Source organism: Triturus cristatus, chromosome 4_1 (assembly GCF_964204655.1).
Source record: "Triturus cristatus chromosome 4_1, aTriCri1.1, whole genome shotgun sequence".
Lineage (NCBI taxonomy): Eukaryota > Metazoa > Chordata > Amphibia > Caudata > Salamandridae > Triturus > Triturus cristatus.
Genome location: NC_140585.1, coordinates 1310770704 through 1310914882, shown reverse-complemented (window position 1 = coordinate 1310914882; position 144179 = coordinate 1310770704).

Below are 144179 nucleotides of genomic sequence, written 5' to 3'. Positions count from 1 at the left end.
CGTTCAGTAGGGCGGGGTCTCATTATTTTGTATTCTGCTACTTAACATAATAATAATAATAATACTAAGAATAATTCCACTTATAAAGCTCCTGGTTCCACCACCCGGTGTGTCCCCGCGCTAAAGGCCACTCTCTAAGAAAAAGGTTGGAAACTGGAAAAACACACAGTAACAGGAGAAGAAGAGTTCACAACATAATTCAGTGGTATCTGTGAATTACTAAAGTCACATATCCCACAAACCGTGTTTTCTATTAATAATAAAATGTTGGATTCATCTGCTTCCTTTCTGTCTCGCTTATGGGTGCAGCTATCAACTGCACTTTCCTCTTCTGCAGATACTACAATCTGTGTGAAAGCAGTACATTTATATATTTGTGATCAGTAATGCTAATGACATGTCAGTCATCTACTCTCAAAATTTACATATTTTTCACAGAAACATTTTTGAACTCTGCCAAGGAGGAACCGCGTCAAGGTCCTTAGATTAGGCACTTTTTTCTATAAACTTTATTGAAAACATGTTTTCATTCTACATGGTACGAGTGCGCACCATGCTTTAAAATATTTCAACACATATCGGCTGCAGACTGGTTCTGCCACAACATTTCTCTTGCAAAGACATCTTCCGTGTGAACCAAGCGCTCACTCATATTGCGCAAGACTTTTTTTATGTAAGGTGTGAGCATAGGAAAAAAAGTTGTCTAGTTCACATGAAGTCAAATTCGGAGAAACGTTGAAAATGTCACGTAATACAAAATTAAGGAATTTGAGGAATTTGGCTGGTGTAACTTTGCCCAGACCTTGATAGGAATACATGTATTTATCTGTATTCCTGGGAAACAAAGCCACAGGAATTACATAGTGCATGACTCTTTCCCCTTTTTTATAGATGGTAATAATTTCGGCTAGTTTACAGGATGATGGAATCTCCATACCAGCCAAAATTGTGTTTGAAAGAAATTGTGTTTGCCCTGTATAAATCATTGGGCAATCGATCTGACCCTCCCGTAGCACAACCAGGAAAAGAATAGTTTATAGATAGCAGCATTTACATAACTGTAAAAGACAAATCGGCAGCTTTCGAAATAAGACTAGATTGAGTAACCTTTTCTCTCACCTAGTATCATATTTATGAGAATAGAGCTGTTCGAAATGGGTCGTCCAATCTTGTGGCTGGATACAAAAATCGAGAGTCGAGGCAGCCGGCTGCTATCTTACAGAAAGAGTTGTTATAATTATTAGAAATTGCTACATGTAATCCAGACCAAAGAGAACACTCCCACTCTTTCTTTGCTTCAGATATCACATACTGGTACAACTTCCTACACTTAGCTATTTCAGGCTGGATTTTAGATTTAATAGCCATAATAAGCTCACTCTTGGCTTTTCTACATGCTCCGTTGTACTAGTTGCCTGAGTTGAGCACATTTTTGCTCCTGTGCCTATGTTTTCCCAGAACATCTTGGGCATGCTCCACTAATTTCTCATGATGTGTTGCAAACATCTCAATTCTAGAGGTAAGAGACATCTTGGATAAGGTCTCATAAGTAGTGATTATACTTTGTTTGATAGTTTCTAACGCTGCCGGGTTTTTCATCTCCCAATCCCATCTAATTGACTTTAAATTGTTAGTATATGATAGTAATCCTGTGTCGTTTATACCAACAAGTATCTTCACTGGGGTTGTTCCAACACAAAGCTTAATGCGTAAGGCATTATGGTCACTGTCTAGATACTCAACTATATCCATGTCCTCAATTGCTAGACAAAGTTTTACGTCTGCCAAGAGGTAATCGATTCCGCTTTTCTGTCCCACCCTACTAAATGTCTGGATGCCTTGTAAATCATAATGGCACCTACCATTAGTGGCTCTAAGGTCACAGTTTAGAATCATGGCCAATATCTGGCTCAACTTTACTGTTCACCCAACTGTAGGTAGATCCAGCACAGGGATGCCCCAATGAACATCCTGCTCTTGGACTAGATCTGAGGGGGGAGCAACCAATGGTTCAAAGGTAGCATTGAGACCCCCTGCCACAAGGAGCCTGTCCTTATCTGAGCTCTCCAGAAGGACTTGCTCCAGGACACCAGTGGCAATAGTTTCCTGTTTGCAATTCTCTACTCTAGTATAGACATTAAATATTCTAAGTATAAGCCCAGATGGGAGCACTAAACTCACTGCCAATATATCGAGTAAATCTACAGGCAATTAGGAAATTCTGCATTGGAGTGATGTTTTATATGCAGAGTCCTCCCAAGGGTCTCCCCCTTGCAGAATGAACTGCATTAACACTAAAAGATGCGTGCCCACTTCTATGGGTGGGAACTAAGCACCACGTCTCCTGAAAAATGCAGATATCATATGTATCAATAAAGAGATTCCACTCATCCTCTACTAATAACTTGGTTAGCCCTGCAACACTCCATGATAGAAATTTAATAAAAGAAGCGTGGGACTGCGAGGTCCTGCCCACAACGGCAGAACTAACCCCCTCTACAGTGCTTCCTGCAACAGTCGTGGCCGGGAACACAGTGTCCAGGTAATCAATCTGACCCGACAAACCAGCACCTAACACTCCTACATTGGTGCCGTTAATTGGGGGAAGAGAATGAATTGGTAAATAACGTACTGAAGGGTAACTCAACTCTCCCTCAACATTATCCCTTTCTCTAACACCTATACTGCGACATAAAGAACCCTTTTTCAGCAGTCAATTTGGAGTCCCACTTAGCTCATGTTTGGATGCAGCCCTCCCGGTCTTATCCCCTGTGATGTACAAGTTATGAATAGGCACTGGATCCCTAAACTTAATTTGAATCTGGGTGTTTGCTTTGGAAATGGTACAGGCTTCACTTGCCATAGACCTTCCACCAAATCTTTATTAATGAGGGAAGTATGCAATTTGTCAAAATGCTGGTCATCAGTAGGATGCCTTTCCACCCTTGTAATATCAATCGGTGCATAGCATTGTCTAGTCGCTCTAAACCAGTATATTACTTTATTTGTCAGGGAATCGCGATCTTCTTTCACCCCAAGGGCAAGCTTTGGTACCCTATCAAGAGAGATTGTAGCAGCTGGCTCCGTGCAATGCCTCAAGTATAAACACCATCATGCACTCTCCCTCCTGCCCAGCCCTCCCCTACTACTGCAAAATTCTTAGTGCAAGAAACCAAAGGAGGCCAGTACTGCCAATCCTCCGTAAAGGGTTCCCACACTAGTGATGTCAACCTGGGTTGGGATGAGGAGGGTATAGACCCCTCCCTAGCCACCATACCCCCCCCATCATCTACTGGGGCCCTGTTTGGTGCTGACTCCGGGGCGGCAACATTGGTTGGCACCTGAGGGGATGGGGGTCTGGGATCTGGAGTAGTAGGTTCCCGAACACCACTAGAAACCCCCCCACTCGAATTATACCTCTGGTCCAATTGCATTTTCCACTCAAGGTTCTCAACCGTCTTCTGCAGAGTTGTTACTTGGTCCCTTAGGGCTCCAATAATCTTCATCATATCCTGGAGTAGGGCCATAACCCCCAAATTAGTACAGCCCTGACCATCAGTATGAGTACTCACACTTTCTGTGACAATTCCTCAATGGAGAGGGCAGAGAAACGATAACTACATTCAATAATCGGATGAACACAATTAGGGTGTAACTGGGCAGAGGTTGTATTTAATTTGGACCCATATGGGTCTTTATGTAAGGACAATGTGGGGCACAATTGCAATTTTGTGTGAAATTTCTCAAGCATTTTCCAGACCCATTAGATACGTTGGCTGGGCTCTACATCGGTCGATTTTGGATCAGACTGTGAAATCCATTCACTCCAACAGCAGGCTGTCAATTCTGTCCATTACTTCATTGTTAACTACACACAGCTGCATTTTCTTTCCCTTTGGGAGCTTTATGCCCCCCCTCCACAGACTTGTGTTTGCCCATTATCCCAGCTTGCACAAGAATACACAGGTAGAGGATGAAAGAAAGGGTTTAAAGGGGGTTGAAGGAAATTTCAACCAGTATCCACTAGGCAAGAAAAATAAAAACGAGACCAACAAAGACTGAATCCGAAAACAACGCTGTATCATGAGAGCGTGCGCTCAAGGAGGGGCCCCCAAACGGGAACTTATGCACTCCTTTATTCATCCGCTCTGGTAACTGTCAACAATAATGCTGGCTAAATATTGAATAGTCCCAAATACCATGCCTGCTGTTTAATAGGGGAGCAACTTGGATTACTTGCTCTCCTTGAAGTTCCCACTGCATTTTGGTGTAAGCAATAAAATAAAGATACAATCCATTTATGAGAAATAAGATATATCACAATGTCACAGTACCTTAGAGACACAGATATCACCAGAAGAACCCAGTAAACTGGAGCCAAGGGGGGTAGCCCTGCCCTGCCTCTTCCTGTCAATGATGGGCAAAGAGGGGCCTGCCCTTGTCCCAGGCTTTGCCCAGGCGCCACCCCTGAACATCCCAAGCACGTCCCAGGACGCGGGACCCGCAAGTTAGATTTAATGGCTTCCAGGTGCACTAATGCTGCAACAGTAAAGTGGGGGAGCCTGGGGATTAAAGTTCTCTTCCCCTCCTCAAGAACTGGTGCCTGTGGGCTTCTGGCGCCACGTGACCGGCAAGTTAGATTTGAGCACCTCCAGGCATTGCTAATGTTGCAACAGTGGAGCAGGAGAGACTGGGGATTGAAGTACCCCCCCCAAAGAATTGGTAAGTGTGGGCTTCTCGCAGTGGGGGACCCAGGAGTTAGATTTAAGCGCCCCAGGCATGCTAAAGCTGCAACAGTGGAGGAGGGAATCAATTTAAAATAACCGGGCACTTCACTACACAGACAAATCAACACACAGTCATTTATGATACATTTTACAATACAATGCACTTTTTCCTGATGCATCACTTAGTGACTGCTTCTGGCATGGTGGGCGCCTACATGGCTGATGAGTACTAGGCATGTTATGGTGGAGGAGCGCTTGTTAAACTGGCCAAAGACAACAGGCCAGTCATTATTCCCACCTTCATTTACATTTTAGATTCCAAATGCCTTATAGGGGTGAGTTCCAGAACGTCTTTGTGGAAAGCAGGAGCCATTGAGTCTGGTTCATAAAAAAGGGAGAATCTATGTTAGTAGGTTCCCACCGTGAATTACTGTAGATTTCCAGATTTTGGGGGCTTCACATGCATCCACAGTCATATGTCTGTAAATCTAAACCAGTTGTAGCTTACTATCCACATTCTCATTCTCCACAAAGTCTTTCAGTGGAAGGTTCACAGTGTATGCATCCATAAGGAAAAGGTATTGTGGAAACGTACATTTAGGGGCATACTTATCAGAATGTGGTGCAATGTAGCAAGTCGCCTTGTTGCACTGCATCACAGGGGAAGAGCAGGAATCCACCGAATTTAAAAGCATACAATGCATTCCTGTCCTTGTCCCTGCACTGGCACAGTTTTGGCTTGCTGGCGCCAACACTGGCACCCTTACACCATGGTGCAAGGGTGCCTGTGATGCATGCAGGATTGTTTTTGATAAACGAAGGAGCATCTCCCGGCACAAAACATTCCTGAGATGCAAATTACTCTTTCTGTGTGTGCCTTTGAATGCAGCACACATAAAAAGAGGAAGTAACAAGAAGAATTGAAGGCATTTCTCCTTGTTACAACTCCCATGTGAAGGCGTATCTTTATGGTGCATTTCCAGGTTAACTGGTTCTGGTAAATCTGAAAATGCATCAAAAACCATAGGAGTTGCGTGGGAACATCCATGCAATGCCCATGAAATGCCTTCCCAGGGCAGAGTAACGCAATGTAGCAATTTGTACTGGGTTTCGTTACTCCAGATTTATGAAGTCACTCAGTGCCACGTGTGGCTTCATAAATCTCATTTTGGACTTGCGTCCTCTCAATAATATGCCCCCATATCTTTTTTCACTTGAGAAATACATTCCCTTTGTATAAATCATTTTCATTACATCCCTTGATTATGAAGGGCTTTTCCACATCCACTATGAACCCTTACTCCAGTTTTTGTAGCAGCAATGGTGGCAAAGCAGGTGTTTCAAATTGCTGCATGATTTGTGCGTGTTCTCCATGTTGCAAAGTTCCACCCCTGCTCCAACTCTGGCAATTCTTATCTTGCCATCCTTATCTCTGAAATATGGCTACAAAAATGTGTCCTAATTTTAACATTTTCTGAGGAGTACATTCTGTCTATGTGTGTAAATATCGATGGCACATAATGGTTAATAAACAAGGGATATTTGTTTCTCAAGAATCCCCCTTAGGATGTTGTTTCATAAAAAATTATGTCCACTGTGATTTTATGTTGGTGTTTATGCACCAAGAGTACAACTTAATATGCAATATAAGAAACACAGTGGTGCATACTTGAGCCTGAACAGCACTTAAAATAGTAGAAGTGAAGTCAGTGACAAAGATACTATACAGATTACCCTTGTACACGTTGTGTAAGGTGCTGTCAGATCTATGGCTTATCCCACCCATCATCAATGTGTTAGAAAAATCTTATCACCATGATCACCATCTTCACTCTGGTAAATGATGCATGCTATTAAATACTATGTGTGCACTAGTTTATATTTTCTTGTTTTTGGCATGAGGTGAAACTTGGCATAAAATGTTGTGGGAATCTGGCCATACACTTTCTTTTTGCAGATGTTTTGCTTTACTGCCACACTGCAAAGGTGTGTGAGCGTCTTTGGAAGAAAATGTGCTGTGGCAAATAGGAGCTACAGTGTTCTTGTTGGGTGGCAGTTAAGCACTTGGTTCTACCACCAGCTAAGAGCTGCAGCTTTCAAGCTGGAATTCTGCCAAGAACTCCTCAACCTTCCATCCTTCCGTGGTCTGTGACCCTCCATTGGGTTATAGAAACATGCATTATTTAAATCATATATAAACAGCAAAAAATAGAACTAAGCACTATAAAACAAGTCGAAAATAATGAAATTAAGAGGGAAATGTATCAACACTGTTGTGTTGGGATTTACTTTCCAGCGGAAACCCTAATTTGCATTGAAAAATTGCCTAAAGTAACACAAAGTAGTGCTATGCACTACTTTGCCCTACTTTGGGGCCTATTACGATCTTGGTCGGAAAGCCTCCAACTAGAGGTCAGAGGCTTTCCGATCGAGATCGGCGGTTTCAAACCTGACCGCCTAATTACAATCTAGGCGGTAAGAATTAAAACCAGCCAGTCATTCTTGCTGGATTCCGACGGGCTCAAGGAGCCCGTTGGCCAGTCGTAGACCAGTCCGTATTCCCAATGGACGGCGTTTCTGTCATTCGGATTATGATCCTCGGTTTCTGACAGGCTTTCCATGTCGGGCTTTCCAACATGAAAAGCCTGTTGTAAAGCGAGTTTGGGGTCCCCTAGCAGGGCCCCCTTCTCCTTTTGGCCTCCAGGTGGGGGCCTAGGCCCCCCTGTTGATCTCTGCACCATGTGGCAGGCCCCCTGAGGTGCCTGCCACGCAGTGCAGGGATGAGCACAACCTCCAATTTCCCATTTCCTTATGGGAGCTTGTGCTACGGCCAGTTTATGGCCGTAGCACAAGCTCCCATAGGGAAATGTGAGTATGCAACCGCACCATTGCAGTTACATCATAATTAGGCGGGAGGGACCGCTGACAGGAGGTCGGACAGTCTCAATTCTTTGATGATGTCGATCGGAGACTACTGCGACCGTCATCATAATCAGCCACAAATGTCATGGGGCATTTCATCTTTGGTACATGGGCGCTGTCTTACACCCACCCATTGGTTTTGATGCAAATCTGTATCTACTAAAATTTGTTGATGGGTATTTGCTCATCGAAGCAGGGGTAAGATATAAAAATACATTCTAGTCTCAAAACTTTTCAAATTTTGCATGTGTACTACACTGTACAGCACACATACAAAGTGGGAAATGTTTCAGAGCTATTTTTTGTAGTGGAAGTGTCCTTTTCAAGTACAACACCGATTCTTGACAAAATACACACACTATTGCGCTGCAGGTGTGTGGTTTGGGGCATGGCAGACAAAAGTGTGCCAATGCTGGAGGACAAAAAAACAGCACCATGTCCTTGTTCATTTAGTTCTGTTTTGTCTTTCCCATTGATGCAACACAACACAGGAACTTTTGTTATTAAATCTGCCCCTAGTTATATAACTATCCAAGATGCAGCGCAAACTGCTTACCAGTTAAAGTGCTGTCTGTTATTACTTTATCAATAGCCAGCAAAAGTAAAAAAATAAATTACAGTTCATTTTTAATTTTGAAATTTCTGACCCGTCTCACTCTCTTTCATTAGTATAATTTAGGATCATGAGACTTGCCCAGACATAGCATTGGGATATATGTTACGTATAGTACTATACTCAATAAACATTTACTCTGAAGTTCGGCATGGAGGATTTTTAGTCTTCTGTTACCTTGCAATGAGTGTGAGTGATAATGAGTAACAATAAAATGAGGACGGTTTTGGGTAACAATAAACTAATGCATAACACCAAAAGACCCACTGATCTGAACATATGATTTTTAAATACCTGTCATGTTTTGCTATGGTTTTATGAACTACACATTGTGATGCTGTGTTAAGTAATGGAGTCTTAGTATAAGAATGAATGTCCTTATGCCATAACAAAAGCAGTGCCACCTTATTCCTTTCGAACTTTTTCTGATCAGCCATGTAATATCCCCCAGTGAGCAGCCTTCATGTTTTTATGACATTTATGAACTTAACAGGAGGCTCTCTATGGGTAGAGGAAAGTAGTGAGAATTATAAGGTGCCGAAAAACCCCATAGGGCCTGATTACAAGTGGACTGTAAAATGATGATACCATGTGCAATAAAAGTCTCACCTCAGTGCTTAATTTGTAAAAATAGAAGTGCCAGGGTTCTCTTCAGGAGGCCACTGCACCTTGTACCACACAGTGCCACTGCCAGGGCCGCCAATGATAGTAACAACACAAGTACTAACATTCACACTCCTACAAGTGTGACAGTTTGGACTATTTCAGGCCCCCAAAGCTATAAGAATTGCTTGGGTGGCAGGTAATATTCAATTTTAATAGTGTATTGAGTCAGTAACTAACTGTTGTTGTGCTCATCTCTAAGTTAGCCACCTTGTGGCAGATTGTCACAAGCCCCGGTGCTGTGAATTAAGTTCTGGTGCCAAGCACCGGAAACCACCAGTTCAAACTAAGCACTGGCGTTCATTACGTTTTGGCAGGTCAAACCTCCCAGAAGATAACATGGAGTAAGGTATGGTATTGAGTGGAAAATGCAGAGTTTGGTACAGTAAGGACCAAATTTGAAATGTTATTCATCATCATCATCAAAACTTTATTTGGTTTTACAAATAAAAACCATTAAGGTCATGCAAACATCAATAACAACTTCACCAAAAAGTTCACAATTCAGTATGTCTATGGTAATCTATTTTACATGGTAAAAATTTGTGAGACCCGATGCCAAGATTAGTCACAGCTTGATCTAAGCCTAACAGCAACCCGTAAAAAATTAAGGGGCATATTCACAAGGACTTATCTCCGATTTATCTCCACCTTAACGCATCAAAAGTGGAGATAGATTTACCACCCCATTCACAAGCTGGTGCAAACTGCAGACAACACCAGTAATCTCACGAAAACTGCCCCAAAATTTAACTCCACGGTGGACACCACCAACTAACCCTAATGAGATGCAGAGTAGGCGTTCCCGTGAAAAAACACGTGAAAAAACCACAACACCACTTTCACAACGAACTGCCAGATCTGCGAAGCAAACCAAAAACAGGTGATAGGCTGCGGTAGCCACAGGTATTTAACACCTGCCTCAAGCAGGTGTAAAGACGGACGACTACCTGCAGTAGGCAACGGAGCCCCGCACACAGCCACACACGAAGAACAAACAATGCCATGGAGCTACTCATCATGCAGCTCAGATCCCCAAAAGGGCCACAACACCCACCGCCACCACCCTCAGGACCGCCACCACCCCCAGGACCTGGACCTGCACCTCCCTGGACCACCACAGAGGCAGCGCAGAGTAAGACAGCGGACCTACCGAATACGCACCACTCTCACAGACCTTACGCCCGAGGAAGTCATTGCCCACTACAGGGTCAAAAGGGCAACCATCCTCCGCATCATGACACACATCGCCCACAGGCTGACGGTCCCAACACAGTGGAGAACCACCATCCCTCCGCAGACAAAGCTGCTGGCTGTGCTGCACCTGTTGGTCTCTGTTACCTTTCAACCAACAACTGCCAGAGTCGGAGGGATCTCACAGCCAGCCCTATCAAAGTTCATCACACCTGTCCTGGATGCCATCCTCAGCTTCATACCCCAGTACTTTCACTTCCCCAGCACATTGCAGGAACAGCTGGAGACAAAGCAAGGCTTCCACACCATAGCCGGATTCCCGGCCGTGTTGGGGGCAATCGACTGCACACATGTCCCACTTGTGCCCCCTGCGGATACTGCACACCACTACCGCAACAGAAAGCATCAGCATTTCATCAATGTGCAGGCAATAGTGGACCACCGGGGACTCTTCACCAATGTCGTTGCCAACTAACCAGGCAGTGTACATGATTCCTTCATCTTTCAACAGTCCATCATCAAACAGCGCTTTCAGCATGGCACATAGAGAACGGGACTGCTCGTTGGTAAGTGCCAAATCAACACATCACACACCCCAAAGCCACCAACACACAACGCACAACTGTGGGAATGCATGCACAACCAAACCACATAAAACATGTCAAACTACACGACCACCTACCAGACATGACTACACCACTCCATGGTCATCCTGGGCTACCCCTGCACCCAATACAGACATTTCATGGCACCACAGCCACACAACAGCTGAACGTGTAGAGATGCAGCATGCATCCATGTGCGAGGATGCAAGTGACCCATGAGTGGAAATGTACACAACGAGAAGTGAGGCGTGGATGTGCAGGACAGACATGGCTATGCAAACCACTGATATGTCCATGAAGACCACAACTGTAGGTGACTGCAGAGTAGCGAGCAGTAAACACAACCATGTCACCCCAGGCCGTGGGACAGATAGCGGAAGTATCACACGCTGCATCCCCCCCTGTGTTTGTGAGCGTAGTGGTTTGGCCCTGAGTACACCAGGGCTGCGCAGGGGTGTGGTGAAAAAACCTGTTGCGCAGGGCGTGGTTCACTCCCGAGAAGGCCAATGACACTGACAGTGCGGCGCCGCGCGATTTGTCACGAGGCCGAAGCCGTGAACAACGGGGCCTGCGACCATGTGTGCCTGCTGCACCCCAGTACGCTGATGCACAGACCAGGCCTGCCCGCCCCAGCGCACCAGGGCTGCACTGCACACCTGCCGACACCGTCATGTGTCAAACAGGGCCCAACACGTGCCGTTGCAAGCACCAAGCCCCAGTCCCGCGATCCCTGCAGCCTCGGCAGACCAACGCTGGCACCCCCGATGCTGGTCCACATCACTCCTTACTTATTTACATGCTCCACCGCCGTCCTCTTTGGCCCAGTTGGTCCCACATGTGGAACCGTGTCCAGAGTCCTGAATGGCAGTGACCCCAAGTCCGTGGCAGCGGCCACAGCACCAGACTCTCTTCGATCAGTGAGGCATAATTCCATATTGCAGGCCTGCGACACGTGGTGTCACTAACCCTGTTCAACGCAAGGCAGCGACACGTGGTGCCACTAACCCTGTGCGCCATGAGTGATCACCATCCTCCGGCGGAAATTTTTGGTATCTGAGCCTGTGGCCTGGGGGTTGTCATCAGCAATGGACAGGTACGAATTGGTGTCTGGTCTGGGTCTGTGGCATTCATATCCGCCATGTTGCCGAACACAGCTGGCATGTGCCCTCTGCATCATGCCCTGGGGGTAGGCCTCCCATTCTCCCTGTGACACTCTGCAGAATGCACCTATGACAAATGCGAGGCCCTGCTCTGCCCTCATGACCCTACCCCAAGCTCCAGCCGGTGAGCGTCCCATGGCGGTGGGCCCGTGGCGGCCGCTGTGCGTCAGGGGCCACTAGCCCTGTGCGACTCGAGTCATTCCCCCTTGTTGTACTGACATTGCCTTTCTGAGTGCCTGATGACTGTTGGAGTTGTTGCCAGCACCAGCTACTCCCTGAGGGCTGGCTTACACTCACCCCACACACAGCTAGCACAGCAGTCACTGTATTAGTGGGCCTGCCATCACATCCTGCCGAACCGAGTATTGTCTCTTTTCTCCCTGCACTGTCACAGGTGATCAAGGATATGCACTCTGCGCTTGGATGATGACACCCCTCGGAGACCCAGACACACTCGCCCAGAGGCAGTTCAATGCAGCCCACATACGCACCAGGGGCATTGTTGAACGCACATTTGGCGTCTTGAAGTCACGTTTCAGTTGCCTGGGAAACACAGGTGGGAAGCTCCTATACAGCCCGGACATCGTGTGCAAGATGATCGTTGCATGTTGTGTGTTGCACAACATTTGTGGTCGCACCAATGCCCCATGGATCCCAGTTCCAGAAGTACCGGGCGATGATGGCGACGATGGGGCAGGTGGCCCACATCCCACTGCAGCTGCGGCAGGAATGATCCGTAGAAACTCCAACATTGACACTTACTTCTCATGAGGACGTCACATTATGGCCGTCCATAGCAATCATGGGACAATAGAAGATGTCCAACTGCACTGCATGTGTGATTAAAACATATTTGCAGGTTACAGGTTGTACTTGTACATTGCCATGTTACATTTTCCTGCGGTTTCAGATGTGACTTGCCATGTTGTGAAAATTTGCGGAACCAGTTGTGTCCTGTGTTCTGTTCTGGAGGTGTTGCTGTTTGTACCAGGATGTTGCCAATGTCGAGATGCACTTATGCTTATGTGCATATGCTGCACGGTGGGCGAGTCGCTCATGCAGCTCTTATTTGTCTGCACTAGTCTCTTTCATGCGGTGTGCCTGTCTGTTCTGTTCTTCCACGGTGCTTGGATGTTGTGGTGTACATGTTGTCCTCTGCAGTCGGTCAGGGTGCATCCGTGGTACTCCGCTGTTGATGTATTTTTTTCTGTGGCATTTTCCATATGCTGGTCTTGTGCTTTTTCCCGCATTACGCGTGAGTGTTGCTGCCCTCGCGCTGGTTGTCACTGTTTTCTTCTCGCACTTTGGCCCATCGCAGGTTTTTTGGCGTTGGTGTTTGTGTTTTTATCTCCATCGAGGTGGTTGCATTGGCCGCGGTTTCGGCAAACTATCGCATGGGGCCGCCTTGTTGTGAATTCCACTTTGACACGGGGTTATTTTCCCGTGATAGGCTGCGATATTGAGAGTTGCGTTAAGCTACTCTTGCGGTAGTTATCACACGTTCTTGTGAATATAACCCTCAGTGTATACAAAACAGAGTTATTTGAGAAGAGTTGTAAAAAGATAAGAGCAGGGCTGACCCTCCCAAAAGAAGCCTTTTTAAGAATGGGGATAATAAATAACTTTCTGGGAGCAGCATAAAAACTACAAAACACTAAAAAGTCCATCATGTCCTCTGGAGACTGACCATCGCAGCCACAGGGCATGAGGCACTGCCCTCTATGTGCACCATGTGGTTGTGCCAGGAGATAATGAAAAAGATCAAGCCAAAATCTAGTCAATAAAAAGTGATCATGAATGCTTTTAAGCCCTAAAAGATATGGTTTGGTGGTTGGTACAGTTTTTAACACAATATACCTATGCACGCTGGGCTTACACAGCTCTATTTCTTCTCTGTCACAGCAGCTCCTTAAAATAAAACTATCTTTAGCCCAGGCAAAGTCCCTCTTGCGTATAAGCTCGGGCTCATCAAATAGTTATGCCCTACCGAGCCTCGAAAGGCCTGCTCTTATATACGTTAGCCATCAAATGCACGTGACGTGGTCAAGGGAGAGACAATCCTTTAAAATAGCTTTACTGAGTGAGTTTTCTTGCTTAGCCCAGATCTTTAACCACAATGCTAGTGGGCGAAAAGCAAGTTCATCTGAGAGAAAGGGCATCCACAGCTCTTCATGCACAATGTAGGATTGGGTACTTTGTTGTACTAATAGGGCCCGTCTCAGAGAGGTATTTTCAGCAATTTGCAGGTCCTCCAACCCAATGTGACCTCATGTTATTCATCAAAAAGTCAGACTATGTGATAAATACCTTATCCCATAAATTCCAAACACATTGAGGTCAGATTTTTATCAGAAGTCCTAATTAGCATCGAATAGGGCCTACTCATAATCAGGCCAAATGTATGTGTAATTTTTAACATGTTGTGCAGCAGGTAAGCTACATGCAATGTAATGGTATGTTACAATATGCAAGGCTAGACACTGTCATCCTGAGGCTCTGCAACAGAGACAGCTCATTTATCGGGGGGACAGTGAAATATACATCTGTACCCTTACAACTGAGGGGCGAATTTATGGGATTTTGACGTAGACAAATGTAGCACCTTGCTGCACTTCTTTACGCCAAAGTGAAAGGGAAGGAATGCACCATATTTAAGCAATATGATGCATTCCTGTCCTTTTTCCCTCCGCTGGTGTCGTTTCTGCATCCTAGTGCAGATCTCTTGACTAGGGGTGATTGTCTGATTTACTATGCATTCTATCCATCATCTGTGTGTCTTTTGCTTTTTCGCCCTAAGTGCGACAGTTATGCCCAGACGCTCACTGTGCCATTGGATTCAACCTACCCTGGCTGATGAGGGTTGCTGCCCCGAAACCGGTCCCAGGATGCTTGTTTCCGGTCCAGGGAGGGCATGGCTTGGAAGTTTGGGCTGGACTGTTCCCATGAGGACCAGTGTCAAGACTGATTTGCATATACTGAATCTAAACTGGGGTGCATGGCGAGCAAAAGAATGATTGATTTAACCCAGATCTCTTGACTGGGGTGAATGTTTGATTTGCTCTGCATTCCGTCCATCATCTGTGTGTCTTATGCTTTCTTGCCCTAAGTGCACCGGGTACGCCCAGACGTTGTTCCCGAGCTCACTGTGTCACTATATTCAAGCTTGCCTGGCTGATGAGGGGTGATACCCCAAAAGCAGTCCCTGGATGCTTGTTTCTGGTCCAGGGAGGGCCTGGCTTGGCAATTTGGGCTGGACTGTTCCCATGAGGAATAGGGTCAAGACTGATTTGCTCTGCATTCCATGCACCATTTGTGTGTCTTTTTCTTCCTCGCGTAACCCTAAACGTAAGCACTCTTACACCATGGTGTCTCCATTACATGCAAGATTGTTTTTTGTGCAGGAAGTGGAACCATGGGAGGCGTGCGGATCTGGTTCGTCCCCAGATTTACATGACTTTGTAAATCTGGGACAGTGTCAGATTCCATGGGTGTTGAGTGGGAAAACCCACTGCAATGCACATGGAACAACACCTGGGTGCAGAGTAAGGTGACAAAGCGGTTTGTCCTGCGTTGCCTTACTCATGATTTATGAGGCCACTCAAGGAAATGCAGGGTGGCTTTGCTTGGCTTCATAAATCAGATTGAGAGCCATGCATCACACTTGTACCACTTTACATAGTGCAAAAGTGATGCAGATTTCTCATAGATAAGTCCACAAATATCTACACTTCAACAATGCCTCAGAAACCATTCAACTGACTTGCTAGGCATTGCTTGGGCACAGGGAGATGGCCACGATTCTCTGGCTGACTTAAATCAAGAATACACACAATGATTGTTTGGCGGCTGCCCACTTCCTTTACCTAAATTATCCTAAAAAAAAGCTGGCTTTGAGATTCTTGGCTTGTCTTGCCCTCTTGCTCCATGACATATTTTAGACGGAAGATCGGCACATGGTACATACCTAATTGGATGTTTTGGCAAGTGTGGCCACATAAAATGACAGAGTAACATTTGCCTCTTTTCTACTGGAAATTTGCCAGAAAGGGAGAAGGTTGGTAGTGGCAATGTGTTACCATTCAACTTTTGAATTTTGGAAAAAGTGACAGAAGTTAGATTTAGAAAAAAGAGTGGATGAATCCAAGATTTTGTATTGTGGACCATGAAATTATCATGAACAAGCAATGTGTGGAACCTTCCTAGAATGGCTGACATTTTGTGAACAAAATAATATATATATTTGCAGAGGTTGGCATGCTGAATCTAACAGGAGTACAATCATGGAGAGGGATCCTGCTTTCAAGGTACAGGAATATAGCTCTATGGAACCTTAAAAAATAACAAAGCAGAGGATATCATGGAAGGTACAAAGCTTAACACATCCCCAAACTACCCGTATCTTGCACACATAGCAAGGAATTTTATGTTAAAGAATTGAAACTTTAAAACTAGGGGCTTGATTTAGATTTCGGTAGATGGGTTACTCTGTCACAAACGTGGTGGATGTCCACTGTATGACATGCATTTTAGCTTCTGGCAGTACTTCTTAACCTTTTGACTTCTGTGGACCCCGACTTAATCTTTACTGAAATCTGGGAATCACCATTGGATCACTATTTTGAATCCAGGGACATCTACTAAGTCATTATTGGTATTCGGGGACCCCAGTCTAAGGAATTTTGAAAATGTACACTGCAAAACAATACACAAAATTATGGAAATAGGCATTAACTAAACAAATACACAATTAATTAAATATTTATTGAACTCACAAACAAGTACGAAAAAATCACAATAGTAATTAATGGGAAGGTTAGATCTTTTCTAAATTCCCCTGAAGGCCACCCATTGTCCATCCTACATTTTTTTATGTACTTGCACTTAATTTTTGGCCTCCAATTTCAAATTCCCTCACATTTACAGAATGTTTATTTTTAACTTAACATTTTACATTTTGCTTCTAAATGTGTGTACACTTTATTATTCTGTTAATATGGTTTTATTGTTTAGGCAGTTGCAGACCTCCTGAGTAGGCTTTGCAGACTCCCCCAGGTGTCCCAGAACCACAGGTTAGGAACCGCTGGCCTATGGCACTGGGATTACGATGGACAAACTATCTGTCACATTTTGACCCATCTGCCAAACTCTAAAACCTAAGAATGTCATTCATGGAGAAGATAGCAAGGATGCAATCCATGTTTATTGGGGATTGTCCCTTTTTTATGTTCATGACAATGTTTCTAAGGCATCATAACATCTTTGTAATAATTAGTGAGCACTGTGTGTTGGCTTGACTACATTTGACTTTAATACTGCTCATAGGTTAAAGTAATGTATGTTAATTCTTGATAGCGTTTCATGCTGATTTTCTTATAGTCATTTACGACAATTGTGATAACATTACATGATGTTGATTCTGTTGTTAATTTATTCACTTTTGATGGAATATTTGATGCAATGATGTTCATGTTTTTGGACTACCCAAAACAGTGACTCGTTTTAGGGCATTTCATGATGGTTTGAAACACAATTACAGCTGATATGTGTTAGACCTGTGGTCTTCCCCAAACTTTTAGCATGCTTAACTCCTCTTTTTGCTGATTCTTTCTGTTGGCATTAGGACTCTGAGCACTTTACCGCTGCTGACCAGTGCTAATGTGCATGTGTTTCTCCCCTAAACATGGTTACATTAGTGTATACACAATTGGCATATTTAATTTACTTGTAATTCCCTTGTAAAGTGGCATACCATATACCCAGAGCCTTTAAATTAAATGCTAATAGTGGGCCTGCAGCACTGACTGTGCCACCCACATCAGTAGCCATGTAAACATGTCCCAGGATTGCCACTGCATAGTCTGCATTTGCTGATTTACTGGGATTTCAATTTGGCCATTAAAACCCTTTGTCAAGCCTTAAACTCCCCTTTTATTACACATACGTCTCCCATTAGGTAGGCCCTAGGTAGCCCATACAGCAGGGTGCTGTGTAAGTGAATGGTAGGCATGTTCTGGTAGTAAAAATAAATAAATATATTTTTCAATACAGTGAGTCCTTCTCTTCTCATAGGTTAACTTTTATAATTCCTTAATACACTTTTAAGCTGTAATTCCTGAGTAGAAAGGAATAGCTGTGTCATGTTTATATCTTTAGAATGGTAATGATAAATCCTCTTTGCTGTTAAAGTTGGATTTACCATTACTGTTGTAGAAATGCCACTTTTAAAAAGTGGACATTTCTCTGCTCATATAGCTCTGTGTGCCTGAAGCCTGTCTCCAATACACTTCTGGGTGGGTGACAGCTAAACGTTGTTCATTCCCTCTAGACAGCTAAACGCAGAGGAAGGTTAGGTGTGTCTGAGTATTCATCTGCATTCTGAGGGCTCTTCCTGGGAAGGAAGGGAAGGAGGGGCTGGCACAAAGAGCTGGTTACCCCCTACTGGTAGTGTGTAGCCAGGGTTGGAAGAAAGGATTTCTGTGCACTTCAAAGACCCTTCTTTGACTCACCCTCAAATCAAAGGCACAACTGGGTATATGTACTGGGTCTCTGACCCCACCAACACATCTGCACCTATAACTTGACTCTTTCAGAAGAAATGCTGTGCTGAATCAAAGATTGAGACTCTGCTTGACTGCTGACCTGGAAGGCTTGCTATTCTGCTGTGCTGTCCTGCTGCTCTCTGAGGAGAGCTGAACTCTGCCTTGCAACCAAAGTGATCTTCAAGGGCTTGTTGGCTTGCCTCCTGTTGATTGAGACTCAGGGTTATCGAAGTCCCTACACCTGCTCCTCTGCCTGGTTTACTGGAAGTGGACCCATATTCTTGAACCTGAGAATTTGACGCTTCTGCAGCCTGCAGCAGAAACGGCCGATTGACCATGTTGTGTGAGTAGAATTGGTGTATTGCATCTGGAATCTGTGCTTGGGAACTAACTTATCACTGCCAATGCATGGATAAGATGGACTCATCACCCCTCCAGCATGGATTAACCCTGCACATCGTCTTTGGAACCACTGCACTCGGAACAGGCGCTTTGATCAATGGACCTGACACATCGCCGCCACTGCGTGAAGAAAATCAAAGCACCTTTTCAACTGCAGGTTGAAAATTACCATATCGCTCGTCTGCACCCCGCATCTCTCTGTTGTGACCTAGGCTCAAGGTACTCTGTTCACCGGGGCTGCGTGGCTCTTGTCCCCCGGCCAGTGATTCATTATGGTTAGCTTTGTCCCAGTGCCATGTAACCAAATAACCCCCTTACTGGCACATGCATCAAGCAAAAATCACCTCGCAAAAATACCGAATCTCTAAAATCTACCGTTAGCGAGTGGCAAACAACGAATCCCAATGCATCAACACCAATAGCGAAAAAATAAAGAATCGCTAAAAAAATCCCCGTTAAAATAAAGAATCGCTAAATAAAGATTCGGCAATACTGAAAATACAAATAGCGCCTGGCATAAGCGATTCGCAATTAAAGAATCGCTAATGAATGCATCAAAAGTCGCAAATACCGAAATTCTCAAAAATGAGCAGATTAAGGGGAATCAGAACCAGGAGGTAAAGTTGCAGAAAAAGAAATCAAAAAAAGAAAAAATCACAAGTGTTCCACAGATGCTATCAATCAGAAAGCCATAGAAATTGGGCCTGGAGACCCTGTTTCCTTTCACAAAATGGCAGCCCCCTACGGGCTTGCAAGGAGGATGAGAATAAATGCTGCAGCACAGCACAGGAGAAGGATCCAGGAGAGAGTATTCAGAGTGTGCATTACATTGCTTGGCCAAAATGAGGATGAAGTATACGACAAGTACCGTCTCAATCGTGCTATGATAATGCGCCTAATAGCTGACCTGGAACTACTACTGCAGCACCAGACACGTCGGACCAATGCCATTCCTGCGCACTTCCAGGTCCTATGCAGCCTGCACCTACTGGCGTCTGGAAGTTTCCAGGGGGTCATAGCGGTAGCGGGAGGCATATCACAAAGCGCACTATCACGCTTCTTCCGTAAATTCATTGATGCCATGCTGACAATGATACATACCCACATCAGCTTCCCCACAACCCCACAGCAGATGGACCACACCAAACAGGAATTCTACCAGGTGGCCCAATTCCCCCATGTCATAGGATGCATTGACTGCACGCATGTCCCCATCTGTCCACCCTCAGCCAATGAGTACATCTTCCGTAACAGGAAGTCCTATCACTCCATCAACGTGCAGGTCGTGTGCGATGCCAAGCACATCATCACAGACATAGTGGCACAATTTCCAGGGAGCAAACACGACTCCTTTATATTTAGACACAGTGTCATCCACAGGCGTCTGCTCAATGGAGAATTCGGAGAGGGACTCCTGCTTGGTACGTAAACATACCTATTCATAACATCTGTATCACACATGTATCATCATGACTGACGCTAAACCTGTGCTAACACCCTGTAGGTGACAGTGCATACGCCCTGCTGGAATATATCCTCACCCCCTACATCAACCCAGCTACACCACAGGAACAACGCTACAACGCGGCCCACATTAGCACCAGAAATGTAATTGAGAGGACATTCGGGATCCTGAAGATTCGCTTCCGAATCTTACATAAGACTGGTGGTGCTTTGCAATATAAACCCGACACCTGCTGCAGGATTGTAGCAGTATGTGCCATGCTGCACAACATTGCAACCAGAAGGGCGATACCCATAGAGGTGGACAAGAATGACAACTACCGGGATGATCAACCACCCGCACAACACCGACAGTCACACGTTCCAAACACAGCTGAAGGTCAAAGGAGGCGGACATACATCACACAACATCATTTCAGAGCCAGGTAAGAATGAGCCATGACGATATCATTAGGAGTGCTACTGTTTACTTCACATGAGCACTTATGTAGGTAATGTTACACTAACATGCAAATTAGAGTTGCCCCACACATTGTGGGCAAAAACATGACCGTTGGCATCACGGGAGTGCAAATGCAAAATTAAAGTGGGCCATGGTTACCCCACCATGGTCAGGGATGCAGGACTGAATGTCTAGTGGCGCTTCCCACAAACACCCAGCCTCCTATCGCGTGTCTCCTCCACCTCACCACGCTGTGTCTCTGTGGCTGTGGAGCAGCGTGAACTGCGCCTCCTGGTGCAGGTCTCCAGCACCGACACGCTGCTCACACTGGATGCAGCCTCACTGCCATCCTCCCCTCCCAAGTTGCTGCCACTGAATGTCCCTGACTGCAAGTGTTCCACTGCAGTGGTCACCTGGCCTAAGGCCTTCGCCAAGTCACCACAGTAATGTCCGAGGTCCACCTGCAGTGACACGGAGCGGTGGGACAACACAGCAGTGCTGTTGCAGAGCTTTGTGATGGCCCTGGTCGATGCTGTGGTACGGAGCAAGTTCTGCCTATGCCTCCGGCGCTCGCTGTGTTGTCCTGCTCGGATGGCACGGGTGAGCTCCTGGAGGTTCTGACTAATGTCCCTATTGCCCTCTGCCACAACTGTGGTCATGTGCAGCACAGCGTCAGTTAGAGAGCACATATGTTTGGCGAGTCTTGAAATATTGAGGTTCATTGTCCCCATGTGTCTCCCCTGCAGGCGCTGAACACGCAGCATCTGGGCCCCGACTCCACCATAAATGTTCCTTGGCTGGTCAGATCCCTCGGCAGTACTGCGCATGGACCTGCGCTGCTGCGTGACTCTGCCACATGCTGGTGGTGGTGCTGGCAGTGTGACACCTGTGTGACTTTGCCCACTTGTGGGTGCAGGACTCGGGCATGCATCCATCACCTGCAGGGAGGGGACATGTGCCCTGCGTCTTGGTGGTATTGTCGCTGGTGGTGGTGGTGGTGGTATTGTCGCTGGTGGTGGTGGTATTGTCGCTGGTGGTGGTGGGGATTGACCTTGCTGCGGAGTGTCGCCATCGGTATCTGCCGGTGTTTCGGAAATGATGAGGCGCTCACTATCATCTGAATCCCCAGGAGATGCATCTGTGTATGAAACAGTGCATTGTTAGTTTATTTTGTGACTACATCTGTTTGTCATTCTGCATTTATTTCCTACAATGAATTACATGATTTGACTCTCTGTTGGCCCTGTACTGCTGATCTCATTTATTGTGCATTTGTGACTATACATGCACACTTTGCTGACATGACTATGACTCCCATGATGCAATACTAATGTGAGGGCATATGTGTTATGCACTTCTGACTGCACACTGTGATTGACCTGGGGGGATGGGGAAGGGTATACGATACGCAGCGTATGGGCGCAGGCATGCATCTTACCTTGTTCTGTGGTGGCTGTGCTGGAGCAGGGTTTTCTATTTAAACTCAAACTTTAGTTTATATTTTCGTATGTCATAATTAAAATTACTAATGATTAATTACTAGGTATTAAGTTTGTTGAGTTTGCATGGCTAAACTAATAAGTGAACTAAGTTGGTGAGCAAAATAATTAAATAAGTGTGGCTTATGTGTTATTTGTTATGTGTTTGCGCTTTAAATTAATATGCATTATTTTTTTTTTATGTTGCAAATGGCTAGATAAATACATACACATACGGGTATTTGTGGGAATTAACACTGTATAATCAATACAATGTAGTAACGTTGTTTTGTGTTTCTTTTAATTAAGTTGTCCATTTTGGCCTGTTGAGAAAATGGCCGACATCTACAGCCTGCATTTGAGTAGATAAAATATGAAGAGAGGCCTCGCTGAATATGATTGAAAATGACCTCGGCCTCTGTCTGGGCTAAAAGTTATGAAAGGACAGCAGCTCTGGGCTCGTCGCCATATATCCTTGGAGGAGAACATTTGTCACAAATGAACATTTTTGATAAACTTGCGGTGGCTTCACTATAATTCCGGAGAAGAGCATTCATGGATGTTGCAAGTTTAGTTGTGACTTCCATTTTCCGTGTTTTTATTTTTGAGATATCCGAGAGTGAAGATTTTTCTAAATGTTGCAAGCTAACATCCTTTCCTGCTCGCTCTGCTCAACGGACAACGGACGTTTTAAAGATTGTTTGTAACTTTTAGTATGTACATTTTAGTATAAATATTTCTAGCCTAGAGAGGCTCTGAGGACACTTCTTCCTGAACTTATGCTCAAGAGGATCAATGCTGACTGAAAGGACGGTGACTCTTCATGGCAGCTTGAGAGACTTTAATTCTTTTCCGTGAGACCTGTCCTGACTTAGAAAACGACATTTAGCCAGAATAGGTATATATGAGATTAATGATTTGCAATTAATTGGCTTTCATATGAATTAATTTAGATAAATAATTCTTGTTTGAATCACAGTGTCGGGTGGTTATTTCTTTGTCATGTTATTGAGATCTCAGATGTATTTCATTGTTTATATCAAGACTCAAGACAATTCAATTTGGTTGCATTGACCTCAAATTAGGTGCAGATTGATTAAAGAGTTCTCTCATATTCAGTACGGATAGGGTAATAGAATGAATGTTGGTGTAATGGGCCCCACCAGCGTATGATGAGTGTATGTGCGTATGACTGAAAAATTACTCTGTCCGTGGAAGTAGGGGGAATTTATAAGCTCTGATCTGCAGCAGTTTCCTGGTAGCAGTATGATGGTTTTGATTATTGTCTTGATCTGATAGATTGCTTGTACATAGGCTTTTGGATTTATTGATTGATGTTGATACATGTACTAACACTGAATGTTGAAGTCGTCATATTGAGTTATATGTAGTGTGTACGGCTTCTGGAACGTAGGGAGTCGGTGACAGTTTCGTAGTAGGGCAGAGGGAAGTAAGTGCTGCTCTCGGGAAAGGCGAAATTGTTGGCCTGTACGTATGCAGGGAAAAGCGTGTGACAATTGAAGTTGCGCGTCGCATTGTCTGGGTTCGATTCAGTGACATCGTCGTGTGTTACTACTAGAGACATATTTTCTGTATAAGAGAAGTGTGTATGGTTGCGAAGGTTATCTGTGAAGTTCTGGTTTTAGGTACCAGGGATCCTTTTTTGGATTGCCGTTATCGCTTATCACTGGAAAGGTAATAGGTATTCTCTGAGCTTGTTTGAAGGACAAAGCAGAGGTAAGCGCTGCTTGGTTAACGTATGTTAAAATTCTGTAGAAGGACAGATTGTTCGCTGTTCTCGGGAAAGACAGGATTCTGTGGGGATGTGCTACATTTTCTGGTGTGAAAGTGCGTGAATGTGTGAGCATTTAGTTGATTGTGAAGCTCTTAGGAACATTCCGGGAGGAAACATAATGGATGCATGTTAGAAGGGCAGAGTAGAGGGATGTGCTACTGTGTCAACGAAAGTAATAATTCTGTAGTAGAGCAGAGGTAAGCGCTGTTCTAGAAAGGAGCGGGATTCCTGTGGGAAAGGTCTTTACTATTCTGTGGTTAGCGGAGCAGACAATGGAGATGTTTATATGTTGTAACTAATAGATTTGTGGAATATGAAACGAAACAGAGTCTACCAAGAAGGTTGTGTAAAGGAGGGGTGGACGAGTGACAGGAGACAGGAGTAGAAGAGACTGCTGCGACTACTGACGTCAGAAAAGACCGCGCTGTGATTGGACAGTGGGTTAGAACAGTGCTTTCACTGTGATTGGTGCGTTGGTGTGAGCCGCGCAGGGATTGGAAGAAGTACAGGGTGACGTAGACGCTCCGGGATTGGTGCGTTAGTGTGAGTCGCGCTGTTATTGGACAAAAGATCGTACAGTAGTAGTGAGGACTAGAGGGTTGTGGTAAACGCGAAAATGTATTACCAAGCGGAGGAAAAGAAGAAGAAATCCTTGTTCAGTAAAATTAAAAAATGGTTTGAAAAGGATAAAGACATAAAAACTAGAGAGGGTGAGTTACTACCTCCGACAAGAACACCTGCATCCTTCATGGTTGCGAAATATGGGTATCATACCTGTATTTGGTTAGACAATCGGGCTAAGTACACTAGAGAAGATGGTGTTTTAGCATTCCCGGAACATGGTTCATTTAATCTGGCCGTGTTGAGAAATTTACGGGAGAAAATGATGTGTCTAGAGCCTAGACCAAGGCCGACACAGTTCGAGGCATTGGTAGAATGGGAAGATGAGGTACATGAGCGAGAAAAGCAGAGGAGTGGAGGTAATTATAGGTACATTTTTGGGAGGAAATATGATCGTGAAACTCATCATGATCGAATGAGGAGATGGCGAGATGCTAGTATGACTGAGGGACTATATCCTGTGAGAACTGTTGAGGAAACAGAAGGGAGAAAAAGTACGGAAAAGGTACCTGATGCAGAATTGAGAAGATAAGGGGCTAATGAATATGAGGATGAAGTCTTGGATGACATGATCTACAAAAGACCACCTCCTTATAGACCAGAACCAGAAGTGAGAACACCAGTTGTTACCCCAATGAGAGATACTTTGCAAATTATAAAAACAGAAGTTGTGACACCTGATCTGAAAAGTGGTAGCTCTTTCATGGAAAGGGAAAGAGAGAGAGAGCGAGAGAGAGAAAGAGAGAATGAAATCGAGGATGGGAAAACAAGAGAATTAGCAAGAACCACATTGGAGTTGACGGAGAAAATCAGGGAATTGACGAAGAATCTAGAAGCTGTTACAGTACCTGTAACCATAGGTCCGGTTATGCCTATTTTTGATAAGCAAAGAATGGGTGAAAGTGGTTTGACAGTTCCATATGTAGGAAACGGACTAGTTGGTTCTACGGGAGAGTCAGGAATGAGGACGGGAGAAAATCATTTGAGACAGATGAGACATGACACATGTGGTGGAGAGTCAGATGTACAGCCTAATTCAGGATTGAATACTGGTTGTGTAGAAAGAAATGTTATGATGGGAGGATCAATTTTGGAACCACAGAGGATGGCAGAACAAGTGAGTACAGAAAAATCTGCAGGAATAACAGCTGAGGATTTGAATGATTGGTTGAAAGCTCTTCAAAGGAAAGATAAAGATTCTCAGGCGATTGATGTAGCCAGGTTACGTATGGAATTGGAGGAGCTTATAGTGGGAACAATTCCTACAGAAACGTTAAAAAATCATCATGCTGGAGAGTTGTTATTCATGTGCAAGAACATCACATGGAGGGCTAAGAATACACATGAAAGGTTAAAAGGAATAGCGAGTGAAATGGGAATTGACATGGATAAGGTGAAAGCTTTGCAGAAACCTTACAGAGTGGACTTTTCGGATTAAGACATTGAGAATTTAAATGATGCTGGTAGAACAGGGCAGATTAAGGAAATGATTGGATTATTGCGAAAATGGGGTGATGTGGAAAAGTGGAAGGATAGATGGTATAAGAAAAGAGAAGATACAGTGGACAGGACTTACTCAGCATTTCCCATGAGAGAAAAGGAAAAAACAGTGGATGCCTATCCTATGAGAGAGATTCCTGGAGGAGGATATGTGCATGTCCCATGGACTAGACAGGATATTTTGTCATTTACAAATGATTTCCCTCGACTGAGAGAGAAGCCTGTCGAGTGGTATAGGCAGGTAGATAGGTTTGTGAAATTGTCAAAAGTGCTGTGGATTGACCTGAATACTAGTCTGTTTGATATAATTGTTCCAGCAGACTTGTGGCCAGAGTGTAAAATAGTCATAGATTGGCCCACTAAAGAATACCCGAGGGATCAAAAGACTTGAGCTCCAGACCCGGAGGTTATGAGAAAATACGAACAGGTCATAGTGTTCCTGAAGAATAAGGTACCCCCTAAAGAGACAGATTGGGTTAAGATAGATCGAACACATCAGGAAGCAAAAGAATCAGTTCATGCTTTTTATGAAAGGTTAATACTGGCTTTAAACAGTTCAGTGGAGATGAACATCTGGGTGATAAGGATTTGAGTCATTTTGTATACAGATTTGTATATGGCTTGCAACCTGAAATCAGTGAAAGGATACGTGAGCACGCAGTTGATTGGCAGAGTAAGAAGATTGATGAGATCTTGAGACATGCGAAGTACTTCAGTGATGAAATTGAGGTGAAACAAAGGAAGCTGAAGGAAAAAGCAATGTGGGCACAGGTGAAAGTTGCAGAAAGACAGGAAGCACAGTTGGTTGAACAAGCAAATAATCCAGGAAATAGGCCTAGATGTGGTACAGGAAAAGGAAAATGGAATATCGAAGAGGCGAAAAAGAAGTTTCCGTGCCACAACTGCGGAAAATTAGGGCACTGGAGATCCGAGTGTACGAATCCATCATTAGTGAATAATGATAATCAATCATTGAATCAACAGGTGCAGAACGAGGGGTGTAATCATCAGCAGCAACAGCAGAAGGTTGTCAAGCAGCAGAATCAAAAGCCAAAACCGCCCTTGCCGCAGAACAGAGGGTCCCAAAAATACGATAAAGACTCAGGATTCTACAATGATGAACAGGTAAACAAACCGAGACGTACAAATCCCGTACAACAATACTGGCTAAAAAATGAGGGGAGTGAGTCTGAAGGGGACTACTGACGGTGCCGAAGAGAGGAGGAAGAGTGCATACTTGGAGCAACTCTAGAAATAGACCAGGCAGGACCATTTGTAGATGGGAAAATAAATGGGGAAAGTGTTACTTTTTTAGTAGACACAGGAGCGACGAGATCAACTGTCAGGTCAGCAGATATAAGCAATCTTCCTCTCTCGGACGAAGCAATCCAAGTGGTTGGTGTATCCAATACACAGATTAAGAGTCGACTTACTGAACCAGTAAGGGTAAGGATAGGGAAATTTTCAGATATGCACGGGTTTGTAGTGTGCGACACTAGTCCAGTGAATTTGTTAGGTAGGGACTTGTTGTGTAAAATGAATTGCACAATTTTTTGTACTCCAGATGGAATAGCATTTGAGACACCGGATGAGGATGTCTTATACAGAGTAACTCTAGATAATAGAGAAAATGAGATTGTTGGAACATATGCTGTATTTAATCCAGATGACTTACCTCAAGAATTAAGACATACAGTAAAAGCAGCAGTTTGGGATTTTACTGGAGAGGATGTGGGATTGATGAATAATGTAGATCCAGTAAAGATTACAGTGAAAGAGGGAATCTCTTATCCTAATATCCCACAATACAGACTGACACCAGAAATAATTGAAGGAATAACACCTATAATTGATAAAATGATTCAGCAAGGTGTTTTGAGAGAGTTACTGAGTAGCCCATGTAATTCACCTATAATGGGACTGAAGAAACCTAATGGGAAGTTCAGAATAGTACAAGATTTGAGAAAGGTTAATAAAATTGTGGTATCGTGCTGTCCTATTGTGCCAAATCCATCAGTGATTTTGTATCAGATTCCCCATGATGCTGAATGGTACACAGTAATTGATTTGTGCCATGCTTTGTTTTCAATTCCATTACATCATGATAGCCAGCCGATTTTTGCATTTCGGTTTGGACAGCGTATTTTGGCATGGTGCCGAATGCCACAGGGGTATACAGAGAGCCCTTCAATATTCAATCAGTTGCTGAAGAAATCATTGGAAAGTCTAACTATGCCTGAAAGCTCAGTACTAGTACAGTATATCGATGACCTACTTGTGGCATCAAAGACACGTGAAGCCTGTGAAGTAGATACCATAGCTTTACTGAATCATCTGGCAGATGGAGGATTAAAGGTATCTCCAGCCAAATTGCAATTTTGCAGGAAAGAAGTACATTATCTTGGACACAATATTGAAAAAGGTCTGAGAAAAGTGACCATTGACAGAATCAAAATTATCAGAGGAATGAGAGCCCCAATGACCCAGAGAGAAGTGAGAATGTTTCTGGGAATGGTAGGTTATTGTTGTCAGTGGAGAAGTAATTTTTCCCTGATAGCAAAGCCACTGATTAAATTGATCAAAAGTAAAGTAAAAGACCCATTGGAATTGAATGCAGAACAAATGGCAGCATTTGAAGAATTAAAGAGCAGATTATGTGAAGCCCCTGCTCTCGGAATGCCAGACTATGAGAAGGAGTTTGAACTATACTGTAGTGAGAGGAATGGATGTGCACTTTCAGTGTTAATCCAGAAACATGGACGTCTGAGGAGGCCAGTTGCGTACTTCTCATCAACACTTGACCCAGTAGCTGTGGGTTTACCAGGTTGCCTGAAAGCAGTAGCTGCTACATGCAGAAGCTTGGAACAGAGTGAGGGTATAATAATGGGATATCCTGTACGGGTATTCGTACCTCATGATGTGGCAATTCTTTTGACAAGAAGCAGAACTCAATATATGTCACATAGTCGGCTGACTAAATATGAGAAAATTATTCTGGGAGCATCAAATGTGACTCTTGAGAGATGTGTGAATGTGAATCCAGCGACACTGTTGCCAGATGCTGAAAATGTGAGTGTGAGAGATAATGTTGATCATGATTGCTTGGATGTGCTTGATTACTGTACAAAACCGAGACCAGATATAAGAGATCTGCCACTGCCTGAGAGTGATCATGTGTTGTTTGTGGATGGATCATGTCTGAGAACAGAAGAAGGTGAGCTAAGTGCAGCATATGTGGTGTGTAAAGTTTCAGAAGTTGTGGAAGCTTCACGTTTGAAAGGAGTTAAGTCTGCTCAAGTAGCGGAATTGGTGGCACTGACAAAAGCTTGCAAGATTGGAAGAAATATGAGAGTGACTGTAATGACTGATAGTCAATACGGATTTGGAGTTGTTCACGATTTTGGCCAGCTATGGCTACAGAGAGGTTTCCTGACCTCGAGTGGAACTCCTATAAAGAATGCACAAGTGATTGGGAAATTGCTTGAGGCGATACAGCTGCCTAAAGAACTAGCAGTTGTAAAATGTGCTGCTCATGGACAGGGAAATGATTTTGTTACTCTTGGTAATCGATTTGCAAATGACATAGCACAGTATTGTGCAAAGAACAATCATTCCATTAACAGGGGAAAGGAGAAGGAAATGTCTTTTTGTTCTGTGATGTTTACTAACGTGATGGAAACATGGGAAGAGGTGAGGCAGTTGCAGGATGAAGCAGGAGATGAAGAAATGAGAGATTGGATCAAGGCAGGTTGTGCACCAAGAGAAAAGGATCATGTATGGATCTATAGGGATGGAAGACCAGTCATGCCAAATTCTATGTTGTCAACAATGGCGAGAATGTATCATGGCCAGGGACACCTGGGAAGGGATGCTATGATTAGATCCTTTAAACAGACCTGGTACAATGCAAAGTTCAGGCTGATAGCAGAGAGCATCTGTCAAAGATTTTTGATTTGTAAGCAATTCAATACTGGAAAGAAAGCAGTGGTGAGCCTAGGAACAATAGGCAGAGAAGGAGGTCCCTTTACCAGAATGCAGATAGATTTCATTGAAATGCCCCAAGTCAATAGATTGAGGTATGTTCTAGTGGTAGTCTGTTTGTTCTCAAGGTGGGTGGAAGCATATCCAACTAGGAGAAATGATGGAATAACAGTGGCCAAGTTGCTGTTAAGAGAGTTGATTCCTAGATACGGGTTTCCAGTGACAATTGAGTCAGATAGAGGAGGACATTTCTACAATGAGCTCATGAGTTTAATTTGTGAAGCATTGAGCATACAGCAGAAGCTACATTGTGCATACAGGCCAGAGGCTTCTGGCCTTGTTGAGCAGATGAATGGCACAATCAAAAACAGAATTGGCAAGATGTGCTTAGCTACTGGAATGAAATGGCCTGATGTCTTGCCTCTAGTGCTGATGACTATTAGATCTACTCCAGACAGAACTACGGGGTTGAGTCCACATGAAATATTAATGGGACGTGCAACGAGACATGCATTCGTGCCCGTCAACAAGCTGATGACTATAACTGATGACATGATTTTGGATTACTGTAAAGGCCTGGCTGACGCAGTTCATTCTGTGCTTCACCAGGTTGGAGAAGACACCACCACACTTGAAAAGAAGCAGGCCCATGATCTGAGCCCAGGGGACTGGGTGAGAATAAAAGTGCACAGGAGAAGAAATTGCTTGGCTCCAAGGTGGGGAAGGCCAAGACAAGTCATTCTGACTACGACGACTGCTGTAAAGTGTGCTGGAGTGAAGAACTGGATCCATGCAAGTCCTACTCTGAGAGTTCCAAATCCAAAGGATGGGACTGGGAAAGAGTATTTTGAAGAATCAGATTCCAGTGATGATGCAGACACTGAAACAGTAAGAAGAAAAAAGAATCCTGAAAGGGGGGAAAGAGAGTCAGAAAGAGAGTCAGGTGATTCTTTTTTCTTACCAAGAGAAGCTTCGAGAGGAGCATTGCGAACCTCAGAAGAGAGTTCAGATTCTGGAAAGGTGCCTGAAGTTCTGACAAGTAGTGGAAAAGATAAAGAGAAAAAAAGAAAAGAAAAGAGTGATTCCACAGAGACTATACCTGAGTCAAATGAAGAGATTGAGAGGAATCCATCTGAGATAACTTCTGAAGAAGTAGGGTCAGAAGAAGATAGAGAGGGACAGATTGCGGAAGACCCCCGAGGAGGTGTAGGGAACATTCATGATAAGCTAGGTGAAGGGACAAGTAGACAGCAAGAAGATTGCGTGTCGGAGACCCGAGGAGGGACAGTAGTAGGGAAATCTCAATCGGTGGAGAAAAAGACTGTGGAAAAAGAGAGAATTGTTGATGAACAAGAGGCAAATGAAACAGAATCTGATGAGAGTGAGAATGAGATACCAGAGGGTCGAGTTCTGAGAAAGAGAACTTGGATTGGAGAAAGGAAAAAAAAAGAAGTGAAACAGAAAAGAAGTGTAAAAGGAGATCTTTGGCCTAACAAGATAAAGAGGTTGAGATATCGACTGACACGAGTGAATTCATCGAAAGCTGAACAGGTGAACGAGGTGTCAAGTCAAAATCAAGCAAAAGAGGAAGAACGAAAAGAACTAAAAGAACCAGAGGAGATCAAGAGAATCAGAAAGCCCAACCAGAAGTATAGGTCACCGGAATGGACGTATGTGGCACTGTCTGAAGAGGAAGGAGAGGCAGAGAGTCAAGGAAATCCAGAGGGGACCTTACTGAAAGTGGTTGAGGGAAAGGAAACTGTTAGAATCCTGAAAGTTATCTTGTCTGACATTGGAGAAGAGACGGATGATCAGGATCTGATACAATTTGATGTTGCTGAAGAAGAAGTGAAAAGTGATGAAAACCCAAATTGAGTGAGCTAAAGGAGTCACTTGGAGAAGAGTGAAGAAGAGTTCTGAAAATTAACAGATTGTAATAATCTAATGTTCTAGAGATTCAGTAGTGGAGTAGTAGAGGCTAAGTCAAAAGACACAGTCAAAGTAATAAGATGACTAACACAGAAAATAATCAAAGTAGATGTACCTTCCTGAAAAGATGGTGCAGAATGTGCTGCTGCTGTACATGACTATTAATGCTACTATGGAGTGTGCTTGCTTTATTAGTTACTTTTAGAGTTACAGTAGAGACTTTGGGAATACATACTGAGAATATGACTAACATAGAGAAGAGTTCACAGAAAGTAGTACCAACTAGAATTAGTAATATATACATACACAAGGATAGGTCAATTAATGATTTTTCTAGTAATGTTTTTTCAAAATTATTGTATGAGTATGTAAAGACAATGGAGGTAAGGGATTGCTACGTCTGTATGCAGTTACCTGCATCCGTTTCAGAGGGAGTTACTTATCATCATCTTCCAGCTACGTATGGAATTTCATTTAGTGTGTTGATTAGTATTTTTTATTTGTTAGGGAAAATAGATTATGATATGTCTAATAAGAATAACATTTTTGGGCAATTGCCTATGAATAAAAGACTGAATCCTGCTAAAGAAGCTAACATTTTAGGTGAGATTTTTATTGAAATAGAAGAATTAACATTAGATTACATTTTTAGAAACAATTTAACTTGTAGTTTGAAGGAAGAAGAAAAAGCTTTCCTAGACACGGTAGAGAAGAGGAGAATGGGTATGCATGAAAAGGAAGGAGGATATAAAATGAGTGAGACGATGTGGGACATTGAGATGGGAAAGGAGTTGAAGAATGGGGCCAGTCCAACTTTGGCTTTAGATGCACCACAGAAGGGTAAACTATGCATTACTAGAAGGAAATCCCAATATGATTATTACTTTGTCGGGACTAGTGAGTGCCATGATACATACTTTATTGCAACAGGTTGGGGTTTCAAAGGAGGAGAAGATCCGGTTTTCCCGGGAGTGTATTATATTTGTGGGAATAGGGCTTATTACAGGTTGCCTGACCATTGGTATGGCACATGTTATGTTGGCCTGGTCTTTCCAAAGATTTTTCATATAGATAGAATAGAAGATGCAGAAGAAATTAATCTACTAACTCGCTTTAAAAGAGAAACTTGGACAGAAATTGTAGGAGATATTTTTGGAGCTTTGATTCCAGCAGTGGGAATTTCATTAAATGCATATGGAATTCGGAAACTGTCAACAGTGGTGGATCGCTTATCGACAAGCACCGCTGGAGGGTTTCTATTGGTAAATACGGAAATGGTTGCCTTACGTGCCATGTCTATGCAAAATCGACTTGCCCTTGATATTCTATTGGCAAAAGAGGGTGGAGTCTGTGGAATGCTGAAAGTTCAACATTGTTGCACTTACATTCCTGATGAAAGCAAAGATCTAAAAGTCTATATAAAAAATATTACTGATTTGCATGAAGAATTAGTACCACTGGAAGCTGAAAGTATCTGGACTAAAATGGCTAATAAGATGATTGCTGTTAAGAATTTTATAGCTAAGATAGGTAGTACCATTTTTGGTAAGATATTATTTCCTTTGACATGTATAATTGCTGCTTTATTGATTCTTAGATTAGGGTGTTTATGTTGTAGAAATAGGAGGAATAAAAAGAAAATAATAAAAGAAAATATTGAAAAGAGACAAAAGAGGTCAAAAAGAGACCTACAAGAAATTGAATTAGAAAAATTTAGAGAGAGCATGTACTTAGAAACAAAAAGAGATGATGAAAGAGAAACTGGAGTTTAATGTGTTTAATGTAAAAGCAAAAAGACATTTGAATTTCTCCTAAGAAAAGGGGACTACATTTTTGGGTTGGATTTTTGTGGTGATGATATATCACCAAAGGGGGGATTGCTGGAGCAGGGTTTTCTATTTAAACTCAAACTTCAGTTTATATTTTCGTATGTCATAATTAAAATTACTAATGATTAATTACTAGGTATTAAGTTTGTTGAGTTTTCTATTAACCAACCTTACTAATGAAAGAATTACACGTGGGAATGCAATTGCATGGCTAAACTAATAAGTGAACTAAGTTGGTGAGCAAATTAATTAAATAAGTGTGGCTTATGTGTTTGCGCTTTAAATTAATATGCATTAATGTTTTTTTTATGTTGCAAATGGCTAGATAAATACATACACATAAGGGTATTAGTGGGAATTAACACTGTATAATCAATACAATGTAGTAACGTTGTTTTGTGTTTCTTTTAATTAAGTTGTCCATTTTGGCCTGTTGAGAAAATGGCCGACATCTACAGCCGGCATTTGAGTAGATGAAATATGAAGAGAGGCCTCGCTGAATATGATTGAAAATGACCTCGGCCTCTGTCTGGGCTAAAAGTTATGAAAGGACAGCAGCTCTGGGCTCGTCGCCAGATATCCTTGGAGGAGAACATTTGTCACAAATGAACATTTTTGATAAACTTGCGGTGGCTTCACTATAATTCCGGAGAAGAGCATTCATGGATGTTGCAAGTTTAGTTGTGACTTCCTTTTTCCGTGTTTTTATTTTTGAGATATCCGAGAGTGAAGATTTTTCTAAATGTTGCAAGCTAACATCCTTTCCTGCTCGCTCTGCTCAACAGACAACGGACGTTTTAAAGATTGTTTGTAACTTTTAGTATGTAAATTTTAGTATAAATATTTCGAGACTAGAGAGGGTCTGAGGCCACTTCTTCCTGAACTTATGCTCAAGAGGATCGATGCTGACTGAAAGGACGGTGACTCTTCATGGCAGCTTGAGAGACTTTAATTCTTTGCCGTGAGACCTGTCCTGACTTAGAAAACGACATTTAGCCAGAATAGGTAAATATGAGATTAATGATTTGCAATTAATTGGCTTTCAATGAATTAATTTAGATAAATAATTCTTGTTTGAATCACAGTGTCGGGTGGTTATTTCTTTGTCATGTTATTGAGATCTCAGATGTGTTTCATTGTTTATATCAAGACTCAAGACAATTCAATTTGGTTGCATTGACCTCAAATTAGGTGAAGATTGATTAAAGAGTTCTCTCATATTCAGTACGGATAGGGTAATAGAATGAATGTTGGTGTAATGGGCCCCACCAGCGTATGATGAGTGTATGTGCGTATGACTGAAAAATTACTCTGTCCGTGGAAGTAGGGGGAATTTATAAGCACTGATCTGCAGCAGCTGCGCCAGAGGTGTCCATCTGCGTTACTCCGACGACCGCCTCTGGCTCAATGGTCCCCTCGACGAGCTCCTCCAGGGCAGTGTTTGCAGGTACTGTGGATGGCCCCCCTCCTGTGCCAGCTGCCTCCTTGACCCTTTTGGCAATTCTTTCCTTTGCCCTCTTCCTGAGGTCATACCACCTCTTCTTTAGGTCTTCGATGCTGCGGTGCATCACTCCCACAGCATTCACCCTCTCCCTGATGCGAAGCCAAATTTTCCTCTTCTCAGCTCCGGGCACCTCGAATGACAGCTTGCCAAACAGCTTGTCATGCTTGCTGCTCACCCCCTCGATCAGGTGCTCAAGTTCCCTGTCAGAGAACTTTCTCTTCCTCTTCCTGGGCGTGTCTGCAGTGGCAGGTGCATCCTTGTCCATCCTGGATGAAGGTAGGGTGGATGATTTCAGTGGGTGAATTATGTTGCCTCAGCCTGTGTGCTCTGCCTTCTCCTGTGAGCTCCTCAGGGCAGTGAATGAGGGGGGGGGCTTGTTGACTTCCTGGTTGTGATGTCATCAGCCCGCTTCTAGAGCGACCCGTTTTTAGCGAAATCGCTAATTCCGAACTCGCTAATACCGATTTCGGTAATAGCGATTTCGGTAATTGCTAATCGTTATTTTCAGAAATCGCTATTGAGTATTCGGTAAATATTAGCGATTTTTAAGGAATCGCTGAGATTTACCGAATCTGTTCATGCATTCCGAAATGCGATTCCTTATTAGCGAATCTTTATTTTTCGCTAATAAGGAATCGCTTTTCGGGATGTTGATGCATGTGCACCTTAGTCGCTTATTGATTCTAAACCACTGTGGAGTCTTTTGTGATGTTTTCAGTGTGTGTGTGTGCATGTGTATGTGTGTGTTGTACTAATACTTTGCACAGTCCTTCTTTAGATAATCCTGACTGCTCTGTGCCAAGCTACCAGAGGTTGAGCACAGGTTATCTTTTTGTGTGTATCCAGCCTACCCCAACTAGATTGGTACCAAGGCAGCACCTCATTAAACAATTTTTGTGCCTTGTTCCCAATTTTATTACACCACACTCACTTAATTGCACTGCACACATCACCCCACACAAATCCCTAGAGTGGTCTTCTCATTGGAACAACATTGCCACACGAGCATCCGGGACGTACTCTGAACCCTGCCTTATGACAACTTGGCGGCATCCGGTTTCCAGATAAGTCCCTGGTTTCCCAAATGATGAGGCAAGCCACTTCATGTGGGTGATGGGAACCTTCGATGCATTCATAGATCTTAAATGCATGCACATATCCAGAGAGATATTTTGGTAGGAACACATTTTTGATGGTGTAGCTGTATGAAGTCCACCTAGCCCTATAGACTCACAGTTAGTTTTGTATTTTTATTTTTCTGACTTAGCCATGATATCCTATGGAAGGAGGATATCATGGCTAAGTTTGCCTGTCCCTATCAACAAGGTAACGTGAGATTATCGCTGGGTTTCCAGCGATAATCTCACGTTAGCCTGTTAGCGTGAGGATTTTTATCGCTATTGAGATAAGCGTTGCTAATAGCACGCTATCTCAGCGATAAAAATTCACGCTAGCCGGCGATAATTATCCTAGCGCTAAGTGCGCTTAGAGATAATTATCGCCGGTTGTTGTTGATATGCCCCTTTGTATTTTTTGGCGCACTTGATGGTGAATATTTTTGATCCTCTAACTGTGTTTCCATCTTGGTGAATTGATCATACTTTATGCAGCCCTAAGACAATCATAAGCCAAACAGTTTTGGCTCTCGGTTATTTAATGATACAAAATATCAGACAGTTGTTGAAATAAGAAATATTTCTGATAACAGTGTAGCAGGATGCTCAATGCAAGCATTTCACGTGTGTTGCCTACACTTCACATGTCAGCGGCTTACTCTGCAGTAGACTGGGTTCCGCATATGTGCTCCTTTGTGTGGCTCGTCTGAGAACACTGCTGGCTCCCCATCCTCCACCGGCTCCTCCAGCGTTATTCAAATCCTGCCTCTTGACAGCAGGACTGGCCCCAGTGAGCTCATAGCCGAACTGCAAAACCAACAAGCCTTGAAATCTCAAGCCTGTGCCAGCGCCCTTGGGGTGCCTCACTCCTTCATGAGAAATGTGTTCCTGACACATGGCAGGTGGGCTCCGCGTACCATCCATGAAACATGGCCTCCAAGGAAAACCGCGCGCTTCTAACAGACAGACCCAGGAGGAGGGAAACCACAGGGGAGAAAATTAGACACAGCCAAGATTAGTGGTCTTCATCAGCGACTTTCTGAGAGATAAATCAGTGTAAATGTGCTTTTTGCAGTTATTGCAATACCTTTGGAAGTCTGTACCCTTTTTCTGCCAGCAAAGTAGGAAGTTAGTATCTTGTTACTGATGTACTCTGTTATTTTCCAAAACACTGGTCTGTAATTATAGGCTATTATTGCCCAGGTGTGGATGACATATGTTAATAGATGGCTTTTATTGGGCGTAATGTAAGCGAGTCTTTATAGGAGAGCTGAACATGGCTGTGAATTAATTTCACGATCCGCTCATAAACTTTAACCTACAGGACGTGCTTTCACTCCAGTAACCTGCCCTCCACAATCCATCAATTACATCCGATCATGCACCTTATATTTGACGGCCATGATCAGACGTGCGCCGGGGCGGGGCACCGACCCGTGCACGCTCTTTTTATGACTCAACTAACAGAGGGCCAGATGGCACTCTGAGGTGTGCATTTGAAGTAGAACGAACACCTGCAACTTGGAATGCAAATCTATTGCAATTAGAGCTATATAAGTGACCTTGACAGTAAGTAATTTCATGAAGTCCTGTTCTAGCTTCCCGTACTTTTCACCATGTTTTAAGAAACACGTGGTTCTTCTCTCAGTGTCAATTACTGATGGCAAGATGGTTGCGGCTAATTTCACCTCTTCAGAAAATTATGAATTCACACACCCCTCATACTTTTCATCCGCTTAAAGATTTAGAAGTTCTTGCATTGGTTCCCGTAATTTGACGCCCGCTACCAAATAAAATTTAATTTTTACACAGACAATATAGATAAAAAGTTATGAGCTAGAGAAGCAAGTTAAAATGGAAAGTCAAAATCATAAGCGATAGAAGAAAGATGAAAGGTAAACTGTTAGGAGATGTCCTCCTATACTCAATAATCGGTCACCAAAAGACAATAATCAAAAATCTTTGGGGTATATTCACAAAAACGTGTGATGAAAATCACCCAAAAAGTCAACGCAACTTCACACATCTCAGCCTATCACGGGAAAATAACCCTGTGTCAACGTGGAATTCACAACAAGGCGGTACCATGCGATAGTCTGCCAACACCGCGGACAATGTCCGTGATACAACCACTTCGACGGAGATAAAATCACAAACAACAACGCGATAAAACATGCCATGAGCCATTCGCGATGAGGAAAGCAGGAATAAGCCCCGCCAGGCCTGCGATACACACAGAAGGCAGGATTAAACACAATAAAAGCCTGAAAAAAAGACAAACCACACAGAAAACAACAGCCAAGCACAATGGAGTCAACCCGAGCCAGCAGGCAACCCCACAAGCCCCATTGGCAACAAAACATTGCACATGGCAGGTCATCTTGGACAAGGTGAATGTAACCTGAGAATGGAGGAGGATGATGGAAGAAAACCAGAACATCCGGAATGATGTAAAACGCACAAACAAGCAGAAACACACCAACAACAAGAAGGCAGCAATGCACACTGGAGGTGGAAGCCCAGTGCCACACCAGGAGCTGGATGCCATTGAGGAAATGGTGTCCACCACATCAGGATGGAGATGGTGGCAGGACTCGGGGACCGCAAACTGCCCAAAACAACAGACACAACAGCAACAGGAAGAGAAACAAGCAGGGACTGGGGGGACGGGGGGAGATGGGCACAATGGCACACATGCACAATTAAGCACAGCATAACTGCAGAGAAACCATGCCCAAGAGTAGCAACACCAACCAGGAGCACAAGTCACACAACCCGGCAAAATCACACCTCTGAACATGCACAGAAGTGAAAACCACACTGCCTGAAAGGGAGAAGGGTGACCCAAATCAGAGCTGAAGGGACATCTCATACACTATGCAGCACACATACATAGGAAGCAGAGCACCCCAACATCCAACACAATGTGGTACAAACACCAACATCTGCATAACCTAACACAGGACACAAGTGTACCCGCCTGTGGCCGGTAAACGGCCATACACATCTGGCTAAGCATGAAACAGGGACATGATAATACACAAGTCCAAACCCACAGTCCTGATGGGGTAGCAATGCACGTATGGCAGAGCCAGAGAGTCAGTGGCACACACATTGCCATACAAATCAATACACAACACAGTTGGAGAAAAGTGAAAGTGAGGAAGCTTTATCAACAAGTGCGTGTCAGTACGTCCAAGAAAAGTGCCATGAAAAGCAGACCAATGCAGCAGCATGTCTGAGTGAGCAACGTAGGAACGCACCCATGTCACCATCGGGGGAGTCCATCACCAACACGTCAGTGCCAACCCGCGTTGGATGTTCGCCCCGGGAACATGAGTCCAGGCCAATGCAGCCATGTCCACTGTCGTCTTGGGATATGTGACCAGATTCCCAACACGCAACCAGGCATTGGGACATGTGCAATGGGTTACATCCAGTTGTGGCTGCAGGTAACTTGTCACCCGTCCATGAACGCGAGTGCAGCTGCGTAGGCCAACATCTCCAATGAGCGATCGTTGTCCACCACATCTGACATGTTATCGACGTGATCAATCAGCTGACCCGGACAGATGTGCTGACTCCAACCACTGGACCCAATGTGCACCAAAGCCCAATCGGGTAGTGGCTCAATGTGCTCACTGCACACGGCGACTCATGCAATCTCCCAGGTCCAGATTCCAGCCTGCATGCCAAACATCCATGCAGTGGCTCTGCTTGAAGCGGCACAGGCTTGCCCAGCGCCAGTCCTGTGGATTCAATGGCACAGTTCGGTGCAATATGCAGTGTCTGTGTGCAACGGGTGCAGGTATGGGGTGTGTTGGGAGTACATGTGAAGGCCATTTCACGCATGGTAACTACGACCAAGGACGTCTGCGTGTGGCATGTGTACACATTGGTCTCACGTCGGGCAGTGCGTAGTGTGGGAGTCACAAGCAAATGCTATCGTATCAGGGGAGCTGCCCACATGCAAGTTCCTGCTCGGACCTGCAGATGTGCTACCACCTGATAGATCAGACAAAGGACCGTTCATCTCTACAGTGAAGTCACCATATGCATGCATACAGGAGATGGACAGAGGCCTGTCGTGGGTGTGGTGGGATGCCTGCACCCTTGGGAATCATGGATGACACTGGGCACATGAGCGACCTCACTGTGTGTTACATTGCCACACAGCTGCTCCTCCCTCCCACGAGCCCCCACACTTGTGTATGCTGCCTCTGCGGTGTTCCAGGGGGGGTGCAGGACGGGTCCTGGGGGTGGTGCCGGGCCTGGGGTGTTTGCAGTGGGTGTTGCGGCCCTCATGGGTATCCGAGTTGCATGATCATTGTCACCATGGCATCTGTGGGTCTTCCTGTGTGGCTCTTGGCTAGGCTCCCTTTCGTGCTGCAGGTAGTCGTCCTGCTTAACACCAGCAAAACGGTACAAAAGGGGGTGGTGATGGACGGAGTATCAGAACCAATCAAACCCTCACACCCAGTCAACAGATCTGGGTTTGATGCATCACCGTTCTGATGCTCCGTCCATCACCACTCCCTTTTGTACCGCTTTGTTCACCATAAGTTGGCAGGGTATGCTCAGACGTGAGTCCCTTGCTCACTTTGCCACTGGATTCAAGCAAGCCTGACTGAAGACGGCTGAAATGCCAGAAACCGGTCCTAGGAAGCTTGTTTCTGGTCCAGGGAAGACATGGCTTGGCAGTTCGGGCTGGACTGTTCCCATGCGTCACAGGGTCAGACTGATTTGCATATGGCCATGTCTGAACTGGGGTGGCAGAGTGGGCTAAAGAACAGTGATGGATCAAACCCAGATCTGTTGACTGGGTGTGAGTGTTTGATTGGTTCTGATGCTCCGTCCATCACCACCCCCTTTTGTACCGCTTTGTTCGCCATAAGTTGGCAGGGTATGCTCAGACGTGAGTCCCTTGCTCACTTTGCCACTGGATTCAAGCAAGCCTGGCTGAAGACGGCTGAAATGCCAGAAACCGGTCCTAGGAAGCTTGTTTCCGGTCCAGGGAAGACATGGCTTGGCAGTTCGGGCTGGACTGTTCCCATGAGTCACAGGGTCAGACTGATTTGCATAGGGCTATGTCTGAACTGGGGTGGCAGAGTGGGCTAAAGAACGGTGAGGGATCAAACCCAGATCTGTTGACTGAGTGTGAGTGTTTGATTGGTTCTGATGCTCCGTCCATCACCACCCCCTTTTGTACCGCTTTGTTCGCCATAAGTTGGCAGGGTATGCTCAGACGTGAGTCCCTTGCTCAGTTTGCCACTGGATTCAAGCAAGCCTGGCTGAAGACGGCTGAAATGCCGGGAACCGGTCCTAGGAAGCTTGTTTCCGGTCCAGGGAAGACATGGCTTGGCAGTTCGGGCTGGACTGTTCCCATGAGTCACAGGGTCAGACTGATTTGCATATGGCCATGTCTGAACTGGGGTGGCAGAGTGGGCTAAAGAACGGTGATGGATCAAACCCAGATCTGTTGACTGGGTGTGAGTGTTTGATTGGTTCTGATGCTCCGTCCATCACCACCCCCTTTTGTAACACCAGCAAAAGGCAGGTGTTAAATACCTGCAGATACTGCGGCTTATTGTGTGATTTTGACTCGCATCGTGGATCTGGCAGTTAGTGAAAGTGGTGTTGTGGTTTTTTCGTGTATTTTTGCATGGGAACGCCTACTCTGCATCTCATTAGGGTTAGTTGGTGGTGTCCACTTTGGAGATACATTTTGGGGCAGTTATCGCGGGTATACTGGCGATGTGTGCAGTTTGCACCAGCTTGTGAATGGGGTGTTAAATCTATCTTCACTTTTGATGCATTAAGGTGGAGATAAATCGGAGATAGGTCCTTGTGAATATGCTCCTTTGAGTAGGATTGGCTGATACTAGATATCCCTGCAGCTGTTTTAAATAGTCAAGCAAGGCTACTTTCCCACTCACCTTCACTATGTGTCTCCTGTAGCTGTTCACACATAAGAACATTCAGAGTCAGACGATTTCACAAATTTTAATTTATTAATTAAAATGTGAAATTGGTGGGACCCAAAAAAAAATCAAAATAAATAATTTGCACGAAAAGATGATGGTCATGGATTGAGAGGAACATATAATGTCAATTATCTTCAATACCTAGAGACAGTAGCGGTCCGTGGAGGGAGTTCGATGGGGCAGTGAGGCGGGGCGGGGAGGGGCAGGGTGGGGAAATGTAAACACTGGAATATGGATGAACGGAGGTAAGTACACATTTAAATAAATAAAACAAATTTTGTTGCGCTCGCTGCATCGCATTTTGCGATGCAGCGGGCGCAAAGGAATTTGTTTTATGTTTACAAGAAAAGGTCTAGGACCATTGTCTTTTTTACCTCATTGAAGCCAGGTCCACGTCCATCATTGGGTCACCCCATTTTCATAATGGCCACTGAGAAGGCCCTCTGGAGCCTCAGGGGTCATCATCGTAAACAAGGAGAAAAGGCAGGCATACTGTTTGCCTTCCAATTGAAGCAATGGACAGTGCTATCCACAGTGACCGCTGCATACATATGAGACAACAGACTAGTCAGTCATCCAACAACCATCGTTGCAGAATTTAGACTGTGCTACATAGGCCTCTATCTCACAGATGCCTGAAATGGCAATGACCAGGAATTCTGATTCTTCAGGGACATTCCCATGCCTCGCTTGATGCTGGATAGTCTAGCAGATCTTAACAGAGAAAAAATGAATAGCAAAGTCACAGAATCTATTCAAGCATTGCCAGCTGGCAAGGTGCCAGGAATCAACAGATTTCCCATATCATTCTACAAAATTAGAGCCGAACAGTCAGTGCCAGTATTGGGAAAATTTGTCTAGAGCTGCCACCTCACAAACTACTCTATTGCCGGAATTTATCCAAGCCTCAATAGCGCTGATAGCAAAGTCAGATAGGGACCATTTTCACTCTGAAAACTACCTCCTGATCTCTCTCATCAACCATTCAAGTGTGAAAAATGTTGCAGAAGTCCTAGCCAATAGACTCAAAAAATACATCCCATCCCTCATCCATAAAGTTCAAGTGGGATTAATTCCTCGCTGATCATGGCGTAATCATTTACAAACACTATCCCACATTCTTTGGTCCACCAAGAATGACAGCACTAAACAGATAGCCCTCTCCTCTCACTCAATTGCAAAAAGGCTACAACTACTGGACCCCTGAAGCGACTGGGTATTGGTTCAATACTCCTCTAATGGCTCTAATGGTTCTCCTCCCATGAATATCGATAGAGGGACCAGGCAAGGTCCCTCTATCGAGAAGGGTGTCCATTCTCTTTCATGCCTTTTATGTTGGCCTTTGTACCCCTGGCAACAAACATTCATAAATCACCTGCAGTGGAAAGAATACCAATGATTGCTGGGGATTTGAGGCTAATGCTTTATGTCGATGATATCTTACTAACCCTAAACTCTCCTTCTGTCTCTGTCACAGTGGTAATGAAGATTGTTTATTTTTTTCCAACCTTCAGCAGTTACAGAATTAATTTTTAGCCCGCTACTTTTTAACATATATGTTCGCCCTTTGGCCGACATTTTTGAGAAGTCAGTTTTGACAATTTTTTCCTATTACGCCGATACCCAGATAGTTTTCTCCCTTTCTGCTGCCCAGCACCAAGATCCTTCTCTGCTGCAGCTTGACCAAAACCGAGGTGCTTATTCTGGGTAACAACCCGGAGGTTTGGGGAATCAAACACTGGCCTGAAAATCTGGGCCCTAGTACCTGCCTCTGTCCCTAAAGTAAAAAACCTGGGTTTTATTGTTGATAAAATGCTTTCCCTTAAGCCTCAGGTCTCTAGGGTAGTGGCATCTTGCCTAGCTGCTCTTAGATTGAGCAAAAAAATCATCTGGCTAATCCAACCCCCAGCTCAGAGAATGGTTCTACAGGATTTGGTAATATCCAGGCTAGACTAGGACAATGTGTTGTACCTGGGCGCTGACAAAGCCTCAATACATCGCTTACAGGTTCATTCAAACTGCTGCTGCTTGTCTTCTTTCCCATCTGCCCAGATATGCTTCTGCTTCTCCTCTGCTCTACCAACTCCACTGGCTTGGTGTTAATAAGCGTATTGAGTTCAAGGCCCTCTGTTATCTGTTTTGTGCCAAATGTGGCCTTGCTCCTTCTTATATTCAAAGTCTGGTTACACCTTATGTTCCGGCTCGACAGTTAAGATCTTCCAGCCTCTCACTGTTATCAGTTCCCAGATTTTGACTTTTCCATATGAGGGGTTGTTCCTTTGCCTGTCTTGGCCGCTAGCCTTTGGAATTCTCTTCCAATTGCCCTTAGGAACTGTCATTCCCTGCTATACTTCTGTAAAAGCCGAAAGACGCTTCTGGTTGGTAACTTGGCTTGATCTCTGTGCTCCCTTTTTTGCCTGCTGTTTAATTTGGTCTTGCCTCCACATGATTCAGCGCCAGGAGACCCTGTTGGGTAGCTGCACGTTTTACAAGTGCAATAAATAAAGAAATTAGTCCAAAAGCAGAGCTCTCCTCATGACTCCAGGTACAACTGTACACATCTTAAATGGACTGCAGTTCTGGTGGATGCTGACGTGAATAGAATAACTAGGAGTTTTAATTCACACTAATCCATATAACATGGTGTCGATCAACATCAACTCCCTTACAGACCAAATGAAGACAACCTTCATGAAATAGCAGCACTTACAGCTCTCCTTATGGGGAATAGTTGTAGCCCCTCACTTTAACTACATCATTGGTTTGCTGCTGGTGTCCATCCCATTACTCAAACTAAGCTATATAGATTCACAGATCAGGCAGTACATTTGGCAGGGAGTAGTTCTGAGACTTTCTGTGGCTAAGCTCTATGTGACAACCTCCTCTGTCAGACTCCGTCTCCCCTGCCTCAAGATTTTTCACAAGGGGATTTACCTCTCTCTGTTCTCCTCCCAGCCCACCCTTGAAATCCCTGATTTGCTGCTCCTAGAGAAACACATACAGGAAGTGGCAGACAATATTTCTGTATTGTACAAAACACCATAACACCGACAGCCTTCACCTATCCTATACTTCAGGGCACTGGGATGCAGGTCACAGACTCTTGAAGGAAAGGGGATACGTCCAGTCCTCAGCCCCTCTTTGGCACAATGCAGATCTTACCCTGGAAGGAGAGCTACTCACCTGGCCCCTGTGGTCTGGGAAAGGCACAAGGACATTGGACAATCTGATTAACAATGAGCATGTGGTTGCCTTTGCCTACCTACAACAGGAATATCATCTGTAACAAACACACTTTCTTCAATTAAGCTATACTTCTATTGAAAATGGGTGGCGATCCCCAGACCCTAGGCCACTCTATACTACACTGGTACTTATCCAAATGGATAAGTACAAGAGGCTTATCAAGGCCTTTATAACACGCTCATCAATCATGCATATTTGAAACCCTCCTTGACTTTTCTGTACAAGTATTGGAAACCCCATCTCTCAGCATCTCTGACTGAAACAGACTAGGAAGAACTCCTTTTCATTTATGACAAAAGCCTAAGGGAAGAGTGCCTGAAATGTAGCCACTTTAAGATCATTCATGATTGCCATTAGTCACCTTTTAAGCTCCAGAGGGTGAAGCCGGCTACTTCTTCTTGCTGCTGGAGATGCAGACATATCAGAGGAAACACACTGCACATATTATGAAGTTGTCAGTGGTCCAATCCTATTGGTCATCAGTATGGGATATTCTTTAAAATGCCACGACCTACAGTTGCAGCCTTCCCTAGATCTAGTGCTCTTGCATATGACACACTGAAGGAAGTGACTGGCTCGGGGCCACCCGGGTCACTAATGACCACCTCTCAGCCTTCCATACTAAATGAAGAGTCATCAGACAGTGGAGAATATGAACCAATAACTGTTTATTCATATACACTCAGAGCGGAGCCCCATCTGTACAGTCCATGAGAGTGCTACAAAGGGAACTAAAGAACAGCGAACATAGAGATACATTATGTACATAACACACCCACAGAGGAATTTTCCAGGCAGAAGTAGCTGGACAGTGAAATACAAAAAAAAAGGTTTCAGTTCTCATATTTTACACAACCTAATACAATCCAAGGTCGTTTCACCATAGGCACGCCACCAGCCAAGTGGGAGAGGGCCTCTATCTAGTGAGAAAGGTATGCATTAGCATGAATAGTCTATTCATTACCAAAACAAAACCTAACATTTCAGAAACGGACCTTAGCAAAGACCATTTCTCAGAAACAGACGAGATCAGTTTTGAACAGCCTAAAATTGCACCTGCAAAGAAAATGGGGTAGCGGAAGCTAATTAAAACATGACATTGCATGATCATTAACAAACCTAATCTAACAAACCCTTCTTTTAGCAAGAGCTAAAGACATTTTCTAAGAAGTAAAAATAAATGGCCATCATATAAACAATAGTACTATAGCAATATCGATATGTCAGAAATAAAGGAAACATTAAAAGCAAAAATGGAAATAAGTTGGAATTATGGGCATTCTTTACAATCATCGGCAGAAAGGGGTACATCAAGGAGGGAGGATTCCTCAAATATTCCTTCATCAATGTGCATTAAATCATCAATGTCATTCTGCAACACCATAGCGGCATTTGTAACATGAGCTCATATTTTTTGTTTGGGCATAAAAACAGAAGGGCAATAGGAAACACAAAAAGGAAGACACCGAATAAGGATGCAGCAAAACACCAACACCACTATAAAATAAATCAGTTCCTTTATAATTCAAACCCAACTACCAAACAGGGACCAACTCCAATGACCACTTTCCATGCCCTTGACATTCTCAATGATGTCCAAAATGTGTTATATTATGTATTTCTCCAAATTTTCTATCCCCATAACACACTGATCGCCAAGTAAAGCACAAACAACACTAGACTAGCCAATAGAAAATCTACTGCATATTTGTTCCGAATACACTCGCATACCTTCCAATTGGGTAGTAATCTCTCTCAGAGCCACCACTGTGGTATTGGACAGAATTTGTAATTTACATCCAAAGTATACTCTGGATTTTTCTTTCCTGGTCAAAGCCGTACCACTCAAGGTAAATATAGAAGAAAAAATATACCCAAATGTGATACCATTACTATAACTATTCACCTCTAAATCTCTGACTCCTTAGCAAAACTCTTTTGTCAATGTTATTTTCACCCACCTCTTTTTCGGTTCAACATTTTTACATGGGACACCTAAAAGCAACACCATTCCCAGAGCCACATCATCAGTCCCATTATAAACATTGGAATAAGTTCCATTGGACAGAAAAGAAAACCAAGAATGTGCATATATCGGCCCCTCATAATTCACTGCTGAATACCTGGAATTCATCCCAAGCGAACCTGGAGCTGATTTATGCTCTAGGGAAAATGTTTGCTTGTACAACATAGTGCCTGAAAAATGTATGTACAAAGAAGTTTCCATAGAATTCACAATAGGGCAACAAGCGGATAATAACTAGCTTTTCGGGGTACGGTTAGCTCTTTATAATGCCAACCCACAGGTGTTATAATTCTGTTTCTCCATTCCAAAATTATCACAATACGTGCTGTTATCACACCCGGGGTAACCCTCGTCCTGTGGTTTTCTATGATATAGATGTGGCTCGGGATAACCAATTCCAAACATACCCTTGACTGCTACGAAATCTGGTGGCCAAGCGTTTGTGTAACTAATAAGTGACAGGGGATATGCTGTTCAGAGGCTGGCAAATGAACCAATAGGATAACAAGAGGTACCATTCATGATAAATTTCATATGCGCTGCCACAAACACATTATTCTTTGTAGCCCTCTTGTCTCTCCCCAGAGAAATGGGTCCACCCAGGTCAAGTGTAGTTGCATCATATACATCCTCCAAAAACCACAACACCCCCCACACTGTTATGACCATCATTACTAGAGCAATAACACATACGATTTGACTTTGAGTGGATCAAATCACATGACGTTGACTTGGAATTATTGGCTGCTCCTCTTCATCGACTGGTCTACCAAAAGGATGTATAATGACATAAAACAAAGAAACACAAAGTGATAAAGAATTTAAATGTTCCCATTGTCCGTCAGAGCCTCACTGGTACATCAATTAGTTAGCTCTCTTGAGCACCAGCCGTGGAGCTTGCTCCGTCCTAAGCTCGCCCTGCTCTATCCCACGTCAACAGAAATGATGTACTCTCAAGGTATATTTTCTTCCCTAACTAATGTTTAGACAAAAAAAACTAAGCAAATGCAGAATATTAGTACCTCTCCTCGATACTGCTACGCAGTACTGGCCTACCTTGATCAGTTCATCCCTAATCTTTTTTTCTTTTGTCCCGGTGGTCCGCATCCACCCCTTGACAGCCTCTGGCACCATATGATCTGAAAACAGAACCTCTTGGTAGCTCGTATTTCAGGTGAAACAGCCTCGTTCAAAACATCATACTTTTTCTCATCTGTTCTGGTCCTTATCAGTGGGGTATCGGTAAAAGACACAAACCTAGGCACTTGCTCACATTCAACATCCCCTACTCCTTCCTTGACCTACTGGTCATAAGGTAGAGGCAAAGGTACTTTCTTGCAGTGGTTGGCATGCACCCAATTCTTTCGACCTGCAACCTTCACAGCCATTTGAGTGACCAGTAAAACCTGCTCAGGACCTTTCCATCTGGGTTCCAGACTTTTCTTCCTCTGAAAGTTCTTGATTAACACAAAATCCCCAGGCTGTATGTCCTGACCAGGTCCTTCAGGTTTCAGAGATAGGGAGTCGTGAACCTGTTGGTAAATAGAACACAGAATTTCTGTCAACTGGCCAAGATAATCAAGCAACACAGAATATTACATTTCTGAAAAAGGTTTGGGTCGGGGGGCACCCCAGACATTGGCTGGGTGCCCAAAAACCACCTCAAATGGGGACAACCCAGTCCTAGAGTGTGCAGTAGTTCTTACTGACAAAAGAGCTAATGGAAGAGCATCAGGCCATTGCACCACTGTCGTCTGTTGAACTTTTGCCAATTTCAATTTGAGCGCACCATTATACTTCTCAACAAGGCCCGCTGACTGAGAGTGATTGGCAGCATGAAATTTCTGTTTAATGTGCAATCCTTCACACATTAATTTAATCACTTTCCCATTAAAATGAGACCCATTCTCACTTCAGATAATTTTTGGCATTCCGAATCTTTAAGGAGTACTTTCGCAGTTGTAATGGCCGTGTTGTCTTTAGTGGGGTAAGCCTCCACCCATTTGCTAAACATACATATAACCACTAAAACTTACTTGAGATTATTGCATCTCTAATTCCATAAAATCCATTTGGAGAACCTCAAAATGAAAGTAGGTGGTGCAAAATTACCAGGTGATGTAGGGGTACCCTTCCCTGGATTATGCTTCATGCAAATCATGCAATGTTTCACCAAATGTGCAGCTGTTTTAGAAATGTTATCATTGTGCCAGACTGGATTTAACAATTTACAAATGCCTTTTGTACTAATATGAGCTGGACCATGCACCATAGTAACCACAGGACATACATATGCATCAGGTAACATCCATTTCTGTTCCCCGGATTTATCAATCCAGCATCCTTCCTCATTTAACTGTGCTGTACTTTCCTGCCACTTCACTAATTCCTCTAATGTGGTTTCCCTCTGTATCTCCTTTACACGCTCAACTGTATACTCAAACATAGCAATCTTGGGAACACATGTAGCTGGACCTGCAACAAACATTCTTTTCATTTTACTCCGAGCAGTGTCCCTAGCTACCTGATCTGCAAATGCATTCCTTCTACCCACATCAACAGTGATCTTTTTGTGGGCACTAAACTTGATTATTGCCAATTGCTTAGGAAGCCTTAGTGTGGATAACAATCGCAATATAAGGTGTCCATGCAGTATTCTGGTACCATGAGAAATAAGGAACTCTCTCTGTGCCCACAATCGACCGAAATTATGGGCCACCCCAAATGCATATTAACAACCAACCCTTCACTCAATACGCAAGCTCGGATGGGAGCAACAAGTTTAGCAGCTTGAGCCAACTTATAGGGGACTTGTGAGGTCTCTACCACCTTACGCAATGAAGTGATAGCAAAAGCGGCAGTGGTGGTGCCATCTGGTAATTTGTAACAAGAGCCTTTGACATATAGTTCTCCTTGAGGGTCAGATATAGGAACATCAGTCAAGTCTACCCGTCCCTTCATCTCTTCTGTTCAGAAAATACAGCCATGTTTATCAACTGCCACACAATTGATGGATGGAATGCAGAACAAATCAAAACATTCAACCCCAGTCAAGAGATCTGGGTTAAATCCATCATTCTTTTGCTGACCATGCCACCCCAGTTTGAACCTGGCCATATGCAAATCAGTCTTGACCCTGTGCCTCATGGGAACAGTCCAGCCCAAACTGCCTCGCCAGGTCCTGCCTGGACCGGAAACAAGCATCCTAGGACCGAACATACCATGTTTCGCCCAACTCGGCGACATGATCCTGAGTATGTACCTGCTGCCAAATATCAACTGGAACAAAGAGACAAAAGTACATCTCAAAGTCAGCAAGAGTCTTTACAGTAGAGGAGGCAGCCTCTGTCAATTCTTTATAATAGGCAGTAGGGTTTTTTCTAGGATCGGGCAAAGTAGTCTTAAGGGCTAAAACCTCACTCCTTTCTCATGGAGTATAAACCCATTGCTCCTGAAAGCGGGCAGCCATGGCCTGTCTAGTGATCGCTCCATGTTGATCTATTAATGCAGGTATTTCCGGATCATAAATTGGTTGGACTTCATGCATAGGGAACTGAGTTGAGTAGGACTCTTTTCATATAACCTGCTTCTATAAGAAAGTATAGTGGAGATATTACCAAACACTTGGTTTGGCGCCAGGTCAGTAACATAAACGTGATATCTAATATCAAATAATATTTGAGGAGCTTCCATTTCAATATGCGTATACAAAAGATCAATCAACGTGGCAGACATGAGTAACCGGAGCGGTGGGTATAACAGCAGTAGAGAGGGGGATACTTTGGGCAGGTGGCTGTAACTGAGGGGGAACCACAGCATATATCCTTTGCGGAGAAAAAGGGGTTGGGGGTCGGGTATCTAACAGAGCCTCAACGAAAGCATCCTCTTCCTCCTTGGCCACGTTAGACTTACCAATGTGCAGTCGAAATCTCCTATCTTCGCAGTCTACTCCTGTCTCTTGTTTCTCTTTGTCATACGCTGCAGCCTTCTCTGTAAGGGTTTGCATTCTACCTTTCCGTGCATCTCACTCCATCTTTAACCGCCTTTGTCTGGCCTCCTTCTGCCAAGTCAAAAGAGAGTCAAACATAGACTGTCTGATACTTCTCTTAAAGAACTCTTCCTGGAGAAATCCAATTTTCTGCTCATCAAAAGAACCTGTCAAAGGCCACTGCAACTCGGCATTGTCCCTTGTATATTTGTTCCATAATGTACTAAATATAATAGGGCCAAGGCCATGTTTCACATACATATCAAAGTTAGGGCTGCCTTCAGGAGGTGCAGTCTGAGATTCTTCGAACTGAGGATCTGCAGAGCAATGACAACACAAACTCCAAATTTTACTAAACCCAGACATTACAAAAAAAGAATTGAATCGTTCTTTTACCAGGCAAAGTATTTGCAAACACATTTTACTAAAACAGTCCTTATGCTAAAACAAACTCAAACCACAATGGTACCATATCCATATATAACCAAAACAGACTCATCTGATGCCAGGCGCACAGATAGACCTGTGCTCCACTGCTGACTCTTCAGACCAAACAGTCAGATAAAGGGTTTTGCTGTTCAGGACTCCAGTCAGTATGACCGCTGGGTGAGGTACCCTCCGGTGGGACAAAGGCAGCAGTTGTGAGAAACAAAGCTCTTTGTGAAGGGATCCCTGAGCTGTCAGTCCGACCTGATGATGTCTTCATCCTCCCCTCCATCCACGGAAAGGGATGGGTCAATAACCCGAAAGATCGCTGTTTGGGCACCAACTGAAGGAAGTGACCCGCTCGGGTCACCCAGGTCACTAATGACCATCTCTCAGCCTTCCGCACAAAATGAATAGTCTGTCAGACAGTGGAGAATATGAACCAATAACTGTTTATTCATATACACTCAGAGTGGAGCCCCATATGTACATTCCATGAGAGTGCTACAGAGGGAACTAAAGGATAGCGACCATAGAGAGACATTATGTACATTTCATAGCTGGGCAAAAAACGCCCGCAGTGGAATTTTCCAGGCAGAGGCAGCTGGACTGTGAAATACAAAAAAACGTTTTGGCTCTCATATCTTATACAACCTAATACAATCCAAGATCGTTTCACCCTGGGCCCGCCACCAGACAAGTGGTAGATGGCCTCTATCTAGTGAGAAAGGTATGCGTTAACATGAACAGTCTATTCATTATCGAAACAAAACCAAACATTTCATAAATGAAACTTAGCAAAGACCATTTCTCAGAAATAGATGAGATCAGTTTCGAACAGCCTAAAATGGCACTTGCAAAGAAAATGGGGTAGCGAATGCTAACTAAAACATGACATTGCATGAGCACTAACAAACGTAATTTAACAATCCAACGTGATCCCCCACCCCACCATTGGTGAAAGAATGGGCATCAGCTGTGGCTGACACAGTGTCCCACGAGAAAGTTATCTACAAACTGAATGATAAGATGGAAGTGTTCATCAACTTATGAGGGTCCTTTTCATCCTCACTGTATCAGATAATACCTGCCCACTAGACATTGCCCGTCTCTTATTTTTACCCTACCTAGTCCACACTATGGTTAGCAAATGCCTTAATGACCCTACCTCTGGGCGTGGCCGTTTTAGAACTAAAAGATTCTGTGAGTCTTCATCCATTATTAGCCCAAATCCCCATTATCTAGCCTAGTCATTAGTTTCCCTAGATGTGAGGTAAGATCATGCCAGATTGGAAATCTAGCTGTTGATGTACAAATTGATTACAAAAAAGTTAAAAACGAAAGTAAACTCTCACTTGGTCATGAATCCAATGACCCAGGTGACTTACTATTTTATTTTGTTTAATTTTGTTGGTGGGCTGCTGAGCTCCATGCAGCCCTCCATAACATTAAACAAAGGTTGGCTTTGACCCTGCACCTTCTAAGCTAACACCAGGAAGAAAGAATATTACTTAAATAACACCCACAGGGCATTACAGGGTGCTCCTCACAGGAGCAGTAAATAATAAATGAGTGACTCCTTCCTCTCATTTATCATTCTTTTTTCTTCTTTTGTCCTTTTTTTATGGATGCACCGGTGCCCATCTGGGGCACCCATACTTTTATTTTTCAAGCTGGGAACTGTGGGAGAAGCACACGGGGGACACACACAACAGCCTACATTATTGGGGCCACTGAGCGAACCACAAGCCCTGTGGCTCCATCCAGTTCCCCAGCCTGCATTCATAGTTGGGCTCGCGGGAGCCTTCTTTTTTGTTTTTCTCCTGCCTGGGCAAGAACAGCATTTTTCTCTGCTCCACCTGGGTGAGAAGCAAAGTTGTGCTCCCTTCCCGGGAGTGTGCAGGTAGGTAATAAAGTTTATATTCCATGCTTCTAGGCAGGGAACACAAGTGTCACCACCAGTGCACCAGTCATTTGCCCTAGGGAAATGAGATCCACAAGGCTGATTTATGGCTTGGTGCGGGTGCATCTTCTTCCAAATGGTCTCTTTTGGGTTGACTTTGAAGGTCCACAACACCAGCCAAGGGTCCAGAAGCCTTGATTTGCTTCTTGGAGGATTGGGCTACAATTCCCACAATGCACCTGGTGAAATCTTTTAAAGTCCAGGTGAAGCTGGTCAGTGGGCCTGTCTTCATGGAGTTAATACAGGTGACTTCCTGAAGCTCTTTTGAACCTGTTGCTTTCAGAAAGTCCACTCCTTGATCCTTTTGAAGCCAAGCAAAGTCTCCTTTATGAAGCCCAAAGTATGCAGCATGTGCAGTTCCAATGAGTTCCATCCTGTTTTGATGCAGACCAGGGGTTTAGCAGGGCAGTGCTATTTCCAGGCATGGAACTGCTGAGTTTCTGGACAGCACTACCATATTTATCCCAGTTTTGTTGGCTGGCAAGGGGGGCGGGGTGCACCCCTGACCACTGGGGTGCGGGTGGCACCCTCTGTGATGACAGCTTCCTTAGATGTCTGGCATATTTGTGTCCTAGTAAGCACGTTTTAACAAAAAACTAAATGGAGAAAATCTCTCCCAGAGGTTCATGTCTAGCTAACCCAACTCACCTGTGTGGCTAACTTTTCCCTAAACTCCCTTTTTAGCCCTCTCTTAATCTAATTACATGTTTTCCCATCTGGCTGGGGTTGCAGTACATGGGGGTGGGCATGGTTCATGACCAGTTTGCCTATCAAGCCCCTTTCTGTCCTTGCATCTGCAGAAGCAGATCTCCTCCCAAAAATGTCTCCTTTATCTCAGACAGGCCACTTCACATCTCATCAAGAAATCTTAGCTCAGCCTGCCAAAGGCTGGCCAATCAGAAGAGACTGCCACAGGGCTGAATTTAGTAACATTTTGAAAGCAGTTCTATAACTTTGTCCTGACATAGTTATAATAAATCCAACCTTGGCAAGTTGCTGAATTATTGCAACTATTATTTTCATACTTTAATTTTTTTTCTAGCTCACTCCTATGAAAGTTATGCTTTATTAAGTATTTATACAGCCTTCCCATTTTAGCCTATGGAGCGAGCAATCTACAATGGGTGAAAACTAAATTGGCAGTTTTTCCTCACCAGGGCAAAGAACACATCTTTTGATATGTCCCTGTCTATTATAAGAATTCTCCCTATCCTGGGGGTACCTAGGCCAGACCTTCGGGTGACTTAGATGTAGAAAACGTTTAGTTTAAGACTTTGGAATTACTTTTAATTCCAAAGTGGCATTTGGACATAGTTTTATTTTAAAAGCAGCCTTCAAAGCAAGGCTGTCTTTAAAATGACAATAGGCACCACAGCAGTACACATTAAATGCATTAAGTTAATTTCCAAGGGGGGCTCTATACCTACATTTTCTCCCATATACTAGGGACTTACAGGTTGGTAGTCAGTACCAATTGTAATTACACCTAATTACAATGTACCTCTGTAAACAGTGCACTGACCCTGGGACTGGGTAGCAGAGCCTAGGACAAAGTTAGACAACCACCATCTAGTAGTCCAAATGGGGGTATCAAGTGGGGGGACATCTGCAAAAAGCCCTGCTTTCTCAAACACACCCACTAACAAACCCACAAACCCACCCTCACATCCACTCACAGATCCACATGCCACTCACACATCAAATCACATTATAGTTATGAAATAGCATTAAAAATCATGACATTCAACGAAAATAACAAAGGTAATAGGGATGTTATAGTATAGTTATAGTTATCTCAAGTAATTATAACTCGTAATCGTAAGGAAATTATAACTTGTGCCCCGCCATGCACATTTTTCTCATCAATAATTTTACTGCAACTGTTGCAGTGATATTATCAATGATGTCATGGACGATGTAATATGTGATGTAATATGTGCGGTAATTAGCACTGCATGGCAAGGGTATGAGTCATAGTTACATTAGGGCATGAGTTATAGTTACTTGAAATAAATATAACTGGCAAATTTATATCGTTTTGTGAGTCTAACATCTAAATCTAACTATAATTTCCATGTATCCTTTTGTTTTTTTCAGAAATTATAATATCCACACCAAAATGTGTTGGGTTATTCAGCTTTGTTGACAATAAATCAAAAAAACTGCTGAAAGGACTTACACCAAATTTGGCAGGGAGGTAGATGTTGGTTCAAGGAAGTGTCTTTTGCCTATTTTGTGTACATCTGTTCAGGAGGTTTTGAGAAATTTAAGGTGAAAATTATAGTGATATCTCTGGCCATGAAATTTCTGAAAAAGCTAACATAAGAAATGGGGTGTTAGTGACACAAGTTTTGTGTCCAAAATTGTTTTTTTTTATAGCAAGTGATATTCGTGTTGATGCCACAACTGTCAGATTACCCCCCTGAGTACCTTCATGGGGGCATCATGACTATCACGACGTCTTCGCAAATATTGGTGAAAATAAAAACAATTATATATCAATGAATCATTAATACGCATTGTTATAGAGATATTGAGATTTCTGATAAATGCTTTTATAGAGTTATTTATATAGTGAGTTACCTACTGAGATGATTAGAATTAATTATATGGTTATAATTTGTGAATGTGGTGGTGGCTATTGAATTCCAGTTTTAGTTTTCTGCTTTCGTGACGTAACCGCGGGGATCGCGATTACCCACGTCATCAAGATCTCCGTACTGACCGCGAAAATGTAAAATAGGCTTCAGAGATGGTTGTTCTAGAACTACAACAGAAAAACATGAGTTTGAAGTGTACAGTCATAAACTCCTAGTGTCTAAAATACTGTAATATGTGTGCATATATATGTTTTCACTTCATGGAAAAGGTGAAATCATTGCGGTTAACAGCCACGTCGCCACGTCCCGTATAGCCGCAAAAACAGAAAATAGATCTTAAAAATTATTTTTATAAAGAAAGTTAGTACAAAAATATGAGTTTAAACATGCTTTGAAATAAGTATGTATATAGTAATATGTGTAGTGCAATGTTCAGAATGGATATTTTGACGTATTATTTTATGGGATATGTTGGTGGTCATTGAATGTCAACTTTTGTTTTCCGTTTTCATGACGTGTCCGTGGGGGTAAGGACGTCATCACGAAGAGCCCCAAATACCAAAAACAAACTCTTTTGGGCACATTGGATTTAACCAAAGCCAGCAATTGATGAAACATTAATCCTCTCGGAGCGAACCAATTAATCTGCACATTTGGAAAAACCAAGTCCATTTCAATTCATCTTTTTTTAGCCTCTTTAGCCCAATAGATATAGTTGTGGCCCACAATCCATACACAAAGCATTTTGAAGTGAAGGAGCAATTGTAGTCAGGAGAAGGTTGGAGCTGACTGAGGTAGTTTCCCATATATACAATATATAAATATTGTGTTGGATGCGATAGGAAGAAGGCTTATTATTGGCTGGTGTTTAAAAAAAGAAATGTAATACACTCATTTGAAAGTAGCATGTTACTTCTAGGATGTGCTGTGAAATTGTGACCTGCTGGTTCTACTGGGTTGCTAGGTAACTGTTGTATAGCATTTTTTTTTTTTTTTAAATAAAGCTAGATATAGGTTTGAACTCCCGTTTTTTTCACAATTTCTCCGTGATCATCACGAATACATTGCAAAAATGCACTGACACGAACCTCATTTTGAAAGAGAGAGAAAGGGTTAACAGATGCTAACTTTTCACAATTAGAGGTAGAGTAGTCTAAAATGAAAGGCATGATTTTCATTTGATGCCTTTCTCATGATCATAGAGTGGAAAGTTGAAGAGGTTACCATTTTATAGTTGCTTTCTATGTGAGTGGTGTACCATTCTTGTGCTTAGTTTTTAACAGTGTGAAACATATCCAGAAAGAGCTAAAAGAACAATATAACCTATGAGCTCAATTCACTGGTATGCAAGTAACTTTTTAATTATATAAACAATTTACATTAGAAATGAAGATTTCTGTTTGATTAAAAAGAGTATCACAGTGATGTGAAAAAAATATATCAGATGAACTGTATCTGACAAAGGGTATGCATTTAAGATGTTAGTACTATTAAAAATTACCATGAGCAATGCCTTCAACAATCAAATTTTTTTGTGTGGTAATTCTTTATTAGCAGTTTTTAAAGGATAACATTGTGAACACAGCATTGGCCACACAAGTACAATGGCCATATCAGATAGTACAACAAGAATTTGCGTGGCGTTTGCCTCTTGAACACTGAAGAAAATATCCAGATACGAAAGGTAGTAGGGTGTGGGGTAGGGAGGGGGAAGAGAGGGGGGATTGTAGGAGGTGTGCCTGTTTCTGCCCATCAGGTGTTAATATTGCAGTGCCCAGTTGTGGGAGAGGGGTGATGTCAGAAGTAACAGGGGTGACATAGCATAATGAGCCACACCATGTCATGTTAGGGCTGTGCCAGTTCCCAGGTGTGGGTGGGGGTTATGCACGTATTGTACGAATCAGTAGGGGGTTTATCAGGTGATGTGAGGACAAGCTACTGTTTGTGTTGGCTGCAGTGCGTGGTACAAGGGAGGTTAGATGTCCTGCTTTAAAGCTACATTGGCAATACCTGGGTAGGAGTAGGGGCAGGGGCGGGGGCAATGTACTTCGTCTCCCTATGGTGAATCTCGTCTCACTACCTGGGTGGGACTTGGCTAATATATACCTGTTGGGCTGCGGTGCTAGGGGGGGGTTATAGGGTGTAGAGGGGAAGGGGATGGCAGGGATTATGGGGGGACACTTGCAAGAAAGAGTAGTAGTGGGAGGTGGTGGGGGTAGAGGAGGGGGATATATGGGTAGGGGGAGTGGGCGTATGTGTGGGGGAAGTTAAAATAAAGCAGGGTGCTGCATTGCCTCATGGTGATGTCCAAGGCTGTGCCTCTGTTGCGGGGGCATTCCTCGCTGCCACTCTCTGTGCGTAGGAAAGGAGCCCATACTTGGAGGAATAAGTCATATTGGTCATGGAGTTTGTAGATGACTCGCTCATGTGAGGCCATGTGAATCATGACCACTAACCAAGCCTCCTGTGACAGTGGGGTATGTGAACTCATTGGTGCAGGATGCACAAATTAGCTGTGGCAAGTGCTGTGTGGTAGAGCTGGTGATGCAGCTTCAACAGCTCAGGGGAGTGCCACAGGTCGTGCAGTAGGATAGCAGCGGGGGGGTGCAGCAGGTGCAGGGGCATTGTGGTGCTCAGGGTCTTGCCCAAGTAGGCCCAAAAGGGCTGCACCGAGGGACATTCACATATGAAATGGGTTGTGTCTCAAGCCGTGTTCACGCATCTCCAACAGTTTGCATGCATGAGAAGGCCTGCTCTGTGCAGTTTCATAGACGTCAAATGCCACTCGTGTAGGATTTTAAAGAGGCAAAGTTTCAGTCTTGCCTCCCAGGCACCCCTATACAGGTGCTCCAAAAGCTCCCCCCACTTATCCTTCTCTCAGGAGACCATGAGTCAGGTTTGTCACCTTGTGCGAAGGGCTTGTGATAGGAGTTGTGAGAAAAGATCGGAAGTGAGTACTCCGTAAAGGCTGGACGTAACTCCTTTGTGTGTCCCCCACATGTGGAGGTACAATAGCACTGGTGAGGTTGGCAGCGACCAAGGGTGCGACCCCAGACATTTCTGCAGGCAATGTCCAAGGTACATGTGTTTCCAGGACAGCGGTGTGGGGAGCCCAAATATCTCTTGGAGTTGCACCTATGTCTTGTGGTCCCCGTCATGGAGTCCACGGTTTGTATGCCTGCTGTCTCCCATTGTTGCATATGCCTGCATTGCCCCATAGGGGAGCTTTCTCATAGAGTCGTGGGTATGAGCCCAGCAGCCGATGTGCTCATTGCTAGACCTTGTGCATGGCCAGTAGTACCAGGTTGGAGGGGTCTTGTCAGCTAGCCCCCTGTCCATATAGAGCATAGAGGCATATCCCTGTAGACAGCAGGTGCCCCTCTATATGCACCCATTGCGGTACATCAGGGGTACCTGTTAGCATATGTGCTGTTTGAGAGAGCTGTAGTGCTAGGGCAAAGTGTTCTGCTAATGGAAGGCTTAGACCCCCGCAGGAACGGTGAGTCTTCAGTTTCAGCGCCCCCAGACGGGGCCTCGAGGAACCCCACAGGAAGGATTTTATCCTGGAGTTGATTAAACATAGTTTGACCAGGGACACCTGTAAGAGAAGCATGTCCAAGGTATATACGAAGCGCAGGAGTGTGACCATACGTACGGGTTGTACCCTCCCCCACATAGAGGGCCCCAGCACATTCCACTTTTCAAAGTTGCGTTGCATCTGAGTGAGCAGGGTATTTTGATTGTCCGCGACCATCCCTTCCATCCCTTTGTTCACCAGGACGCCTAGGTATTTAAGGCGCGAGGGCTGCCAGTGGAAGGGGGATCCATGTATGGCTGCCCTTGTGGTTCCGTCTGAGATAGGCAGTGCCTCACTTCAGTCGCAGTTTATTTTGTAGCTGGGGAAGAGTGAAATGTTGTTTACTATTTGAAGCAGGGGCAGTAAAGAGCGGGGTAGGTCTGTGAAAGTGAGCAGGATATCTTCCACATACGAATAGAGTTTGGGTTCTCCCAGCGTGAGGGTTATGAACGTGACTTTGGCCGATTAGCATATGGTAGCCCCCAGGGGTTCCATGGCAAGGAGAAAGAGGAGTGGAGAGAGGGAGCTTCCCTAGACGCGTCCCCCGACAGATCGGAAATGGGTTAAAAACAAAGCCCCTGCAGTTTACCTGGGTGGTGGGGTTGTCATATAGCAGTGGTACTTTGAATTGATCTCCCAGTCTGAATCGCGCCATTACTTTAAAAAGATAATCCCACTCGATGCGGTCGAACGCTTTCTCCACATCGAGTGACAGTGCCAGTGTGAAGGCTTTTGGCGGACCATAAAATATGGGCCAGGGTTCGCAGATGGTTTCTTGAGGAGCGGTCGGGTACAAATCCCACCTGTGTGTGGTGGACTAGGGAGGGGAGGACTTTGCAGAGGTGGGCAGCCAGAATGCTGATCAAAAGTTTGATATCGCAGTTCAACAATGATATAGGGCAATAGCTGCCGCACCGAGTGGGATCCTTCCCAGGCTACGGTAGGATGGCCATCTCTGCTTTATTATAGAGGGGACCTAAAGAGGATGTGCGTTCTGCCTCTTGGAATGCCGCATGTAGAGTGTCGACCGCCCCCTTCCCGGCCCATCTGTAGAATTCTGATGGAAAGCCGTCCACACCGAGAGCCTGGTGACAGGGAAGGTTCGCTATTGCCTGCGCAATCCCCTCCTTTCTGAACTCTCTCTCGAGGAGTTCTCTACCCTTGTCCAATAGGTGGGGGAGGGTCACCTCAGTGAGAAAGGTGGTCAGTTTAGCCTCATTGGCTTGCATCCCTGAGGTGTAAAGAGTCTGGTAGTACTGAGCAAATTAGTTCACAATATCTTCGGGACGTGTAAGTGTTCTCACTCCTGCTGACTGTATTGCTGGTATGGCCATGGCAGCTCCCCTTTGGCGTAGCTGTGCTGCCAGTAGCCTTCCTTCCTGTTCCCGCTGCTCGTAGGGCCTTCCTTTCATCCATTGTAATGCATATTCTGCCTTTGAGATGAAGAGGTTATTTAGCAACATGCGGGCCTGCTCTAAGGATTTACAGTGCTGCAGGGTCAGTTTCTCTGTGTGTAAGCGGGTATAGGACAAAATGTCCTTTTCGAGTTCCTTCTGCCAAGCCGCTGTTTGACTATTGGCCAGCGCTGCGTCCTGCATCAGCTGGCCCCTGATGGTAGCCTTTGCTGCCTCCCAGAGGATCCTGATTGGTGGCGAGATACCCCTGGAAGTGCACTCGCAGTGGAGATTTGCCCTGTGGAGTGCGATGGCGTTGTATATTCATGCGCCAGGGTTTGTGGCCCAGTCTGGCCAGCCCCACTTCCAGTGAAAGGAGAACCGGTGAGTGGTCAGAAAGTGCAACTTCTAAAATGCAGGAGTCTTGGACTAATTGCACCGTCCTCTGGGAGACCAGGAAGTAGTCCAAATGGGAGAGGGTGGGTCAGGGAGGTCAATGTATATTCTGCGTTGGCCAGGTGGCAGAGGTGCCAGTGGTCCACCAGACCACTGTCTGCCAGTATGTCGCCCATTGGGGCTCTGTCAAGGGGCCCGTTCTGTCCAGGACTGGGTCACTCTCCAGATTCTAGTCCCCGCCAATGAGATACTGCAAAGCGCCTATTTCCACCAGGAGGTGGTTTAGTTGGAGAAGGAATGATTCTTTTGCTCCAGTCGGGTCATAGACCGAGCCAACGCAGACAGAGACCTCCCCTATATGCAGCCTGGCAAACACGCACCGCCCATCAGGGTCAATCCACGTCTTGGACACCATAGCCGAGAGAGATTTGCGCATGAGGATCGCTACCCAGCATTTCTGAGTAGGTGCCTTATTTGGGGAATCTCCCCTCCCTATGCTACTGTGGATCACCTTACCCACCCAGTCCCTGCATAACTTCTCAGAATCTGGGGCATCTAGGTGTGTCTCCTGTTGTAATGCTATGTCCACCCTCTTTGACTGAAGGTAGGAGAGCACTTTTTTTCCTCGTTATGTAATGTGTAAGTCTGTGTACAAGGGGGAGTGCGAGGTACAGGTAGAGGGGCTTGGCTGCAGGAATTAATAAAAGAGGAGAGGAGGGGGGGTTGGGGCAGTCGGATAGAAGTGGGGAGGATACAGGAGGTAGAGAAAGAGGATGAGGGAGGAGATGTGGGCAAAGGAGAGGCAAGGGGAGTTGGGGGGTTTACTCGCGTTATTAAAAAGGATTACTGTAGTCATGAATAAAACCTAAGAAAAATGTGCTGTGCCTGTATATAAATTATAAAGTAACAATACTTGTTTGGTATGTATTAGAAAGTGTTTGTCAATGTCATTTTTAATTTATATGATCGGTTTGCATCTGTTTAGATATGGTTTTTATGGTTGCAGATAGTTATATGTGTGGTGAGACTGTTGAGTTTACTTGAAGATGCAGAGAACTATATATTTTTGGAAGATGGCCTTAAGGTGTATATCTTTTATGAAATCACATACGTGTTTACATAGTGATCTATGCCCTTCAAGGCTGTTGAAAATGTCATGTATATAGTGAGAGTGGTGCATTTCTTTCAAAATGCTCTGTTGAAAATTGTGGAGCGGCAATAATGAAGAATGTCTTTTGTGAGTTTGTCTGCTAGCATCACTTGGAATGAAACTTTTCTTTGAGAAATTCTGAATATATGTTTTAAAGACACAAGACATATTTGTGAGATGATGTAGGTATGCCATTAGGAAAAGGTTTTGTGCTTTCAAAAGGTGAGAATTTATGTTTTCAGTATTGATGCATGTGGATGCTGAGTAACAGAGCAATGTACACTCTTAGCCATGTATACAATTAGTTATCAAGTGTGATATCTAGACTTATTCAATCACCCAGGTAATACATATGCATACTTCCAATCTCACAGGCAATAATTATGTGCTCATTGAACTACGCAGGCAACACCCATGCGTTTATCCAATCACCCAGATAGTAGCAATACAGTTATCTGAATACACAGGCACTAACTATGCAGATATGGACCCACTGATGTAGTATCTTTATGCTCTAGGAATCATGCAGGCACTACCTATATCCTGAGGGAATTACGTAAGCACTATCTATGCACTCATCCAATCATCCAGGGAGTATTGTTGTACTCAAATAGAAACACGTGTATTTACAAGTTTTAGGGAGGAATATGTACTCTTTTAGAACGATCTGGCAAATTATAAATGTAATCTGTTGCACACTGTTTTCATGTACTCAGAAGAATTAGTGACCTATATGCTGTGATACACGTTAATGTGCAGATTTTTATAGGGAGTGTTTCCTACATGCATCCTACATGCATCAGTGACACAGTTGTAGAGGGGCACAGAAATAGGTCTTAAGTTGTGTTTCAGGATTTATAGTATTGAGACACTGTGTGTTCTTTTATACTTTGCTTGGTTGATGTTTATTTTTAAATTGAGTACATAAGGGATAAAGTAGTCTTTTATTGTGTATAAGTGAGAACTAATATATGCTGCAACTGTAAAGTAGGAGATGGTGCTATAAAATTAAAAGGTAAGTAATAAATTAAGTTTTGTGTTTTGGTTTGGGATTAGTACATTGAACTAAATGATTGTAGTTATGTATGTAGGTTGATTTGTACATTTAAAACTGCAAAATAACATAAAAACTTTTTGTATTATGTGCAAGCCAGTAGTAAAGTAGCTGGTACACTGTCTAGAAAAGAAATTCAAATATAGCTTTTTTTTACTGAACAATATCTCCATAATTACAGATAGATTGCATACAAAGGCTAGGGGGGGAAGGAACAGAAGCAAGTACAGTATCTATGCAGAACTGAGACTCAAAAGGGGAAAAATAAAGAAAAAGTGGTGAACGAAAAAGAGCTATTGGTAAGAAACTCTTTGGACATTTACAAAGATTATGAAGTGCTAAAAATAAAATTCAAACTATGAGAAGGAATAACAATGGAAAAAAATTCAAATTATGAGAAAGAATAACAATTGACAAAATCTATATAGCAAGAACAGGAAATAATGTAACAAAGATGTATACACCTTAACCAGGAGACAGAAGCAGTTTAAGAAAATCCGAGCTAGAATGTTTCATAGTAGAGTATTTATAAATCTACAGAGAAATATTAGGAAGTATAGAATAAAGAGAAATGGAGTAAAACAGATAGAGCGAGTTGAGAGAGTAGTTGATAAGGCCTTTGCTTTGAAGGTGAATGTTTTCATTTTGATTATAAATAGAATAAAGACTTGACAAAATTGTGTTGTACTTGAGAAGACACAACCAGAAAAAAGGATTAGTGAATAGAAGAAACGTTTTACAGTTTTTAGTGGAGAATACATACATACTTCTAGTACATAATCTTTCTTTGATGAAAAAAGCTATCTCCAGAATAATATATTAGTTCATGCTATTGATTACAGAAGACAGTGTGATGAAAGAAAGAATGGCATTCCTATAGCGAAAGAGGTGATGGTACCTACAAATGTAGAACAAGCTATTGGAGAACAGGAACAAGGAAGGCGGCATGAGGTGCCTATATAGAAATGGAATTGTAGTAGTATGTGCAGTATTCAACAGCAATTCATTGACATATTAAGGACATTTCTACATATCTTTAAAAGGTGCAGTTTCAACCATAAAATAAGTACTTTACAAGGACTGGATCCTTGCAAGGTTAGAAAGCATACAGATTTGAAGGGACACTCACTAGTTTGTTTATCAAGCAAAGTGTGCCAAAGCACTTTTCATCAATTGAGGATGTTAGTTGTACCCTACTCAACAATGCATTCTTTAGTTAGGAGGGTGTACTATGTGAAAACTCCTGCTTTATGTTTAAGAAAAATTAATAGAACACTTTTGTATGGTACTGTGGCAGATGTAGAAAAGGTTTATGATGATATGTAGTTTTGTTTCTTTGGTCCTCAGCAGGATTCTAGGGAAAAAGAAGAGTTGTTAAGAGGAGGAGATGTAGAACAGGACACAGATATTACACTTGATAGTTTTGAAGGAGAGATTACAAACTTTTACACAGTGTGGTCTAAAAAAAACAAAGTATGTTTTTATATGTTGTCGACGCACTCACTAGAAAATTTAAACACAGACTGTCGGAGTATATAAAGTGAAAAAGTAAATATTGATAACTAGCAAAAGTTAGCTGCGTATTTATTTGTAGAGAAATGCTCTGACTTGTCCATAAGGTAAGTTATATGTAACTTGTGTTACAATAAATAAGAAGAAAATAAAATGAACAACACATAGCTATTAAACCCATTTTGTAAGATAATACAATGCCTGCTAATGTAGAAAAGCTATGAAGGGCCAACAATTAAAAAAAAACATTTAAATGTATGATTCCTTGCAGCATTGGGAAGAGCTCTTATGGACTGCTCTCCAGCACTCACGATAGCTCCACAATCCATGTAGTATGATGCCATCTGGGAAAACTGTGGAGCTAAATCTGGAAGTTGAAAATGGACCTCTGAAGGAACTAACTGTCCCAGTGTTGTTGTGGCTGGTAATGAAGCAGGGTCCATTAGCCTTGAAGTGCTGTATTTCTGCTTCCCACTATTACTTTGGTATGTTTTTAAATGGTAAAGCATGGATGTACTCCCGTAAAAATATTTTTGCTTTGTACAATGTCTTATGTCATATTGTGCATTGCACAAATCCACTCACTATGAACTCCTAAAGAATGTTCAAGATAGGTAAATGGGCATATTCTTTTTACTTTTTAGTTGAGTAGTGTATTATCCAATGATATTCCTTTTTTCTCAGTTACATGATTTTCTGTATTGTTTTAGATTTCTTTTTGAAGGTTTTTTATGTGGCCATTCATAAAAACTCTGGGGCCATATCTGTTGCAGTAGTCTGAACCTCTCAAAGGACTTTCTGGGAGTTGTTCTTGGTGCCATTGATGTAGATGATCCTCCAGTTTCCCTCTACTTGATTGCCAGTTAGAGATGTTTTCTATGTTAGGTTTCAAGATGATAGACCATGGACATCATCCCACAAGAATATTTTTTTATTTGTCCCTCTAGATTGGATCTTTTCACAAAGTGTGCATTGTACTAGTTCTGGAGCAGTTTTTGATTCCTGTTGAGTTTGGGTAAGTATGAGTAGTTTTATGGGTGTTTTGAAGTTTTGTTTTATTCGTGAGTTCAGATGTTGAAAGGTATTTTTCGAAATTGATGTTTGTGTTAAATTTGTTGTTAAAACTCAAACTTTGTGTAAAATACGTTTAAAAATCTGTTTTACATTTTGTCATTTGTATATGTGAATACTGATGTCAATGCGACCTTCAGTGTTGCTGTGAAGAAGAAAATGCATTTTTGATGTTGCTATTTTGATAAATGTATACGAAGGGGAAAGTTAAATTAGTATCTTACTAAAAAGCTACACTGAAACTTTATGTAAAATATCTATATATATGTGTTATACACTTTGTCAAAAACACCCAGTATTCCCAGTATATCCTTGGCAATGGCACGCATAGAATCAGACATGCACTACCTATGTAATCATGAAGCATGTCTTTTCTCCACCACTGTAAATGTGCCTCCTGGTACAGTACTAGTTGGGGGGGGAAGTCTCCCTCACTATTGAGAGTTGTTGGAGGCCAACTACCTCTCCTGTTACCTCTAGCAAGTCTCAAACAATCAGTTTGCTAAGAGCTCCTCAGAGGCCATGTCCCCTTTCTGCACCATTCTGCAAACAGTGCCCTGGCACACTACTGGTTGGGAAATAAAGTTCTCTTGGATGCTAAGGGACCTTGGGGACCAAGAAGCCTTCCTGGTACTTTCTGTAATTCCTACACAGTGGGATTCCTGAGAGCTGGTCAGAGGACCGGCCACTTTTACCCACCACTCTCCAAACACCATTGCTACTTAAAAAAAACATTAAAATTCACTGAAAAAAATAATGGTTACAAGGATGGTATAGTTAGGAATTAGCATTTAAAAAACCATAGAAGTTCACTGAAAAAAGCAAAGGTTACAGGGATGTTATAGTTAGGCTCAGATTTCACATGCACAAAACCAGAGAAATTTACAGTTATAGTTAGATGAGCTAACTATAACTCACGCCTCCACTATATACTGTTTATGACCTCACAAATTACATTGCTCATGACATGGTTAGGGACATCACTGAAGATATCATCCACAGAGTTGCTTACACACCCACTCACACTCCAATATAAGCTTTAATATACCGATGCCAACTTCTACACTAGCATTCTCAAAACCATTGACTCACCCATACCAGTACTTACACACCCACTTACTGATTCATAGGTCTAAACACACATCACCTCAGTTACCCATACAGCCCCCATACAGTAACTCACTCACTAATGCAGCCACTGATATGGCCGCACATACACCCATACAGCCACTCACACACAGTCACTCAAAGAGCTACTTACACACCACTTCAGTGATGTCATCAGTGATGTCACTGACCATGTGATGAGTTACGTAATATATGAGGTCATAAGCAGTGCATTGCGGGACGCGATTAACTGCTCAATTTCTCTGGACTGTGCTTGGGAAATCTGACCCAAACAATAACATCCTTGTAACCTTTAGTTTTTTCAGTGAATTTCAAAGATTTTTTTATTCTATTTCCTTACTATAACAGCCCTGTAACCTTTGTTTTTTTCTTTTAACAAGAACCCGAACACTGTACCTTACTCCCAGTCGGATGACTAAGTATGAGAGAATCATATTGGGAACTGAAAATGTGACAATAGTCAGGTATACTGTATTAAACCCTTCTACCTTATTGCCAGATGTACGGGGAGAGAAGGTGAAAGATGAAGTCGAGCATGATTATTTGGACGTGACTGAACTATGTACTTAACCCCATCCAGACATTCAGGAAGAGCTACTGAAAAAGGCAGAACATGAGCTATTTGTAGATGACTCGTGTTTAAGACATGAGGAGGGAGGTTTAAGTGCTGCGTACGCAGTGTGCACATTGGCTGGAATAGTTGAAGCATCCTGTTTACCTGGAGTCAAATCTGCACAAGTAACCGAATTGATAGCTTTGATTAAAGCTTGCAAAATTGGGAAAAATTGGAAAGTAACCATTTTTACTGATAGCCAGTATGGTTACGGAGTTGTGAATGATATTGGCCAGCTTTGGATGCAGAGGGATTTCATGACTTCATCAGGATCCCCAATTAAAAACGGAAAATGTGTGAAAGAACTGCTTGAAGCAATACAATTGCTAAAAGAAGTGGCAGTGGTCAAGTGTGCTGCACATCAGTCAGGAGATAACTATGTGACAGCTGGTAATAAGTAGGCTGACCAGGTTGCCCAGTATTGTGCCAGAAGTAAATTGGCGGTGAACAAGAAAATTGAAAAAAGTAGAATTGGCTGCCAACTTATGTTACTCTCAGGAATAGAAATATGGGAAGATCCTGGTTGACTAGTGATTTTATGATTTTCTTGCTGCAATTTACCTGAGCTTTTCTGATTCTCCCGTTATTTACTCTGCTAGTCCTCACTGTTTATGTTGTAGGTTGTCTTTTGTTTTGCATGTTTCTCATGGTTTCATCGTAATTTCCTAATATGCCTTAATCCTCTTTTCTCCTTTTTCGTTCTACAGGAACTTTTGTTTCATGTTTTGATGATGTCTCCCGGTCCTTGCCTCGTTGCTCCTGGATGTGTCACCTCACCCAAGTGGCTCCTTCCCTCCTCCACCCTTTCTCACATCCTTCCTTTGTAGGTATGTTCCTTCTCTATTTCCTTATCTGTCTTTCCTATGCCTCCTTTGCTCCCTCCTTCAATTCCTTCCCCTCTCCCTTTTCCTTGTTCTCATTTTTGTTCACATGTCTGTATCTTGTCTTCCTACTTCTGGTTGGATCCCTTTACTGATGTAAGAGTTATACTCCCTATTTTTCTCGGTGCATTTGTTTTTCAACCTCTCCTTCCTTTCTGGTTCTTGGTTTCAATTTTGATACTGCTGTCTTTTATTCTCCCTTTCCTACCAGTGCTCATGCTTTTGTTTACTTATCTCTTTTCTTTTCCTTCAACGTGTTTCCACTGGCTTCTCTTCTCTATTTCTGTCTTCCCTCCTTTTCAGGAGTCTCTCTTTCCCTAATCATGTTTTCCATATTTCCCATGGCTAAGTTACTGTTATGTCATTGAATTTATTGTCATGGAATGTGAAGGGTATTAATTCTCCGATTAAGCGTCAACGGATTTTATCACACCTAGCTAAATTGAATGTTGATATTGCATTCCTCCAGGAAACGCATTTAACTGATGTAGAATCTGTTAAGCTTAGACGTGGATGGGTGGGAGAACTGTTTTATTCGCAGGGTGATGGCAAACGTAATGGTGTGGCAATCCTGTGTCGCAAGTCTCTCCCCTTTCAGGTCCTTGCCCACGAATCGGGTGCTTCTGGTCGGTGGGCTTATGCCAAGCTATCACTGAGAGGTGTTCCAATCTCTCTGCTTAATGTCTATGGCCCTACCGTGGGTGAAACTTCTTTTTGGGCTGATTTCTCTCCACTCTTAACCAAATTTATGGATCCCAATTTTATTCTGGCGGGGGATTGTAATCAACCTCTCGATCCCTTTATCGATAGGATGTCCAAAGCTCCCTACATTCCCAACAGACCTCATAAGTTGTTTAGCCATGCTGTTGCGCAGCATAAGTTAGTAGATTCTTGGCGCCTTTGTAATCCAAAATTACGGGAATACACTTTTTATTCTCCCTGTCATCACTCCCAGTCACGACTTGACTATATTTTTGTCTCCCATCATCTTGCCCAATCACTTCTACACTCTGAGATAGGCCCCATACTGCTTTCTGATCACGCCCCTGTCCTTACAAGTGTTGATGTATTCCCTAAAATTACTGGTCCTAGAAGATGGCGATTCAACAACTCCCTCCTTGCCGACCCCAAGTTCACAGCCACCTTCACCTCTTTTTTTGATGAATTCTTTCTGATTAATGACGATGTCACTCTCCCTGACCATACTATCTGGGATGCTTTTAAAGCAGCTGCACGCGACTTTATTATTCGTTACGTTGCAGACAAACGCAAGTTTGCACGAAGGTTCACCAAAAACCTCCTTTCTGACATTAGAAATTGGAACATGCATATTTTACCTCTCATTCTGCTGATAGCTTGGTTGCCCTTGTTGCTGCAAAAATGAAATTCAATGAGAAGTCTACGGAGGACGCCTCCTTGTACTTGCTGAAGTCTACTGCTAAATTTTATGGGGGTAGGAACAAAGCAGGAAATCTCTTAGCTAATTATTTGAATATCAAGCATAATAAGTTAAATATTGAATCTGTATATGACTCTGCTGATACTTTGAAACATATGGAGGCTGACATTCTTGCTGAATTTTCACGTTTTTATAAGACTTTGTATACGTCTGAAACCCAACCCTCTCCCAGCTCCCTTGCTTGTTTTTTCTCCACCATTCACACACCATCCAATTTCCCCCTTGATCTTTCCTCTTTAGAGTCTGACGTCACACAAAAAGAATTATTTAATGCACTGCAACATCTCAAACCCAATAAGGCTCCTGGTCCTGACGGTTTTACCGTAGAATTTTACCTTCACTTTTCTAAATTCTTGATTCCGCGACTTCATTCCCTTCTTCATTCTTTTATTGCTCACGGTACCTCCTCGGGGACTTTCTCCGATGCCCACATTTGCCTAATACCTAAGCCTGGGAAAGACGTTAAATACTGCAAAAATTACAGGCCCATAGCCTTAGTCAATATTGACTACAAACTCTTCGCTAAAGCATTGGCGATCCGCTTGGATCACCTTCTCCCCGATCTTCTAGGCGAAGAGCAATCCGGGTTTGTCAAGGGTCGGTATATCACGGATAACACAAGACTCTTATTTAACATCCTATCAAAATCCTCCCGTTGTCAACATTCCCTTGCAGCGATTGCCCTCGATGCTGAGAAGGCGTTCGATCGTGTTGAATGGCATTATCTATTTCACACCTTGACTTGGTTTGGTTTTGGCCCTAGATTTATCTCTTTAATTTCCCTTCTCTATTCACATCCCAGAGCTGCAGTTTTTGCGAATGGTCAAATTTCCTCTTATTTTGATTTAGGCAGAGGCGTCCGCCAGGGTTGCCCCCTGTCCCCCTTTCTCTTCAACCTCGCCTTAGAGCCTTTTTTATCCAAGTTGCGTCAGAATCCTGCCATTCATGGTTTCCAGATTGCAGACTCTCATATTAAACTCGCTGCTTATGCAGACGATATTCTACTCTTCCTTTCCAACCCTGCAGAATCTCTCCCTGCCTTTCTGAATGAAGTCCGGACTTATTCCTCTATCTCTGGGTATAAACTTAACCATGACAAATGTGAGATCCTTCCCCTGACCAAATTCACTTTCAAACAAGAATTTCATGACTCTCAGTTTACTTGGTGTCCTTCCCATATTAAGTATCTGGGTTTATATATCACCCCCTCCATTTCGGACACTGTCTCTTTATGTATGTCCAAATGCATCCAAAAGATTGCTGATCTCACCGCAAGGTGGCATCCTTTATACCTATCCTGGTGGGGTCGTCTTGACACCATTAAAATGATGATCTCCCCTATTATTCTTTATACGCTCTCTAATATTCCTGTACCCATTCCAGCGAAATTTTTTACGAAGGTCAATTCGACGCTCTCCTCTTTTTTGTGGAACCTCAAGAAACCCAGAATGTCTCTTGCCAGACTTATTCGTCCTGCCTCCGAGGGTGGTGTCAACTTTCCTGACTTCCCTGCGTATCAGAAGGCCTTTTTATTGCGTCAAGCTTCCCTCTGGCTACAAGACTCCACCTCCCCCTGCCCTCTATGGATTAAGGTTGAGCGCGCTCTCCTCTCTCCGTTTTCTTTTGCAGAATTTCTTACTTTTTCCCGTAAACCCTCTTTGCTTTCTACCTCTATTCACAAGTTCACCCTTAAGCTTTTATTGTCTGCTGCCCCTGGACCTCTTCAGACCGTTGCTGATTTTCTTTCTTCCACCATCTGGCATAATAAATATCTCTTGATTGGCCATAAGCCCTTCTATTGGAAATCTTGGAGAGTTCGAGGATTGATTTGGATCTCGCAGCTCTTTTCTGGCTCCACCTTCTCCTCTTTTTCTGATCTTCGTTCTTCCTTTGACTTACCCGCTTCCTTTCTTTCCAAATACCTTTTACTTAAAGCTGCAGTTCGGGAGGTTCATGATCGACTCTCGGTTTCCCTTCCTCCCCCTGTTCCTCACCTCCCTATTTCTCAACTTCATTCTTTCTTGCGTACCACTCCCAGAGCGTCTCTTATTTATAAATACCTCCATGCGCATGAACCACTCAGACCTAAGTCCAAGATTGAATCTCAGTGGGAAGCCGATCTCGAAGTAGATTGGCCGATATCTTTATGGGATAAAATCTGGACAAAGCTTCGTAAAACTTCCAGAGCGGCTTCCTTGACACAATCCTTATTCTTTATTTATAACAGACTACTTTACACTCCTTCTATACTACACAAACGTTTCCCCAATACATCAGACGAATGCTGGTCATGTGGTTCTCCCAATGCTACATTGCTTCACATGTTATTTCTTTGTGAACGTGTGCATGCTTTTTGGTTACAGGTGTGGGTTCAAGTTAATGTTATTTTTCATACTTGTATTCCTTTTTCTCTCCCTCACCTTTTTTTGGGCAGTTTATCTTCTAGTTGGGATAATGTAGATATGTGTGTTCGCATTGTTGACTTGTTATTGGGCGTTGCCTTTCAGCAGATTACTGTTAATTGGAAAAATGCGTCCCATATTTCTTTCAAAGCGTGGTGGTATAATGTCTGTCACAATCATAGACTTGATAATGCCTTTGTTTTTCCTGTTCAAGTAGCAACTAAACGTGCGGACTTATGGCTCCCCGTTACGTTATATTTAGATAATTGTGTTGCCCGCTCCTTCCGTCCATTGCCTGCTCAACAAGAAGTTCCTAAACCCCCATGATACCCTTCCCATGTCCATAATTTTTCACCATATTGTTTTGTTTTCAACCCTTTTGTGCTTAGTTGTTTAGATATGGTTGATGCAATTTTTTATTGCCTCTCTTCTAATGCTCATGATTATTATCTTGTCGTATATTCTCTCTTACACATTGTATTTTGCACTCCCCTTCCTTCCCTTTCCTCCCCTTTCCCTCCTTTCTCCCCTTCCCGCGGATACTCTGTACTGCATTCTCATTTTTTCATTACCTAATAAAATTCTTTTAAACTTAAAAAAAGAAATATGGGAAGATGTAAGACAACTGCAGGATGAGGTGGAAGCGAGTGAAAGAGAAGAATGGATAACAATAGGAAGCCAGAGAAGGACAGAAGATGGTGTGTGGATATATCTGGATGGCAGGCCAGTAATGCCAGATTCCCTACGTTCACAGATGGCCAGAAGGTACCATGGAGACACACACATAGGTAGGGATGCCAGGATCAGACTCTTTAGACAGGATTGGTTTAATCCAAAGTTCAGGAATGTCACTGAGAGTCTATGTCAGAGATGTCTAACCTGTCAACAAATGAATCCAGGCAGGAAAACAGTGGTCATTTGGGGAAGAATTGGAAAGGCAGAAGGACCATTTGTGAGGTTGCAGGTAGATTTCATTCAATTACCACCTTACTGGGGATTGAAGTACGTCCTTGTCATAGTTTGCTTATTCTCACGGTGGGTGGAGGCATACCCTACTAGAAAAAATGACAGCATAACAGTCGCCAAACTACTGTTAAGGGAATTGATTCCATGATTTGGTTTTCCAGTAACTTTGGAATCAGATAGAGGGTCTCATTTTAATAATGAAATAATTTGATTAATCTCTGAAGCATTTAAAATTGGACAAAAATTGCACTGTGCATATCGCCAGAAGCTTCTGGAGTGGTTGAACAAATGAATGGCACAATAATGGCAATATTGTGCATCCACCCCGCTGGAGTGGCCTGATGCTTTACCTCTTGTTCGGATGGGATTTAGAAGTATTCCTGACAGAAATACAGGATTGAGTCCCCATGAAATTCTCATGGGAAAAGCAATGAGACAAGCATGTATACCAGGACACAAACTGTTGAATATATCTGATGATCTGGTATTAGATTATTGCAAAGGATTGGCTGACCTAGTGCGTTCTGTCTCTCACCAGGTTGGAGAGGACGCAGTTGCCAGGCAGCTGATTCAAGCACATGATCTGAATCCCGGTGACTGGGTGGTGGTGAACAATCACTCTCGAGAGTCGTGCCTAGCACCCAGGTGGGAAAAACCACTTCAGGTTATATTGGTTACATCAACAGCAGTAAAATGTGCAGGTTTGCCTAACTAGATTCATGCAAGCCATACTAAAAGAGTACCAGCCCCTGACGAAGAGGGACCACAACTGACTCATGCAGTTGGGGCCGCTGAAGGTTGTGCAGCTGAAGGATCTAGGATAACAGATCCTGAAGTAGCTGACCAAGAACAACCGAGCATAAGTGAGGATGACTGGATACCAGTGGCTGACATACCTGAAGTGATTGTAAAGAAAAGAAGCAGAACCAGGATAGAGAGACAGGAAAATAGAGAGGTCCAGATAGGTGTAGAAGAGAAAGCTCAGGGAAGGGAAAATCAAACTGTTTGACATCCTGAGCAGGATCAGACAAGGAAAGAACAATATATTCAGACAGAGGTGAATGAAAATGTTCACGGATCTGAGGAGGGACAGATAGGTCTAGAAGAACACGTTCAGGCTGCAGAAAACCAAAGTGCAGTAAGACCTGAGCAGGACCAGTTAGGAGAAGAAGAACAAGTTCAGGTGGAAGAAAAGGAACAAAAAGAAATAAAACCTGAACAGGGTCAAATAAGGGTAGAATAACATATCAAGGCAGATGAGGCCACAGTTATAATCCCTAGACGAGGACAGACAGAGAGGGATTCTGATAACAAAGATAATCAAATGAAAAAACCTGGGTCGATTGCTTTTCGAATGTCTACTCCATGCAAAATACTATAGAGAGGGTAACATATCCTAGATGAGAAGCTGATGGGGGCCGCCAGGCTTTTTTGCCTTTTGATCTTCACATCACTCTGAATGATGTAATTATGACCATAAAAGCCAGTAAGAGCGGCAAGGCCCAAGGCCCGGACGGGGTACCAATTGATCTATATAAGTCATACCCGTATCTCTGGTCTCCAATTTTAACATGTATTTTACAGGCATGTTGTGCAAAGGGATTTATTGATACATGGTATGAATCAATTATTGTCCCAATTTTTAAGAAGGGGGATCGGGAAAACCCCGCCTGCTACCGCCCGATATCCTTATTAGATACCCTTATGAAGGTAGCAGGAAGGATTGTTTTAGATCGGCTACAAATATGGACAATAATATTTTAAGTAATGTGCAGTACGGTTATAGATCTTGTTTAGGAATCAAAAAGCAGGCACTTAATCTTAATATTTTAATTGGAAAATATACTCAGGCTAAATTAGAAAAACTTTATCTGCCATTTGTTGATCTCACATCCACATTTGACTGTGTCATACACAGCAAATTGTGGAGTATCCTTAGTGATCTTAAGGTCGACCCAACATTAATTCAGTTTTTAAGACAGTTATATTTAGGTGCAACAGCCAAAGTTCGATATGGACTTAAGGGAGAGTGTACCGCACCGTTAAAAGTGGAGAGGGGAGTGAGGCAAGGATGTGTTTTGGCACCACTCCTGTTCACTCTTTATACAAACGCACTAGAACAGGAGTTGGTGTCAAACGTGAGGGACCCGCCATATGTAAACAAGTGATTATGGGGGTTCCATGATTGTGCCCCAATCCAATATGTCGAAAACAAGTTTTTAAGATTTATTTTGGCTGTCCCTGCTAGTACCTCTGTTTTTAACTGCCACAGTGAGCTAGGAGTACAATACATTTCAGATTTAATTAAGGTACAACCAGTGCTGCTCTGGCACAGAATTTGGACCTCTACCAGTACAGGTCTAAACAAGGAAATTTTAACCGACGCAATGAAATTGGATCATGTCAGCAAGATCACATGGTTAAAATATGGTAAAAATGTAATGCATGTAATTGGGCATCCAGAATATTTTTCCCAGCCTGAAACATTGAAATCAATACACCGGAAGGAATTTTAAAAAGTTTGTGTGACCGTTCTGGATAAAAATAGGCTGGTTTTGGAAATAAATAAACCCATGGTGGTCCAGCATCAACTGATCACCATAACGTATAACATCCAACCGTACCTATTATGTTGTTTGGGGGGTACGATAGGGACGTGCTAACACGCTTTAGATTTGGGACTTTCCACCGCCTGATTAGTCATCCGGTTATGAATAATTGGTCAAGGGAATTATGCCCATGCCCTTGCGATAACATCTCTTTACAAACAACAATTCATGTAATATTATTCTGTAGGTACTATGCAAACGAATGATGAAGATGGATTGTACCCCTCTTAAAACAGGGAGGATGGAGACAATGCCGCCCTGATTTTATGTATTTACAGATGTTAGAAAACTTTTATTGCATTGGTACTATGGCAGGCTTCTTAAAAAGTATATTGAGAGCAAGGAAACACCTAAATGTTTAGACCTTCAAGGGAATATTACAAGTACAGCTGCCAAACATTCTGTATTTTCATAGACCAGAGATAGTTATAGCTAAATGAACTGTTTTTATGTATTTTGTATTTATTTATATTTACCGATGTACTTTTTAGAAGTAAGACGAAATGTTTTTAACTGTCTGCTTTTATGATTTTATATGCGAATAAAGCTTGTTTGATTGATTGTATATGTAGTATATTTTTAGTACTCATAATTTGGTTAATATTAACAGTAGCCATCCCTTATTTGATGGTGACAGAAAAGAAAAAGAAAACAAACACTAATGAAAGGGTAGCAAATATTAAAAGAGATAGAGTAGCATTAGAAGCACCAGATGAATTAGATTTACACCAAACTGTGACAAATAATGACACTGCTTTAAATGTCTTTGCAAATTTATTAGTGCAATATGTAGACACTATGAAAGTTAGTGATTGTTATGTATGTATGAAATTACCAGCATCGGTAGCTGAAGGTGTAACATATCACCATTTACCATTAACATATGGTATTTCATGTAGTATTTTGTCAAGTTTATTTTATAGAACAGGAAAATTACAGTATTATTATTCTAACGTAGATGTGATTTTTTTCAGAGGCTACTATTCGAAAGAATATGAACCCAGTTCTTAGTACTAAGGATGCACAGTTTATGGGTGGATATTTCCTAACAATGAAAACAATGGATATAGCTGAAGCACACAAGCACAACTTAACATGTACATTGCATGAAGAAGAAACAATATTTTTTAATTTAGTGGAGCAAAGGAGACAGGATTTACAAAGAAAGGCTTCTGAAAAGAAACCTCAGATTCCTTATTGGGCTGAGAAAGAGGAGATTTATACAGCTGGCAAGACTCATGCTGCAATGTCCCTGGATTTTGAAAAGAAAGGGAAGATCTGCCTCCATAGGTTAAAAACTGACTATAACAATGCATTTATTGGTCCCAGTGAATGTGAACATAATTTCTTAGTTATCGGGGGATGGGAACTAAAAAGTGGAACAGACCCAGCATTTTCTTGAGTTTATTACGTGTGTGGGAATAAAACCTATTATAGGCTGCCTGCACATTGGTACGGGAGTTGCTATTTTGGAATAGTATTCCCAAAGGTGTACCATGTGAAAAGAATCACTGGAAGCAATGAAGACACAAAGGAACTAACACGTATCAAGAGAGCTAGTTTTTCTGAAATAGTAGGTGATATATTTAGTGCATTTATACCTTCAGTGGGAGTAATTCTGAATTCACTGAAAATTTGTCAGTTACCACAGTAGTTGATCGTCTATCGACTGATACTGCTGGAGGTTTCTTGATGATTCATACAGAAATGGTTGCAATTAGGTCAATGGTTTTACAAAATGGACTTTCTCTTGATATATTATTGGCAAAAGAGGGCAGAGTCTGTAAAATATTGAAAGTGCAACATTGTTGCACATATATTCCTGGCAAAAGTGTTGAAATTGGAGGATACATTAAAAATATTTAAAAATTGGAGGAAGATTTGAAACCACTGGAAGTTGACAGTGCATGGAAGAAATTAACCAATAGTATTACTACCATAGGGAGCTGGTTTACTAATATTATAGGTAAAATAATATTGCCAATACTTGGAATAACTATATTAGTTTTAGCAATAATGACATGGTGCAAAAGCTGTAAGAAAAGAAAGAGATATGAAGTGAATGATGGAGTAAAGAAAAGGAACTATGATGAAATTCAGTTGGAAGAAATGAACGGAGATTTATACAAAAAGATGAAGAATTTGCAATACAATAATCAAGAAGGAGATGAAAAGACAAAAACGGCATCTGAATTGATGATAGATAAATTGGTGATGGCACAGATGCCATTAGAGAAGGGATTGATGGAGCAAGGTCTCGTATAAAAGAGATGTGATCGGAAGCAATCCTCTCAAATAATTCGTAACACTGTATTAATCATGTTTGTAAATTCTAATATGCACCACATTCCATAAAATTAGCTTAGAGGAAGCTTGCATATGTGTCTTACTGACAAGTAACCCAAGGGAAACCTTAAAATGGCTGCTAACGCGGGAATTTGTACTGCGCATGCTTCAACTGCATCTACGTAGGATGAGGAACTAAAGCTTGGAGGGAATATTCTGCATCTGCGCACTTGTTTCTAATATGGCCGCTTGAGGGCTCACATGTTAAGCATCTGTCTTTCTGAAACTAAAAAATGCTATTTACTAAATGCTAATGCAGAGAGATTTAATTTAAGTAAATGGGATTAGAGTAGAGATAGTTGGTATACAGTGAAATCATTTTATTTTGATTGTATCACGTTTCTTTTTGAACTCTTTATTAGTTCATATTTGGGCCTCAGAGGGATGCCAATGTCTATATTGCACGTGACTGCTCACGCAGGTGCAGTAACTAGCAGCCAGAAGCCATGAGGATGTGCTTGGATCCCGTCCAATGCCGCTTTCGCAACATGTCCAGGGAAAATGATGGATATCCTGCAATATGCACAAGACAACTATTGATTGTATTCTTTTTATTGATAAAGATGTGAAATGCGGGTGGGGAATAAAGCTTGGGAAAATAAAATTAAGGGGCGGGACCACTGAGTAACAAACTAGAAATTGTTGAAACTTAGCTTGGTGTGATGATCATCCCCCCTTTCACACCCAATCAGAATTAGGAGTTTCATAAATTTGAAACATTTAGTGGTGGTACATGCAATTAGAAAGGTATAATTGAGGTAGTTTAGTTAGTTAGTTAAGGAGATGGTGATGGTGAAGGTGATGCTGATGCGGCTGCTGCTGCTGGTGTTGCCGAGAGACCGGGATACTGTCCGAGAGCTGATCCAATACTGAAGAAGAATCGAATTGCAGAACTTAGAGCCAAAATCTAATTAATTAGAAAAAGATCGCAGAGGAATCGAGTACGGAAATAAGGCAAAGAATTAGAAGAAGATCACGGAAGAATCGAGGAGGAAGATAGTGTCAGAGAGGGGTAAGACGCAGGCGTCGGATGTAAAAGAGGTCATCTATCCTGTCCCTGAAACCTGTCCTGAAACCTTTGTCACCTGAGCTGTCCCAGGGGACCCTTCCAGCTCCTTGGCCAAGGGGTTGGTTTCCACACCATCCTAGGTAACTATACTTCTGTGTAGTATATCATTGCTTTCACCTTATACTAGCTTAACTAAAAGGTCCATTGGCCAGAGGAAAGTTCTTTTGATATAGAAAGATATTAAAGAAATGTTAAGGTAAAGTAAACTTGAAAGTATATCACACAAATTGACCCCAGTGGCACTTTACCAACTTATGTGAATGTGTGTTTGTGGGCCCATGTGATTATGTGGATTGTGAGTATTTCGCAACCTCACAAAGGCTTCCATGCTTTCATCATCCCATTCTATTGGGTCCTTTGCTCGTTTCATTGTCATTTGGATTAAGGGTTTGGCTAGTAATGAAAACCCTACAATCCACTGTCTACAGTATACTACCACTCCAAGGAACATTCTAATCTCTCTCTAGGTTTGTGGTAACTGCATTTGTTTTATTATCTTTATTCTTTCAGGGGTCACTTTCCTCACTCCTCGTTCGATTTGATGTCCTAGATATCTGACTCCTGTCCTTCAAAATTGCAATTTCTCTGGGGTCACTTTATGTCCACCATCAGCCAAGTGATTTAACAAAGCAATTGAATCAGTAACACAGTCATCTCTTGTTTTTGATGCGTTAACAAATCATCAATGTATTGAACTAGAACTGACTTTTCTAGGCAGTACTAAGGTTTCTAGACACTTTTTCAAAATCTGATTGAAGATTTAAGGACTTTCTGTATATCCTTGAGGAACTCGATTCCATACTAAAATATGTTTCTCAAACTTAAATGAAAAGAGATACTGGCTGTCTGGGTGTAATGAAATAGAGAAAAAGGCTTGACATAGATCAATTACAGTAAACCATCCTGCCTTTCACGGTATCTGATACAGAATTACTGCTGGATTGGGCACTACGGGGCAACAAGGCACGACAATCTTATTAATCTTTCTTAAATATTGAACTATCCTGGATTTCCCACTAGGTTTCTTAACGCCAATTATAGGTGAATTACAGGGACTGCTCATTATTTCTTTCAAAATGCCTTGTTTAATCATTCGATCAATTTCTGCTGCAACACCAGCTTTGACTTCAGGACTCATTTTGTATTGTCAGGTGTTTGGATAAACTGCACCTTCCTTCAAAGTCACCTTCACTGGGTCCACATTTGCCATTAACCCTACTTCTTTTCCTGTAAAATCCCACACATCAGGATTTATGGTTGCTTTTAACTCATCTGGTAAATCGTCTTTTATCATTAAGGAATACATCTCATCCAACTCTGTGCCTTGTTTAGCTAACATGATTTTATAGACTCCTTCTTAGTCTGGGGTCTGAATCGCAACACGGTCCGGAGTGCAAAATATAGTGCAATTCATTTTGCACAATAGGTTGCTTCCTAGTAAGTTTACTGGACTAGAGTCACACACCACAAACTTATGCATTTCCCTAAAATTTCCAATACGCACCTCCATTAGTTTTGTAATAGGTGTTCTAATCTGTTTAGTTGAAATGCTGAGGAACTTCGATTTTCGATCGTGATCGTATCGACCCACCATTTTGTGCTCCGCCGCCATTTTGTGTTGCCCTCACTCAGGCAGCACGACGATCGGAGTCTTTTTCTGCTTTTCCTGCAATAGTGTATTAAAATAACCTTGTGCCTCTGTTTACAAAAGCTGATGTTTGAGACTGGCCGAGTACACTAATCCCTGTCTGGTTTTCCTAATCCCTGTCTCAACTATCTGTTGGTTCACACTATTCTCCTCTGATTTTATCTTATCGTCTGGCCTTCGCTGTCCTCTGCTCGTATTCTCTTGTTTCACAACTATCTTCCAAAACACACACACGTATCTCGTCACCTGCAAGACAGCTACAAGTCAGTTAATGAATTAGCTTGTGGGGTGGGGTAACAAACAAAGTTAGAGGATAGGCTTCTTCGAGTTACTCTATACTCTGTTTTCAAACCTTTCCTATTGGTTCCGTTCTGTTTTCCAACTTTCCTTATTAGCTCCTTTTATATGTTTTAGGTGTGCTCTTAGTTAATGTATATGTCACACATATACTATATAAGATTGTGCGCCACAGAGTGAAGTGGCAGTCTCCTGAGAACATACCTTGTGTACTTCTAGGACAACTGTACTAGCTGCAGCTAATAAATCTAATATTTTACGCCGACAGAGTGTCCCCGTGTAGCTAAGCAGGAGAACCCAGGAGATTAAGGCGTACCCTGCGCCACCAGGTCCAAAAGGTTCTGGTTCTTCAACTGGCGCCCAACGTTGGGCGGCTTCAGTGGTACCGGTTCTGCCTGAAGGTTGTGAGGAACCCCGCAAGAAAATTCTGGAGGAATCGCGAGCCACGTCAAGCGACCCCTTATGTCTAAAGTGGTCCGAAGGTCTTTTTCAGCGCGGTTACTCCTTCCTGACGGCTACTAACGACTGCTGGCCCTGACTGCCGCCCTGCCTTGGCCCTTCCTTTGGTGATGTATGGTAAGGCGAGATGATAAACGGGCCTCTGTTGGCGTAAGAAGACGTCCTTAGTTAAGTATTTCGTGGGTCGCGCCCACAATTTTAGTACTTTGTTCCTTAGTTTCTTTGGTCCTTAAATTCGACTATTGCAATAGCCGAAGCCGAGGGTAAGTGCATTTGTGCTGCGTAAACTGAGTTTTACCCCCTTGAAGTTTGTGAACAGTCAGGTGAAATCACGAGATGCCTGGTCTGACTAAGTTTGGAAAACTTTGTTGCTTTGGTTGTAATAGGGATTCCCGGCTTGAGGACTCTTGTCCGATTCATTCGGTTGGAACTCCCACATATGAGCTCTATTCTAAACATGGTGTTGGCCCCATTGCCTTTAACGAGGCATGGACACAATACACGAAGAAAGATGGTGTTTTAAAATGGCTAGAGAATGGTAGTTTCAATTCTGATGTGCTAGATAATTTGGAAGCAGTTCTATTCAAAAGAAAAGCCCGGCCGGCAATGTTTGACTCTTTCCGCCTTTGGCGTAAGGAAGCCAAACAGAGAGAAATTAAGCAAGCAAAACGAGATAAGAAAGCACAGGGTATGACAATTATACAGGCTGCCCAACAATTCAAAGATGATGAAACTAATAATGCGATGGAAATTTCAGAAAGACAGCATCGTATGGCGATAGATAAATGTTATCCGGTGTTGCCTGTTTCCCCTTCCGATAACAAGAAAGATTTAGAAGAAGATCCCCTAATGTCCCATTTATTGAGGTTGCCTCCGCCATATGCACAAGGTACTAATACACCCCAGTTGTTACAGCCTGTTCAGCCCCCAGCAGTACCTCCGCCTGTTCCGGCTCTTCCGCCTTTGCCCCTTTTAGTATCTCCGCCTCTACCAGTTTTGCCTTTAACTTCAACTTCTTTGCCCTCATCTCCTGATCTTCGATCTACTTTGCCTTCTGCTCCTCCTGCAATCACCGGTTCTCCTTCTGTTAGCTCGCCTAATACCTTGTCCCCTATACTTATGTCTAATTCTCCGTCTGTGCGTAAGCGTCTCACGGACACCGTCACTGGTATTCTATCTCCTTTCTTTGAAGCTTTAAATGTGTCTCCGGCTTTTGTTCGAAGACAATCTGGTAGTCAGTTCCCAGATTCTGAAGAACGAGAAAGGTTGGACTCTCGCACGTAAATGGATCAAGAGGGGTCCCCAATATAGTGTACCTGATATTATGTCTACCTTCTCACAATGGAATGCGCCTACGCAAAGATATGTTTTTAATGTAATGTGTGAAACTCTCATTAAAGAATGGGAGGATGTGAATTCGAGTTCGATTCCACAGGATCTGTTAGATGTTCAGACCGATTTCGACAAAGGACTTGTTGTGGGTTCTAAGGTTGAGAAAGCTATAAGGAAACTTATTTCCTTTAGATCCTTGTTGTCTTCTCAGACTTTCCTTGATTCCGATCCGTCGGTTAGACTAACACTGAAAAATTATCCTATGAGAGAGGTTCCTCCAGTGTGGAAGGAGGAAGTTGCGGCTCAAGGTAATATTCCAGCTGTTCCTGCTCATTTTCAACGTATATGGGTACATGTCCCTTGGAAACGATCTGAAGTTTTAGCTCTTAAACAGACTCTACCGGATCCTCGTAAGAATCCTGCAGGTTATTATAAAGAATTATCACAGACGGTTGATGCTTGCATCATGAATCTAGCTGATATCGATATGTTGATGGGAAATGTCGTTCCACAAGCTTTATGGGCTAAGATTCGTAGAGAAGATCATGCTCAAGCATTAGGTGGTAATTGGGCTGCTATAATTGCCGCAGACGCAGCTCAAGTGGGTGGTGCTAAGCCTGATGCTTTAGTTTCAGAACTCCCTGGTAGGATTATTACATTAATGAAAACGATGATGCCTGCCTTGAGAGTTAACTGGGATAAATTAGCAGCATGCAAACAAAAGAAAGATGAGAGTGTCTCTGATTTCTTTACTCGTTTCGAGGAGACATTTATTGATCACAGTGGTCAAGATATGGCTACAGAGGGTGGTCAGTGATTATTTGTGGACAAATTTGTATTTAATTTGCTTCCCGAGTTGTCACATAAATTAAAAGATTCCGAAAGTTCATGGGCTGTTTCTTCTTCTGCCCAGATATTGGCTACCGCACAATATTATGAAAATAGAGAAAAAGAAGAAAGAGAAAATCAAGAGAAAAAGACAAAAGAATTAAAAACAAAGGTTCTCTTGCAACAAGCTTATCCTCCTCCCTATGTTCAGCCTCAGTTTCAACAGCCTCCGCAGTTTCAGAGGTTGTATCAAAAACCTGAGCCATATATTCCGCGACCTTTGTTAGGACCTAATCAATGTGCCTATTGTAGAGAAGAAGGTCATTTTAAGAGTAGTTGTCCGATTTTATTACAGCGCAATGGAGCACTATCTGCTCCACGAGGTCGTGCTGGCCTCCAGTCAGCAAACAGAGGCAGAGGTCGAGGTATGTCGACTCAAGAACAGCGCTCCCTTCCTCTTCCTAATTCCGTGAATTATTTTGATCAGCAAAATATTAGGTCTACACAGTACTACAATGAGGATTGTTATGTTGAAGGCGAGAATGAAAGTCTTCACACTAACTAGGACAGCCATGGACAAAGTAAGGGAGTTATGTCAATTCCAGTAGATCAGAATTGACCCTATGTTAATGTCACTACAATGGGTGTTTCAGAGCCATTTCTCCTAGATACTGGTGCGATGAGAAGTTCTATCAATCATTCCAAACTCCCTGGGGCACCTTTGTCTGGCTTAACGAATGTTTCTGTAGGATTTTCTGGCCCCCCTGTTCGTAATCCGGTTTCTTGCCCGTTGCCTATTTCAGTTGGCCCCTATGATTTGGAAGCTCCGCTTCTTTTGACGAATGGTTGCGATGAAAATCTGTTGGGTTTGGACTTATTGAAAAGAATGCATGCTATAATATATTGTTCTCCTTCTGGTGTACATCTTACTTTAGGACAGAAACTGATTTCTCCAATGTATTTGTCCAAAGATCAGTTTCCACCTCAATTGCTTTCTCTTCCGGCAACGCTTTGGGCCACGGGTCCGAATGATGAGGGTTGTCTGGTGATTCCACCTTATGTTGTCACTCTTAAACCTAATGTTGAATTGCCACGTATTCCGCAGTATAGAATTTCTACTGAAGGTGAAAAAGCGTTTTTGGAAATCATTCATGATTTTATTCAGAAGGGTGTGGTTGAGGAAACGAGAGGTAACATATGCAATAGTCCTATTCTTCCTGCGCACACCTCAGGGCTATTGTGAAAGTCCCTCTATTTACAGTCAAGCTTTAAAATGTCATCTTGATGCTTTTCATTTGCCATCTGGTGCTGCCCTTATTCAATACATGGATGACTTGTTGATTGCTGCTGATTCAGAAGATATTTGCAAAGATGTGACTGTTGCATTGTTACGTCATCTGTTTAATCTGAATCATAAGGTTTCACCTTGAAAACTACAATATGTTCTTCGAGAGGTTACCTACTTGGATCATCTCCTATCAAAGGAGGGACGACGATTAACTCCAGAACGAATTCAGGCGATTGCGCAAATGTCTGTGCCATCCACACAAAAGGAGGTACGTGCTTTTCTGGGTATCACTTCTTACTGTAGGCAGTGGATTCCGAAATTTTCTCTGCTGGCTAAACCTCTGTTGGCACTCACTTTGAAAGATACGCCTCAGCCCCTTCCATGGACTGACGAATGTCAGAAGAGTTTCGCTGACTTGCGTACTGCGCTATGTTCTGCTCCTGTATTGGGTACTCCCGATTACAGTAAGCCTTTCACGCTTTACGTTTATGAAAGAAAAGGTTGTGCGTTGTCAGTTTTAACGCAGCGTTTTGGAGATAAACAGCGGCCATGTGCATATTTTTCGGCTACGTTAGATCCAGTAGCTAAAGCATTGCCTAGTTGTCTTAAAGCGACAGCAGCAATTTCTATTCGACAGTCTGCTGGAGTAGTGTTAGATAACACACTTATTGTTATGGTGCCACATGCAGTGGACACCTTATTAAACCGAACAAAAACACAACATCTTACGAGTGCTCGTTTGTCTGGATATGAGCTGACACTTTTGGCTAGTCACGTGCACATCAAACGATGTAACACTTTAAATCCTGCTACTTTGTTGCCTCTTCCAGTAGACAAAGATGACCAAGAACAACATGATTGTTTCCTCCGTACTGAGGAAGAAACAAAAGGAAGAATTGACTTGAAAGATACACCGCTAGAAAATCCGGATGGAATTCTACGGGTGGATGGTTCTTGTTTCAAGCTTCCTAATGGAGATACAGTTTCAGCCTATGCTGTTACTACTTTACATATAGTTGTGGAAACAGTACGTATCAGATACAATTCAGCTCAAGCAGCAGAACTGATAGCTTTGACGAGAGCCTGTGTGTTTTCAAAAGGAAAAAGAGTGAATGTGTACACTGACAGTCAATACGCCTTTGGTGTGGCGTTCAATTTTAGGCGTCTTTGGAAAGAGAGGGGATTCCTTACTTCACATGGCACTAAAATACAACATGGTCAATTGGTGACTGATCTTCTTGAGTCACTTTCCTTGCCTACCCAAATAGCAATTGTGAAGTGTAGTGCACACAAAAAGATTAGAGATGATGTTGGTCGAGGAAATGCATTTGCGGATGAGGTAGCGAAAAAGACAGCGAGAGATGCTACAAGTCGAATGTATGTTGCGGGTCCTGCAAATTGGGTTAGAGAGAGAGGAATGTATGAGGATACAATATAAAGTGTAAGATCGATTCAGAAAGAGGCTTCAGAGAAAGAATTGAGCAAGTGGAAAGAAAGTACAGGAATGTTGGATGAGATGGGATGTTGGTTGGAATTGTCTGAGCACCAACGTTGGCTGTTACCGGACGCTTATGTGCTGCCAGTAGTCACTATGGCGCATGGTCCAGCTCACTTAAGTTCGAAATGTATATGCAAGCTTCTGGCTCCAGTGTGGCAGAATGAAGGAATCCCAAAGTGTGCACACAATGTAGTGAAACATTGTATTGTTTGTTTGATGTACAATTCGGGAAAGGGAACCCCAACTGCGGCAGGTCACTTTGCTCCTCCGACATATCCATTTGAGGTGTTCCAGATCGATTATATTCATATGGAGCGATGCAACAACCTCAAATATGTTCTGGTGGTAGTATGCGCCTTTTCTAGATGGATAGAAGCATACCCTCTAAAAGACAACACAGCCTTATCCACAGCTAAAGTTCAACTAAAAGAATTTTTCCCCAGGTTTGGTTTGCCGCGCATTGTCTGGAGTGACAATGGGAGCGAATTTGTGGGCCAAGTCATGCAAAAAGTTTGTGCGGGTCTTGGTATCAAGCAAAAGTTCCATGCGGAAAATCATCCACAGTCAGCGGGTTTAGTAGAATGTTACAATGGAACATTAATGCTAAAACTAGCAAAAGTTCAGGCTAGTACAGGACTTAGTTGGCCCGATGCTTTACCATTGGCTCTTCTGTCCACCAGAACTGCAGTACACTCTCGTTTGGGACTTAGCCCTTACGAAGTGGTTTTTGGATGTCTAGCTAATGTATGGGGAGTCCCTCGCCCTAAGAAATACTCAGACTTACCATATCCAATGTTAATTGATTACTTGCATGACCTTACGACTAAATTGCGTGTTCTCCATCAACAGGTTCAGAGTGCTTTGCCGGAGGTTTCCACAGACCCAGGTCATTCCATTCGGCCAGGTGACTGGGTCTGCACGAAGAACTTCCAAAGAACGAAAAATCTGGAACCCAGGTGGAGAGAGCCCTGAATGGTTTTGCTCACCACGAGAACAGCAGTGAAAGTCGAAGGAAAGAAAAATTGGATTCACGGTGTGCATTGCAAGAAAGTGCCTTTGCCTCTTCCGTTCGATCAGTGGGTACGTAAATGCATTAGAGTCTCTGAGAGCGAAAAGGTTCCACGATTTGTACCTTTCAGTGATGCACGCCTGAGTGGAACTTTGTCTGAGAAAGAGGACAACGACATTCTTCAGGAAGCAATACCATCACATCGTCGCTTGGATACAACCAATCCGTGAATATTGTTCCAAGACCAAACTGTACCTGATAAAGAACACTATAACCTAAGACCTAGACTAAAGAACACTTAAGATTTTTCTCTCCTATGTAGTATTCTGTCCCGGTTGCAGGGTCTCGGTAGGAGTCTTGGTTGCGACCTGAGTAATGGCAATAGGCCTGCAGGACTTGCAGTGTCATAGGACAGCAGACAATCGTGATTAAGTGATTGAGGAAGATTGCCGTGAGCATCCACTTACAAAGATGGAGACTACATTCGGCAAAAGAGAAAGTAAGGATAAAATGAATCATTGTAAAGAAATGTATAGTCGTTGTGGTATTGCTTTATGTATTATTATATTATTGTGTATTCTTTTGGCATGTATAAATTGGATTGTTATTGCTCTGCAGCAAAAAGTTGTCTCTCCTTCTACCTCTTCGTCTTCCTCTACTGTCTCTCCACATCTATTTCATACACTTCCTCAACATGAACTCACTAGAAGAACTGAATATTACAATAAATCATTTGTCCAGTTGTTACATCAACACCAATTAGTGATCAATACAACTGACTGTTGGGTGTGTGGGCTTATGCCACATACCGTAGAAAAAGGGATGCCATATTTAGTTCTTCAGTTCTCCTATGAAGGTCCTGCTTGGGCTTATTTTGTTATCTTCTCCAATGCCTATCAAAGCAAATTCAGACGATCCGTTAGTTCACATATTGGTGATCCAGATTTTAGTCATAGTTCATTGATAAAGGGAATGGTAGCTATGGCTAAAATCATAGAAAACACTAAGATCTCAGTTGACGAAAGAAAAGCGTACACTAACTGGAACGTCACCCATTATGTCACTAGCCTTAGCGATAAAGTTAAAAAGGGAAAATCTTCACCGATTTGGACTATACCACATCAGGGTAATTTCTGTCTACAGATAATGGTCAGTCTGCTGACACCGTACAAAGAAATAGCTGTTCCCACACATACATCTACTCTCAGAATTCACTGCCTCTAGTACCGTCTCAAGGTTCATATTTCATCTGTTATAATAGGGCTTACACGTGGTTGCCAACTGTTTTTTCTGGTACCTGTTATATAGCTTTCCTTCTTTCCCCAACATACACCGCTTCTGCAAATCATCATCGAAACAGATATGGCAGAGGGATTATTAATTCCAAGGACACAGCAGGACAAGAGGGAGGAGATTTCCTCAAAGGATTTCTTCCTTTTTAGGGTCCGATGGCCAACAGTAGAAATATAAGGCAACTGGTTTGTGTAGTAGAAACCACCATAGACATCACTGTAGGAGCCTTAAGTAATATTACGGCAGAACTACAGGCAGATCGTCTTATGACTTTACAAAACCGAGTTGCTTTAAACTTTGTTCTTGCAGACCGTGGTGGAGTTTGCAAATTGATCGGGTCAAGTTGCTGTATTTTCATACCTAATGACGCTCCGACAGTATACCAAGCTATCTCTAAGTTACATATAATCTCTGAGTCAATTCACCAGGACGAAGGTAATTGGTCCTTATTGGAGTGGTTTTGGGGACTACTGTCCAAATGGGGTTGGAAGGTATTGACGTTCCTTGGAGTAGTTTTAGCCATCATATTCTCTTGTTGCCTTTGTATGCACTGTGTCCCCACCATCTGCGACCTCTGTGCTACTATATGCATCCCTAAACCCAAGTCACAAAGAGCGGAGAATATCAGAATGATGCTACAGCAACAGCTGGATGACCTCATGGCCATCGACATTGACTCAGATTAATATAAGTATCTTGTCTGAGTTCTGGCAAAAAGAGGGTCTGAGGAACTTCGATTTCCGATCGTGATCGTATCGACATGCCATTTTGTGCTCCGCCGCCATTTTGTGTTGCCCTCACTCAGGCAGCACGACGATCGAAGTCTTTTTCTGCTTTTCCTGCAATAGTGTATTAAAATAACCGTGTGCCTCTGTTTACAAAAGCTGGTGTTTGAGACTGGCCGAGTACACTAATCCCTGTCTGGTTTTCCTAATCCCTGTCTCAACTATCTGTTGGTTCACACTATTCTCCTCTGATTTTATCTTATCGTCTGGCCTTCGCTGTCCTCTGCTCGTATTCTCTTGTTTCACAACTATCTTCCAAAACACACAAACGTATCTCGTCACCTGCAAGACAACTACAAGTCAGTTAATGAATTAGCTTGTGGGGTGGGGTAACAAACACAGTTAGAGGATAGGCTTCTTCGAGTTAGTCGATACTCTGTTTTCAAACCTTTCCTATTGATTCCATTCTGTTTTCCAACTTTCCTTATTGGCTCATTTTATATGTTTTAGGTGTGCTCTTAGTTAATGTATATGTCACATATATACTACATAAGATTGTGCGCCACGGAGTGAAGTGGCAGTCTCCTGAGAACATACCGTGTGTACTTCTAGGACAACTGTACTAGCTGCAGCTAATAAATCTAATCTTTTACGCCGACAGAGTGTCCCCGTGTCTCTGTGTAGCTAAGCAGGAGAACCCAGGCGATTAAGGCGTACCCTGCGCCGCCAGGTCCAAAAGGTTCTGGTTCTTCAATGCCCACTACTTGGATCACTTCTCTCGAGAGGGGTAGGTTTGGGATGTCTGCTGTTCTCACAGTAGAACTGGTAGCACCAGTGTCCAACAAAAAGGTAATATATTTTCCTTCTACTTTACCATCAATATATGGACCCGACTGATCTACCGGTAAGGATGCGCCAAGTACGCACTCCTTTTCCTCCCCCCTCAGGCACCGTCATTGGTCATTGTCGTCCAGATAATTATTCTGTAAAAGAAATTGTGAAGTTACAGAATTTTTCTTACCACTTCCTTCTTGAAATCCGGTGTCCGCACTGTACTTGGCTCTGTTCACAAAATTTGGCAGAGGGGCAGGTGGCATACTGCTGATTTACAACCTGCTGCGGTTGACTCATTATAACCTCATTCTGTGTCTGTGGATTTAAATTTTGATTTGGACCATTATTATTCTGAATATTTTTACACTCGTTTTTCAAATGCCCCAATTTTCCGCACCCATGACACAGAAACTTCTTTGCCTCCTCTCTACTCATTTGTCCTCTTTGTTCTCCCCCATTATTTTCATTCTGGCCTTGCCCTTCCCCTTGATCCCCTGTCTGACTGTTTAATTTTAGTTCTTGGTGCTCTGCTAATTTAACTTGGGCCCATATTACCTTTTCTTCTAACTTTTTACGTCTATTATCAATGTCATCTCTGCAGTACTTGGCGTACTTTAGAATCTCATCAATCGGTTTTGCCTGCCAGCACAACATGTGCTGCTAAATCATCTGAGAGATTTCTGGCCTTAAACCTGACACAAAACCATATAAAAAACAAGCATTTACAATGCAATGGTCTCGGCAATATTATAGGTAGAGCTATTGGTATTGCTCATTATTTTTTTATTATTTTTGTATCCCTAAATAAATGGCATTGTCATTTCTATTGGCATTAGCTTTTTTTTTGCATATGTGATACCTAATGCATTAGCAGAGAGAGAGTGAGCCATCTCTGGCCAGATCATAGCGCTTTTTTAAAAAAATTTTTTTTACTTGTTAGCCATGTTGCATTGCAGCCACACTTTTGTGCAACTTGTCTATTAACATGGACAAAACCAACAGTTTGTGTTGGTGAGAACTACTGGCTTTGTCAATGCTTTTTTTGTTCCCCTGCCAGGAGGGGGCGGACAATGCAGGAGGGTGGAGGTAGGCATGCAACAAAGTAGGAAGGAGCAGGAGGGGGCAAGCAACAATAAGGGAGTGGGTAAGGAAAGAGAGCAAGTGACAATACAAAGGGACAGGAGGGTGGGAGGGGGGAATGCAACAGAACGAAATGATGTAGCAGCACATGAGGGAGACTGCCTGCAAGCTTAGGCACTCTTATGGAGCCCTTCAACAAAAAAACTAAAATAATAAAATTACAATGAAAGGTTGGACAATGCTCCAGTTGAGGGACAAACACACAAAGAGGTAGTGAAGCCAGCAAGTGCAGACCAAAGAAACAAGGAAATGAGAAACGAAGAAGTCAACCAGTGGTAAGCAATGAGCCCTCTCCAAATCAGCTGTAAGTTTAAAAAAAAAAAAAAAAAAAAAGGCCTGCAAGTTAAAGTACATGCGCGGTCTCAGGAGAGATGTAAAAAGACCAAACGCACTACATTTCAAAGAACATTCAATACTGCATGACCTAAAGAGTAAAAAATTAAAAACTGGTTTGTCACTTCGGGAACCTGAACTCACTCTTGGAGTACTAACTGAATACTGCTTTCAGAAACAGGTGCTTGAAGTGTTGTCCAATAAACTCCAGGACATAGGGGCTAAAACCAAACCTAGGGGCGTATGTACAAGAAACTGGCCAAGCGCGGTGTTATGCCAAAAATTGTAACACCGCACTTCATCAGTTTCAAAACGCAGGGATGCACCGTATTTACAAAAATATGGTGCACCCCAGCATTTCCCTTAGCGCTGGAGCAGCCTAGCGCCAGCGAAGGCACTCTGCTGCCATTTTGCTTGGGTGCCTGTGCTGCAGGAGCAATTGTTTATGTGAAGGAATGGATATCTTCCTGCACATAATGTTAACAGGCGATTTGCTCTATCCATGTGAGCTGCAGAATGCAGCACACGTGGAAAGAGTAATACAAGATGAGAAATAAAACATCTCTGTGTAGCACCTGTTTAAGACCAGGTATTTCCTGGCCTCATTTTTGGCGCATGCCCATAGCTTGTAGATATGGGTCAGCATCAAAAACCAATGGGTGTTGTGGCCGAAAGCCCACTGCAACACCCGTTGCCTGTCCGTTGCCTGTCCCTTTCACGCTAAGTGCTGCGTGAACAGGGGCATTATTTGCATGGCGGGGTTAAGCCAATTAAAGTGGCTTAACGCTACTGTGTAAATAAGGCGAAGGAGTGAACACTACCAGAACGTCACTAGAAGGGACGTAAACATGCCCTTTAGTTTATTCTGAAAGCCTAGCTCCAATAGAGAGGCCCCAATCCTCAGCCCTTCACGGTCCACAGATGCCACAATACAGTCACACTGTACCAGTTCAGCGTAGAACCTTGGGCCAAGGCCCAGCACAAAACTAGAACACTGGCCTAGGTAACACGGCTCTACTGCGCCACAACTTTAACCAGAGATGGCATGCGTGGGGCAAGTAAAAGAATCCTCCAGAACGAGGAACACCCGTGGCTGCCAGGACCCAGCACAAATAAGACAACAGTTATGTTGCCCAGACTCGAAAACGTGGCCACTGATTGCATTTTTTTTAAAAAGGTGATTTTAAAAATAAGCTAAAGTGACTCTTTAATTCGTGGAACAAGTCTGGCTTCTATGAGAAATAAAGATACTGTTTCCCACTAAATTGTAATAAGGGTACAAGTGTCAGGTGAAGCAAGGGAATGGCCCGTGCAGTGGAATGAGCGCTAGAAACAAGCACACTGGTGCAGAGGCATCTCAGTGAGCTGAGCCCCATGGAACAGTGCTCAACATGGAGGCCAACATTCCCAAGGGTGGGTTGAGGAAAGAGCGCACCAGCAGCTATGCGAACATCAGGGGGGGGGCGGGTGGAGAAGAAAATCGAAATACAAAAGCCATCCCGCCACCTGGCACAAAAAACAGTGACAGCGTATGCTTTTAATGCTTGGATTACTGCGCAAGCGTTGGAAGGCTCCAAGCAAAAGACAGGTCAGGTTTACACTGAGGTACACTGGATCGGGACGCACTGACAAATGGAGCAATGGTCAGCTTCCGAACGCTCATGGTTCGGACGAAGGCGGGGGGGGGGGGGGGGGGGGTTTACAGGCTGCACTTTTACATCAAGCTGCGGGAAAACGCGCACCGCCGACTAACCGGTTCCCAAAATCCCAGCGCACACTGACGTACTGAGCTTCAGTAGGGTAAAGAATCCTGCAGTTTACTTTCAACACATCAGACTCCATTAATGCAAGGAAGTGTGCAATGACTGTATGAAAACCGATCTAAGGGCAATATCACGTCTCAAATGTAATAAGATGATTCTGGAACACTGCAATTAGTTAACACTGTTGAGTTGTGATGTCACAATGTGTCCTGCCAGTGCCAGCTGCCAGTGTGCACTTCAGATATCACTGACAGAATCGTGGATGCAGCGAAGTATGAGGGCTACAGCCAGCTGCACCGCTCTTCCTTCCCAGCTGTTTGTCTCTGGATATTTTCTGCATCCACAGAAGAGAAGGCTTTATGGCTCCATATTTATTTATTGTACCACTGGAATGTTATACAAGAAAGAAGAAATCTACTGACATGTTACCAAAACATGTAAATTACAGACGCTATTAAACATGACTTACATTTAGCTGCTTAGAAAATATTTAGGAAACTAACTATAAACTGCATTGTAACTTGTTTAATTTCCCAATACATATTTCTTATGTATTCTATGTCTCAGCAAGCATTGCATCTTGTTTATAACGAGCAGCAAGAAACTATGGGCTTCGTTTATAAGCCCAGCGGCGCTGAGGTACACTGGATCGGGACGCACTGACAAATGGAGCAATGGTCAGCTTCCGAACGCTCATGGTTCGGACGAAGGCGGGGCGGGGGGGGGGGGGGGTTTTACAGGCTGCACTTTTACATCAAGCTGCGGGAAAACGCGCACCGCCGACTAACCGGTTCCCAAAATCCCAGCGCACACTGACGTACTGAGCTTCAGTAGGGTAAAGAATCCTGCAGTTTACTTTCAACACATCAGACTCCATTACACATGCAGCCGTCACAGCCTGCAGAACTCTCGGCGGACACAACAAATCCGGATGCAGATCACGGAGCCTTGACATCAGATTACCTTTGGAGCGCCAAATCGGTTTTAACGATTGTCTAATCTGGCCGGATCTCAGTGCCCTGTCCTGCCACCAGCAGCCACTTTGTTGCGCAATTGTCAACCCCTACTAGCAGCCGAGGATGCGATACAATTACAACAAGTACAGACAGTGCATTCAGGACGACGGAACAACAGCCAGCCAAGTAATTCACCACACGGGGACCGAGAGCAGGGGGAGAGGACGCCATTAAACCAACTGCCTTTCTCCGAGGCGAAGCAGAAATGCCTCGGAGAAACGCAGTGACGTTTTCGGATTCGGGGGCGTGTTTCTTTTTCTCTCCTCTTGCCATTGGCTGGAGGAGAGAAAAACAAAAACACGCCCCCGAATCCGAAAAGGACGGATGGAAGCTCCAAAACTTTTTCGGCTTCGAGGGCGTGTTCCTGCTGTTCTAAAAGGGCGTGGCTAAAAAGTGGAAAGAACAGCAAGGAACACGCCCCCGAATCTGGAAAAGACGGAGCCTATTTGGAGGGACGGCTCTCTCCTCCAATGGCTGGCCTCCGTTTAGGAAGCCAGCCAATGGAGGAGAAGCTAAAAGAGAGGCGGGCTAAACAGCCACTCTAGGAAACATTAAATCTTCCGACTTCCGGTTCTGCCTTCGGCAGACCGGTAGTCCTCGACCTAATGACCCATGCCCTTGTCTCCAACATTTTCAAAACCGCTATATTGCTTGAACACCTGCAACAGACGTTCATAATAAGCATGTACAGTCTCATTTATATTCTGTGTCGTCCTAGCTATTTTAACCCAATCTGTTTCCTTTGGAGGGATTTTCCCTTTAAAAAAAGTAATCACCTGGGGATATTTCTTCATTACCTCCTCTGATGGGGCTGCTGTTTTCTCGTCTCTTGGGTACTCATCACTAGGCCAATCAACTGTAATTTTCATTCTGTCCATAAATCGGCAGGTACCACTATGTCAAACAGGCCATCCAAATCCTTCAGCAAAACCTTAGAAACCTTCACAAACCTTTCAACTTGCCGATACCATTCAACTGGTTTTTCTCTTAACCTCGGGAAATCATTAGTAAATGACAAAATACGTTGTCTGGTCCATGGAACATGCACATATCCTCCTCCAGGAACTTCTCTCATTGGGCATAATCTTTCTACCTTTCATGTTTCTTTCAATAAAAATTCTCAAGTTGTTTGATTTGCCTGTGCTTCCTCCTTTTTTCTCATCCACCTTGCTTTCCATATCTCTAAATCTCCCCATTTTTGCAAAATGTTAATTAATTCCCTAATCTGTAATTTTCTCCCTGACACATTCATGTTTTCCAAATCCTTATCACTAAATTCTGCTCTATAAGGTTTCTGTGGTCCCTTTGATTTCCCTATTTCAATTCCCATTTCAGAAGCTAGATCTGTCAATTTCTTATGCAATATCTTCGTATTTCTAGTAATACTTCTACAAATAAACAGCAATTCTTCTTCACTGTAGGTATTTAATCGGTCCAATCCCACATTTCCAGCTATCATCTCTTCCAATTCCACTCTTAATTTGTAAATATCTAAAATCTTTAGCTGCTGTTTCGGCTTCTCTCTTCCCTGCGCCAATCTTTCTAATTCTTTTTGAGACACTATTGTGGCATTCTTAACTCCTGTTGATGTTTCTAATCGTATTTCTTTTGAACACCTAGGTGTAGCTCTTTTTGGGGTTTCATTTATCTGTCCTCTTATTGGTAAATCCATCAATGATATTTCCGAATCGCACTCACTGCCTTGATCATTAATTATTACATTTTCTTTTCTAGGCTCTATTATAGGTGTGGTTATGACTGGTAGTTTGGGACAGGTCATTTTGTCCCCATACAGTGGAACAACCGAACCTATGGTCACTGGTATAGTCAGTGCTTCAGGTGTGTGTTCAATTGGGTTATTTTCTGTATTAGTTCTTCTCTATTTTTATTTATTGCTTCTCTTTCCTTCTCCTGAAGTACCCTTCCATTCATTTGCTCATGTATAACTTGTGGAACAAAAGGGGTTCCCAAAATAGGGGCACTAGGAGGAGTAGTTCTACTGGGTCCTTCCTGGTATGGTGGAGGGTTTTTCATTAAAATGTCCTCCATGAACTTATCTTCTGATTCCCCACAACCTGTCATTGTCAAATATCTGGTTTTCTCTGTACATTTTCCTCCTGACTGTTCCTCCGCCATTAATACAGGATACAGTCCTTCTGTAACCATTGCTTGTCTCCATTGTTTCATCTGGCTATCTCGTGATTCACACATCTGTCTAGGGAAAAATCCCCTGTAACTTCTACTAATTCTAGGTCTGTCACTCTCAAATGCCTCAATTTCCCACTCTTCTAAAGCCTCATACTGTGTTAATCTAGGTCTGGGCTCTAATTCATTCATTCGCATCCTTAAATTATGTAATGCCCTCCCATTGAATGTGCCACTCTCTGGGAAAGCTAACACTCCATCACTTTTAGTATATTCTATCCAATTTTCTAACCACACACATGTATGAAAACCTCTTTCCATCATCATGAATGATGCGGGCGTTTTCAGGGGAGGGATAAGAATTCCCTCTCAAGTCGTAATGAGTTTATACTTCTTCAAATAATTTTTAATCTTCTGCACAAATGACATCTTTCTCTTTTCTCCATACATTTTAGGTGACGATCTTTTTATATATTCGTCTCTGGCAAATCCTAAATATCTCCTGTCTGGGCGATTCCCTACTAGTGTTGGATCGTATGTCCACATACTAACTCCACTGTCCAGTACTATTATGGCTTCTACTCTGACAACCAATTAGATTCTCTCTTACACTTGAGGTTTGACCAATCCCGATAATTTGTACTGCACATGCGTCAACTGCATCCCAATCCCAGCGCAGCTTCTATTCTTTCGACCAATCAAACTAAGGCTCACACTATTCGTCTAACAAATACTAGCGTGGCCTTTCTGTGAAGTCAGTATCGCTCCTTACTATTGACCCCTCCTTTACAATTTTGCGTCAGTCACACGCCCGCTGCTCCAACTAATCCCAGCGCGGCCCCCTGTGACGTCAGTGCAACTCCAGCAACTGACCCCTCCTTTACAAGGTAACACGAAAAATGTATTTTCTTACATTTCATACAAATTTCATTAATGACGACATAGAAACATTTGCTACTCTGTCTGCTCTGCTAAAACCAAAGAACAGTCGATTTCTTTTACTGCGAGTAAACCTTTCCACTTACTCTTCACACGCTACGAGTAAAACTGTTCGGTTTACTCTTCACTCAAGCTCTGACGAACCTGCTACTCCTTCGCTATAACCCTTTCTAGACCAAAGTTTCACCAGTGAACTTATTTTGCTATCAATCACTCTCACTTTTATACGAAAAATTATCCCTAATTCAGCACTGCCAGCCCTGCATAGCTTTTCAGTGCTATTCCAACAGACGAGTAACCTCACTGCAGTGTGGCTTCCATTCACCACCCGCTATTCAATATTCCCGGGAATTTCAAAAAAACAAGAAACTAAATACAATTGGGTTAGTTAATACATAATCAATACCTCAAATGTCGACCTTTTCACCTAACTAGTTCATAAAAAAACATCCTCTGGTACCAGAAAAACTGATCCAGTGGGTTACCAACTCGAAATACTCACAATCCACATACTCACCTGGGCCCACAAACACACATTCACATAAGTTGGTAAAGTGCCACTGGGGTCAATTTGTGTGATATACTTTCAATTTTACTTTACCTTAACATTTCTTTAATATCTTTCTATATCAAAAGAACTTTCCTCTGGCCAATGGACCTTTTAGTTAAGCTAGTATAAGGTGAAATGACGTAATTGAATATTTTAAATAACCACAGATTCGGGAAGAATTTAAATGTTTATCTAGTTAACTTCATGTGAGCCAAAGCAAAAATACAATTCGTACATCATTTTCTCCAAGGAAGGAAAATCAATCTATCGAATATGTCAGTAAATCATCTAAACCATATTATTTCAATGGCAGTACCTGGAGAAGATAAAATAGAGAGAGCAGTACAATGATATACTACACAGAATTATAGTTACCTAGGATTTTGTGGAAACCAAACCCTTGGCCAAGGAGCTGGAAGCGTCCCCTGGGACAGCTCAGGTGACAAAGGTTTCAGGACAGGTTTTAGGGACAGGATAGATGACCTCTTTTAGATCCGACGCCTGCGTCATACCCCTCTATGACACTATCTTCCTCCTCGATTCTTCCGCAAACTTCTTCTAATTAATTAGATTTTGGCTCTAAGTTCTGCAATTCGATACTTCTTCAGTATTGGATCAGCTCTCGGACAGTATCCCGGTCTCTCGGCAACACCAGCAGCAGCAGCCGCATCAGCATCACCATCAGCATCTCCTTAACTAACTAACTAAACTACCTCAATTATACCTTTCTAATGGCATGTACCACCCCTAAATGTTTCAAATTTATGAAACTCCTAATTCTGATTGGCTAGGAAAGGGGGGATGATCATCACACCATGCTAAGTTTTAACAATTTCCAGTTTGTTACTCAGTGGTCCCGCCCCTTAATTTTATTTACCCAAGCTTTATTTCCCACCCGCATTTCACATCTTTATCAATAAAAAGAATACATTCAATAGTTGTCTTGTTCATCTTGCATTATGCCCATCACTTTCCCAGGACATGTTGCAAACGCGGCCTTGGACGGGATCCAAGCACATCCTCATGGCTTCTGGCTGGTAGTTACTGCGCCTGCGTGAGCAGTCATGTGCAATATAGACTTTGGCATCCCTCTGAGGCCCAAATACGAACTAATAGAGAGGTCAAAAAGAAACATGTTAAAATCAAAATTAATTGATTTCACTGTATACCACCTATCTATACTCTAATCCCATTTACTTAAATTAAATCTCTCTGCATTAGCATTTAGTAAATAGCATGTTTTAGTTTCAGCAAGACAGATGCTTAGCATGTGAGCCCTTAAGCGGCCATATTAGAAACTAATGCGCAGATGCAGAAACTTCCCTCCAAGCTTTAGTTCGTCATCCTACGTAGATGCAGTTGATGCATGTGCAGTACACATTCCCACGTTAGCAGCCATTTTAAGTTTCCCCTTGGGTTACTTGTTACTAAGACACATATGCAAGCTTCCTCTAAGCTAATTATATGGAATGTGGTGAATATTAGTCTTTACAAACATGATTAATACACTGTTACGAGTTATTTGAGAGGATTGCTTCCGAGCAAGTCTCTTTCATACGAGTCCTTGCTCCATCACTGAGCAGTTTTACAATATACATTACAGAGAGTCTGTTAAAGTTTTATGCTTGTTAATGTACAAAAAGGCAATATATTGTGTTGTTATTAGTGGTATAGTGCAGGTAAGTAATACCAAGATTTTGGAAAATGAAATGAAAGAGGGAAATAATAGAATTAATTGATGGAACAGCAATATGCTGTGTTTAGAGCAGTTCTGACAACTTGTAGCCCGAGTGTCATTCCACCTGCTACACCAATCAAATCAAGTCTCTTTTAATTGAAAGATAACTGCAATTGTGTCCGCCTGTATAGTAGTAAAATATAGCAATATTAAGTTTTTCAAGGAGGTCATGACAAATTGTGGGCCCAGTGCCACTGCACGTGCTGCACCATTAAAATCATGGTCCAGCTATCTACAAGGCAACTGCCCTTGTGACTGCCTGTTTAGTAGTAAAATATAGTAATATTAGGTGTTTAGTGGTGTCCCTAGAGCTTTTGGCCCCAGTGCTGCTGCACCTGCTGTGCCATTCAAATCAAGTTCCTTTTAACTGCAAGGTAACTGCAATAGTGACTGCCTGTTTAGTAGTCAAATATAGCAATATTATGAAGCTGATTACGATGTTGGGCGGACTTGCGTCCATTGATACCGCTGTGGATTGAAACTGTCCGACCAAAGGTCGGCAGTTCCGACCGCACAATTTGTATGCGGAGGTCCTATGGGTGGTCGGAAACATACATTTTCCAATGGTAGCTTATGTGGGAGGTGGAAAAGGCTTGCAGCACAGCTGCCGTTGAAAAATGTATCTTTTTAAACATCCCTACACTGTGTGGCAGGCACCATGCAGTTCCTGCCACCAGGGTAGGTGCCCCCCAGGCCCCATAGGGGAGGGCCAGGGAGGAAGGCAGCCCTGCTAGGGGCCCCAAAGTCTCTTTCCGACAGCCTTTCAATGTCAGAAAGGACAACATGGCAAGGCTGTCAGAAAGTGCCATCCTAATCCCGATGGCAGAGACGAGGCTGGCTCCACTGTCATTATAGGACTTTGTTAGATTACGACACTCCAATGGGCACAAGGAGCACAGCAGAATCCTCTCGCAGGTCTCCCTCCGACCGCCATCATCATTATACAGGGGTTAGAGTGAAACCAACAATGTCAGCTGGAAAGCCTCTGATAGCTGATCAGAGGCTTTTCGCTCGATATCGTAATCGGGCCCTAGGTGTTTAGAGGAGATCTGACTACTTTTGGGCCCAGTGCTACTGCTCCTTCTGCACCATTAAAATCATGACCCTGTTGGCTGCGGGTTAACTGCACTTGTGGCTGTCTGTTTAGTAAGAAAATATAGCATTGCTCTTTTATATTAGCTTTATGTTTAACGTGCAATGTTTATTACAACATTTAGAGTGTGATCATAATGACCAAATAGATTAAGTTGAAAGGAATCAATCCGATACCTTAGGTAAACATTAGGTAAGGATGACAGAGCACCAATTATCCCCAAAATAAGCCATTCAGTTCTGAACACTAGGGCCCATGGTCTCTTTCAGAGACATTTACTCTGGGGCCCACCTGCAAATGGATGAGGATATTTTTATTTAAATTTCATCTGTGTTTTACCTGTCTCCTACCACTACTAACGCAATTACAAGCCACAAAAATATGTTTCATTGTCCATGGGGAGGAATGTCTTTTTGTTATTACATAGAGCCTTGGGTCTATCGTGTGTTATATATGCATTTACATGATTCTTGTACCTGCTTTCTAAATGTGGTTGATGTGCACACAGCTGTGGCACACTATTGATGCATCAAGTTTCACTGATGCACATACCCGTTATGTTTTCTTTTTTCTCTTTCCTAGGAATTGATCAGTAGCGATTTCCAACTTTAGCCTGTAACCACATTGAGGGAGTACAGACTATTGCCCTGATCGATATAGAGGGTATTTTATTGAATTTTATTTATGTATCACGTGCACTTTATTTTATTAACTATAACCCTGGTCCTGAAGAAACGCCAATGACCCTTATGGCAATACAGGCGCGAAACATGTCGACTTATGATACCTGGACATAGAGTGCCTCCAGGTGATTTTATCAATTTTCGGCAGACAGTGTCTGCTCGGGGTACATTATTTTGACATTCGCTGCATAATGACCCTTTATTAAAAATGTTCACAATATTGCACGCACTTTTTCCACCCTCCTTAAGGATCCAATCTTCACACACCCGCATGCATCTTCCGGCAGTCCTCAGAAGATCTCCGATAAAGTGACCCTTCGGGGGCCCGTAGGGAATTGCAGCGCCGGCCCTACGAGGAGCAACTGCCCGATGATGAAGCATGACATCTTTCGGGGTGTGTGAGGGCATTAGAGGACAAAGAGTGGTCTTCCTTGTCCTGACTGGGTCCCTCACCTAGGTTCCTATTCCACTCTTTCTTTCTTTCCTTTCTTCTTTATTATCCTTTTTTAAGGGCATGGGTGACTTTTTGCACCAAGCCACAGGAACAGTGTCCTCCGGGTGATTGATATGTAGTTAAAGGGAGCATGGACACTGGACCTTTATTAGCTCCTTGATCCCCCCTCTTTTTGTGTGATAGAAATATAGTACGGCGGTTAGCCGTGGGACCTCAATCTATTACTTTATTTCATATTTTTTATTTCTTAGGTATATGAGCCCATTACTACACTGATGGCAGTGGGAAATACGACATGGTGCATTTGACGCACTGGTTATGGCAAGGCTCCTGTTCATCTTACCCCCCTGGACTTGACATGGCACAAAGAGCTTTAGGGACAAAGTGTTTATAGGATAGTTGAGGTTCATGAAATTAGGTCACCTCATCACCCCTTTCCCATTTCCTCTTTCTCAATGGATTCTTAGATTACCCAACATTATATAAGGTTTTTATCACAAGATTTCTGGAAATTTTAACACGTGTATCTGGACTGGGTCGGTTTTGGATGGTAATATGCCGCCGCACTGCCTATAATTATTTAGACCGCAACGCGTGTTGAGTCTTTATATATGTGAAATTGATGTGACATGCAAAAGAGTTTAGCCTCCGTTCGGTAGTTTTCCGAGCTGTTTGAATGCGGTTATCAGCAATTCAGGCAACAACTACTTATTAACTACCGTTATGCACGGGGTAAAAACAGTATGCCCATTTTTTGAAGCATAGGAGATCAGTGCATCCTATTTACACATGCGCACTGACGGCCTCCATTTGCGCACGCGCATTGGGTTCTAATCAGTGCTGCTATCCCGGAAAGGGACACCGCCCCGATACCCGCCCCCGTAACCATATGAGTCCCGCGCGCTGCCAGAATCAGGTTCTTTCTGGCAGTCGCATGGACGGGGCAGGTATACAGGAGCTATCGCCCAGGCAGAACCGTGAGTTCTTTGAATAATAGAGGAAATGGATGTTAGAGTATAGACCACTGATAATTTGTGCACTTTCACCATCGGTATTCAAAACAATATCTTTGTTGTTTCAGTCCGATAATATGCGGGCGTCCCATGCTTCTAGCTAATGGAGCGACCGTCTTCTAAACATTAGGTAAGGATGACAGAGCACCAATTATCCCCAAAATAAGCCATTCAGTTCTGAACACTAGGGCCCATGGTCTCTTTCAGAGACATTTACTCTGGGGCCCACCTGCAAATGGATGAGGATATTTTTATTTAAATTTCATCTGTGTTTTACCTGTCTCCTACCACTACTAACGCAATTACAAGCCACAAAAATATGTTTCATTGTCCATGGGGAGGAATGTCTTTTTGTTATTACATAGAGCCTTGGGTCTATCGTGTGTTATATATGCATTTACATGATTCTTGTACCTGCTTTCTAAATGTGGTTGATGTGCACACAGCTGTGGCACACTATTGATGCATCAAGTTTCACTGATGCACATACCCGTTATGTTTTCTTTTTTCTCTTTCCTAGGAATTGATCAGGAGCGATTTCCAACTTTAGCCTGTAACCACATTGAGGGAGTACAGACTATTGCCCTGATCGATATAGAGGGTATTTTATTGAATTTTATTTATGTATCACGTGCACTTTATTTTATTAACTATAACCCTGGTCCTGAAGAAACGCCAATGACCCTTATGGCAATACAGGCGCGAAACATGTCGACTTATGATACCTGGACATAGAGTGCCTCCAGGTGATTTTATCAATTTTCGGCAGACAGTGTCTGCTCGGGGTACATTATTTTGACATTCGCTGCATAATGACCCTTTATTAAAAATGTTCACAATATTGCACGCACTTTTTCCACCCTCCTTAAGGATCCAATCTTCACACACCCGCATGCATCTTCTGGCAGTCCTCAGAAGATCTCCGATAAAGTGACCCTTCGGGGGCCCGTAGGGAATTGCAGCGCCGGCCCTACGAGGAGCAACTGCCCGATGATGAAGCATGACATCTTTCGGGGTGTGTGAGGGCATTAGAGGACAAAGAGTGGTCTTCCTTGTCCTGACTGGGTCCCTCACCTAGGTTCCTATTCCACTCTTTCTTTCTTTCCTTTCTTCTTTATTATCCTTTTTTAAGGGCATGGGTGACTTTTTGCACCAAGCCACAGGAACAGTGTCCTCCGGGTGATTGATATGTAGTTAAAGGGAGCATGGACACTGGACCTTTATTAGCTCCTTGGTCCCCCCCTCTTTTTGTGTGATAGAAATATAGTACGGCGGTTAGCCGTGGGACCTCAATCTATTACTTTATTTCATATTTTCTATTTCTTAGGTATATGAGCCCATTACTACACTGATGGCAGTGGGAAATACGACATGGTGCATTTGACGCACTGGATATGGCAAGGCTCCTGTTCATCTTACCCCCCTGGACTTGACATGGCACAAAGAGCTTTAGGGACAAAGTGTTTATAGGATAGTTGAGGTTCATGAAATTAGGTCACCTCATCACCCCTTTCCCATTTCCTCTTTCTCAATGGATTCTTAGATTACCCAACATTATATAAGGTTTTTATCACAAGATTTCTGGAAATTTTAACACGTGTATCTGGACTGGGTCGGTTTTGGATGGTAATATGCCGCCGCACTGCCTATAATTATTTAGACCGCAACGCGTGTTGAGTCTTTATATATGTGAAATTGATGTGACATGCAAAAGAGTTTAGCCTCCGTTCGGTAGTTTTCCGAGCTGTTTGAATGCGGTTATCAGCAATTCAGGCAACAACTACTTATTAACTACCGTTATGCACGGGGTAAAAACAGTATGCCCATTTTTTGAAGCATAGGAGATCAGTGCATCCTATTTACACATGCGCACTGATGGCCTCCATTTGCGCACGCGCATTGGGTTCTAATCAGTGCTGCTATCCCGGAAAGGGACACCGCCCCGATACCCGCCCCCGTAACCATATGAGTCCCGCGCGCTGCCAGAATCAGGTTCTTTCTGGCAGTCGCATGGACGGGGCAGGTATACAGGAGCTATCGCCCAGGCAGAACCGTGAGTTCTTTGAATAATAGAGGAAATGGATGTTAGAGTATAGACCACTGATAATTTGTGCACTTTCACCATCGGTATTCAAAACAATATCTTTGTTGTTTCAGTCCGATAATATGCGGGCGTCCCATGCTTCTAGCTAATGGAGCGACCGTCTTCTAAACATTAGGTAAGGATGACAGAGCACCAATTATCCCCAAAATAAGCCATTCAGTTCTGAACACTAGGGCCCATGGTCTCTTTCAGAGACATTTACTCTGGGGCCCACCTGCAAATGGATGAGGATATTTTTATTTAAATTTCATCTGTGTTTTACCTGTCTCCTACCACTACTAACGCAATTACAAGCCACAAAAATATGTTTCATTGTCCATGGGGAGGAATGTCTTTTTGTTATTACATAGAGCCTTGGGTCTATCGTGTGTTATATATGCATTTACATGATTCTTGTACCTGCTTTCTAAATGTGGTTGATGTGCACACAGCTGTGGCACACTATTGATGCATCAAGTTTCACTGATGCACATACCCGTTATGTTTTCTTTTTTCTCTTTCCTAGGAATTGATCAGGAGCGATTTCCAACTTTAGCCTGTAACCACATTGAGGGAGTACAGACTATTGCCCTGATCGATATAGAGGGTATTTTATTGAATTTTATTTATGTATCACGTGCACTTTATTTTATTAACTATAACCCTGGTCCTGAAGAAACGCCAATGACCCTTATGACAATACAGGCGCGAAACATGTCGACTTATGATACCTGGACATAGAGTGCCTCCAGGTGATTTTATCAATTTTCGGCAGACAGTGTCTGCTCGGGGTACATTATTTTGACATTCGCTGCATAATGACCCTTTATTAAAAATGTTCACAATATTGCACGCACTTTTTCCACCCTCCTTAAGGATCCAATCTTCACACACCCGCATGCATCTTACGGCAGTCCTCAGAAGATCTCCGATAAAGTGACCCTTCGGGGGCCCGTAGGGAATTGCAGCGCCGGCCCTACGAGGAGCAACTGCCCGATGATGAAGCATGACATCTTTCGGGGTGTGTGAGGGCATTAGAGGACAAAGAGTGGTCTTCCTTGTCCTGACTGGGTCCCTCACCTAGGTTCCTATTCCACTCTTTCTTTCTTTCCTTTCTTCTTTATTATCCTTTTTTAAGGGCATGGGTGACTTTTTGCACCAAGCCACAGGAACAGTGTCCTCCGGGTGATTGATATGTAGTTAAAGGGAGCATGGACACTGGACCTTTATTAGCTCCTTGGTCCCCCCCTCTTTTTGTGTGATAGAAATATAGTACGGCAGTTAGCCGTGGGACCTCAATCTATTACTTTATTTCATATTTTCTATTTCTTAGGTATATGAGCCCATTACTACACTGATGGCAGTGGGAAATACGACATGGTGCATTTGACGCACTGGTTATGGCAAGGCTCCTGTTCATCTTACCCCCCTGGACTTGACATGGCACAAAGAGCTTTAGGGACAAAGTGTTTATAGGATAGTTGAGGTTCATGAAATTAGGTCACCTCATCACCCCTTTCCCATTTCCTCTTTCTCAATGGATTCTTAGATTACCCAACATTATATAAGGTTTTTATCACAAGATTTCTGGAAATTTTAACACGTGTATCTGGACTGGGTCGGTTTTGGATGGTAATATGCCGCCGCACTGCCTATAATTATTTAGACCGCAACGCGTGTTGAGTCTTTATATATGTGAAATTGATGTGACATGCAAAAGAGTTTAGCCTCCGTTCGGTAGTTTTCCGAGCTGTTTGAATGCGGTTATCAGCAATTCAGGCAACAACTACTTATTAACTACCGTTATGCACGGGGTAAAAACAGTATGCCCATTTTTTGAAGCATAGGAGATCAGTGCATCCTATTTACACATGCGCACTGACGGCCTCCATTTGCGCACGCGCATTGGGTTCTAATCAGTGCTGCTATCCCGGAAAGGGACACCGCCCCGATACCCGCCCCCGTAACCATATGAGTCCCGCGCGCTGCCAGAATCAGGTTCTTTCTGGCAGTCGCATGGACGGGGCAGGTATACAGGAGCTATCGCCCAGGCAGAACCGTGAGTTCTTTGAATAATAGAGGAAATGGATGTTAGAGTATAGACCACTGATAATTTGTGCACTTTCACCATCGGTATTCAAAACAATATCTTTGTTGTTTCAGTCCGATAATATGCGGGCGTCCCATGCTTCTAGCTAATGGAGCGACCGTCTTCTAAACATTAGGTAAGGATGACAGAGCACCAATTATCCCCAAAATAAGCCATTCAGTTCTGAACACTAGGGCCCATGGTCTCTTTCAGAGACATTTACTCTGGGGCCCACCTGCAAATGGATGAGGATATTTTTATTTAAATTTCATCTGTGTTTTACCTGTCTCCTACCACTACTAACGCAATTACAAGCCACAAAAATATGTTTCATTGTCCATGGGGAGGAATGTCTTTTTGTTATTACATAGAGCCTTGGGTCTATCGTGTGTTATATATGCATTTACATGATTCTTGTACCTGCTTTCTAAATGTGGTTGATGTGCACACAGCTGTGGCACACTATTGATGCATCAAGTTTCACTGATGCACATACCCGTTATGTTTTCTTTTTTCTCTTTCCTAGGAATTGATCAGGAGCGATTTCCAACTTTAGCCTGTAACCACATTGAGGGAGTACAGACTATTGCCCTGATCGATATAGAGGGTATTTTATTGAATTTTATTTATGTATCACGTGCACTTTATTTTATTAACTATAACCCTGGTCCTGAAGAAACGCCAATGACCCTTATGGCAATACAGGCGCGAAACATGTCGACTTATGATACCTGGACATAGAGTGCCTCCAGGTGATTTTATCAATTTTCGGCAGACAGTGTCTGCTCGGGGTACATTATTTTGACATTCGCTGCATAATGACCCTTTATTAAAAATGTTCACAATATTGCACGCACTTTTTCCACCCTCCTTAAGGATCCAATCTTCACACACCCGCATGCATCTTCCGGCAGTCCTCAGAAGATCTCCGATAAAGTGACCCTTCGGGGGCCCGTAGGGAATTGCAGCGCCGGCCCTACGAGGAGCAACTGCCCGATGATGAAGCATGACATCTTTCGGGGTGTGTGAGGGCATTAGAGGACAAAGAGTGGTCTTCCTTGTCCTGACTGGGTCCCTCACCTAGGTTCCTATTCCACTCTTTCTTTCTTTCCTTTCTTCTTTATTATCCTTTTTTAAGGGCATGGGTGACTTTTTGCACCAAGCCACAGGAACAGTGTCCTCCGGGTGATTGATATCAATCCGATAATGCCTGCAAAGTACAAAGAAAGGTACTTTCTTGATAGAAAATGCCACAAATGGTACAAGGCTAAACCATCTGCTTTACACATCTAAATAATAAAAAGCAAGCATACTGTTAGAAGCTGTCTGCCTTTTCTATGGGAAGAGATCTTATCTTGACAGGGTATGGGGATTAAACAGTGTGAACAGCTTTAGCAGACGTGTTGTAAATGTGTGCAGCCAGAAGCAGTTAACAACAACAACAAAAATCCACGCGAATGAACACCGTAATTAAGCCATGGTAACTGATAGGAGCCCCCTTTTAAGATATATTAAATAAAGCAATTTCACACAAGAAAAACCTAAGAACCATAGGAATTCACTTAAAAATTAGTTAAAAAATTGATTTTGAAAAACCTTAAAAATTAACAGATAAAAACAAAGGTTACAATAACATTATAGTTACGAAATAGAATTGAAAAAACCTTAGAAATGTATTGAAAAAAAACAAAGGTTACAGGGATGTAGTAGTTAGGCTCAGATCTCCCTTGTACAAAACCACTGAAATTCAGCAGTTATAGTTACCTGAGCAAACTATAACTTACTTCCAAGCAATGCACTGCTCATGATCTCACATATTGCATCACTCATGAAATGGTCAGTGTTAACCCAAAACCGTTCCCAGGATGCTTGTTTCCAGTCCAGGGAAGACCTGACTTGGCAGTTCGGACTGGACTGTTCACACGAGGCATAGATTAAGACTGATTTGCATATAGCTGGGTCTGAACTGGGGTGGTGAAGTGAGCTAAAGAAGGATAATGGATTCAACCCAGATCTGTGACTGAGGGCGAGTGTCTGAAAAGTTTCAGCACTCCGTCCATCATCTCCTTGTGTTTACCACCAATAAGTGCCACACAGTGGGATTACTGAGAGGTGGTTGGAGGTCATGCCCCCTTTCTCCACCACTCTGCAAGCATGCCTCTCGGTGCACTGCTGGTGAGGGATGAGCCCACATGACTAAAGTGGGCTTCTTTCCCCAAGCAGCTGTGGGCCAGGAGGCACTTTTGCAGACTGGTGGACAAAGGGGGTGTGACCTCCAACAACCTCTTAGCAATCCAGCTGTGTAGGATCTACTGGAGGTAACAGGATGGGTGGTTGGCCCCCAAGGACTCCCAAGAGCCAAGGGGACTATATCTCCCAACTAGCAATGCACCAGGCAGTGCATTTGCAGAGTGGTGGAGAAAAGGGGCTGTCACATGGCCCATTGGGACATTGCTGTTTTTTCTAGCTAGCATTAGCACACTGCAGCTTGCCTGCTGCTTTGCACATGTTACTGCACAACTTTATTTTTGCAATAATTTCTATGGCTGTTTTCACATGAGAACTCATCGCTGTGTTCACTCTCTGCAGTTTCCTGGGATTTTGACTGAACATTGTGAGCAAGGTCGAAAACAATGCCCCTTGTTATTTTTTTCTGGCCAGACCTTAGCCCATAGACAAAACAGTCTAATGCAGCTGTTTTTTGACAACGTACTTTGGTTTTATTAGAATACACAAATAGGTAGCAAACACTTAGATTGGGACCTTTCAAGCATGAAGAGCGAGACAGCACCTATGATGTAGACCTACCATCTATAGGCTAAGGTATAGGGTCTGCTCACCAAGCCCAGAGATCTTCTCAAATATAATAATAATACTTCTTAGCAAGGAGAGGGAAGTTAGTCTCAATTGTCTTTACAAAATGACATCTCCCTTCATGATTTATGGACTAGCTGCTAAGCTGACTGTATTTGTACCATGCATTTCCTGCTTATTGTGGCACATATACTGCATGTTATGGCACGTTAGTTAAAATAAATATTTAAACAGTTTCATGTCCCTGTCAGCTCTTATTGTGGACAAGTACAAGAGTGAAAGTGAAAGGGTGTGTCTTGTTACCACAATTCCTCAGAGATCAGGGAGTGATGTGTTCTGGGTGTCTAATCATTTGTTTCTCTGTGAGTGAGTAGTTGAGCAAGTGAGACACTATAGCTAGTCGGTCCTGGGCTCATGGGTACTAAGGTGGTAGGATGGCTCAGTCCCTATACACCAAGGTCCTACGCGCCTACGTATAGTTCTGCTTTTGGGCAGAATCCCTGTAAAATGGCCCCACCAACGTTTGGTCTGGTACTTTTTCACAAGACCCCTGAGTAGCTCTTGTGCTTGTCCACAGTACCCTCTCACCGGTTCCCGGAGACGTCTGTGGTGGGGGCTTGGCCTCCTGAATTTGTGGGGTATCCCTATTTTTATAAGTTTTTCAAGCTTGAAGTTTAAAAGGTTTTTGGAACCAGTTTGTCAATCATTCAATCAATCAGGCGTTTGTTAAAGCGCAACTACTCACCCGTAAGGGTCTGAGGCGCTAGGGGTGGGGGGTGCAGTCCATCAAGGAGGCGGGTCTTTCGAACAGCCAGGGTTTGAGGTTTCTTGCGAAGAAGGGGAGCGATGTCTGTCTGAAGTGGAGCGGAAGGGCGTTCCAGGCTCTGGCCGCGAGGAAGGAGAAGGAGTGGCCTCCCGATCTGGTCTTTCTGGTGCAGGGGACCACGGCCTAGGAGAGCTGGGCTTATTGTAGGGTCCTTTGGGGTGCGTGGAATTTGAGTCAGCTGTTCAGGTATGCTGGTCCGGTGTCATAGAGGGCCTTGTGTGCATGGGTGAGCATTTTGAAGGTGACTCTAGCCTCGATGGGGAGCCAGTGGAGTGTGTGCAGGTGCTGGGAGATGTGGCGGTGTTTTGGCAGGTGGAGGACCAGTCTTGCGGAGGCGTTCTGGATGTTTTGTAGCTTGCGGGTGAGGTTTTTGTTTATTCTGTGTAGAGTGCATTGCTGTAGTCGAGTCTGCTGGTGACCAGGGCATGAGTGACGGTCTTTCTGTTTTCAAGGGGGATCCATTTGAAGGTCTTACGTCGGAGGCGGAGGGTGTGGAAGCAGGTGAACGAGATGGAGTTGATCTGGTGGTCCATTTTGATCTTGGAGTCCAGGATGATTCCCAGGTTTCGTGCGTGGTCCATGGGGGTGGGCGGGTTTCCGAGGGTGGTGGCCACCAGGTGTAATTCCAGGCATCGGGGTTAGGGCCCATGATGAGTATTTCTGTGTTGTTGGTGTTTAGTTGTAGGCAGCTGTTTTTCATCCATTTGGCGACAGCTTCCATGCCTTCTCGAAAGTTGTGTCTGGCGGTGTTGGGTTCGCTGGATAGGGAGAGGATGAGTTGGGTGTCGTCTGTGTATGACACAATGTTGAGTCCATAGGTTCTGACGATTGGGGCGAGTGGAGCGTCATGCTGAGGGAGGAACCATGGGGGACTCCGCAGGTGGTAGGTGTAGGTTTGTGCTGCCGTCTTGTTAGTTGCTTTCTTCATAAACATGAAACAACCGGTCGCTATTGCAGCACAGAACCGCACTGCGGTTACAGCTTTTTTAACTCAACACAGAGTCCCAAATGCAGGGGCAAACATTATTTTCTTGGTTGAGGCTGATCCAGCACACTGCTTTGAGGTATTTTATTTGTGAGTTACATTTCCGGCTGTGGATGGAAATGATAATTTGTTTCATGAATACACTGTCGCCTCTCCTCCGGCAGCGTATCATCCTGATGTATTATTTGAAGTTCTGTTGACATCCTGGGAGCATACCATTTGGTTTAATGGCACCCTTCCTCACCCTGTTTCTTTTGTACAAATGGGCCCCTTGTTTGTCAATGGGGCCACTTGGCCTGTTTTGGCTGGTTTTCCACCACATCCAAATTATGTTAATCGCAGAGCTACGTCAATTGTATTCACAGTTGATTCATCTTCATAGATGAGTCACACAGTTTATGTCTCATGCCCTTCAAGCAGCTCCGACCACCAGGAAATGGAGGCAAATTTGTGATTAGTCCCATCATAATTAACTTGGTGATGGGCAAACGTCCTCAAAATCGTGATGACTTGCCGTTTTAGCTTGTACAAAACTTTGAGCAGCTTGAGGCGGTTTTACCCCATACGACTCCTGTGGAAAAACACAGGATCCTTACAATGAGTTTTCCAAATGGTCTGATTCCTTCTTTAGCTGACTGCACCACTTGGGGTACAGTGTTTGCTTCAGTGTATACTCTGTACTTTGGCACCCCCTCCATGAGCGTTCTACTGAACATTCTGAAGAAGGTACAGGATGATTATAGAGCTGGTCCAGCCCTGAATTTGGGGATGAAGTTAGTGCAAATGTTCCCCATTGTCTCTGATATGATTCTTGGCAACATTAAAGGTGAAGCAGTTTGCTTACAAGTACGCCAATGCCTGGTGGCCGTGGCGGAAGTGGAACAGCAGCGACAGTTGCCGATTATTATTGCAGATGTGTATACATCTTTAGGTCGCAATACGAGAATGAGGGTCATCCTGTCTTTCTGAAAAAGTCTTGGAACAAAAACCAGCGGCAGCAACAACAGAAGACTAGTTCTCATGCAGGTTTGCCTCCACCTGACGCTTCTGAGCGTAGATATGATTTGCGTGACTGCTCAAAAATTAAGACACCCGAGAGGTTCCAGGTTCCTGATCCTCGTTCTCCTCATTCCTTTCAGGAATCATTGGATCAACAGTCCAGATGAGGAGGGCGTCAGGTTCGCTGACAAGGCAAGTCTACAGAAGCAAGATGTGACCCGCAGTGCCAATTTGATTTAAAAGTCAAGCAGGAGGAACCACCTCACTATCGTGCCTCATATCAGAAAAAAGGTTGCCGCTATGACTGCAAAGTATACCTCAGACGGTGAGAAGTTGAGAACCCTGCTCCTCGACAGGAGATGCTCAGTAACCCTCTTCAACAGCACAGCAGAGGTTACCATAGTGCGGAAGACACTCCACCAGCATCTAGAGGCGAAAGCAACTGACACTTTTAGTACCGTAGAAACAGCTGATACTCAAGTTGCTCCTCCTGATATGCTTTATAAAGTAAGCCTCCAAATTGAAGGTGATAATAAATGCCCGGTTAAAGCAGTCTTGTGGGAGAATCTAACTTTTTTCATGATATTTTATTGGCGGAGGTTGATTGGCCTCTCATTTTGTCCTAGCTTCCTCCAGAGGGGAATATGTTATTCAGTTTTTCGCAACACGTACCTGATGACGATAAAATGGCTTATGCCTTGAAGTGGGTATTGTCCTTAGCTCCAGCGTTATATCGCAATCAGGCGGGCGGGTTGGGACAAGGATTCCCTAGTTCATGTGATTCCTTTACGTTCTGCACCTCAGCCCCAAACTCAATATCTAATTAAACCTGATGCAAAAGCATTCGCGAGTGACATTTTGACACAATTGGAATATCAGGGTGTGATTGAACCCTGTGTTTGGCTGATGATTAATCCTCTTTTTCCAATATTGAACCCGGACAGTTCATATTGTATAGTTTTAGATAACAGACATTTGTACAGTCATGTTCATACCTTTGCGATTCAGAACACCCACAGCTCTGCATTAGTAAACAACATTGTTTGCTAAAAATATAAAACTACTTTGGATATTTCCAGATATTACTTTGGCACTGGAAAGCCGTGATTTGACCGCATTCAGTGCATTAGGCAATCAGAGATGCTAAGCAAGATTGTCTATGGGATATAAGAATAGCCCAAGAGTGTTTGCGGCACGCAGTGTTTCAATTTTACATACGATTGACCCTAATGCCTTTTTGTACGTCGATGACATTTATGTGACGGATGATGATATGACTCCACATCCACATGAATCGCCTGGTCACACATTTTGTGAAGCTAGGCTACAAATTTAATTGTGAGAAATTACACATTGCCTTTTTGACAGTACTTTTTCTTGGTTATTAACTCAATAACAAAGGTAGGAGGTTGGCCCCCCACCTTTTGGAGAAATGTGCTCCCTCTACCCCTAAAAAATTGCAGTCTTTGCCGTTTTAAAAAAAACTTTTGGAAGAATTACATTCCTGATTATACCCAGCATATCAAACCGCTATACGCGTTGATACAACCCTCTTTTTCGTCTTCTAGGTGGTTTCGGACACATACATCAGTACTTAGGTCTTTGCAGTCTGATCTGCTTGGGACTCAATTCTTGTTAGCGAGGGATAATACTACTAATATGGTCATACGATTGAACCAGGAACATTAGGATTCACTTACGTAACTTTCAATGAAGAGGACACTGTCCCAATTGCTTATAAATCGCATTTGTATACTCCAGCTGAGATGCTTTTCTCTTCTACATATTTTTTTTTGACAACAGTCCAGATGGCAATTCTGAAAGAACGCTCTCTGGCTCAGGGTGAGCATATTTTCATGGTTTCACCGGTACCTGCTTTAGAAGTAGTCACGAAGGCTAGTGTCCCTAATTCCAAATCCTTGCCTCTATGTTTGTATGCAATGGGCTAGTTCTTTAATGTCGGGTGATGTCAACTTTATCTTTGACCTTTCTTTGCAGAAACATGAGCTTTTACAATATTAACATGTTCATCCTCCACCTTTATCATTTCTCCCTCTTGATCGGTACAAATGTACTATTTACACTGATGGGTCTGAGCAGCAACTGGCTCTAAACATGCTTATTCTGCAGCCTGCGCAATTGTGGCATGTACGATTGTTGATGAGGATTTTAAATTCTCCTTGGTGCATACATAATCTCTTGAAGATTGCATGGCTCAATTGGAAGAGCTACATGCTTTGCTTTTGACTTTTGAATTTGCTGATTCAGCTGTTCCGACACTTGTAGTGTGTGATTCGTTTTACTGTTTACAATCCTTCAATGACAATTTGATCCTCTGGACACAAAATGAATTTTGTGATTCTAAAGGCAGCGCAAATAACTAAAATTGATGTTGATATTCTAGAGGCTATAGCTGCTTCGAAGGAGGGAACAGAGTCTCCCCAAGGTTTCCCTCCATGTTATACATGCCACTTGTCGTCTGATCAAATTTTATATGTGACTATTCAATCCGTTGGGGAATGGCTGATTCTCGAGGACCGCAGACTTTCTTAAATAGTGGCTGCACATGAAGGAGTTGCTTCTGCACATGCCAGTTTGACAGAGACAATTTCCCTTTTACAGCAATGTTTTTGGTGACGTGGTTTGTACTAACTGGCATGTAAATATGTTTGGTTGCAGTGGATTTGTGCACCAGCTTCCTTTGGGTTTGGCTACAACGTAGTGCTGACGCTCGAACTGTTATAAAAGATTTGCGTGTCTGTGTAGGGACATTTGCTTGGGGCACCTTCCATTCTGACCAAGGTCCTGCTTTTGCCTCTAAGGCTTACCGGGATGCAATGAAGTCACTGGGGGGGGGACAGGTGAAATTTTTGTTTCCATATAGGCCTGAGGGCAATTCTGTTGTGAAGCGGATGAACCGTGGCTTAAAGCAATCTTTAACAGCGAGAGTATTAGGTACCGGTCGAGGCTGGTTGACTCATCTATATGGAGTTCAAGGTGCACTTAATAATCTCCTTAAAAGATCTTTGTGTGGGCGGACCCCATATGAAATGCTCTTTGGCACTGAAATGTTTGTGCCAGACCTTGATGATCTAGACGTTGTGGCGGCTGCCGCAACGTTTAACATAGATAACCATTGTGCTATGTTACAGGATCTACAAAAGGCTTGTGATTCACAAGCGAAAGCCCATTTGCCCTCTTCCACGGATGCAGCTGTGCTGATTCCGGTTTCTGGCTGGCTTCCTAAAGTTGGAGATCTGGTCCGAGAGAAAGTGGAGAACAAGAAAGAATTTGATCCATCATTCAGTGCACCTGTCAAAGTCCTTTGTTTAAAAGGCACCCATACTGTGATTGTGCCTATACTACCTGGTCGCAAGGAAAATCGTTACATTTCAATCGAGCATGTCAAGTGACACCATATGGCTTATACTGAATAGTATGCTCACAATCATTCCATTCAATACACCTCCAAAAAGGAGAAAGGCTCCTAGGGAAAGTTTAACGACCAAACTACAGATTTAATCCCCAATACAATTAATAGCAACTACAAAAGAATCTGGTGGTCTCAAAAAAAAGGGGAGCAAAAAACAAGTTATCACAACTCATAAAATTACAAACACCAAGCAAGTATCCAAGATATGATGAAAAAAGAAAAAATTAAATAGATAAGAGAAACGACCTTCGCAAGATGATAGGATTTCCATCAACTACCAAGGGAGGTCAGTGTAATCACTTGGATATCCTTCCTTCCTACCACGACTCCTCCAGATCACAGAGGGAAGTCATGTGGATCGGGTTTCGACCAGGCCACAGAAATACCGACAGAAGGAGGTACAAGAAGAAGAAAAGAAGGACCATTTTGGTCATCTATTTACAAATTTCAAAATGGATATCCATAGCTTGTGTGATAGAAATTATCAGTGCAGTGCATATCAGTGAGATTAAAAAGGATTTTGGAGAGAAAAAAAACTTTAATACAAATATCTCTGCCAATCCTATTAAAATAGTGCAACAGCAGCTTTCAACAAATAGGCCGCTTTACAGTATGGTCAACTAGTTTCAGCCTTCAGGGCACATTGCCCCGGCTTTCTTCAGGACCTAAACAATAGATTGCTACTGCATTCTAAGGTAAGTGAAATTTGCTGGAAGTTATCCTCAAGTACAACCTTTTTTGTGATAATACCTCAAAACAAGCGGAGTGATCTTCACACCTGTAAAAGACAAGCACATATATTCTATTTGTGAAATGATAAACCAGTTATAGATGCTCACCACATCATGTACATCATAACTAGATGCTGTTCATTGGCTATATATATTCTAACCAATTCCATTACTGCACCGCCGTATCAATTTAAGGCCGGTGCACTCACCTGTCTTGTATGAGATATAAACCTCACCTCACTCGGTAAAAACTCTGGTATGGGAGACCCCGCCCTGTAAGGAAAGTAAAATTGGCTTATGAGGGGAACAAAAGATAAAATTATATTCAATTAATGTTCCCCATCAAGAGTATATCATGTTTTATAATACTCTATTCTTTGGTGGACACCTTTTTACACAAGGAAAACACTCGAAAAACCATCTCAGGAGACTGGATATGTCGAAAAAGCAGTGTATTTCTTATATTCGCTTTATTATTAATACTGACTGGCCAACGCGAGTTCTGTAATCACTGAACACAACCATTGTTTGGTCTAATGTCTGTAACAACTCAAAGTGAAAAACCAAAATGAGATCACTGTATTACTACACATTGGGCCTCATGTAGGTAGCTAAATACCGGTCGGTAACGGCCGATATTCGGTAAATATCCCGTTACCGACCGGTATTCATGCATTTGAGATGTAGGAGTCCAAAAAGAAGGATTCGGTACACATGAATCGGTAAATACCGATTAATCTTTACCGATTTCTAAATTACCGATTCAGTAAAATCCGATTCGGTAAATACCGCTTCATGATTCCGGCCGGTATTGTGGATTCGGTATTCATTTACCGAATTTTACCGATTCGGTAATTTATACTGAATGTTAACCTACATACTATTTACCGATTCATGAATACCGATTCGGTAAAATTCGGAATTTATGAATCGGTAAATATAATTTATCTACATATGGCCCATTGTCTTTTTCTTATACAAGCGTCTAATGCATTTAAATTTATGTTTGGTACGGGCAAAGCAGAGCGATTAACTCTTAGCTCTAAAGAGCCTGAACCCCAGTGTTTTCTATTGTTAACTGTTTTTAAGGATATTCCACGCATGGGGTGATCCCAAAACCATTTAGAGATACATTCTGTTTATAGAGTGTTTCTACGCCTTTATATATAGTAAAAAATGCTCAGGACTGCGCCTTTAATCTTTGCTACTTGAAAGCTCCGTGGATGTAAGTGCCAGAGCCAGTTCAAATAAACAAGTCTCTAGAGCTACAATAGTTGTTTAACAAAAACCGTAGTCTAAAGAGAAAAGAGAACACTGAAGCTAGTTCTTAGTAAGCGGCAGGTCTTTAACGCCGCGGTAGCCTGCTTAGTGTCTATTGCATCGAACAGGCAGTTTAGAAAGTATGAAAGATTATCTTTTCTTCAATGCGTGTAAATTGCATGAGAGTACTCGCTGTGTAGCGAGGTTCAGTAGTATAACGAAGAGAGAAAAAAAGCAAAAAAAAGCAAATAAACGGGCAGCGCGTGCCGCGCCACTCACCTCTCCGTCGGTGCCTCGGACTCTCCTGAGTCAGTGGGAGGTACCGAGGCACTTGACTGACCTGTTTTTTAAATCACCCGCGACCCTTTGGTGCTTCAAAATGTCGTAATTATTAACTACAGAATGACGCAACAAAGCCCGGAAGCTGTAGTTTAGAATATAAAATCTTGCAATTGACAAGATCTTTCCTAAGGACCACTGACTTGCGTCACCATACCTAGAAGTGGTTGTTTTTAATGAGCTATTAATTTAGAAGATGTTAATAGAAAAATCGCCTTTATAGATCATTTCATAGTATCTTTTTGTTGTCATTCATTCCTAAAGGCGTTTGTGTGCTAGAAGGCTTTGGTGTAAAACATGGGAAAAATGCTTTATCTGCTAATCCAGCAAAAAGGCCACAACATGGCATCAAGCTGCCAAAAATATTAAATATATCACATATAAATATATCAGGTCGCCTGAAGCTGGAAGACAAAAACATATTAGCAACTTCTTGATTAGTACTGGATACATTTGCATACTTTGCCATTTCTTTCAGCTATAATGGTGTCTTTTTAATGTATCGCCAGAAAATTGACAAAACTAATCAAAAAATAGTGGAAGTGACTTACTATTGTGAGCCATAGGCCATACTCATGACATAGTTTTTTTAGTTGTGACAAAGTTTCTTGGTGACATAGTTTTTTATTTATTTATTAGGGGCCGAGTGAGTGGTAATAACTACTACACAAAGCCCTGTACCTTTCATTTGTTTTGAAGTCACAACAAATTTTATAAGGCTGTCCATTGTATGCCATCGTTCAGGCCCTTACTGTCACTATGTAGTTTGAAAACCCATTTTTGTTCTTTATTGAAGAGAAACCTGGCTTTATCACTCAAAAGAGATGGTATATAGGGTTTTTCCAAAACTGTCCATGTGAATTTATCTGCATGGTGGTTAAATTCAAGAAAATGCCTTGTCAATCTGGTGTTGTTTTTTTTTACATCTAAATGTACTTTTGTGTTCCAACATCCTTAGTTTAACTTTGCGAGTTGTCATCCCCACATATTGATATTTGCAGGGGCATTGTATCAGATAGATCAAGTTGTTGCTGTTGCAATTGGTAAAGGTTTTCTGTATCCACCGTCTGGTGGTTCCAATATCGACTGTTTTTGAATAACTAGTTTGCGGGCAAATGACGCCCGCTCCACAGGGAAAATGTCCCTGGACAGCCGGTAAGTCCCAGCATGTCCCAGCTTTTCTTGGTCCTTGCTCTATTGGTCGCGTATGTACCAATTTATCACGTAGATTGTGCTCTCTTTTTTCATCATATTGTTGCAGGGATTCTGCTTATACACAGAACTATGCGTAGAACCCCAGGACCTCAGTGAATTGTGGTGTACCAGAAACTCACCTCAGAACCCAGAACCCAGTATCCGGCTAGCATAAGTGTCCCATTCGTTATCCGAGATTTGGCTCAGAGATCCCAATGAAAAGACAACCCAGAACAAGCTACTTAGTGTACTCTCAGGAATGGTGGGAATCGGAAATACCTGTTCGTATAGTATTCTCACATCAGTCCACAACAAGAATCAACAGAGACACGGTAAAAATAATAAGAGTTTATTTTTATAGACCACGTGTCCTAAGATGCAGTACTTTGGCTAATACAAGCAGACAAATGATTAAAATCAAAACCATCAGCATCGTTACAATACCATAGAATATAAAAGGGGTGATCATGTTATAATGACAGTGGATACTACCACCTTCCCTTTATTAAGAAGCTAATATTATTATTAGTCTAATAGAAGGTCTCTTAGGCTTGAATAGGGGACCCCATACCTCAAAGATCAGCTTAGTGAAATCACATCACAGGAGCATCAGGAGTCTTCTCGCAGGAAGGCTCGTCTTCGGTCTGAATATTAAACATGATGTCTGTGATATTAAAAGCACCAACTTTCAGGTATTTGCAGCTGCCTGTGTATTATGGCTAAATAGTGGGTCGATCAACCTAGAGTGGAAAACATGCATTGTCTAACAAACCAGACTGTTTTGTCACGCCATGTACAGACCAAGGTCGCTGCGCAGAGCTCGGGATGGTAACAACAGATTGCTCTCGTATGATACAAACCTTGAGTCAGCAGTTTGTTTAAGCAATAACATGTAAACGCAGTGTCGTGCGCAAAAGCAGCAAGATGGCTTTCTAACATCTAACGTGGTTATGCTAACTTAACAATGTATGTACGTATTAAGGGAGTCCTTACTACATGCCCCCTTGATCGAAGCACTATTTAGTAGGCAAGAAAACAGAGAACGCAGAGTTCAGTTTCGACAGAGCAGAACAATGTGTATTCAATCAAAAAACCAAAAAAACCTCAAACGTGTAATGGGAAAAAAAAATAAAAAAAAATGTGGCATCGGGCAGCAGTCCATAGGCACAGGTAAAGACATGGGAGTAAAAACATAGTGGACGACAGTTCACTCAATCCATGAACGTATATGCAGCATACGTGGCAACTGCTTCCAACAAGAAATCGTTTGCAGAGCCACTAAAAGTTTCAGTCATCCAATTAATCAAAGAAAAGGAACATACATGTTCTTCAATAAGCGGAGCCTCTAGCACGATCAGAGGGCATCCGAATTGTTCCTCCAGATAGCTAATTTCCAAGAAATCATAGGCAGCCCTTGCGATGTCCCAATTACCCAGGATACCATGCGCCGCACCACAGGCCATAATCCGAACACCAGAACAGGCAAACTCGTGAGACACTAAGGGCCTCATCAGTCGATCATAATCCGGCACCGGAGACACCGTGTTGGTTAAGCACAAATCCATAGGCCATTCAAAGGGACAATCTAGGCAGTGAAAGACAGGCTGTACGCAGGTGAAGTAGGAGTACCGGAAGGATAATCCATACTCCAGGCTCAAAGTCGCCAATTGCAGCGAACCATAATAGTCAAGCATCCTGTCACGAAGAAGATGCAGAAAGAGCAGCCATTCCGCAGTACGAAAAATAAAAGAAGCACACCTGCCACCAGCGCCAGAATCAGCGGGACACCTCCAAAGATGCTCGAGAAAATAGAATGAAAAAATGCCGGAATCACACCAAAAATAGTTTGGAAGGAGGTCACGAGGCCCGAGCCCACAAGTTTAAAAAAATGAGCCAGGCCGGTTGTCGACGAGGCATTGAAAATTGTTTGGATCAAAGCTCCAAAATGCAGGGGGAGATCAGTATTCAAAAGCGCCTGTACCTCAGTGCGCGTATTTGCTACATGAAGGACAAATGTTTCTCGGGAGGAAGTCAATGGCACCTCCTTTTGGGACAAAAGAGCCCTTATTCTGCTCATCTTGTTGAACTCTGCTTTCAAGGTCGGAATCGAAGGCCAGATGGAAACATCCAGCCGCCCATGCGGGGGAGGAAATAGAACATTATTGAAGCAGACAACCATCTGCGATACAGTTACTATATATGGGATTCCCACTAACATCCCGCAGCAAGCTTCATTATTCAAAATTAAATAACTACCGTTTGCAAGCAGCGTGAAAGATGGCGTAATCACGGGCACTGGGACACCTTTTAGGACGCAGGCCAAATTCGGGGCTTGTACATTGCATGCACCGTGTAACTGAATGTGCCTACACACGACAGAATGATCAGGTGTCGTTGTACATTCCTCACCTTTCAGATAAACCTCAGTACCGTCTCTTGTGCATCGATACGTAAAAGGGAGGGACCAAACCTCATGTATGAAAGCGGTACCCAGTTTTTCATATCTACCCAGAGCATAGTGTTTCATACAGGACGTAAACTTAAAAAGCGCGAACGGGAGAGTGATCAACCCATGTAATAACCACACGGCTGAATCCAATTCCGCCACAGAAAAAGGTAACGGCTCCAACTTTTCAATATGTAACAATGAATATGTAGCATCTTTCATGGACATGAACTGCTGTTTGTCAGTAAGGTTAAAGGGAAGAAATAAAGATGTCGTATTCAGATAGTCCCAGGGGACCTTTCCTGCCTTTAACGTTTGTAATGTCCATGCAAACTGCATAACAGAACGCAACTGGTTCTGACCATGATACAACACAGACATATCATCATGCACAATATCATCAATTGAAGAAACAATATTGTCTAATGTATAAATTCGAGAAGACAAAGTGCTAATGCTGTTGTCAATAACGGCTAACACCTTTTCCATATTAGCCTGATCAATAGCTCTCAATCTGGAGGCCGCCTCAATTTGCGACAATTTCCATACTTCGTTGTAAATAGCATACGCCCACCTTTTGGATCTGCCACCCACAGGACCTTTAACAAAATCATTCAAATCTATTTTGTCATGTAATTTTGATAAATGAACTTTGACAGATGCCAAGGTGGAATGTCGCAGCCAGGACTGACATAATTTCCCTACAGAGTATGTAGTTACTGTATGTGACGACTCAAACCTAGGGTCTACGCGTTCCTTAGTATACCCAGGTTTCAGCCCTAGAAAACGACGTTGACAGGTATCTGAACTGCTTTGCCAAATTAACCATCCCTCACTACTAAATTTCGAAATATTGAAAGATGTATTAGAAACCAATGACTGCAAAGCAGGAAGGGACAGATCTGTGTGGTTATCCCAATTGGGGTAAGCGCCCAGATCCGGCACAGAAGGTGAATTTAGTTTTTTAGAAGTGGCCAATCCGAAACAGGTGGTTTGGAAGATGGTTGAATTTAAAAACAACATATGATTCGGTACAAGACAGGCACGATGTAAAGCTTCAGTTCCTTGAACCTGCCACGGTTTGGAACCCCAAACCGATTTCAGATCAATAGTAGCCTTCCATAGATCATAACCTTTGATTGACAACTCATCCATAAAGGACTTAGAATAAAGCAATTTGGTGTGTGTCAGTCGAACCTTTGAGGCAGACTCAGGCATTACCTTAAAATAATAGGATGCCGGGTTGGAAACACTGAAATCAGTAAAATAAGTATACTTTTCAACTAATGTAGGTGAACTGCCAAAAGAGGGGGTGGGACAGTGTTCCCATTGGGTAAAATTTACAAAACTCCTAAATGTATTCGCTTTATGCAGGAAGTGATTTCCATAATGCTGAAAACAATACTGTTCCGCATAGTTAGCCGCATTTTCATATAAATCTTCAGCATCAAAAGCAGCATAATATTTCAAATCTGAAAACAGTGCTTCAATGGCGTGAACATCCCAATCATCAGAACGTATGTTCTGCTTAACCACATCACCCATAGAAACACGAAATACATTAGGTACATTAATGACCTCTGTAGGCCCATGAATTTGAAATTTAACAGCATCCCACGCGATTCCATCCAAGACGGGCCAGGCAGTAATATTCACAAAAGTCTGGTCTCTTTTCATGATGTGGGACGAGGAGTGGGGGGCCAAAGTTCCATTGATAAGTCTAATTGTTGATCTCTCTTTGAGATAGTGGCCATCCACGAGACGGAAAAACACTATTACGAATCCAATGGACATAAACAAAAAAATACTGAAAAGCAACAGCCAGATGTATGTCCAAGGGGTAACCAAAAAATGTCTTTTAAACCAACTAGCAAAAACAGCAATGTTCGAAGGGGGAGTGGTGGGCAATGAATTAGTGTCAAAGGAAAAACTGGACTGGTCAAGCGCCGTAGATTGCAAAACAGGCGAGTGACCATTTGTAGGATAAGCATACTCAGTCTCGTCAGGCAGACCACCAGCCGGTGGTATTAACAGGGGATCAGTTACTGACTGCATCTCGATGGCAACATCAGACAAGGTGTTAGAAGCAGGAACCAACATTGAATTTCTTTGCATCGTCTGGCATGAAACTGCTGGAGTCATACTAAGAAGTATCGGCCACTCGCTGTAGTTTGACATTGTCAATAGAGATGTACCTGTTTTCTTTGCGACCAGGAAGTGGAGGTAAAATGACTGTTCTTGTACCCTGCACTCCAAGCACTGGAACCGGTGCACGGTAAGAGGGGCCGAACTCCTTCTTGTTCTCCACCTTCTCACGGACCAGGTCTCCAACTCGGGGTAGCCAGCCGACTACCGGAATCTGAACTTCAGCTTCAGACGTGGAGGGCAAGTGTTCCTTCGAAAGAGTGTCTCTGGCTTCTTGTAGATTCTGCAAAACAGCACAGTGATCATCTACATCAAAGGGTGCGGTCGACGCCGCAATGTCTAGACCATCAAGGTCTGGAACAAACATTCTGATTCCGAAGAGCATCATGTACGGGGTCCGCCCACCCAGAGACCTTCTAGGGAGATTATTAAGTGCACGTTGGACGTTATCCAAATGGGCTAGCCAGTTCCGGCCTGTGCCTAAGACACGTGCTGTCAATGATTGCTTTAAGTCACGGTTCATTCGCTCCACCACACTATTACCCTCAGGTCGGTAGGGGGACGAAAATTTGACTAGGACCCCCAAATTTCTCATAGCCTCCTTGTAAGCCTTAGAGGCGAACGCAGGGCCCTGATCAGAATGGAAGGTACCACACGCAAAAGTTCCCACAAGGACACGCAAATCCCTGATGACAGTCCGCGAATCAGCACTCCTTTGTGGCCATACCCAAAGAAAACGTGTGCACGAATCCACTGCAACCAAGATATACTTGTACGCAGTATCAGAAGAAAAAGGACCGCAGTGATCTAAATAAACACAACCAAATGGCTTATTTGATATGTACAACTGTGTTTGTGGTGGGCGCGCAACAGTTGAAGGTTTAATCTGTTGGCAAATGTCACAATCAAGGACATAAGCGCACGCTTGTTTATATAAACCAAACCACCAGTAACGTTGTTGTAACAGAGATATAGTAGCGGACACGCCGGCGTGGGCTGATGCCAACCCCTCGTGCGCTGCTAGTATCAGAGCTGGTCTGCAGTCCGCGTTGGGAATAATTCTGTCACCAACGTCGTTAATCCTCACTAACGGGACGTTATCAGGACTTAAATGATAAAAATAACGAGAAGGAAAACCCTTCGGGTAATCACTTCCCTTCTCTGTAGCAGCAATAGCTGCCAAGATGTCATCATCAATCTTACTTTTGGATCTTGTAACTGCTGCCACTAAGTATGTAGCCACTGCGGTTTTTGCTGCCTCGTCAGCCAAGCTGTTACCGACAGCATGGACACTAAGTCGTTGGTGACCAAGAGTGTGAACAACATTCACAAGAGGGAGACGTTCTTTAAAGTCTGCCACTCGAACCCAAAGCAGTTTATGCTTAATTGTGCTACCTTTGGTATCGCGGTAATCGTTTTGAGACCAGAAGTGTAAGTTGTCATTGTAGGACTGGACACAATAGAAGGAGTCACTTACTATAAGAGTCGTGACTCGGGGATCAGCAAACTCCAGTGCAAGCACCAGAGCCCGGAGCTCCGCCAATTGCGCGGTACAATCACCCAATGACTGCGTATGCACTGCATCAGATTGTAATTCACCATTTACGAATGTACCTACGACAATTGCGCAAGCCGCAGAATAGGCATGCTTTGATCCAATCACGGGCTGCGCCGAGCCGTCAGTGTATATGACACAATGGTATTCTTCGAGCGGGCGCAAAGACAGAGGAGCCGGATGAACGAATTCATACTGCAAGTACTCCTGAGTCTGAAATGAGGCGTCAAAGATATAAGTGACATCTGGTGATGTCAAACTTGTGGCCCATTATATCCACCGTGGATGCAAAGCTTTAGAGTTTAGTACACTTGCTTTAGTCACTGCCTCTAAGGCAGGATACGGTGTTACAACCAGAATCTGTTTCCCATGCGACAGTGCACGTTCCTTAAGGATCGCCATCTGTACAGCAGTCAGAACTTTCTCGACTGTGGAAAAACGTAATTCAGCAGAGGTGTACAAGTGTGATTTATACACAATGGGGACTGTATCACCCTCATTAAACGTCAAATACGTGAAACCCACGGCGCCTGGTACTATTCTTATTACCAGGTTAGTGCGATTATCACGCGTCAGCAAGTACTGTGAAGCAAGAAGATCAGCCTGTAAAAACTGTAATATAGCAGAGTGTTTTAGCTGCCAGCTAGACTTCGAAAAAGAAGGTTGTACCAAGGCGTATAACGGCTTGATACGCTGGGCATAATCAGGAATATACGTACGTCCGAAATTCAGAAAGCCCAGCAAAGATTGTAATTTTTTCAGCGTTGTAGGGGCACGCAAACATGCGCACTTCTCCAGAAAGTGGGGAGCCAGTCCCTTACCTTCATTGTTGAGCTCGTAGCCCAAAAACAACACAGTATATTCCTCGATGTGAGACTTCGCAAAATTGAATTTGTAGCCATCGTCAGCAAAACTCACTATAATATTGTCGACTCGAGACAGATGTGGTATCAGCTCATCATCCGTGAGGTAGATATCATCAACATAGGAGTATGCGTCGGGGTCTATTCTTTCTAAGAGAGAAACCACGCGAGCGGAGAAGACGCCAGGGCTATTTTTGTAGCCCATGGCTAATCTCGTAAACTGTTTTTGTTTGCCGCCCGATGTAAACGCCGTCCACTGGCTACTCAGTGTGGACAGGTTATGGCTAAAAGAGCCATTGGAAATGTCAAGTGTCGTTTTAAATCTTTTACGCACAAGACTGTCGACAAGAGCCGAGCTGTGTGTATTTTGTACCGCGCAGGTCCGGCAATGGGAGTTTAGGTGCCGGTAATCCAAAACTAAACGGTACGAGCCGTCAGGCTTCGTTACAGTGAATAAAGGGTTATTCATAGGGGACACACAAGTTTCAATAACACCCTGATATTCCAATTGTTCAAGGATTGCTGCGACATGGGGTCTAGCTTCACGACGCATGGGATATTTGGGTTGAGGCTGGGGCATAGACCGCAAGGGAATCTCATGGCAGGGGGACAACCGGTCCCATCCCACCTGAGTACGATACACCGCTGGCGCAAGCGCCAGCGCCCACTCCTCAGCGTACACTTCAGCCTGGTCCTTAGGCACCGTGTGCGCAAAGGACGGGAGGATTACCTCCTCCCCTCTAGGAGCTTCTAAAATGAAAGCTGGGGGCCAATCTGCCTCCGCTAGGAGGATATCATAGGTGGTAGTCAGATTATCCCAAAAAATCCCCTTTATTGTACGTTGTATGTCACCCTCAATTAATAAGACTATTTCATAAAGTCTGTCAGGGGGAGCCACTCTGGTGTCAGCTGTCTCAACAGTAACCATTATATCAGTTGCTGTCGCCGCCAGAAATGGACGCAGAGCTTGACGGACTATGGTAATTTCCGCTGCGCTGTCCAGTAGCGTCAGCGCCCATGTCCGGTTCCGAAGCTGTGTCCGCACTATCTGAGGCATATCTTGCCGTCAGAGCCGCCACTTTCTTCTTCTGAAACGGGGGTCTTTGTCGTGCAAATTCGTCCTGCTTGCCTTTTCCTTCAGTCTGTCGGGGTTGGTCACGTGTTTGTGGAGCACCCCGACCTTTGCCACCGCCTCCGCCACCAGACTGTGAAGCCGATGTTTCCTGTGAAGAATGAGGAGAACGTTGTTCAGAAACCTGAAATCTATCAGGAGACTTAATAGTAGCACGATCTCGCAGATCATAAGTGCGTTCACTACTTGACTGAACGGGAGAGGCAGGCCGAGAGCCCTGTTTCTGCTGCAGCTGCTTTCCCTGTTGTTTTGACCGCCAATTCTGTTTCTGAAAGATTGGACGGTCATCCTTACCAGAGGCTTCCGCCTTACCCATCTGCTTAATATCGGGAATTTTGACCACAGGCTTAACCCCTAAAGAGCTACGACCCAAATCTCTGTACGCACACGAGATTATTTTCGCAAATTCCAGCGGCTTATCCTCCTCAGCAACTTTCTTCAGTTCATTACGAACTTGGAACTGCAACGCATCACCCTTAAGGTTACCCATTATCATGGTAGCCACCAGTTCAAACTGTCCGAGGAGCCGCATTCCTAATTCTATCGCAGACTCCGCACCGTGGTTGTCTTGAACACGTTTTATAACGGAGGGCAGCATCATCATAGACGGAGTGCCAAAGCACTGCGCGTACGTCGCTGCAAAGACCTTGCCCCAGTTTACACAATCATCCACGTCAGGGACCAAGTCTTTAGGCAAACTAATGGTAAGGATCCTGTGTTTTTCCACAGGAGATGTATTCGGGAATACCGCTTCTATTTGGTCAAATTTTTCAGCAAGCCAAAAGGGGAAATCATCCCTAGTTTGGGGGCGCTTGCCCATAACAGAATTAACCATAACAGGACTAATGACCACCGTGTGGTGGTCAGTAGGTTGTCCCGCAACAGCAGGTGCCCCTGCCTGCATATTGCGCGATACATACTGCACCAACGCCCTATATACCGTAATTAGGGCAGTGTGCAGTACACGCAACTCAGCCACCGTCACCGTGAGGTAACGGGGATGAGGTGTAAATCCGGCTAGTACCGGCCAAGTGGCCCCGGCAATTGATAAAGGGCCCATTCTCGGCGGTATAACCACATGGGGAAGGGCGCCATTAAACCAAATAAGATGCTGCCAAGCAGATATTGGTATTTCTTGTGTCCTATACGGTACATAGTTCGCTGGCACGGCAGTTGCAGTGTAAGTATGAAAGGTATTATCAACCGCACTCACCGCCGGAATCGTCACCCAAGAGTAGAACAACTCATATGGATATGCCGCATCGGCTCCCACCACAAAGATGACGTCCATGCCAGTGTCCGGCACCCCATACTGCGTCAAATGACGTTTCAGAGCTGCACGGCTATGCGCCGCAATATCTACCGCCATAAGGACAAGCTACACTTAAAGTACGCAGTACCACAAGGGTTCAATAACCTTTTTTAATGATTAAGCTTGAAGGAACCTATATCAATAGAAATAGGTAGGTTTTAAAATCCGTCAGACTTGTTATCCGGAAACAAGAATGAGGGTATTGTGGACTAATATAAGCACTACTAAGGCGTTTCAACTCATAGACCAAACGTTAGGTGCGCCATGTTGCAGGGATTCTGCTTATACACAGAACTATGCGTAGAACCCCAGGACCTCAGTGAATTGTGGTGTACCAGAAACTCACCTCAGAACCCAGAACCCAGTATCCGGCTAGCATAAGTGTCCCATTCGTTATCCGAGATTTGGCTCAGAGATCCCAATGAAAAGACAACCCAGAACAAGCTACTTAGTGTACTCTCAGGAATGGTGGGAATCGGAAATACCTGTTCGTATATTATTCTCACATCAGTCCACAACAAGAATCAACAGAGACACGGTAAAAATAAAAAGAGTTTATTTTTATAGACCACGTGTCCTAAGATGCAGTACTTTGGCTAATACAAGCAGACAAATGATTAAAATCAAAACCATCAGCATCGTTACAATACCATAGAATATAAAAGGGGTGATCATGTTATAATGACAGTGGATACTACCACCTTCCCTTTATTAAGAAGCTAATATTATTGTTAGTCTAATAGAAGGTCTCTTAGGCTTGAATAGGGGACCCCATACCTCAAAGATCAGCTTAGTGAAATCACATCACAGGAGCATCAGGAGTCTTCTCGCAGGAAGGCTCGTCTTCGGTCTGAATATTAAACATGATGTCTGTGATATTAAAAGCACCAACTTTCAGGTATTTGCAGCTGCCTGTGTATTATGGCTAAATAGTGGGTCGATCAACCTAGAGTGGAAAACATGCATTGTCTAACAAACCAGACTGTTTTGTCACGCCATGTACAGACCAAGGTCGCTGCGCAGAGCTCGGGATGGTAACAACAGATTGCTCTCGTATGAGGCAAACCTTGAGTCAGCAGTTTGTTTAAGCAATAACATGTAAACGCAGTGCTGTGCGCAAAAGCAGCAAGATGGCTTTCTAACATCTAACGTGGTTATGCTAACTTAACAATGTATGTACATATTAAGGGAGTCCTTACTACAATATCTTGGATACTTGCTTGGTGTTTGTAATTTTATGAGCTGTGATAACTTGGTTTTTGCTCCCCTTTTTTTGAGACCACCAGATTCTTTTGTAGTTGCCACAATCATTCCATGCCAGGATATTTCACTTAATCTGATGGCTTCTCTTTCCTCGACTAATCCCCGACAAATGGAGGTTGAGATGGAATCTTCCATTGATTTGTTGCCTGTTTTACCTTCTACACCTATAACTGAGAATATTGAGTATGCTTCTCCTCCAGTTGAAGTTATAATTGACATTCCTGAAAGTACAATTCATTCACATTCCAATGCAGAACAGCCCCGTTGTTTCAGCTGGGGTCCAGTGGTTACTATATGGACCGTGGTAGCTTTTCTTTTGATACATCTTCGTATTCATCAGCTGTGGTAAAGCTCCCTTCACATGTCAGGCTTTATACTGGTTCAAAAAGACTTACCTGGTCCCGCCCTGGACATACATCCGGATAGTGCTGACAATGGTGTTCCTCTTTATGTGGATTGGACTCGTGACTGTGTTTTTCCTGTTTATTAATGTCCATAACTTACCTGAATGCTCTGCTGTGAACTTGGTTAATGGAGTTCTGGCCCCTCACACATCATCTCATAAAATGAAAAGAGATCAAACCCTAGTTAATATTTCAGCATTCAGAAATGTTGATGGCATAGTTTGGGATAAAGTACAATTCAATATCCATGGCCCGACAGAGACTTTGAACATTCTATACGTATTTTGCGTTTCTTTATGAAATGTGGTTTTGCCCGGAATAAACTCTGAAGACTGGGATGTTAACGCTGCTTATTCATTGTTTTCAGATTTGAAATATTATACTGTTTTTGACACTTAGGATTTGTATTTGAATTCGGCAAATTATGCTGATTTATTCTGTTACCAACATTATGGCCATCATTTTTTGCACAAAACCAATACAGAGACTGTATTTTAATTATACCCAGTGGGAATATTGTTCGACCCTGTTTTCGGGGGAGCTTAAAGACCCAAGGAAGTAAATTTATGTATTTTACTGGTTACTATCTTTCTAACCCTACATCCTATTTTTAGAAACTGAAGATACCCTCCTGAACCAAATTTATGGCTGACCCATACTAAATTAGTCTACTCCTTGTCCTTCATAACTGATTTGTCCATGAAAGGTTATGATTATTGGAAGGACACGGTTGATTTAAAAATCCATTTGAGGTACCAAAGATTGGCAAGTACAGGGCACTGAATCATTGCATCACGCGTCTCTGATACCATCTCAGCTCATATTTTTAAATGAGATGGTACAACAGACTGTGAGTTTTGGTTTAGCCACAGCTAAAAATCGGAATACTCCTTTGATTCCATCATTGGTTGCTTATGACACATGCCAAACATATATTAACAACTCAATTGAGGAATTAACTGTCATGTTTCAGAATGGCACACTCAACTGTCTCAATATTGACCCCTTGGGATGGATATTGTGGCCAACGAGCTCAAATGAATGTCAATTTTGCTTTTTGAATACCACAAAGGGTTTACACAAAGTAGACCTGGCCCTCATTTTCCAAATTCTCATACAGTTACCACATGTTTTGTAGGTAACTTATATCAATAATGGTTGCAACATTCCACATTGTCATCTGTGAAACAATATCTTTCTCTTTTATCAAGTGAAGTGGATCCTGCTGATTTTGGTTTGAGTCCAAAGTCCCCTCCTGCAAAACGTTTTGTTTATGCGGCATATAATGAATTTTGGAAGCTATCACAGCTGGAAGCTGCAGTGCACGTGCGCCAAATTGACCAAGATAATTTTGAAAAAGTTTTGGATAACAGTATTAATACATTGTCTTGTTCTATATACACTTTGTATTATAGTGTGTCATCAGTCATTGACATTGTTCAAAATGAAGTGTCTCTTTTGTATCATGGTCAAAATCAGTTACGTTCTGAAATGCAATTTGGTTGGACCTTGCAAACACTCAAAAGTGAAAAAGTACCATGGGAGTACCTGAATGCTTCTGCACCGTTTTTACATTTAATTTGACAGATAAACAGAAATTGTGGCAATGAAGGATGCGACGTACACATTGTTACATATTGAACAACTATAACAGTTACCATTTTCTGTAGCAGAAACGTATTCAGCTGTGTGGTTAATACATGGGGATATTTCATTGCCTATCTCACTCTTTCAGTTCACGGTCTGCATGAAAGACTATACGGTTGATAGATATGAACCGCTCGGGAGTAGCTATAGTCATGCATTATGGTTGCTGCCTTTCACCTTTCGATGTCAACGAGCAGATGAGGTTTCCTTACAGGGGAGGATTGTGATTCTACAGTAGGACAGTCCCTAGTCTGCAAACAAGTAAAACTTCACGGTGCCTCAACGTTTTGCCCCTAATTTATCTTGTTTTTTAAAGGGGACCCCGGTTCCAGCTATTATTCCCGCACTCACTTTGCTTTCTAACGTCAGTTATCTGCTTCTAAATAATCACAACAGGGCCAGGCATCCCGTATATAGCAACAGTTTTGCAACGTGTTCCATGTTGCCGCAATGTCCTGTTTCGACCCTTGCATGGGATTGTAGATAGTTCGCTTTGGCCTTCCATTCCAACTTTGAAAACAGATTTCAATAAGCTAAACAGACTCCAAGCACTATTGTTTCAACAATAAGTGGCTCTCACATCAGCTTGTGAGACCTTCGAAATGCAGGTGGCAAGAGCCGCAAGTGAGATTCAGTCACTGCTTAACAGAAAACTCCCATTTTGTAGAATTAATTCACCAAATATTTAATGCGTCTGATACAGAGGGCCTTGCCAACTTTTTTAAACTTCTGTGATCTGGACTTGTCACCTCCTTTCAGACTATTTTTAGAGTAATCCCTGCGTTCATCCATTCTATTTTTCCAGCGCCTTCAGAGGGTTTCCCCTAATGAAGCTGTTGATTTGCGGCATACTTGTACTTCTACAGCTGCTCCGCAATATCTGCTCGATCTGTGGAGCTGCCTCGCCCAGTCCAGTTGCCGCTGTTTCATCGAAGTTAATGCAGGTTGTCCTGATATGCTCCTAACGGACTCTGGATATGAGGAGCATGTGTGCTAGTTTGACTTACATAATTGGATGGCATACCTTTTTACTATGGAAGGTTCAGGCAAAATACTGGAGTATATGGCATTCTGCTTTTCCCGCAACATGTTTGACTCTGAAGACTTGCATGGGATTGGATATAGTTTTGGGAGCCCATTAGGCTATTTATTACATTTTGGAAAGATTTTTTTGAGTAAAAAAATATTTTAATTGGGATACCACTAAGACACTTTGCCTCTGCTTACCTTTGAATTTTGTTTTAGCCCAGTGCTACCGACCTGACCAAGGGGACGGTGTCACAGGGCCCATGGGGAAATTGTCGTTTTCTTCAAGTTAGCATGAGCATGCTGCAACTTGGCTGCACCTTTGCACACGATACTACACAACTTTATTTTTACAATAATTTCTATGGCTGTTTTCACATGAGAACTCATCGCTGTGTTCACTCTCTGCAGGTTCCTAGGATTTTGACTGAACATTGTGAGCAAGGTCGAACAACAACGCCCCTTGTTATTTTGTTCTGGCCAGGCCTTAGCCCTTAGACAAAACATACTGATGAAGATGTTGTGTGGACAACTTACTTTGGTTTTATTAGAATACATGAATAGGTAGCAGACACTTGGAGAGGGAACTTTCCAGGGAGAAGAGCGAGACAGCACCTATGACGTAGATCTATCATCTATAGGCTAAGGTATGGGGCCTGCTCACAAAACCCAGAGATCTTCTAATATAAAACAATAATATTACTTAGCAAGGGGAGGGAGGTTAGGCTCTATTGTTTTTCCATGACGACATCTACCTTCATGATGTATGGACTAGCTACTATGCTGACTGTATTTGTACTATGCATTTGCCTGCTTATTGTGACACATACAATGCATGTTAGGGCATGTTAGTTAAAATAAATATTTTAAACTGTTCTGTGTCTCTATCAGATCTTATTATGGACAAGTACAAGAGTGCGAGTGAAAGTGTAAGTCTTGTTACCACAATTCCTGAGAGATCTGGGAGTGTTGTGTTCTGGGATGTCTAATCATTTGTTTCTCAGTGAGTGAGTAGGACAGCAAGTGAGACACTATAGCTAGTAGGTTCTGGGCTCATGGGTACTAAGATGGTAGGATGACTCAGTCCCTATACACCACTGTTCTATAAGCCTACGCATAGTTCTGTTTTGGGGCAGAATCCCTGCAACAGGGCGTGGCCTCTGGCAACCTCTCAGCAGTCCTGCTGTGTGGGACTTAATGGATATAACAGATGAGGTAGATGACGCCCATGGACATCCTTTGGGGCCAAGTACTCTCCTGTTACCTGTCTTCAGAGGCCACACACCCTTTTTCCACGACTCTGCAAACATGGCTCCTGGTGCATTACTGGTTAGGAGATGAAGTTCACTTTACCCCTGAGGGACCTTGGGGGCCAAGCAGCCCTCCCGGTACCTCCTGTAAGTCCTACACAGCAGGATTTCTGAGAGCTGGTTGGAGGCCCTGCCCCCTTTCTCCACCACTCTACAAACACAACTACTAATTAAAAACCCATAGGAATTCACTGAAAAAAACTAAGGTTACAAGGACTTTATAGTTAGGAATTAACATTGAAAAAACCTTAGAAATTCCCTGAAGATAAGCAAAGGTTCCAGTAATGTTATAGTTAGGCTCAGATTTGACTCTTACAAAACCAGTAAAATTCAGCAAGTATAGATAGCTGAGTGACCTTTAACTTGCACCCCCTGAAATGCACTGCTTTTGACCTCTCATATTTTCCTGAATGTTCTGTTTGACGCTCCTGCAGACCTTTTCAATGCCTTTATGCTTCCCGAGACTTTATAAATTTTCCCAGCTGCTGTTGCTAGCTTTAGTCTTATTTTTTAGGCTTTTCCTGAATGTTCTGTTTGACGCTCCTGCAGACCTTTTCGATGCCTTTCTGCTGCCCAAGACTTTACAAATTATCCCAGCTGCTGCTAGCTTTGTTCTTATTTTTTAAGCTTTTCCTGAATGTTCTGTTTGACGCTCCTGCACACTTTTCGATGCCTTTCTGCTTCCGGAGACTTTACAAATTATCCCTGCTGCTGCTAGCTTTATTCTTATTTTTGAGGCTTTTCCTGAATGTTCTGTTTGACGCTCCTGCAGACCTTTTCGATGCCTTTCTGCTTCCAGAGACTTTACAAATTATCCCTGCTGCTGCTAGCTTTGTTCTTATTTTTGAGGCTTTTCCTGAATGTTCTGTTTGACGCTCCTGCAGACCTTTTCGATGCCTTTCTGCTTCCCGAGACTTTACAAATTATCCCAGCTGCTGCTAGCTTTATTCTTATTTTTGAGGCTTTTCCTGAATGTTCTGTGTGACGCTCCTGCAGACCTTTTCGATGCCTTTCTGCTTCCCGAGACTTTACAAATTTTCCCAGTTGCTGCTGCTAGCTTTATTCTTATTTTTGAGGCTTTTCCTGAATGTTCTGTTTGACGCTCCTACATACCTTTTTGATGCCTTTCTGCTTCCCGAGACTTTGCAAATTTTCCCAGCTGCTGCTGCTAGCTTTATTCTTATTTTTTAGGCTTTTCCTGAATGTTCTGTTTGACACTCCTGCAGACCTGTTCGATGCCTTTCTGCTTCCCGAGACTTTACAAATTTTCTCAGCTGCTGCTGCTAGCTTTATTCTTATTTTTGAGGCTTTTCCTGAATGTTCTGTTTGGTGCTCCTTCCGACCTTTTCGATGCCTTTCTGCTTTCCGAGACTTTACAAATTATGATTTTCCATCACTACTTATTTTTATATTTTGACTGGTTTGCAGTTTCCGCCTTTTGGGGAGACATGGCGGCCACTACACCACCCTGCTCATCTTTTGTGTACCGCAGTGCCCATTCTCAGCCCTAGGCCTTCCAACCCTCTGGATACCGAGAAACAGGGATTTATAATGTGTTGTGATCAGGTGCTTTAAACATGGGTTGTGGACAGTCTCTACAGCATCTGTTAGCGACACCTTCTTGTAATATTTCCAGGTTTGCTGATGGTGAGGAGCTGTCTGCTTCACCTCCCACTTCCTCCTCTGCACAATGTGATCTTGTTTATAAATGCCCGAAAGAGCCCAAGGAAAGATGGCGATCTGCTCCAAACCACAGGATGTGTGATAAATGGGTGCTGAAGGGCTGACTCCAGCATCTAGACCAGCAGAACACACCATTGGCATCAGGGAGCTACTCACCCAGGCCTTTTATTTTTTTAGCTTTTTCCATCTTTTTTTTTCTGCGTTTTTTTTATCTTTCCATAAAAATAAAAAAAAGAACAATTCAACATCAAAATCAAACTCTAGGGCTTCAGTGGTATTAGCAATGCAACTACACCAAATATTTAATTTCTATATATTTATTGGCATAAAACATCAGCTTCTGTTGGTTATACTAACTTATACATATATCTATCTATTGCTTAGTAATCAGTCTGTTCCCGAGAACAATTACCAACCCATACTATGTGAAACTTTTTCGGTCATCTTCGTCTTCAATATATTGTTTTATCAACCTCCATACACCGGCTGAGATTGATATGTCAGTGATCTTAGGATAGAACCCCCACACTGCACCACGTCTGAAGTATGCCTCCCCTGTACCCCACTTTCTTTCTCCCTCTGTCTCTCCCTATGTAAATGTATCTGCTACTGTTGTTTCTATGTTTATAGACATCCGTGGATTACCTTTTCATGTATATTACCCTCGGCTCATTTTAGTTTTGATTTAACTTGCTTTTATACTCAGCTACTGAACATTCCTTTCTTTGTCCTGTTGTACTGTTATCTTGTTTTTTGCACATGTAAAGCGCTCTGATACCCCCGGGTCTAGCCAGTGCTATATAAAACCTTTCAAATATTTAAAATATCACTCATGGCATGGTCAGTGACATCACTGATGGAATCATTGATGAAACCATCCACAGAAACACTGCCACACCCACTTGCACCCCCATAGAACCTTTTATACATCTACTCCCACTTCCACACAACCATTCACAAACCCATTCACAGACCCATACCAGTATTTTTTTTGATTTTCAAAAACCTTTATTGTAGGCTAGAGTTATTGAACATGGCATGGTGCCTACAACCCTGTTCGGGACGGCAGCGCAATGTGGGACCAGGTATAGCAGTATAGGTAGTGTAAAAGTACACAGCAAGCCGCCTACAACCACTTCGGGCCGGCCACGTCAAATGAAACATTATGGCCAATATCTTTTTAGGTCCATGAGCATAATAGACAAACCATAAGAAATAAACATTACCACTTAACATTGTTGACATGATAAGTCGACCATTCAGATAACATGAACGTACTGTTAGCAACATGAGTGACTCTTCCACCACCATCTGCTTCAAACACCATTGCACATTATGAGGTGGGTCTTCAGCTTATTGAAGACCTACTATTGGTACAACCATTAGTATTCTGAGACTCAGTATGGAAAAGGGAAGAAACTGCTTTTACAAAAGAAATTATTTTAGATTGTCTTAAATTGCATACTGCACTTAAAATACCATATATTAATTCCACTCTGGAAAACGTGTATAAGGTAACGATATAGTCAGAAATTGCTAAAACACTGATGTACACAAAGAAAGAGATTGAAAACACATTTCTAGAACTTAGGCTGGACCTGAGATCTAAGGCGGAAAAAGACAAATCTATTGTTGTACAGTATATATCAAATTGCATAGAGGCAAGCACACAAAATTATCTGTCATATGTGACCTACGCCCATCATGTATTTGTGCTAATTAAATTAAGATGTGGCATTGCTCATTACCTTGTAGCTTTCCCTAGTATGCGGGTTCATCCGCCTGAAGATATACCATGTCCATGTGACAACAGGAGTAAGCAGAGTACAATGCATTTTTTGCTATTTTGTCATTTTTATAAGAATTTTAGATGTTTTTATCTGAAGCCTCTTTTTCTCACCCATCATATCAGGTCACACAAAGAAGCGTTGAAATTCTAGGTGACATTGGGTGATCCCCTGACTTGTTACAGTGTTGCACTGTTTATCCTGAAAGCTGCTATAATGAGAAAATCTATGAGTATCTAGCAGAAAGGAAATGACATGATCCCTGGAATTTTAGAATATTAGTATTAGATTTTTTATGTGTAATTTTTATGGCTTGATTTTTGGTGATGTACTAATATGAACTTGGATGTACGGTTTTAATATAGGAAATGAAATTATTTTATCAATTTGATTGTACCCATGTACAAAACATGTTTTTTCTTTGTTCGATGTACTTTTATGACTATCTTTTGATAGATGAATAAAGATTAAACGAACGACTGATTGAGTGACTCTTCCATAGTCCCTGTTGTCCCACTGGGTGTTGTCCACTGGCCAGAGTGAGACTTAATATGCTTTAGTTCGCACTTTCTTCGTTTGACCCATCGTCGTCAGGTCGAGACTCGGTGGCTGTGTCTGTGGTGGTGGTCTGCTCCAGAAGATATGTCTGGAGGGGAACCCATATGTCCCGTGGACGAGAGGACGGTGGCAAGAGTTCGGCATAAGTGTGTTATTGGTCTTGGCAATAGATAAGATCTTGCAGCCAGTCCTTAAATTTGGGAGCTCTCCCTCTAACCCACCTGCAGACGATTCGCCTCTTAGCGAGAAGGAGCGCTAGGGAGACATATTTCCGCACCGCAGCAACTGGTGCCTCAGTGTACCCTAGAATCATAATTAGGAGGTCGTCGGGAATGTGTAACCCTGTCATATGGTTGAGCGCTGTCAACACCTCCGTCTAGTAGCACCGTATGGGGCAGTTCCAAGCTAAGTGTCTGAAATCCTCTCCTTCACTTCCGCAGCGGTCACAACGGTCATTGTCGCGGAGGCACTTCAAGCGTGTAGGTTTATAATAAAGGCGGTGAATGTATTTGAAGTGAATGATGCGTAACCTGCTGCTAGCAGAAATATTTCCAGTTTGGCTGCAGCAGAAGGACCACTGGTCATCATTAAGGGAGGAGCCCAGGTCCTCTTCCCAGCGTGCCCTAGCTGAGGGGGGTCATACGCACGTTCTTTTTGAGTAGTACGGTATAGCAGCGATACCACATGTGTAGGGGTGGCTTGTTGTAGGAGGGCATGTAAGGGAGACATGATGGGGGGGTTCCTGTGGGAAGTTCGGGGTGAGGGCCTTTGCATCCTGTCGCAGCCTAACATAGAAAAAACGCTCCAGGGGGGAATGTAGGGTATTGCCAAAGAAATCCTCACTGGTGAAGAATGTGCCATTGATATAGAGTTTACCCAAGGTCTGGATGGAAAGTTTCTGGAGGAGTTGGCGGCAGCCTCCTTCTTGTGTAACAGGGAGGTCAAGCCTTCCATGGAGGAGAAGCAGAGGGGAGTATAGGATGGGTGCGTTGAGACGGCTGGCCAGATTGCGCCAAGCGCTGGTAGTGCAGTGTACAGTGGTGGAGGCTAGGCCCCTCAGGATGGCGGGTGCGCTTAAGTAAGCAGAGCAAGGGGTTGGGGCCACGTATCCATCTTCCATTTCCAGGTGGGGAATGTAAGGGGGGTTTACTCAGTACGCTGCAAACTGAGCCTGGGCACAACTGAAATATAATTCCAGGTCTCATACTTCGAAACCCCCGGCACTGAAGGGCCGAGTGAGAGTGTCCCATCGCAGCCTGGCTTGTTTCCCTCCCCATGTAAGGCGGATGAGTTGAGATTGTAGGGCTTTAAAGAAGTGTCTGCTGTGGGCGTAGGCGATATTAATGAAAAAATAAAGCAATTTGGGTAATAGCACCATTTTAATAAGGGAGGTTCTTCCAGCCAGTGAGATTGGCACGCAATCCATCTGGTAATATTTTCAGTAAGGAGGTCAAGCGTTCGCCCATAATTGGCTGTCATCAACTCACTCCGATTGCGAGTAATGACTATGCCGAGATATGTGATTGTGTCTTTGCACCACGTGAGGGGGTAGTCGGGTGTGAACTGCATTGTGGCGTCAGTGAGGGAGTAAATCTGAGACTTCCCCCAATTTATGTTGACCCCAGAGAGGTGACCAAAGAGAATGAGTAGTCTGAGAATGGGGTTGAGACTTTCTGCTGGATTGCGGAGGTAGAGGGTGAGGTCGTCAGCATATAATGAGATTAGTATTTGTCTCTCTGGATATATGAGGGCATGGTCACGGAAGTGCTGGCGAACTTTGGTATCCAGGGGCTCAATAGTCAGGGCAAAAAGGAGAGATGAAAGGGGGCATCCCTGTCTAGTGCCTCTGGCTATTGTGAAGGAGGTGGATCGAGCGCCATTGACCATAATGCTGCCCTGCAGGCCTATATATAACAGGTTAGTCCAAGCTAAAAAGGAGGCGGCGAATCCCATACGCTGCAGGACAAATGCAAGGTAATCCCATTCTAGATATTCGAACGCCTTGGTGACGTCAAGGAAGACAGCCGCCGCGTTCGTGTCAGGGTCAATGTCTTGCAGGGCAGCAAATGGGGTGCGCAAGTTGTGGGATGTGCCTCTGCTTGGTACAAACCCCGACAGGTCAGGGAGGACCAGGGCAGTCATGAGGGGGCTAATGCGGTTCGCAATCAGTTTCGCTAAGATTTTAGCATTGATATTTATTAGGGAGAGGGGCCTATATGAGTCGCATTGTGTAGTCGGCTTGCCCGGCTTCGGTAGGGATATTACTAACACCTCTCGCATTGTTTGGGGCAATATGCCAGTTTTGCGAGCCTCTTTTAAGACATGCCGCAGTACGGGGATGAGTATATGGCGATAGGTGTTATAGAATTCAGCCTGGAGACCGTCTGGTCCTGGGGCCTTTCCGGATTGCAGTTGCATTATGGTGGTTATGATCTCTTCGTCCTCAAGATGCGTGAGGAGGAATTCCCTCTGAAGTGTCCCCCAGCCAAGCAATTGCGGTGTCCTCAAAGAAGGGAGTGAAATCGATGGATTGCGTCCAATGTGAAGTGTACAGGGTTTTGTAGAAGCGCTTAAAGACGGCAACTATATCTGGGGTATTTCTGTGCAGCTGACCATTCTCGTTGTCAATTTCAAGGATGGTGTTGGAGAATCTAGGTGGGCAAATCAGAGACGCTAGCACTTTACCCGGTCTTTCTCCCTCCCCATAGTGACGAGCTTGGTGATATTTCCCCCTGAACTTACATTCCCTCCAGGCCGTCTCCTGAAAGTCAGTAAGCAGGTCCCTCAGGCATGCCTTCAAATCTGGGGTGGGAGTAGTCCGTATCTGTTTTTCAGTGTGTTTGAGCTCAATCTCTAGGTTACGGAGTGTGGAGCAAATGTCCTTCAGGACCACCCTGCTTTTGGCGAGGCAGATTCCGTGCACGGTGACCTTAAAGAACTCCCAGACCGTGGAGTACTGCATGACCGAATTTTCATCAGTTCTTGTTCAAGTTCAGTCCTGAACACAGGGTCCAACAGGGCCTGCAGGGGTAAGTGCCAGGACAGGTATGGCGATTCTTCATGGGGGGTGTAAGAGTGATGAGCACCGGTGAATGGTCCGAGTATGTGCGAGAAAGTTGAGAAGCACGCGACAACCATGGGGTTAACTGTCTAGTGAGAAGCCAGCTATCTATACACGACCAGGAGGAATGGGCAGTGGAGAAACAGGACCCCTCTCTATCATGTGGGTGAAGGACACGCCAGGCATCGACAAGATCATGGTCATTGATGATGTGGTTGCGGGTGTGGTGTGCGTTGGAGTAGTGGTGTCGTAGCGGGTGTGATCAGTCTAGCGTTGGATCAAGAGTAACATTAAAATTTCCTCCCCACATCATATGTGTTGAGCCTGTATTAAGTATCTCACCCCAGAGGACCCGAAAGTGTTCAGGATCATCAGTGCTCTGTCCACAGCAGGAGAGAAGTGTTATAGATTGAGAAGCCAACCTGCCCCATAGGATACTGTATCACCTTGCTGGTCGGCGTAAGACCCGATGGGGTATAGGGGAGTGCACGCTTGACCAATATGACCGTACCACGGATGTAAGAGGAGTATGAGGAAAAGCACCTACAAGTCGCCCATCGGGATGCGAATGAAGCTGGGATGGTGGGCCTAGATGTGTCTCCTGGAGAATAGCACTGTGTATATTGTGGCGATCTAGGTAAGAGAGGATGGGGTGGCGTTTGCGAGGGTCTCCCTGGCCTCGTACGTTCCATGTCAAGAAGTTATAATTAGGTGGACTAGGTCGGTTCTCCATGGCAGTGTATCAGAGTTGCAGTGATTGTTAGCGGGTGCGTACTGCACTGGTCAGCTAAACAGGGTGTACATGTGCTTGTC